The following is a 144,179-nucleotide window of genomic DNA, read 5'->3' as shown; positions in this document are numbered from 1 at the left end:
AAAACCTGAGTATGGGTGGAACCTCTGAATCGGATCATAAATTCGGTCATGGGGACTGCCATACAATATTTTATGTCCCTAAGAAAAATCGGATCTATAATTATGCCCTCACGCCACCCCGTGGCCCGTTCGAAATTTTATTGTATTGCCAAAAGGGGTAATACACGAACCGGAGGAAAAACTGAGTATGGGTGGAACCTAGGAATCAGTTCATAAATTCGGTCATGGAGACTGCCATACAATATTTTGTGACCCTAAGAAAGAATCGGATCAATAATTATGCCCTCACGCCACCACGTGACCCGTTCGAAATTTTGCCAGTATTGCCAAAGGGGGTAGTACACGAGCCGGAGGAAAACCTGAGTATGGGTGGAACCTCTGAATCGGATCATAAATTCGGTCATGAGGACTGCCATACAATATTTTATGTCTCAAAGAAAGAATCGGATCAATAATTATGCTCTCACGCACCCCGTGCCCGGTTCGAAATTTTATTGTATTGCCAATGGGGGTAATACACGAACCGGAGGAAAAACTGAGTATGGGTGGAACCTAGGAATCAGTTCATAAATCAGGTCATGGAGACTGCCATACAATATTTTGTGACCCTAAGAAAGATTCTGATCAATAATTGTGCCTTCACGCCACCCTGTGACCAGTTCGAAATTTTGTCAGTATTTCCAAAGGGGGTAGTACACGAGCCGGAGGAAAAACTGAGTATGGGTGGAACCTCTGAATCGGATCATAAATTCGGTCATGGAGACTGCCATACATTATTTTATCTCCCTAAGAAAGAATCGGATCTATAATTATGCCCTCACGTCACCCCGTGGCTCGTTCGAAATTTTTTTGTATTGCCAAAGGGGGTAATACACTAACCGGAGGAAAAACATAGTATGGGTGGAACATATGAATCAGTTCATAAATTCAGTCATGGAGACTGCCATACAATATTTTGTGACCCTAAGAACGAATCGGATCAATAATTATGCCCTCACGCCACCCCGTGACCCGTTCGAAATTTTGCCAGTATTGCCAAAGGGGGAAGTACACGAGCCGGAGAACAAATTGAGTATGGGTGGAACCTCTGAATCGGATCATAAATTCGGTCATGGAGACTGCTATTCAATATTTTGTGACCCTAAGAAATAATCGGATCAATAATTATGCCCTCACGCCACCCCGTGACCCGTTCGAAATTTTGCAAGTATTGCCAAAGTGGGTAGTACACGAGCCGGAAGAAAAACTGAGTATGGGTGGAACATCTGAATAGGATCATAAATTCGGTCATGGAGACTGCCATACAATATTTTATGTCCCTAAGAAAGAATCGGATCAATAATTATGCCCTCACGACACCCCGTGGCCCGTTCGAAATTTTATTGTATTGCCAAAAGGGGTATTACACGAACCGGAGGAAAAACTGAGTATGGGTGGAACCTAGGAATCAGTTCATTAATTCGGTCATGGAGACAGCCATACAATATTTTGTGATCCTAAGAAAGAATCGGATCAATAATTATGCCCTCACGCCACCCCGTGACCCGTTCGAAATTTTGCCAGTATAGCCAAAGTGGGTAGTACACAAGCCGGAGGAAAAACTGAGTATGGGTGAAACCTCTGAATCGGATCATAAATTAGGTCATGGAGACTGCCATACAATATTTTATGTCCCTAAGAAAGAATCGGATCAATAATTATGCTCTCACGCCACCCTGTGGCCCGTTCGAAATTTTATTGTATTGCCAAAGGGACACGAACCGGAGGAAAAACTTAGTATGGGTGGAACCTAGGAATCAGTTCATAAATTCCGTCATAGAGACTGCCATACAATATTTTGTGACCCTAAGAAAGAATCGGATCAATAATTTTGCCCTCACGCCACCCCGTGACCAGTTCGACATTTTGCCAGTATTGCCAAAGGGGGTAGTACATGAGCCGGAGGAAAAACTGAGTATGGGTGGAACCTCTGAATCGGATCATAAATTCGGTCATCGAGACTGCCATACAATATTTTATGTCCCTATGAAAGTATCGGATCAATAATTATGCTCTCACGCCACCCCGTGGCCAGTTCAAAATTTTATTGGATTGCCAAAGGGGGTAATACACGAACCGGAGGAAAAACAGAGTATGGGTGGAACCTAGGAATCAGTTCATAAATTCGATCATGGAGACTGCCATACTATTTTTTGTGACCCTAAGAAAGAATCGGATCAATAATTATGCCCTCACGCCACCCCGTGACCCGTTCGAAATTTTGCCAGTATTGCCAAAGGGGGTAGTACACGAGCCGGAGGAAAAACTGAGTATGGGTGGAACCTCTGAATCGGATCATAAATTCGGTTATGGGGACTGCTATACAATATTTTGTGACCCTAAGAAAGAATCGGATCAATAATTATGCCCTCACGCCACCCCGTGACCCGTTCGAAATTTTGCCAGTATTGCCAAAGGGGGTAGTACACGAGCCGGAGGAAAAACTGAGTATGGGTGGAACCTCTGAATCGGATCATAAATTCGGTCATGGAGACTACCATACAATATTTTATGACCCTAAGAAAGAATCGGATCAATAATTATGCCCTCAGGCCACCCCGTGACCCGTTCGAAATTTTGCCAGTATTGCCAAAGGGGGTAGTACACGAGCCGGAGGAAAAACAGAGTATGGGTGGAACCTCTGAATCGGATCATAAATTCGGTTATGGGGACTGCTATACAATATTTTGTGACCCTAAGAAAGAATCGGATCAATAATTATGCCCTCATGCCACCCCGTGACCCGTTCGAAATTTTGCCACTATTGCCAAAGGGGTAGTACACGAGCCGGAGGAAAAACTGAGTATGGGTGGAACCTCTGAATCGGATCATAAATTCGGTTATGTAGACTGCCATACAATATTTTATGTCCCTAAGAAAGAATCGGATCTATAATTATGCCCTCACGTCACCACGTGGCTCGTTCGAAATTTTATTGTATTGCCAAAGGGGGTAACACACGAATCGGAGGAAAAACTGAGTATGGGTGGAACCTAGGAATCAGTTCATAAATTCGGTCATGAAGACTGCCATACAATATTTTGTGACCCTAAGAAAGAATCGGATCAATAATTACGCCCTCACGCCACCCCGTGACTGGTTCGAAATTTTGCCTGTATTGCCAAAGGAGGTAGTACACGAGGCGGAGAAAAACTGAGTATGGGTGGAACCTCTGAATCGGATCATAAATTCGGTCATCGAGACTGCCATACTATATTTTACGTCCCTATGAAAGAATCGGATTAATAATTATGCTCTCACGCCACCCCGTGGCCAGTTCAAAATTTTATTGGATTGCCAAAGGGGGTAATACACGAACCGGAGGAAAAACTGAGTATGGGTGGAACCTAGGAATCAGTTCATAAATTCGGTCATGGAGACTGCCATACTATTTTTTGTGACCCCAAGAAAGAATCGGATCAATAATTATGCCCTCACGCCACCCCGTGACCCGTTCGAAATTTTGCCAGTATTGCCAAAGGGGGTAGTACACGAGCCGGAGGAAAAACTGAGTATGGGTGAAACCTCTGATCCGGATCATAAATTCGGTTATGGGGACTGCTATACAATATTTTGTGACCCGAAGAAAGAATCGGATCAATAATTATGCCCTCACGCCACCCCGTGACCCGTTCGAAATTCTACCAGTATTGCCAAAGGGGGTAGTACACGAGCCGGAGGAAAAACTGAGTATGGGTGGAACCTCTGAATCGGATCATAAATTCGGTTATGTAGACTGCCATACAATATTTTATCTCCCTAAGAAAGAATCGGATCTATAATTATGCCCTCACGTCACCCCGTCGCTCGTTCGAAATTTTATTGTATTGCCAAAGGGGGTAATACACGAACCGGAGGAAAAACTGAGTATGGGTGGAACCTAGGAATCAGTTCATAAATTCGGTCATGGAGACTGCCATACAATATTTTGTGACCCTAAGAAAGAATCGGATCAATAATTATGCCCTCACGCCACCCCGTGACCAGTTCGAAATTTTGCCAGTAGCCATAGGGGGTAGTACATGAGCCGGAGGAAAAACTGAGTATGGGTGGAACCTCTGAATCGGATCATAAATTCGGTCATGGAGACTGCCATACAATATTTTATGTTCCTAAGAAAGAATCGGATCAATAATTATGCACTCACGCCACCCCGTGTCCCGTTCAAAATTTTATTGTATTGCCAAAGGGGGTAATACACGAACCGGAGGAAAAACTGAGAATGGTTGGAACCTAGGAATCAGTTCATAAATTCGGTCATGGAGACTGCCATAAAATATTTTTTGACCCTAAGAAAGAATCGGATAAATAATTGTGCCTTCACGCCACCCTGTGACCCGTTCGAAATTTTGCCAGTATTTCCAAAGGGGGTAGTACACGAGCCGGAGGAAAAACTGAGTATGGGTGGAACCTCTGAATCGGATCATAAATTCGGTCATGGAGACTGCCATACAATATTTTATGTCCCTAAGAAAAAATCGGATCAATAATTATGCTCTCACGCCACCCCGTGGCTCGTTCGAAATTTTATTGTATTGCCAAAGGGACACGAACCGGAGGAAAAACTTAGTATGGGTGGAACCTAGGAATCAGTTCATAAATTCGGTCATGGAGACTGCCATACAACATTTTGTGACCCTAAGAAAGAATCGGATCAATAATTATGCCCTCACGCCACCCCGTGACCAGTTCGAAATTTTGCCAGTATTGCCAAAGGGGGTAGTACATGAGCCGGAGTAAAAACTGAGTTTGGGTGGAACCTCTGAATCGGATCATAAATTCGGTCATGGAGACTGCCATACAATATTGTATGTCCCTAAGAAAGAATCGGATCAATAATTATGCACTCACGCCACCCCGTGTCCCTTTCAAAATTTTATTGTATATCCAAAGGGGGTAATACACGAACCGGAGGAAAAACTGAGAATGGTTGGAACCTAGGAATCAGTTCATAAATTCGGTCATGGAGACTGCCATACAATATTTTGTGACCCTAAGAAAGAATCGGATCAATAATTATGCCCTCACGCCACCACGTGACCCGTTCGAAATTTTGCCAGTATTGCCAAAGGGGGTAGTACACGAGCCGGAGGAAAACCTGAGTATGGGTGGAACCTCTGAATCGGATCATAAATTCGGTCATGGGGACTGCCATACAATATTTTATGTCCCTAAGAAAAATCGGATCTATAATTATGCCCTCACGCCACCCCGTGGCCCGTTCGAAATTTTATTGTATTGCCAAAAGGGGTAATACACGAACCGGAGGAAAAACTGAGTATGGGTGGAACCTAGGAATCAGTTCATAAATTCGGTCATGGAGACTGCCATACAATATTTTGTGACCCTAAGAAAGAATCGGATCAATAATTATGCCCTCACGCCACCACGTGACCCGTTCGAAATTTTGCCAGTATTGCCAAAGGGGGTAGTACACGAGCCGGAGGAAAACCTGAGTATGGGTGGAACCTCTGAATCGGATCATAAATTCGGTCATGAGGACTGCCATACAATATTTTATGTCTCAAAGAAAGAATCGGATCAATAATTATGCTCTCACGCACCCCGTGCCCGGTTCGAAATTTTATTGTATTGCCAATGGGGGTAATACACGAACCGGAGGAAAAACTGAGTATGGGTGGAACCTAGGAATCAGTTCATAAATCAGGTCATGGAGACTGCCATACAATATTTTGTGACCCTAAGAAAGATTCTGATCAATAATTGTGCCTTCACGCCACCCTGTGACCAGTTCGAAATTTTGTCAGTATTTCCAAAGGGGGTAGTACACGAGCCGGAGGAAAAACTGAGTATGGGTGGAACCTCTGAATCGGATCATAAATTCGGTCATGGAGACTGCCATACATTATTTTATCTCCCTAAGAAAGAATCGGATCTATAATTATGCCCTCACGTCACCCCGTGGCTCGTTCGAAATTTTTTTGTATTGCCAAAGGGGGTAATACACTAACCGGAGGAAAAACATAGTATGGGTGGAACATATGAATCAGTTCATAAATTCAGTCATGGAGACTGCCATACAATATTTTGTGACCCTAAGAACGAATCGGATCAATAATTATGCCCTCACGCCACCCCGTGACCCGTTCGAAATTTTGCCAGTATTGCCAAAGGGGGAAGTACACGAGCCGGAGAACAAATTGAGTATGGGTGGAACCTCTGAATCGGATCATAAATTCGGTCATGGAGACTGCTATTCAATATTTTGTGACCCTAAGAAATAATCGGATCAATAATTATGCCCTCACGCCACCCCGTGACCCGTTCGAAATTTTGCAAGTATTGCCAAAGTGGGTAGTACACGAGCCGGAAGAAAAACTGAGTATGGGTGGAACATCTGAATAGGATCATAAATTCGGTCATGGAGACTGCCATACAATATTTTATGTCCATAAGAAAGAATCGGATCAATAATTATGCCCTCACGACACCCCGTGGCCCGTTCGAAATTTTATTGTATTGCCAAAAGGGGTATTACACGAACCGGAGGAAAAACTGAGTATGGGTGGAACCTAGGAATCAGTTCATTAATTCGGTCATGGAGACAGCCATACAATATTTTGTGATCCTAAGAAAGAATCGGATCAATAATTATGCCCTCACGCCACCCCGTGACCCGTTCGAAATTTTGCCAGTATAGCCAAAGTGGGTAGTACACAAGCCGGAGGAAAAACTGAGTATGGGTGAAACCTCTGAATCGGATCATAAATTAGGTCATGGAGACTGCCATACAATATTTTATGTCCCTAAGAAAGAATCGGATCAATAATTATGCTCTCACGCCACCCTGTGGCCCGTTCGAAATTTTATTGTATTGCCAAAGGGACACGAACCGGAGGAAAAACTTAGTATGGGTGGAACCTAGGAATCAGTTCATAAATTCCGTCATAGAGACTGCCATACAATATTTTGTGACCCTAAGAAAGAATCGGATCAATAATTTTGCCCTCACGCCACCCCGTGACCAGTTCGACATTTTGCCAGTATTGCCAAAGGGGGTAGTACATGAGCCGGAGGAAAAACTGAGTATGGGTGGAACCTCTGAATCGGATCATAAATTCGGTCATCGAGACTGCCATACAATATTTTATGTCCCTATGAAAGTATCGGATCAATAATTATGCTCTCACGCCACCCCGTGGCCAGTTCAAAATTTTATTGGATTGCCAAAGGGGGTAATACACGAACCGGAGGAAAAACAGAGTATGGGTGGAACCTAGGAATCAGTTCATAAATTCGATCATGGAGACTGCCATACTATTTTTTGTGACCCTAAGAAAGAATCGGATCAATAATTATGCCCTCACGCCACCCCGTGACCCGTTCGAAATTTTGCCAGTATTGCCAAAGGGGGTAGTACACGAGCCGGAGGAAAAACTGAGTATGGGTGGAACCTCTGAATCGGATCATAAATTCGGTTATGGGGACTGCTATACAATATTTTGTGACCCTAAGAAAGAATCGGATCAATAATTATGCCCTCACGCCACCCCGTGACCCGTTCGAAATTTTGCCAGTATTGCCAAAGGGGGTAGTACACGAGCCGGAGGAAAAACTGAGTATGGGTGGAACCTCTGAATCGGATCATAAATTCGGTCATGGAGACTACCATACAATATTTTATGACCCTAAGAAAGAATCGGATCAATAATTATGCCCTCAGGCCACCCCGTGACCCGTTCGAAATTTTGCCAGTATTGCCAAAGGGGGTAGTACACGAGCCGGAGGAAAAACAGAGTATGGGTGGAACCTCTGAATCGGATCATAAATTCGGTTATGGGGACTGCTATACAATATTTTGTGACCCTAAGAAAGAATCGGATCAATAATTATGCCCTCATGCCACCCCGTGACCCGTTCGAAATTTTGCCACTATTGCCAAAGGGGTAGTACACGAGCCGGAGGAAAAACTGAGTATGGGTGGAACCTCTGAATCGGATCATAAATTCGGTTATGTAGACTGCCATACAATATTTTATGTCCCTAAGAAAGAATCGGATCTATAATTATGCCCTCACGTCACCACGTGGCTCGTTCGAAATTTTATTGTATTGCCAAAGGGGGTAACACACGAATCGGAGGAAAAACTGAGTATGGGTGGAACCTAGGAATCAGTTCATAAATTCGGTCATGAAGACTGCCATACAATATTTTGTGACCCTAAGAAAGAATCGGATCAATAATTACGCCCTCACGCCACCCCGTGACTGGTTCGAAATTTTGCCTGTATTGCCAAAGGAGGTAGTACACGAGGCGGAGAAAAACTGAGTATGGGTGGAACCTCTGAATCGGATCATAAATTCGGTCATCGAGACTGCCATACTATATTTTATGTCCCTATGAAAGAATCGGATTAATAATTATGCTCTCACGCCACCCCATGGCCAGTTCAAAATTTTATTGGATTGCCAAAGGGGGTAATACACGAACCGGAGGAAAAACTGAGTATGGGTGGAACCTAGGAATCAGTTCATAAATTCGGTCATGGAGACTGCCATACTATTTTTTGTGACCCCAAGAAAGAATCGGATCAATAATTATGCCCTCACGCCACCCCGTGACCCGTTCGAAATTTTGCCAGTATTGCCAAAGGGGGTAGTACACGAGCCGGAGGAAAAACTGAGTATGGGTGAAACCTCTGATCCGGATCATAAATTCGGTTATGGGGACTGCTATACAATATTTTGTGACCCGAAGAAAGAATCGGATCAATAATTATGCCCTCACGCCACCCCGTGACCCGTTCGAAATTCTACCAGTATTGCCAAAGGGGGTAGTACACGAGCCGGAGGAAAAACTGAGTATGGGTGGAACCTCTGAATCGGATCATAAATTCGGTTATGTAGACTGCCATACAATATTTTATCTCCCTAAGAAAGAATCGGATCTATAATTATGCCCTCACGTCACCCCGTCGCTCGTTCGAAATTTTATTGTATTGCCAAAGGGGGTAATACACGAACCGGAGGAAAAACTGAGTATGGGTGGAACCTAGGAATCAGTTCATAAATTCGGTCATGGAGACTGCCATACAATATTTTGTGACCCTAAGAAAGAATCGGATAAATAATTATGCCCTCACGCCACCCCGTGACCCGTTCCAAATTTTGCCAGTATTGCCAAATGGGATAGTACACGAGTCGGAGGAAAAACTGAGTATGGTTGGAACCTCTGAATCGGATCATAAATTCGGTCATGGAAACTGCCGTACAATATTTTATATCCCTAAGAAAGAATCGGATCTATAATTATGCCCTCACGCCATCCCGTGGCCCGTTCGAAATTTTATTGTATTGCCAAAGGGGGTAACACATGAACCGGAGGAAAAACTGAGTATGGGTGGAACCTAGGAATCAGTTCATAAATTCGGTCATGGAGACTGCCATACAATATTTTGTGACCCTAAGAAAGAATCGGGTCAATAATTATGCCCTCGCTCCACCCCGTGACCCGTTCGAAATTTTGCCAGTATTGCCAAAGGGGGTAGTACACGAGCCGGAGGAAAAACTGTGTATGGGTGGAACCTCTGAATCGGATCATAAATTCGGTCATGGAGACTTCCAAACAATATTTTGTGACACAAATAAAGAATCGGATCAATAATTATGCCCTCACGCCACCCCGTGGCACGTTCAAAATTTTGTAAGTACTGCCAAAGAGGTAGTACACGAGCCGGAGGAAAAACTGAGTATTGGTGGAACCACAAATTCGGATCGTAAATTCGGTCATGGAGACAGCCATAAAATATTTTGTGACCCTAAGAAAGAATCGGATCAATAATTATGCCCTAACGCACCCTGTTGCCCGTTCGAAATTTGGCCAGTATTGCCAAAGGGGGTAGTACACGAGCCAGAGGAAAAACTGAGTATGGGTGGAACCTCTGAATCAGTTCAAAAATTCGGTCACGGAGACTGCCATACAATATTTTGTGTCCCTAAGAAATAATCGGATCAATAATTATGCCCTCACTCCACCCCGTAACCCGTTCGAAATTTTGCCAGTATTGCCAAAGGGGGTAGTACACGAGGCGGAGGAAAAACTGAGTATGGGTGGAACCTCTGAATCGGATCTAAAATTCGGTCATAGAGACTGCCATACAATATTTTATGTCCCTATGAAAGAATCGGATTAATAATTATGCTCTCACGCCACCCCGTGGCCAGTTCAAAATTTTATTGGATTGCCAAAGGGGGTAATACACGAACCGGAGGAAAAACTGAGTATGGGTGGAACCTAGGAATCAGTTCATAAATTCGGTCATGGAGACTGCCATACTATTTTTTGTGACCCCAAGAAAGAATCGGATCAATAATTATGCCCTCACGCCACCCCGTGACCCGTTCGAAATTTTGCCTGTATTGCCAAAGGGGGTAGTACACGAGCCGGAGGAAAAACTGAGTATGGGTGGAACCTCTGAATCGGATCATAAATTCGGTTATGGGGACTGCTATACAATATTTTGTGACCCTAAGAAAGAATCGGATCAATAATTATGCCCTCACGCCACCCCGTGACCCGTTCGAAATTTTGCCAGTATTGCCAAAGGGGGTAGTACACGAGCCGGAGGAAAAACTGAGTATGGGTGGAACCTCTGAATCGGATCATAAATTCGGTCATGGAGACTCCCATACAATATTTTATGACCCTAAGAAAGAATCGGATCAATAATTATGCCCTCAGGCCACCCCGTGACCCGTTCGAAATTTTGCCAGTATTGCCAAAGGGGGTAGTACACGAGCCGGAGGAAAAACAGAGTATGGGTGGAACCTCTGAATCGGATCATAAATTCGGTTATGGGGACTGCTATACAATATTTTGTGACCCTAAGAAAGAATCGGATCAATAATTATGCCCTCACGCCACCCCGTGACCCGTTCGAAATTTTTCCACTATTGCCAAAGGGGTAGTACACGAGCCGGAGGAAAAACTGAGTATGGGTGGAACCTCTGAATCGGATCATAAATTCGGTTATGTAGACTGCCATACAATATTTTATGTCCCTAAGAAAGAATCGGATCTATAATTATGCCCTCACGTCACCCCGTGGCTCGTTCGAAATTTTATTGTATTGCCAAAGGGGGTAATACACGAACCGGAGGAAAAACTGAGTATGGGTGGAACCTAGGAATCAGTTCATAAATTCGGTCATGGAGACTGCCATACAATATTTTGTGACCCTAAGAAAGAATCGGATCAATAATTTGCCCTCACGCCACCCCGTGACTGGTTCGAAATTTTGCCTGTATTGCCAAAGGAGGTAGTACACGAGGCGGAGAAAAACTGAGTATGGGTGGAACCTCTGAATCGGATCATAAATTCGGTCATCGAGACTGCCATACTATATTTTATGTCCCTATGAAAGAATCGGATTAATAATTATGCTCTCACGCCACCCCGTGGCCAGTTCAAAATTTTATTGGATTGCCAAAGGGGGTAATACACGAACCGGAGGAAAAACTGAGTATGGGTGGAACCTAGGAATCAGTTCATAAATTCGGTCATGGAGACTGCCATACTATTTTTTGTGACCCCAAGAAAGAATCGGATCAATAATTATGCCCTCACGCCACCCCGTGACCCGTTCGAAATTTTGCCAGTATTGCCAAAGGGGGTAGTACACGAGCCGGAGGAAAAACTGAGTATGGGTGAAACCTCTGATCCGGATCATAAATTCGGTTATGGGGACTGCTATACAATATTTTGTGACCCGAAGAAAGAATCGGATCAATAATTATGCCCTCACGCCACCCCGTGACCCGTTCGAAATTCTACCAGTATTGCCAAAGGGGGTAGTACACGAGCCGGAGGAAAAACTGAGTATGGGTGGAACCTCTGAATCGGATCATAAATTCGGTTATGTAGACTGCCATACAATATTTTATCTCCCTAAGAAAGAATCGGATCTATAATTATGCCCTCACGTCACCCCGTCGCTCGTTCGAAATTTTATTGTATTGCCAAAGGGGGTAATACACGAACCGGAGGAAAAACTGAGTATGGGTGGAACCTAGGAATCAGTTCATAAATTCGGTCATGGAGACTGCCATACAATATTTTGTGACCCTAAGAAAGAATCGGATAAATAATTATGCCCTCACGCCACCCCGTGACCCGTTCCAAATTTTGCCAGTATTGCCAAATGGGATAGTACACGAGTCGGAGGAAAAACTGAGTATGGGTGGAACCTCTGAATCGGATCATAAATTCGGTCATGGAAACTGCCGTACAATATTTTATATCCCTAAGAAAGAATCGGATCTATAATTATGCCCTCACGCCATCCCGTGGCCCGTTCGAAATTTTATTGTATTGCCAAAGGGGGTAACACATGAACCGGAGGAAAAACTGAGTATGGGTGGAACCTAGGAATCAGTTCATAAATTCGGTCATGGAGACTGCCATACAATATTTTGTGACCCTAAGAAAGAATCGGGTCAATAATTATGCCCTCGCTCCACCCCGTGACCCGTTCGAAATTTTGCCAGTATTGCCAAAGGGGGTAGTACACGAGCCGGAGGAAAAACTGTGTATGGGTGGAACCTCTGAATCGGATCATAAATTCGGTCATGGAGACTTCCAAACAATATTTTGTGACACAAATAAAGAATCGGATCAATAATTATGCCCTCACGCCACCCCGTGGCACGTTCAAAATTTTGTAAGTACTGCCAAAGAGGTAGTACACGAGCCGGAGGAAAAACTGAGTATTGGTGGAACCACAAATTCGGATCGTAAATTCGGTCATGGAGACAGCCATAAAATATTTTGTGACCCTAAGAAAGAATCGGATCAATAATTATGCCCTAACGCACCCTGTTGCCCGTTCGAAATTTGGCCAGTATTGCCAAAGGGGGTAGTACACGAGCCAGAGGAAAAACTGAGTATGGGTGGAACCTCTGAATCAGTTCAAAAATTCGGTCACGGAGACTGCCATACAATATTTTGTGTCCCTAAGAAATAATCGGATCAATAATTATGCCCTCACTCCACCCCGTAACCCGTTCGAAATTTTGCCAGTATTGCCAAAGGGGGTAGTACACGAGGCGGAGGAAAAACTGAGTATGGGTGGAACCTCTGAATCGGATCTAAAATTCGGTCATAGAGACTGCCATACAATATTTTATGTCCCTAAGAAAGAATCGGATCAATATATATGAACTCACGCCACCCCGTGGCCCGTTCGAAATTTTATTGTATTGCCAAAGGGGGTAATACACGAACCGGAGGAAAAACTGAGTATGGGTGGAACCTAGGAATCAGTTCATAAATTCGGTCATGGAGACTGCCATACAATATTTTGTGACCCTAAGAAAGAATCGGATCAATAATTATGCCCTCGCGCCACCCCGTGACCCGTTCGAAATTTTGCCAGTATTGCCAAAGAGAGTAGTACACGAGGCGGAGGAAAAACTGAGTATGGGTGGAACCTCTGAATCGGATCATAAATTCGGTCATGGAAACTGCCGTACAATATTTTATGTCCCTAAGAAAGAATCGGATCTATAATTATGCCCTCACGCCACCCCGTGGCCCGTTCGAAATTTTATTGTATTGCCAAAGTGGGTAATACACGAACCGGAGGAAAAACTGAGTATGGGTGGAACCTAGGAATCAGTTTATAAATTCGGTCATGGAGACTTCCATACAATATTTTTTGACCGTAAGAAAGAATCGGATCAATATTTATGCCCTCGCGCCACCCTGTGACCCGTTCGAAATTTTGCCAGTATTGCCAATGGGGGTAGTACACGAGCCGGAGGAAAAACTGAGTATGGGTGGAACCTCTGAATCGGATCTAAAATTCGGTCATAGAGACTGCCATACAATATTTTATGTCCCTAAGAAAGAATCGGATCATTATATATGCACTCACGCCACCCCGTGGCCCGTTCGAAATTTTATTGTATTGCCAAAGGGGGTAATACACGAACCGGAGGAAAAACTGAGTATGGGTGGAACCTAGGAATCAGTTCATAAATTCGGTTATGGAGACTGCCATACAATATTTTGTGACCCTAAGAAAGAATCGGATCAATAATTATGCCCTCGCGCCACCCCGTGACCCGTTCGAAATTTTGCCCGTATTGCCAAAGAGGGCAGTACACGAGCCAGAGGAAAAACTGAGTATGGGTGGAACCTCTGAATCGGATCATAAATTCGGTCATGGAAACTGCCGTACAATATTTTATGTCCCTAAGAAAGAATCGGATCTATAATTATGCCCTCACGCCATCCCGTGGCCCGTTCGAAATTTTATTGTATTGCCAAAGTGGGTAATACACGAACTGGAGGAAAAACTGAGTATGGGTGGAACCTAGGAATCAGTTCATAAATTCGGTCATGGAGACTGCCATACAATATTTTGTGACCCTAAGAAAGAATCGGATCAATAATTATGCCCTCGCGCCACCCCGTGACTCGTTCGAAATTTTGCCAGTATTGCCAAAGGGGGGAGTACACGAGCCGGAGGAAAAACTGAGTATGGGTGGAACCTCTGAATCGGATCGTAAATTCAGTCATGGAGACTTCCATACAATATTTTGTGACACAAAGAAAGAATCGGATCAATAATTATGCCCTCACGCCACCCCGTGGCACGTTCAGAATTTTGTAAGTACTGCCAAAGAGGTAGTACACGAGCCGGAGGAAAAACTGAGTATTGGTGGAACCACTAATTCGGATCGTAAATTCGGTCATGGAGACAGCCATAAAATATTTTTTGACCCTAAGAAAGAATTAGATCAATAATTATGCCCTAACGCCACACTGTTGCCCGTTCGAAATTTGGCCAGTATTGCCAAAGGGGGGAGTACACGAGCCGGAGGAAAAACTGAGTATGGGTGGAACCTCTGAATCGGATCGTAAATTCAGTCATGGAGACTTCCATACAATATTTTGTGACACAAAGAAAGAATCGGATCAATAATTATGCCCTCACGCCACCCCGTGGCACGTTCAAAATTTTGTAAGTACTGCCAAAGAGGTAGTACACGAGCCGGACGAAAAACTGAGTATTGGTGGAACCACTAATTCGGATCGTAAATTCGGTCTTAGAGACAGCCATAAAATATTTTGTGACCCTAAGAAACAATCAGATCAATAATTATGCCCTAACGCCACCCTGTTGCCCGTTCGAAATTTGGCCAGTATTGCCAAAGGGGGTAGTACACGAGCCAGAGGAAAAACTGAGTATGGGTGGAACCTCTGAATCAGTTCAAAAATTCGGTCACGGAGACTGCCATACAATATTTTGTGTCCCTAAGAAATAATCGGATCAATAATTATGCCCTCACTCTACCCCGTAACCCGTTCGAAATTTTGCCAGTATTGCCAAAGGGGGCAGTACACGACCGGAGGAAAAACTGAGTATGGGTGGAACCTCTGAATCGGATCATAAATTCGGTCATGGAGACTGCCATACAATATTTTATGTCCCTAAGAAATAATCGGATCAATAATTATGCCCTCACGCCACCCCGTGGCCCGTTCGAAATTTTATTGTATTGCCAAAGGGGTAATACACGAACCGGAGGAAAAACTGAGTATGGGTGGAACCTAGGAATCAGTTCATAAATTCGGTCATGGAGACTGCCATACAATATTTTGTGACCCTAAGAAAGAATCGGATCAATAATTATGCCCTCGCTCCACCCCGTGACCCGTTCGAAATTTTGCCAGTATTGCCAAAGGGGGTAGTACACGAGCCGGAGGAAAAACTGTGTATGGGTGGAACCTCTGAATCGGATCATAAATTTGGTCATGGAGACTTCCATACAATATTTTGTGACACAAAGAAAGAATCGGATCAATAATTATGCCCTCACGCAACCCCGTGGCACGTTCAAAATTTTGTATGTACTGCCAAAGGATTAGTACACGAGCCGGAGGAAAAACTGAGTATTGGTGGAACCAGTAATTCGGATCGTAAATTCGGTCATGGAGACAGCCATAAAATATTTTGACCCTGTGAAATAATCGGATCAATAATTATGCCCTAACGCCAGCCGGTGGCCCGTTCGAAATTTTGCCAGTATTGCCAAAGAGGGGTAGTACACGAGCCAGAGGAAAAACTGAGTATGGGTGGAACCTCTGAATCAGTTCAAAAATTGGGTCACGGAGACTGCCATACAATATTTTGTGTCCCTAAGAAATAATCGGATCAATAATTATGCCCTCACTCCACCCCGTAACTCGTTCAAAATTTTGCCAGTATTGCCCAAGGGGGCAGTACAAGAGTCAGAGGAAAAACTGAGTATTGGTGGAACCTCTGAATCAGTTCATAAATTATGTCACGGAGACTGCCATACAATATTTTGTGACCCTAAGAAAAAATAGGATCAATAATTATGCCCTCACGCCACCCCGTGACCCGTTCGAAATTTTGCCCGTATTGCCAAAGAGGGCAGTACACGAGCCAGATGAAAAACTGAGTATGGGTGGAACCTCTGAATCGGATCATAAATTCGGTCATGGAAACTGCCGTACAATATTTTATGTCCCTAAGAAAGAATCGGATCTATAATTATGCCCTCACGCCAACCCGTGGCCCGTTCGAAATTTTATTGTATTGCAAAAGTGGGTAATACACGAACCGGAGGAAAAACTGAGTATGGGTGGAACCTAGGAATCAGTTTATAAATTCGGTCGTGGAGACTGCCATACAATATTTTTTGACCGTATGATAGAATCGGATCAATATTTATGCCCTCGCGCCACCCCGTGACCCATTCGAAATTTTGCCAGTATTGCCAAAGGGGGTAGTACACGAGCCGGAGGAAAAACTGAGTATGGGTGGAACCTCTGAATCGGATCATAAATTCGGCCATGGAGACTGCCATACAATATTTTATGTCCCTAAGAAATAATCGGATCAATAATTATGCCCTCACGCCACCCCGTGGCCCGTTCGAAATTTTATTGTATTGCCAAAGAGGGTAATACACGGACCGGAGGAAAAACTGAGTATGGGTGGAACCTCTGAATCAGTTCATAAATTATGTCACGGAGACTGCCATACAATATTTTGTGACCCTAAGAAAAAATAGGATCAATAATTATGCCCTCACGCCACCCCGTGACCCGTTCGAAATTTTGTCCGTATTGCCAAAGAGGGCAGTACACGAGCCAGAGGAAAAACTGAGTATGGGTGGAACCTCTGAATCGGATCATAAATTCGGTCATGGAAACTGCCGTACAATATTTTATGTCCCTAAGAAAGAATCGGATCTATAATTATGCCCTCACGCCACCCCGTGGCCCGTTCGAAATTTTATTGTATTGCCAAAGTGGGTAATACACGAACCGGAGGAAAAACTGAGTATGGGTGGAACCTAGGAATCAGTTTATAAATTCGGTCATGGAGATTTCCATACAATATTTTTTGACCGTAAGAAAGAATCGGATCAATATTTATGCCCTCGTGCCACCCTGTGACCCGTTCGAAATTTTGCCAGTATTGCCAAAGGGGGTAGTACACGAGCCGGAGGAAAAACTGAGTATGGGTGGAACCTCTGAATCGGATCTAAAATTCGGTCATAGAGACTGCCATACAATATTTTATGTCCCTAAGAAAGAATCGGATCAATATATATGCACTCACGCCACCCCGTGGCCCGTTCGAAATTTTATTGTATTGCCAAAGGGGGTAATACACGAACCGGAGGAAAAACTGAGAATGGGTGGAACCTAGGAATCAGTTCATAAATTCGGTCATGGAGACTGCCATACAATATTTTGTGACCCTAAGAAAGAATCGGATCAATAATTATGCCCTCGCGCCACCCCGTGACCCGTTCTAAATTTTGCCTGTATTGCCAAAGAGGGTAGTACACGAGGCGGAGGAAAAACTGAGTATGGGTGGAACCTCTGAATCGGATCATAAATTCGGTCATGGAAACTGCCGTACAATATTTTATGTCCCTAAGAAAGAATCGGATCTATAATTATGTCCTCACGCCATCCCGTGGCCCGTTCGAAATTTTATTGTATTGCCAAAGTGGGTAATACACGAACTGGAGGAAAAACTGAGTATGGGTGGAAACTAGGAATCAGTTCATAAATTCGGTCATGGAGACTGCCATACAATATTTTGTGACCCAAAGAAAGAATCGGATCAATAATTAAGCCCTCGCGCCACCCCGTGACTCGTTCGAAATTTTGCCAGTATTGCCAAAGGGGGCAGTACACGAGCCGGAGGAAAAACTGAGTATGGGTGGAACTTCTGCATCGGATCATAAATTCGTTCATGGAGACTGCTATACAATATTTTGTGACCCTAAGAAAGAATCGGATCAATAATTATGCCCTCACGCCACCCCATGACCCGTTCGAAATTTTTCCAGTATTGCCAAAGGGGGTAGTACACGAGCCGGAAGAAAAATTGAGTATGGGTGGAACCTCTGAATCGGATCATAAATTCGGTCATGGAGACTGCCATCCAATATTTTATGTCCCTAAGAAAGAATCGAATCTATAATTATGCCCTCACGCCACCCCGTGGCCCGTTCGAAATTTTATTGTATTGCCATAGGGGGTAATACACGAACCGGAGGAAAAACTGAGTATGGGTGGAACCTCTGAATCGGATCATAAATTCGGTCACGGAGACTGCCATACAATATTTTATGTCCCTAAGAAAGAATCGGATCAATAATTATGCTCTCACGCCACCCAGTGGCCCGTTCGAAATTTTATTGTATTGCCAAATGGGGTAATACACGAACCGGAGGAAAAACTGAGTATGGGTGGAACCTAGGAATCAGTTCATAAATTCGGTCATGGAGACTGCCATACTATATTTTGTGACCCTAAGAAAGAATCGGATCAATAATTATGCCCTCACGCCACCCCGTGACCCGTTCGAAATTTTGCCAGTATTGCCAAAGGGGGTAGTACACGAGCCGAAAGAAAAACTGAGTATGGGTGGAACCTCTGAATCGGATCATAAATTCGGTCATGGAGACTGCCATACAATATTTTATGTCCCTAAGAAAGAATCGGATCAATAATTATGCTCTAACGCCACCCCGTGGCCCGTTCAAAATTTTATTGTATTGCCATAGGGGGTAATACACGAATCGGAGGAAAAACTGAGTATGGGTGGATCCTAGGAATCAGTTCATAAATTCGGTCATGGAGACTGCCATACAATATTTTGTGACCCTAAGAAAGAATCGGATCAATAATTATGCCCTCGCGACCCGTTCGAAATTTTGCCAGTATTGCCAAAGGGGGGAGTACACGAGCCGGAGGAAAAACTGAGTATGGGTGGAACCTCTGAATCGGATCATAAATTCAGTCATGGAGACTTCCATACAATATTTTGTGACACAAAGAAAGAATCGGATCAATAATTATGCCCTCACGCCACCACGTGGCACGTTCAAAATTTTGTAAGTACTGGCAAAGAGGTAGTTCACGAGCCGGAGGAAAAACTAAGTATTGGTGGAACCACTAATTCGGATCGTAAATTCGGTCATGGAAACAGCCATAAAATATTTTGTGACCCTAAGAAAGAATCGGATCAATAATTTTGCCCTAACGCCACCCCGTTGCTCGTTCGAAATTTGGTCAGTATTGCCAAAGGGGGTAGTACACGAGCCAGAAGAAAAACTGAGTATGGGTGGAACCTCTGAATCAGTTCAAAAATTCGGTCACGGAGACTGCCATACAATATTTTATGTCCCTAAGAAATAATCGGATCAATAATTATGCCCTCACTCCACCCCGTAACCCGTTCGAAATTTTGCCAGTATTGCCAAAGGGGGCAGTACACGAGGCGGAGGAAAAACTGAGTATGGGTGGAACCTCTGAATCGGATCATAAATTCGGTCATGGAAACTGCCGTACAATATTTTATGTCCCTAAGAAAGAATCGGATCTATAAATATGCCCTCACGCCACCCCGTGGCCCGTTCAAAATTTTATTGTAATGCAAGAGGGGGTAATACACGAACCGGAGGAAAAACTGAGTATATGTGGAACCTCTGAATCAGTTCAAAAATTCGGTCACGGAGACTGCCATACCATATTTTGTGTCCCTAAGAAATAATCGGATCAATAATTATGCCCTCACTCCACCCCGTTGCCCGTTCGAAATTTTGCCAGTATTGCCCAAGGGGGCAGTACACGAGCCAGAGGAAAAACTGAGTATTGGTGGAACCTCTGAATCAGTTCATAAATTCTGTCACGGAGACTGTCATACAATATTTTGTGACCCTAAGAAAAAATCGAATCAATAATTATGCCCTCACGCCACCCCGTGACCCGTTCGAAATTTAGCCAGTATTGCCAAAGGGGGTAGTACACGAGCCGGAAGAAAAACTGAGTATGGGTGGAACCTCTGAATCGGATCATAAATTCGGTCATGGAGACTGCCATACAATATTTTATGTCCCTAAGAAAGAATCGGATCTATAATTATGCCCTCACGCCACCCGGTGGCCCGTTCGAAATTTTATTGTATTGCCAAAGGGGGGTAATACACGAACCGGAGGAAAATCTGAGTATGGGTGGAACCTCTGAATCGGATCATAAATTCGGTCATGGAGACTGCCGTACAATATTTTATGTCCCCAAGAAAGAATCGGATCAATAATTATGCTCTCACGCCACCCCGTGGCCCGTTCGAAATTTTATTGTATTGTCAAAGGGGGTAATACACGAACCGGAGGAAAAACTGAGTATGGGTGGAACCTAGGAATCAGTTCATAAATTTGGTCATGGAGACTGCCATACAATATTTTGAGACCCTAAGAAAGAATCGGATCAATAATTATGCACTCGCGCCACCCCGTGACCCGTTCGAAATTTTGCCAGTATTGCCAAAGGGGGTAGTACACGAGCCGAAGGAAAAACTGAGTATGGGTGGAACCTCTGAATCGGATCATAAATTCAGTCATGGAGACTTCCATACAATATTTTGTGACACAAAGAAAGAATCGGATCAATAATTATGCCCTCACGCCACCCCGTGGCACGTTCAAAATTTTGTAAGTACTGGCAAAGAGGTAGTTCACGAGCCGGAGGAAAAACTAAGTATTGGTGGAACCACTAATTCGGATCGTAAATTCGGTCATGGAAACAGCCATAAAATATTTTGTGACCCTAAGAAAGAATCGGATCAATAATTATGCCCTAACGCCACCCCGTTGCTCGTTCGAAATTTGGTCAGTATTGCCAAAGGGGGTAGTACACGAGCCAGAAGAAAAACTGAGTATGGGTGGAACCTCTGAATCAGTTCAAAAATTCGGTCACGGAGACTGCCATACAATATTTTATGTCCCTAAGAAATAATCGGATCAATAATTATGCCCTCACTCCACCCCGTAACCCGTTCGAAATTTTGCCAGTATTGCCAAAGGGGGCAGTACACGAGGCGGAGGAAAAACTGAGTATGGGTGGAACCTCTGAATCGGATCATAAATTCGGTCATGGAAACTGCCGTACAATATTTTATGTCCCTAAGAAAGAATCGGATCTATAAATATGCCCTCACGCCACCCCGTGGCCCGTTCAAAATTTTATTGTAATGCAAGAGGGGGTAATACACGAACCGGAGGAAAAACTGAGTATATGTGGAACCTCTGAATCAGTTCAAAAATTCGGTCACGGAGACTGCCATACCATATTTTGTGTCCCTAAGAAATAATCGGATCAATAATTATGCCCTCACTCCACCCCGTTGCCCGTTCGAAATTTTGCCAGTATTGCCCAAGGGGGCAGTACACGAGCCAGAGGAAAAACTGAGTATTGGTGGAACCTCTGAATCAGTTCATAAATTCTGTCACGGAGACTGTCATACAATATTTTGTGACCCTAAGAAAAAATCAAATCAATAATTATGCCCTCACGCCACCCCGTGACCCGTTCGAAATTTAGCCAGTAATGCCAAAGGGGGTAGTACACGAGCCAGAGGAAAAACTGAGTATGGGTGGAACCTCTGAATCAGTTCAAAAATTCGGTCACGGAGACTGCCATACAATATTTTGTGTCCCTAAGAAATAATCGGATCAATAATTATGCCCTCACTCCACCCCGTAGCCCGTTCGAAATTTTGCCAGTATTGCCAAAGGGGGTAGTACACGAGCCGGAGGAAAAACTGAGTATGGGTGGAACCTCTGAATCGGATCTAAAATTCGGTCATAGAGATTGCCATACAATATTTTATGTCCCTAAGAAAGAATCGGATCAATATATATGAACTCACGCCACCCCGTGGCCCGTTCGAAATTTTATTGTATTGCCAAAGGGGGTAATACACGAACCGGAGGAAAAACTGAGTATGGGTGGAACCTAGGAATCAGTTCATAAATTCGTTCATGGAGACTGCCATACAATATTTTGTGACCCTAAGAAAGAATCGGATCAATAATTATGCCCTCGCGCCACCCCGTGACCCGTTCGAAATTTTGCTAGTATTGCCAAAGAGGGTAGTACACGAGGCGGAGGAAAAACTGAGTATGGGTGGAACCTCTGAATCGGATCATAAATTCGGTCATGGAAACTGCCGTACAATATTTTATGTCCCTAAGAAAGAATCGGATCTATAATTATGCCCTCACGCCACCCCATGGCCCGTTCGAAATTTTATTGTATTGCCAAAGTGGGTAATACACGAACCGGAGGAAAAACTGAGTATGGGTGGAACCTAGGAATCAGTTTATAAATTCGGTCATGGAGACTTCCATACAAAATTTTTTGACCGTAAGAAAGAATCGGATCAATATTTATGCCCTCGCGCCACCCTGTGACCCGTTCGAAATTTTGCCAGTATTGCCAATGGGGGTAGTACACGAGCCGGAGGAAAAACTGAGTATGGGTGGAACCTCTGAATCGGATCTAAAATTTGGTCATAGAGACTGCCATACAATATTTTATGCCCCTAAGAAAGAATCGGATCAATATATATGCACTCACGCCACCCCGTGGCCCGTTCGAAATTTTATTGTATTGCCGAAGGGGGTAATACACGAACCGGAGGAAAAACTGAGTATGGGTGGAACCTAGGAATCAGTTCATAAATTCGGTCATGGAGACTGCCATACAATATTTTGTGACCCTAAGAAAGAATCGGATCAATAATTATGCCCTCGCGCCACCCCGTGACTCGTTCGAAATTTTGCTTGTATTGCCAAAGAGGGCAGTACACGAGCCAGAGGAAAAACAGAGTATGGGTGGAACCTCTGAATCGGATCATAAATTCGGTCATGGAAACTGCCGTACAATATTTTATGTCCCTAAGAAAGAATCGGATCTATAATTATGCCCTCACGCCATCCCGTGGCCCGTTCGAAATTTTATTGTATTGCCAAAGTGGGTAATACACGAACTGGAGGAAAAACTGAGTATGGGTGGAACCTAGGAATCAGTTCATAAATTCGGTCATGGAGACTTCCATACAATATTTTGTGACCCTAAGAAAGAATCGGATCAATAATTATGTCCTCGCGCCACCCCGTGACTCGTTCGAAATTTTGCCAGTATTGCCAAAGGGGGAGTACACGAGCCGGAGGAAAAACTGAGTATGGGTGGAACCTCTGAATCGGATCGTAAATTCAGTCATGGAGACTTCCATACAATATTTTGTGACACAAAGAAAGAATCGGATCAATAATTACGCCCTCACGCCACCCCGTGGCACGTTCAAAATTTTGTAAGTACTGCCAAAGAGGTAGTACACGAGCCGGAGGAAAAACTGAGTATTGGTGGAACCACTAATTCGGATCGTAAATTCGGTCATGGAGACAGCCATAAAATATTTTGTAACCCTAAGAAAGAATCAGATCAATAATTATGCCCTAACGCCACACTGTTGCCCGTTCGAAATTTGGCCAGTATTGCCAAAGGGGGGAGTACACGAGCCGGAGGAAAAACTGAGTATGGGTGGAACCTCTGAATCGGATCGTAAATTCAGTCCTGGAGACTTCCATACAATATTTTGTGACACAAAGAAAGAATCGGATCAATAATTATGCCCTCACGCCACCCCGTGGCACGTTCAAAATTTTGTAAGTACTGCCAAAGAGGTAGTACACGAGCCGGATGAAAAACTGAGTATTGGTGGAACCACTAATTCGGATCGTAAATTCGGTCTTGGAAACAGCCATTAAATATTTTGTGACCCTAAGAAACAATCAGATCAATAATTATGCCCTAACGCCACCCTGTTGCCCGTTCGAAATTTGGCCAGTATTGCCAAAGGGGGTAGTACACGAGCCAGAGGAAAAACTGAGTATGGGTGGAACCTCTGAATCAGTTCAAAAATTCGGTCACGGAGACTGCCATACAATATTTTGTGTCCCTAAGAAATAATCGGATCAATAATTATGCCCTCACTCTACCCCGTAACCCGTTCGAAATTTTGCCAATATTGCCAAAGGGGGCAGTACACGAGCCGAAGGAAAAACTGAGTATGGGTGGAACCTCTGAATCGGATCATAAATTCGGTCATGGAGACTGCCATACAATATTTTATGTCCCTAAGAAATAATCGGATCAATAATTATGCCCTCACGCCACCCCGTGGCCCGTTCGAAATTTTATTGTATTGCCAAAGGGGGTAATACACGAACCGGAGGAAAAACTGAGTATGGGTGGAACCTAGGAATTAGTTCATAAATTCGGTCATGGAGACTGCCATACAATATTTTGTGACCCTAAGAAAGAATCGGATCAATAATTATGCCCTCGCTCCATCCCGTGACCCGTTCTAAATTTTGCCAGTATTGCCAAAGGGGGTAGTACACGAGCCGGAGGAAAAACTGTGTATGGTGGAACCTCTGAATCGGATCATAAATTCGGTCATGGAGACTTCCATACAATATTTTGTGACACAAAGAAAGAATCGGATCAATAATTATGCCCTCACGCAACCCCGTGGCACGTTCAAAATTTTGTATGTACTGCCAAAGGATTAGTACACGAGCCGGAGGAAAAACTGAGTATTGGTGGAACCAGTAATTCGGATCGTAAATTCGGTCATGGAGACAGCCATAAAATATTTTGACCCTGTGAAAAAATCGGATCAATAATTATGCCCTAACGCCAGCCGGTGGACCGTTCGAAATTTTGCCAGTATTGCCAAAGGGGGTAGTACACGAGCCAGAGGAAAAACTGAGTATGGGTGGAACCTCTGAATCAGCTCAAAAATTGGGTCACGGAGACTGCCATACAATATTTTGTGTCCCTAAGAAATAATCGGATCAATAATTATGCCCTCACTTCACCCCGTAACCCGTTCAAAATTTTGCCAGTATTGCCCAAGGGGGCAGTACAAGAGTCAGAGGAAAAACTGAGTATTGGTGGAACCTCTGAATCAGTTCATAAATTATGTCACGGATACTGCCATACAATATTTTGTGACCCTAAGAAAAAATAGGATCAATAATTATGCCCTCAAGCCACCCCGTGACCCGTTCGAAATTTTGCACGTATTGCCAAAGAGGGCAGTACACGAGCCAAAGGAAAAACTGAGTATGGGTGGAACCTCTGAATCGGATCATAAATTCGGTCATGGAAACTGCCGTACAATATTTTATGTCCCTAAGAAAGAATCGGATCTATAATTATGCCCTCACGCCACCCCGTGGCCCGTTCGAAATTTTATTGTATTGCCAAAGTGGGTAATACACGAACCGGAGGAAAAACTGAGTATGGGTGGAACCTAGGAATCAGTTTATAAATTCGGTCATGGAGACTGCCATACAATATTTTGTGACCGTATGATAGAATCGGATCAATATTTATGCCCTCGCGCCACCCCGTGACCCGTTCGAAATTTTGCCAGTATTGCCAAAGGGGGTAGTACACGAGCCGGAGGAAAAACTGACTATGGGTGGAACCTCTGAATCGGATCTAAAATTCGGTCATGGAGACTACCATACAATATTTTATGTCCCTAAGAAATAATCGGATCAATAATTATGCCCTCACGCCACCCCGTGGCCCGTTCGAAATTTTATTGTATTGCCAAAGAGGGTAATACACGGACCGGAGGAAAAACTGAGTATGGGTGGAACCTCTGAATCTGTTCATAAATTATGTCACGGAGACTGCCATACAATATTTTGTGACCCTAAGAAAAATTAGGATCAATAATTATGCCCTCACGCCACCCCGTGACCCGTTCGAAATTTTGCCCGTATTGCCAAAGAGGGCAGTACACGAGCCAGAGGAAAAACTCAGTATGGGTGGAACCTCTGAATCGGATCATAAATTCGGTCATGGAAACTGCCGTACAATATTTTATGTCCCTAAGAAAGAATCGGATCTATAATTATGCCCTCACGCCACCCCGTGGCCCGTTCGAAATTTTATTGTATTGCCAAAGTGGGTAATACACGAACCGGAGGAAAAACTGAGTATGTGTGGAACCTAGGAATCAGTTTATAAATTCGGTCATGGAGACTGCCATACAATATTTTGTGACCGTATGAAAGAATCGGATCAATATTTATGCCCTCGCGCAACCCCGTGACCCGTTCGAAATTTTGCCTGTATTGCCAAAGGGGGTAGTACACGAGCCGGAGGAAAAACTGAGTATTGCTGGAACCTCTGAATCAGCTCATAAATTATGTCACGGAGACTGCCATACAATATTTTGTGACCCTAAGAAAAAATAGGATCAATAATTATGCCCTCACGCCACCCCGTGACCCGTTCGAAATTTTGCCAGTATTGCCCAAGGGGGTAGTACACGAGCTAGAGGAAAAACTGAGTATTGGTGGAAACTCTGAATCGGATCATAAATTCGGTCATGGAGACTGCCGTACAATATTTTATGTCCCTAAGAAAGAATCGGATATATAATTATGCTCTCACGCCACCCCGTGGCCCGTTCGAAATTTTATTATATTGCCAAAGTGGGTAATACACGAACCGGAGGAAAAACTGAGTATGTGTGGAACCTAGGAATCAGTTTATAAATTCGGTCATGGAGACTGCCATACAATATTTTGTGACCGTATGAAAGAATCGGATCAATATTTATGCCCTCGCGCCACCCCGTGACCCGTTCGAAATTTTGCCAGTATTGCCAAAGGGGGTAGTACACGAGCCGGAGGAAAAACTGAGTATAGGTGGAACCACTGAATCGGATCATAAATTCGGTCATGGAGACTGCCATACAATATTTTATGTCCCTAAGAAATAATCGGATCAATAATTTTGCCCTCACGCCACCTCGTGGCCCGTTCGAAATTTTATTGTATTGCCAAAGGGGGTAATACACGCACCGGAGGAAAAACTGAGTATGGGTGGAACCTAGGAATCAGTTCATAAATTCGGTCATGGAGACTGCCATACAATATTTTGTGACCCTAAGAAAGAATCGGATCAATAATTATGCCATCGCTCCACCCCGTGACCCGTTCGAAATTTTGCAAGTATTGTCAAAGGGGGTAGTACACGAGCCGGAGGAAAAACTGTGTATGGGTGGAACCTCTGAATCGGATCATAAATTCGGTCATGGAGACTTCCATACAATATTTTGTGACACAAAGAAAGAATCGGATCAATAATTATGCCCTCACGCAACCCCGTGGCACGTTCAAAATTTTGTATGTACTGCCAAAGGGGTAGTACACGAGCCGGAGGAAAAACTGAGTATTGGTGGAACCAGTAATTCGGATCGTAAATTCGGTCATGGAGACAGCCATAAAATATTTTGTGACCCTAAGAAAAAATCGGATCAATAATTATGCCCTAACGCCAGCCGGTGGCCCGTTCGAAATTTTGCCAGTATTGCCAAAGGGGGTAGTACACGAGCCAGAGGAAAAACTGAGTATGGGTGGAACCTCTGAATCAGTTCAAAAATTCGGTCACGGACACTGCCATACAATATTTTGTGTCCCTAAGAAATAATCGGATCAATAATTATGCCCTCACTCCACCCCGTAACCCTTTCGAAATTTTGCCAGTATTGCCCAAGGGTGCAGTACACGAGCCGGAGGAAAAACTGAGTATTGGTGGAACCTCTGAATCAGTTCATAAATTATGTCACGGAGACTGCCATACAATATTTTGTGACCCTAAGAAAAAATAGGATCAATAATTATGCCCTCACGCCACCCCGTGACCCGTTAAAAAATTTTGCCCGTATTTCCAAAGAGGGCAGTACACGAGCCAGAGGAAAAACTGAGTATGGGTGGAACCTCTGAATCGGATCATAAATTCGGACATGGAAACTGCCGTACAATATTTTATGTCCCTAAGAAAGAATCGGATCTATAATTATGCCCTCACGCCACCCCGTGGCCCATTCGAAATTTTATTGTATTGCCAAAGTGGGTAATACACGAACCGGAGGAAAAACTGAGTATGGGTGGAACCTAGGAATCAGTTTATAAATTCGGTCATGGAGACTGCCATACAATATTTTGTGACCGTATGAAAGAATCGGATCAATATTTATGCCCTCGCGCCACCCCGTGACCCGTTCGAAATTTTGCCAGTATTGCCAAAGGGGGTAGTACACGAGCCGGAGGAAAAACTGAGTATGGGTGGAACCTCTGAATCGGATCATAAATTCGGTCATGGAGACTGCCATACAATATTTTATGTCCCTAAGAAATAATCGGATCAATAATTATGCCCTCACGCCACCCCGTGGCCCGTTCGAAATTTTATTGTATTGCCAAATGGGGTAATACAGGAACCGGAGGAAAAACTGAGTATGGGTGGAACCGAGGAATCAGTTCATAAATTCGGTCATGGAGACTGCCATACAATATTTTGTGACCCTAAGAAAGAATCGGATCAATAATTATGCCCTCGCTCCACCCCGTGACCCGTTCGAAATTTTGCCAGTATTGCCAAAGGGGGTAGTACACGAGCCGGAGGAAAAACTGTGTATGGGTGGAACCTCTGAATCGGATCATAAATTCGGTCATGGAGACTTCCATACAATATTTTGTGACACAAAGAAAGAATCGGATCAATAATTATGCCCTCACGCAACCCCGTGGCACGTTCAAAATTTTGTATGTACTGCCAAAGGGGTAGTACACGAGCCGGAGGAAAAACTGAGTATTGGTGGAACCAGTAATTCGGATCGTAAATTCGGTCATGGAGACAGCCATAAAATATTTTGTGACCCTAAGAAAAAATCGGATCAATAATTATGCCCTAACGCCAGCCGGTGGCCCGTTCGAAATTTTGCCAGTATTGCCAAAGGGGGTAGTACACGAGCCAGAGGAAAAACTGAGTATGGGTGGAACCTCTGAATCGGATCATAAATTCGGACATGGAAACTGCCGTACAATATTTTATGTCCCTAAGAAAGAATCGGATCTATAATTATGCCCTCACGCCACCCCGTGGCCCATTCGAAATTTTATTGTATTGCCAAAGTGGGTAATACACGAACCGGAGGAAAAACTGAGTATGGGTGGAACCTAGGAATCAGTTCATAAATTCGGTCATGGAGACTGCCATACAATATTTTGTGACCCTAAGAAAGAATCGGATCAATAATTATGCCATCGCTCCACCCCGTGACCCGTTCGAAATTTTGCCCGTATTGCCAAAGGGGGTAGTACACGAGCCGGAGGAAAAACTGTGTATGGGTGGAACCTCTGAATCGGATCATAAATTCGGTCATGGAGACTTCCATACAATATTTTGTGACACAAAGAAAGAATCGGATCAATAATTATGCCCTCACGCAACCCCGTGGCACGTTCAAAATTTTGTATGTACTGCCAAAGGGGTAGTACACGAGCCGGAGGAAAAACTGAGTATTGGTGGAACCAGTAATTCGATTCGTAAATTTGGTCATGGAGACAGCCATAAAATATTTTGTGACCCTAAGAAAAAATCGGATCAATAATTATGCCCTAACGCCAGCCGGTGGCCCGTTCGAAATTTTGCCAGTATTGCCAAAGGGGGTAGTACACGAGCCAGAGGAAAAACTGAGTATGGGTGGAACCTCTGAATCAGTTCAAAAATTCGGTCACGGACACTGCCATACAATATTTTGTGTCCCTAAGAAATAATCGGATCAATAATTATGCCCTCACTCCACCCCGTAACCCTTTCGAAATTTTGCCAGTATTGCCCAAGGGTGCAGTACACGAGCCGGAGGAAAAACTGAGTATTGGTGGAACCTCTGAATCAGTTCATAAATTATGTCACGGAGACTGCCATACAATATTTTGTGACCCTAAGAAAAAATAGGATCAATAATTATGCCCTCACGCCACCCCGTGACCCGTTCAAAAATTTTGCCCGTATTTCCAAAGAGGGCAGTACACGAGCCAGAGGAAAAACTGAGTATGGGTGGAACCTCTGAATCGGATCATAAATTCGGACATGGAAACTGCCGTACAATATTTTATGTCCCTAAGAAAGAATCGGATCTATAATTATGCCCTCACGCCACCCCGTGGCCCATTCGAAATTTTATTGTATTGCCAAAGTGGGTAATACACGAACCGGAGGAAAAACTGAGTATGGGTGGAACCTAGGAATCAGTTTATAAATTCGGTCATGGAGACTGCCATACAATATTTTGTGACCGTATGAAAGAATCGGATCAATATTTATGCCCTCGCGCCACCCCGTGACCCGTTCGAAATTTTGCCAGTATTGCCAAAGGGGGTAGTACACGAGCCGGAGGAAAAACTGAGTATGGGTGGAACCTCTGAATCGGATCATAAATTCGGTCATGGAGACTGCCATACAATATTTTATGTCCCTAAGAAATAATCGGATCAATAATTATGCCCTCACGCCACCCCGTGGCCCGTTCGAAATTTTATTGTATTGCCAAAGGGGGTAATACAGGAACCGGAGGAAAAACTGAGTATGGGTGGAACCTAGAAATCAGTTCATAAATTCGGTCATGGAGACTGCCATACAATATTTTGTGACCCTAAGAAAGAATCGGATCAATAATTATGCCCTCGCTCCACCCCGTGACCCGTTCGAAATTTTGCCAGTATTGCCAAAGGGGGTAGTACACGAGCCGGAGGAAAAACTGTGTATGGGTGGAACCTCTGAATCGGATCATAAATTCGGTCATGGAGACTTCCATACAATATTTTGTGACACAAAGAAAGAATCGGATCAATAATTATGCCCTCACGCAACCCCGTGGCACGTTCAAAATTTTGTATGTACTGCCTAAGGGGTAGTACACGAGCCGGAGGAAAAACTGAGTATTGGTGGAACCAGTAATTCGGATCGTAAATTCGGTCATGGAGACAGCCATAAAATATTTTGTGACCCTAAGAAAAAATCGGATCAATAATTATGCCCTAACGCCAGCCGGTGGCCCGTTCGAAATTTTGCCAGTATTGCCAAAGGGGGTAGTACACGAGCCAGAGGAAAAACTGAGTATGGGTGGAACCTCTGAATCAGTTCAAAAATTCGGTCACGGAGACTGCCATACAATATTTTGTGCCCAAGGGGGTAGTACACGAGCCAGAGGAAAAACTGAGTATTGCTGGAACCTCTGAATCAGTTCATAAATTATGTCATGGAGACTGCCATACAATATTTTGTGACCCTAAGAAAAAATAGGATCAATAATTATGCCCTCACGCCACCCCGTGACCCGTTCGATATTTTGCCAGTATTGCCAAAGGGGGCAGTACACGAGCCAGAGGAAAAACTGAGTATGGGTGGAACCTCTGAATCGGATCATAAATTCGGTCATGGAAACTGCCGTACAATATTTTATGTCCCTAAGAAAGAATCGGATCTATAATTATGCCCTCACGCCACCCCGTGGCCCGTTCGAAATTTTATTCTATTGCCAAAGTGGGTAATACACGAACCGGTGGAAAAACTGAGTATGGGTGGAACCTTGGAATCAGTTTATAAATTCGGTCATGGAGACTGCCATACAATATTTTGTGACCGTAAGAAAGAATCGGATCAATATTTATGCCCTTGCGCCACCCCGTGACCCGTTCGAAATTTTGCCAGTATTGCCAAAGGGGGTAGTACACGAGCCGGAGGAAAAACTGAGTATGGGTGGAACCTTTTAATCGGATCTAAAATTCGGTCATAGAGACTGCCATACAATATTTTATGTCCCTAAGAAAGAATCGGATCAATATATATGCATTCACGCCACCCCGTGGCCCGTTCGAAATTTTATTGTATTGCCAAAGGGGGTAATACACGAACCGGAGGAAAAACTGAGTATGGGTGGAACCTAGGAATCAGTTCATATATTCGGTCATGGAGACTGCCATACAATATTTTGTGACCCTAAGAAAGAATCGGATCAATAATTATGCCCTCGCTCCACCCCGTGACTCGTTCGAAATTTTGCCAGTATTGCCCAAAGGGGTAGTACACGAGCCGGAGGAAAAACTGTGTTTGGGTGGAACCTCTGAATCGGATCATAAATTCGGTCATGGAGACTTCCATACAATATTTTGTGACACAAAGAAAGAATCGGATCAATAATTATGCCCTCACGCAACCCCTTGGCGTGTTCAAAATTTTGTATGTACTGCCAATGGGGTAGTACACGAGCCGGAGGAAAAACTGAGTATTGGTGGAACCAGTAATTCGGATCGTAAATTCGGTCATGGAGACAGCCATAAAATATTTTGTGACCCTAAGAAAAAATCGGATCAATAATTATGCCCTAACGCCAGCCGGTGGCCCGTTCGAAATTTTGCCAGTATTGCCAAAGGGGGTAGTACACGAGCCAGAGGAAAAACTGAGTATGGGTGGAACCTCTGAATCAGTTCAAAAATTCGGTCACGGAGACTGCCATACAATATTTTGTGTCCCTAAGAAATAATCGGATCAATAATTATGCCCTCACTCCACCCCTTAACCCGTTCGAAATTTTGCCAGTATTGCCCAAGGGGGCAGTACACGAGCCAGAGGAAAAACTGTGTATTGGTGGAACCTCTGAATCAGTTCATAAATTATGTCACGGAGACTGCCAGAAAATATTTTGTGACCCTAAGAAAGAATCGGATCAATAATTATGCCCTCACGCCACCCCGTGGCACGTTCGAAATTTTGTTAGTACTGCCAAAGAGGGTAGTACACGAGCCGGGGGAAAAACTGAGTGTTGGTGGAACCACCGAATCGGATCGTAAATTCGCTCACGGAGACAGTCATACAATATTTTGTGACCTTAAGAAAGAATCGGATCAATAACTATGCCCTCACGCCACCCCGTGGCCAGTTCGAAATTTTCCCAATATTGAAAAAGGGGCTAGTACACGAGCCGGATGAAAAACTGAGTATGGGTGGAACCTCTGAATCGAATCATAAATTCGGTCATGACGAATGCCATACAATATTTTGTGACCCTATGAAAGAATCGGATCAATAATTATGCCCTCACGCAACCCCGTGGCCCGTTCGAAATTTTGCCAGTATTGCCAAAAGGGGTAGTACACGAGCCGGAGAAAATCCTGAGTATGGGTCGAACCACTGAATCGGATCATAAATTCGGTAATAGAGACTGTCATATAATATTTTATGGCTTTAAGAAATAATTGGATCAATAATTATGCCCTCACACCACCCCGTGGCCGTTCGAAATTTTGAAGTATTGCCAAAGGGGGTAGTACGAGCCAGAGGAAAAACTGAGTATGGGTCGAACCACTGAATCCGATCACAAATTTGGTCATGGAGACAGCCATACCTTATTTTATGACCCTAAGAAAGAATCGGAACAATATTTATGTCGTCACGGCACCCCGTGGCCCGTTCGAAATTTTGCCAGTATTGCAAAAGAGGGTAGTACACGAGCCGGAGGAAAAACTGGGTATGGGGGAACCTCTGAATCGGATCATAAAATAATCGGATCAATATTTATGCCGTGACGCAACCCCGTGGCTCGTTTGAAATTTTGCCAGTATTGCCAAATGTAGTACACGAGACGGAAGAAAAACTGAGTATTGGTCGAACCACTGAATCGGATCATAAATTCGGTCTAGGAGACTGCCATACAATATTTTGTGACTCTAATAAAGAATCGGATCAATAGTTATGCCCTTACGCCCCCCGTGGCACGTTCGAAATTTTGTTAGTACTGCCAAAGGGGGTAGTACACGAGCCGGAGGAAAAACTGAGTATTGGTGGAACCACTTAATCGGATCGTAAATTCAGTCATGGGGACAGCCATACAATATTTTGTGACCTTACGAAAGAATCGGATCAATAACTATGCCCTCACGCCACCCCGTGGCCCGTTCGAAATTTTTCCAATATTGCCAAAGAGGCTAGTACACGAGCCGGATGAAAAACTGAGTATGGGTGGAACCTCTGAATCGAATCATAAATTCGGTCATGAAGAACTCCATACAATATTTTATTACCCTAAAAAGAATCGGATCAATATTTATGCCTTGACTCCACCCCGTGGCCCGTTCGAAATGTTGCCCGTATTGCCAAGGAGGTAGTACACCAGCCGGAGAAAAAACTAAGTATGGGTCGAACCACTGAATCCGATCATAAATTCGGTCATGGAGACAAACATACAATATTTTATGACCCTAAGAAATAATCGGATGAATAATTATGTCTTGACGCCACCCGGTGGCCCATTCAAAATTTTGCCAATATTGCCAAATAGGGTAGTACACAAGCCGGAGTAAAACTGGATATGGGTGGAACCTCTGAATCGGATCATAAATCCGGTCATGGAGACTGTCATACAATATTTTATTACCTTAATAAAGAATCAGATCAATATTTATGCCGTGACGCCACCCCGTGGCCTGTTTGAAATTTTGCCAGTATTGCTAAAGTGTAGTGCACGACACGTAGGAAAAACTGAGTATTGGTCGAACCACTCTATCGGGTGATAAATTCGGTCTAGGAGACTGTCATACAATATTTTATGGACCTAAGAAAGAATCAGATCAATAATTATGCCCTCACACCTCCGCTTGGCCCGTTCGAAATTTTGTCCGTGTTTCCAAAATGGGTAGTACACGAACTAGAGGAAAAACTGAGTATGGGTCGAACTACTGAATCACATATAAATTCGGTCATGGATACTGCCATACAATATTTTATGGACCTAAAAAAGAATCAGATCAATAATTATGCCTTGACTCCACCCCGTGATCCGTTCGAAATTTTGCCCGTATTGACAAAGGGTAGTACACGAGACGGAGTAAAAACTGAGTATGGGTCGAACCACTGAATCCAATCATAAATTCGGTCATGGATACAGCCATATATTATTTTATGACCCTAAAAAAGAATCAGATCAATATCTATGCCGTGACGCCACCCCGTGGCTCGTTCGAAATTTTGCCAGTATTGCCAAAGAGGGTAGTACACGAGCCGGATGAAAAACTAGGTTTGGGTGGAACCTTTAAATCGGATCATTAATTCGGTCATGGAGACTGGCATACAATATTTTATGGCCCTAAGAAAGAAGCGGATCAATATTTATGTCGTGACGCCACTCCGTGGCACGTTTGAAATTTTGCCAGTATTGCTAAAGGGGGGTAGTACACGAGACCGAGGATACTGAGTATTGGTCGAACCACTGAATCGGATCATAAATTCGGTTTAAGAGACTGACATAAAATATTTTACAACTCTAAGAAAGAATCGGAACAATAATTATGTCCTCACGCCACTCTTGGCCCGTTTGAAATTTTGTCAGTATTGCCAAATGGGGTAGTACACGAACTAAAGGAAAAACTGAGTATGTGTCGAACCACTTAATCGGATCATATATTCGGTTATGGAGACTGCCATACAATATTTTATGGCCTAAAGAAATAATCGGATCAATAATTATGCCCTAACGCCACCCCGTGGCCCGTTTGAAATTTTGTCAGTATTGCTAAAAGGGGTAGTACACGAACTGGAAGAAAAACTGAGTATGGGTCGAACCACTGAATCGGATCATAAATTCAGTCATGGAGACAGCCATACAATATTTTGTGACCCTTAGAAAGAATCAGATCAATAATTATGCCCTCACGCCACCCGTGACCCGTTTAAAATTTTGCCAGTATTGCCTAACAAGGTAGTACACGAGCCGGAGTAAAAACTTAGTATGAGTCGAACCATTGAATCAGATCTTAATTTCGGTCATGTAGACTACCATACAATATTTTGTGACCTTAAGAAAGATTCGGATCAATAATTATGCCCTCACGCTACCCCGTGACCCGTTCGAAATTTTGCCTGTATTGCCAAATGGGTTGTACACCAGCCGGAGGAAAAACTGAGTATGGGTCGAACAACTAAATTAAATCATAAATTCGGTCATGGAGACTGCCATACAATATTTATGAACCTAAGAACGAATCAGATCAATAATTATGCCCTCACACCATCCCATGGCCCGTTCGAAATTTTGCCCGTATTGCCAAAGTGGGAAGTACACGAACAAGAGAAAAAACTGAGTATGGGTCGAACCACTTAATCACATTATAAATTCGGTAATGGAGACTGCCATACAATATTTTATGGACCTAAGAAAGAATTAGATCAATAATTATGCCTTGACTCCACCCCGTGGCCCGTTCAAAATTTTGCCCGTATTGCCAATGAGGTAGTACACGAGCCGGAGAAAAAACTAAGTATGGGTCGAACGACTAAATCCGATCGTAAATTCGGTCATGGAGACAACCATACAATATTTTATGACCTTAAGAAATAATCGGATGAATATTTATGTCGTGACGCCACCCCGTGTCCCGTTCTAAATTTTGCCAATATTGCCAAAGATGGTAGTACACGAGCCGGAGGAAAAACTGGATATGGTTGGAACAAATGAATCGGATCATAAATTTGGTTATGGAGACTGCCATACAATATTTTATGACCTTAAGAAATAATCAGATCAATATTTATCCCGTGACGCCACCCCGTGGCCTGTTTGAAATTTTGCCAGTATTGCCAAAGGGGTAGTGCACGACACGGAGGAAAAACTAAGTATTGGTCGAACCACTGAATTGGATCATAAATTCTGTCTAGGAGACTGTCATACAATATTTTATGAACTTAAGAAAGAATCAGATCAATAACTATGCCCTCACACCACCGCGTGGCCCGTTCGAAATTTTGTTCGTATTTCCAAAAGGGGTAGTACACGAACTAGAGGAAAAACTGAATATGGGTCGAACCACTGAATCACATAATAAATTCGGTTATGGAGACTGCCATACAATATTTTATGGACCTAAGAAAGAATCAGATCAATAATTATGCCCTGACGCCACCCCGTGGCCCGTTTGAAATTTTGTCAGTATTGCCAAAGGGGGTAGTACACGAACTGGAGGAAAAACTAGGTATGGGTGGAACCTCTTAATCGGATCATAAATTCGGTCATGGAGACTGGCATACAATATTTTATGGCCCCTAAGAAAGAATCAGATAAAAATTTATGCCGTGACGCCACCCCATGGCACGTTTGAAATTTTTCCAGCATTGCTAAAGGGGGTAGTACACGAACTGGAGGAAAAACTGAGTATTGGTCGAACCACTGAATCGGATCATAAATTCGGTCTAGAAGACTGCCATACAATATTTTACAACCCTAAGTAAGAATCAGAACAATAATTATGCCCTCACACCATCCCGTGACGTGTTCGAAATTTTGCTCGTATTGCCAAAGGGGGTAGTACACGAACCAGAGGAAAAACTGAGTATGGGTCGAACCACTGAATCACATCATAAATTCGGTCATGGAGACTGTCATACAATATTTTATGGACCTAAGAAAGAATCAGATCAATAATTATACCTTGACTCCACCCCGTGGCCCGTTCGAAATTTTGCCAGTACTGTCTAGGGGGTGGTACACGAGCCGGAGAAAAAACTGAGTATGGTTCAAACCACTGAATCCGATCATAAATTCAGTCATGGAGACAACCATACAATATTTTATGACCCTAAGAAAGAATCGGATGAATATTTATGTCGTGACGCCACCTTGTGGCCTGTTCGAAATTTTTCCAGTATTGCCAAAGAGGGTAGTACACGAGCCGGAGGAAAAACTGGGTATGGGTGGAACCTCTGAATTGCATCATAAATTCGGTCATGGAGACTGTCATACAATATTTTATGACCTTAAGAAAGAATCAGATCATTAATTATGCCTTGACGCCACTCCGTGGCACGTTCGAAATTTTGTCAGTATTGTCAAAGAGGGGAATTACACGAGCCGAAGGAAAATGAGTATGGGTGGAACCATTGAATCGGATCATAAATTCGGTTATTGAGACTGTCATACAATATTTTGTGACCTTAAGAAATAATCTGATCAATAATTATGCACTCACGCCACCACGTGGCTCGTTTGAAATTTTGTCAGCATTGACAAATGGATTATTTCACAGATTTTAATAAGTACAAATATTATGTGGCCATATAGTAAAGGCAAAAGTTGAATTAGTTTGTTTTTCACAAAATTGAACGTATGTTATTTGCTTTCCTTTACACGAATTCTCTACAAATGTTTATGGTTGAACATGAACTTGATGAAAGTTGCAGGCTCACATCTTTAATCCAAATATGGCAATGAGGACACTTTTAACTTTGTCTATAAATAGGAACCCTCGTTGCTTTGTGGTATCCTCTTACACAAATTAAGTATACAAACAAATTTGAAAGTTATATTAGATTTTAATGTTTTAACCCAAATAAAATGATAACACATTCACTTTTTTTAATACAATAATTTATTGTGATTCAACTAAGACAAATAACAAGTCAAATCTCGTGCCACATAAGCATACCATATTATTGGGACTAGGGGTGTGCATAAATAGGTCCTACCCGAAAAACCCGACGAACTGGCCCGAAATAACCCGATCCCGACCCGACCCTAATTATAGACGCATAAAATCGGTCCTAGATATATAGTAAAAATCGGGTTCGGGTCGGGTCGGTCCTTAGCCCATGAAGACCTACAAAAAACCCGAAGACGGATATTAGATATTGATATTACTAAAAAAATACAACATGGGCCAGGCCATAACTACATAACCCCAAACAACATGCAATGTATCAATTTTACGTAAACAAAGTTTCAATTTTACGTTCTATCATAATCAAACTATATTGCAATCTGTATCATAATTTGGTTCCCCATTCAATCAAAATCAATCTGCTAGTCGATGTTTTCATGTTTTATTTATTGTTACCATCATCGTTCACAAGTTTGATACACAAAGTTTTATTTATGTTTTCATGTTGTGTTTAACAATTAGTCGATGTGTATAACAAATTAACAAGTAGTCAACGCGGGGTAGATTAACCGAGGTCGATTAACCAGTGGCTGCAAATGTCTTATAATAACTTTGTTGACTGTGGATGTCTTAAATTACTGAATTAGCATTAGTTCAGGAAACAACAATAATTAAACGAATGTTCATTGAGACATTTCATCAAACAGTTGGAGTGTGTAGTGAATCAAACAATAAGTTAAGCCTATATTGGTCAATTAAACACCAAAATTGAGAAATCATACTGTTCTAATCAGTTATAGAAGATGAATCTGAAGAACATTCAACATCTACTTCAAATTAAAAATAAAAAAAATTGTAATCTTGCATGAAGGATTGAAGGTAACTGTACCTGATGAAGAGTATGTTAATGGAGTGATACATGCAATTGAATCCATCATTGCCTTGATTCATACATAACTGGTTCAAAACATTGAAGATTATTTGTCGGGTTCGGTCGTATATGCGAAGAACCGATAACCGATAATTCCCATCGGTTCATGTGTCGGTCTTTTATTCTCAGTTGGATCGGTCCTCGGGTCGGGTTATTCACTTTGCACACCCCTAATTGGGACCTACTTTTTTTTTCAAATATCACAGAAGCACACATTATCAAAGAAATGTAACCTCAACAGAGTAATATTAGGCAATTCTGTAATGTAATGTTTGGGAGTACTATAAAAAAATATGCCGTTAATTGAGTGGGTTTCCGGTCAACAATGAAGGTATAGAGTATTTAAATCTAATACTTGTTAATTAAAGTACATAATATGAGGCCGCCTAGTTTCCCAGTTATGATTCAGTTTGCATCATATGTGAACGTGTACCCTCCTTATTTACATTTAAAAATTAAAACTATAAACAAAATTATAACAAAAATCATAATGTATAACGTCTCATTAGAGCTTCCACAACAACAAACTCACACAAACCGCCACGTCATATTCCAAACTTTCTCAAAACCTTCATTTTCTATCACAATAACAAACCTCTACAAATCAACACATCATCACCTATTATTTCATATTTAATCAATTTATAAAATACTTTTACAACATATTAATTTTTATAATTAATCAATTAATATTAATCATCCCCAAAAACCACCGTACATGCACCACTCCCGTTTTATTTTACACTATATATTTTATATTAGATCTGAACTAGACGTGCACAAAATAACCGGTTCCGGAGGTGGAACCGACCCGGAACCAGTTCTAACTCATACCCGGAACCGGTTCCTGACCGGGTATAGGATTTCTTCTCGGAGCCGGTTCCGGAACCGGAACCGACCCGGAACCAGTGAAAGAACCCGGAGGAACCGGTCAAAAACCCGAAAAAAACCCGGAGGAACCGGTTAAAACCCGACCCATAACTGGTCAAAACCCGGTCAAATACCCGACTATACCCGGAACCGGTTCCTACCCGAACCTGGTTTGACTTTTGTTGAACATACCCGAAACCGGTTCCTACCCGGTTCCGGGTTTTTTAAATACCCGATTTTGTGCACGTCTAATCTGAACCACCTCTTATGTTTAAACACAATATTTCACTTCTTGCCGGAGATTCACACTGATGGATGCAAACAGTCGCCGGAGATTATAAACGGATCTCCCCATAAACCGAATCGTAGTGGTGACGGTGCAGTTACCGCAATCAATCGAAGATGAACACTCTGAAACTTCATATCGATTAGATCTGAAACCATGGCGGTTGAAATTGATTTTGGTGAGGTTTCCGTCGATCGATTGTAAGAAATCAAGAATGTTTTTTATGTAGTGGATCTAAGGGGCCCACATCTACTCGTTTGTCTCACGTTTGCAGAATCAAACTTCATCACCGGTAGAGGTGCACAAATCGGGTTCACCTTGAAAACCCGAACCGGTTCGGAACCGGTTTTTTTCACACCGGGTAGAAAATGAAACCGGTTCCAGTCAGGAACCGGTTCGGTTCCCGACCCGAACCGATGCCCAGAAATGCAAACTTTTAGGAACCGGGTAGGTTGGAACCGGAACCGGTTTTTACGTAAAAACCGGTTCCACCGGTTTTTTTTGAAATTTAAACATTATAGCCGTTAGGAACCGGTTCCAACGGCTATATAGCCGTTTTAGACCGTTGGAACCGGTTTTTTAACTATAAATAGGTTATCTTCTTTCTATAAATAGCAAGGTTTGTTTGTGTACTTGTTAAACCACTCCCAAAACTATAAAACACACTCCAAACCACAATTAACCTTAAACCGACAACAAATGGCAACCAATGATGACGTTGTTATGGTGATCGAAACAACAAGATGCCCCGATGTTTGGGTTCATTACGATTTGTGTCTCATGACCGACTCACATGAGTTGGCACGTTGCAAATATTGCTCGAAGTTTCTTAAAGCAGCGTCCAACTCGACATTACGAAAACATACGAATAAGTATTGTCGAGAGAAAAGAAGAATGGAAGCTAAAAAAACGGAAGTGGGAGAGTCGTCCGGCTCTACAACCCAAAAATAAGTATTCCCGGGTTAAAACGACGGACTTTGTTTTTTATGTTTTAGTTGTTATGTTTAGTATCGTTTATGTTTTAATAATGTTTGTAATAGTTATTTTTTAGATGAATAAAATGTTCGTCGTTATTAAAAAAGTAACAAACAATTAATCATGAGTAACAAAAGTAATTATAATAAAACAAATCAAAACTAAATATCAGTTGAACAAGTTACAAATAAGTTTACCAAAACAAATAATTACAACTCTTCTTCGTCTTCATTCTCGTCTTCACCCTCGTCTTCGTTATCGGAAGAAACCCCGTCCTCCGCCTCCTCATCATGAATATGACGCTCTATTGGTGATTCACCGGACTTGGGTGCCACAACGGCAAAGTCCGCCGGATCTTCATCCGCCCCTGCCACCTGTGTTCGGACCTCGGGAAACAATCCCCGTTTGTCTTAGAGCATCTACAACGGTGCCACTGTGGCACCCTCCGAATCTAACTGGCAACAAGCGGACGGAAGACTGTCGGACTTTACCGATGTAGGGTTAGTTCTTGGTTGCAGTGTGGAAAGTAAGTTTGCAGACAAACGAGAGGCGGACTACACGTGGAAATTAATCTTCTTTTTATATTTTACTAGGTTAGGCACCCGTGTACTACACGGGTTAAACAATTTAAGTTATTTAAGTCGTAACTTAATAAATCAAACAATGATACATTAAGATTGCATATTACATTAAATAAATAAAGACAAAGCTAAGTTACAATTATTATAATTCATAAAGTTATAAACAAATCATAAATCTCTAAATATTTCCTTGTACACAACCATTCAAATTGACCCATTTCTATGTATTCCTTCTTCTAAGCATCAATCACTGAACGACGGTTCTTAGCTCCACATTTTAAATTTCTTATTGCATGATTTATGTTCCTAAATGAAGCGAAAAAAAATATATACCTCGACCTGTAATTAAACCAGCTTAGAAAAAGTGAGACAAATAACCTTTCACTCAAAATAAGTAACAAATAACATGTAGGATGCATACTTGTACTAAGTGCGTATAGAAATCAATTATAGTGACGTTTTAGTTTCCTTTTCAAAAAAGGGGGGCTTCACGAATTCAAGAACTACTTATGATCAGGAATATCATACTTGTGAGTAAAGCTGTTATATTAATAACATGAAGATTGACCCACACAAATTGTAAATACATAGTTGAACTAACACACGGTCCAATTAAACTTAAAGCTCGATTGTGTTTAAGGTGGGATGATACAATATTATTCGACGCATTTGTGGACCATGTGAATGCTTTAAAATGATTAACGAGTTCAAGCAGTATGTATATCCTCAACTGCCATAAAATGAAAGGCAAAACAAACTATTTGGGTATATCCTGTACACACACATACATGCCTACATCATCCATACCGATATTTATTAATTTTCAGAATATATTATATGAATATCATTAAATTTTCTACTATTTGTTATATAAGTCGATTGAATGGATGTAGATTTCAATATTTTTAAGACCTTTACTTTTAAAAATAAAATATTGATAGCCTAACATACGCCTCTTATACACTACTCGTGGTTTTCAACATACTATAGGTTCCGAAAAGGAACGTGGTCCTATATGTGTGTGTAAGTTGTTCAAACTAACCACATGAACTACACAAGAAGCAAATTTCCCGTTTTACCCCTCACAATGTTTATTAATATCCAATTACTTACCAGATTGTCTTTAAACTAACCATATGGACTAATCAAAAGAGGAGCACAAAGCCCACCAGCACCGAGGCGAAAAAAATTGTTACAGCGAGATTGATAACATGAACATGATGAACTCTTCTTATCTGCGAATAAAAGCCATTATCAATGCAACTTTTAATACTAAATAGTATGTACCAAAACCAAGCCCCACAAAGATAACAAACCTCTTCTATATCACCAAAAGGAATAATCACCTGAAAATGGAGAAAAGAAGATCGTATCATGAATCAATGCTTAAACAATATGATGTTACAAAGTCGCTGAAAAAAATTTAGAAATTAAAATGTCAGCATAAGTAAAAAATGTGAAAGGTGTTAGGAAATGGAATGTTGTTAATAAGATGAGTACCATATTAGGTGATTTGAGGATCATTTAGAACTTTGAATAAAGATTGATGCATTCTAAACAGATCGAAAAGCAACTGCACTAATAACAAATAAAAATGTGAAAGGTATAACATGTAAATCATATGAAAAAAATGGATGAATGGAAAAAAGAAAAAAAATAAAAACTGGATATATGCATAAAGAAGGAAACACAATACCTTCGCGTGCAATCATTATAACTTAATCTACTATAAATAACATACTTGTTGGTCATTAACATTTAGTTATTCATATAAGTAACATATGTTATCAAGTACATAATAAACTGTATATTTCTCATAATCTAAAGAACAAACCAAATGAACACACAACTGAAAAGTAAATGTGAGCAAACCTTTGCTACATAGTCTTGTTCCCTTGCTGCAACTTCTGGTTGGGCAGCCAGTAATCTCATCTTCGGCTGCAAATATGTAGATTATAAGTCCTTAAATCGACACCGTCCAAAAAGTTACTATATGTACTCGTATACAAATAATCAAAATCGCATATGAACTATCATTGTAAAAATGGCTAAAGAAATAATTTGGTAACCCAATGAGATTCAACAATTAATATAGAACAAAATTGAAGTAAACAATGATCTAAATTTAGTATAGTTAGGTTTTGTTTCATTATCCATCAATTGTTAATTAATGATTTGTATTGCCCTAATGCAATATGCGAAGTGAAATTACACAGATAGAAACACACAGTAATCAAAATATGCTAAACACATAATGGTTGTTTCACAAACAATTAAATTAAATTTAAAAAAAAATCAGAAATATGATGGTAATCAAAGAGCGGAATTTGTAACATACCGGCCGAAATAAAAGATTCCGATCAAATAGTCACCGACAGCGAGGAACATGTGGTTCGACGGTGATAGAGATGAAACTGGAAGATTTGGTCGCTGGTGATTTTAGAGATCTGAAACATTACGAATAGGCACAATTGATTTAGGGGCAAGGAATATTAAGTGTTGTAGGAGGCGGGATGTTGAGACTATGGATAGCCTAAACTAAGGAGACGTGGCAGAAGCAAACTTTTATTTATTAAATAGTATAGATTGGATGAAATTTCAGAAGCTTGTCAGATCTGAGTTATCGGCAAGGTTGGCTTACAACAATAGCTTTCCGGGGGAAGGTTGAAAACGGATAGATCAGGTGTGTTGTACATTCAGATCCGACCAGATTAATAGATTTAGTGATGTTCGGTTTATCCGATGAGCACTCCGGCAAGCCATTTTCAGACTTCTTTTCGGTTTGTCCGATGAGCACTCCTGAACCCACTATCAGTCTTCAGTTTATATAATAACTTAGATATCAAAATTGCTTCTTTTTAAACAACAATTTGTGTAAATAATAAATTAATATTTGTTGTGGATCCCAGCGTTGGTGGTAAGAACATATATAAAAATATAGTTTATCAATTTCTATAATGACTGGCTTCCATTTTATTACAAAAGTAATAATATAAAATTTATTCAACCTTTCACAAATTATAACACATACATGGTTACCTATATTATAATAATAATAATAATAATAATAATAAACCCAACGAATTGCATTAAACAAAAATTAATACATAATTAAAAAGCCTTAAAAATACATGTTAACTATTTAGTGTTTAAATAATACTTATTAAAACTAGATTATATTTAAACATATATGAAATATAAAATATAAATATGCTATGAAAAGTAGTCAAATGTAAATTAATTGTAGAATTATGTGATGATGTAGTAGTTTGTGGAGGTTTGTTGTTGTGGGAGAAAGTGAATGATTTTAAGAAAAGTTTGGAATCTAATGTAACGCTGATGTAACGGTTTATAGAAGTTTGTTGTTGTTGATGCTCTTAGACTATAAAGGGCAAATATGTTGCCATATTGTATGGTTGGACTTGTAACATCCACATATGTTAACACGTTTAGTTTTCTTTTCATATGTGACAAGATTAAAGTAAACTTTATTATGAACTTAATTTGTGTAGAAATAAAATTTATACACAAATGTTCTGTTTGATGTTTATTGGGTGGACAAAAAGTTCATAAAAGCTGCAATATAATTTATTAGTTCTCACATCTTCACATCTTCAATCTAAGTAGGGCTGTAAACGGATCGAACGAACACGAACAAGGCCTTGTTCGTGTTCGTTCGTTAAGGAAACAATGTGTTCACGAACGGTTCACGAACACTTACCGAACGAGATTTTATGTTCGTGTTCGTTCGTTAAGGAAATTAATGTGTTCACGAACGGTTCACGAACACAAATAAAATCGGCAGAGCCCAGAGATTAGGGCGATGTATTCATCAATGTGAATAATGAAAGCATGTAAACGAATTGAACGAACACGAACAAGGGCATGCTCGTGTTCGTTTATTTAACTTTAAACAAACACGAACACTTTAACGAACAAATATTTATGTTCATGTTCGTTTATTTAAAAAATGAACATTTGTGTTCGTTTAGGTTTATTTGTTTAAAATCTAAACGAATATAACTGAACATATATGAACACAAACAAACATAAACGAACATAAATGAAAACACTTAAATGAACACAAATTAACAAATATAAAACTTCAAGTAAATGACTCATCCAAATAATATTAATTATTTTTTATTAATACATACATAAACAGACACAAACGAACATAAACGAACGTTCATGAGCATAAATGAACGAACGGAACATGTGTTCATGTTCGTTCGTTTAATTAAACGAACACAAACTTTTTGTTCATGTTCGTTCGTTTATTAAATAAACGAACATAAACGAACTTCCTGCCGAACATTTCACGAACAGTTCACCGAACGTTCGGTTCGTTTACAGGCCTAAATCTAAGTATGGCAAGAGAATGCTTTTACCTGTAGCTATATATAGGAAGCCCTATTTATGCTTTGTGCTTTCTATAAGCAAATTGCATACACCAACAAATTTGAATGGAAAAGAGCGAGAGAATATTGATATCTCAATTCCACAATATCATTTTGTTGTAGGTTTTACATGACATACCATTTTAATGATAACTTAAAAGTTATATAAGATTTTAATGTTAAATTATATAAGATTTTAATGTTAAATGATAACTCCTTTATACATTCGATCTCCTTTCACCTATATCACCACCACTTCATCGATTTTAATGTTAAGATTTAAAACTATCCAATCAGTATACTACCTCTCCCTCGATCTCCTTTCACCTATATCACCACCACGTCATCGACGTTGACCTCAAATTGTAATGATGTGTGTGGTTTAAAAATACAAAACATGTATACATATTCTTGACATGCATTTGAAAGCAACAAGAACAAATGTTTAACAGATTTAAAATACCTGTAGAAAAAAAGAAACGAATAGTTAGATAACAAAACGGTCTAACTATATATGGAATACATGTCTAGCAACACAAACGAGTCATAAAATATCATAATTTAAACAAATAATTCAATGTTCAAGTCATAGTTTAAACAAAGCATGCATACATCTAGTTAGATACACTTAATGTCAAATTAAATAAAGGTTTATGAAATATACAACCAAGTTTGGTTGAGATATTAGTTACTTTCTATCTTTTTTACTGTTCCTAAGTTATAATATAATAATTATAAAAAGATAAAATGATTATTGATATGAATTTAATTAACATTACACCAAGATGGAGTGAAGGACCACTTATTTTATTTTACCTTTAAGTTTTCCTATTTTATTTAACATTACACTAGTAGCTTCAAGTCACCATATATAGTATTCCATTTCAATTCTCCCATCTAACTCTTAAATGTCTTCTCCGGCAATAATATTATTCTTTTCCATCTCCCTACTCTTCGCCACCGCCACCACCAAGAAACCAACCATTCTTGAATGGCTAGAGAAACGCGTTGTTCCCGCAATTCTGACATCAACAGACATAAAATCTTCCACCCTAAACCGAGACACCGGAGAGTTCAAGGTTAAACTGGGCGATGCGGTTCAGCTTCCAATAATGGGTCACACTTTCACGTGCAAGCGGACGATCAGAGGGGTGATGACTAAAGACATGACAAGTGCAAGTGAGTTGGAGGGGATAAGTGTAAAAATGAAGGGTAGTAATCACTGGGTGGATGTCATGAAGCTTACTTAATTGGATCATTGGTGATTTTGATATTGATCAAAGTACTAATTATCTTAACAAGTTACAACGTGATAGTTTTAATGGGGGGTTAGTGAAGCCTAATTATTGTTGCAAGATTTTCGAGTTTGCGAAAGAAATGATGGTGAAGATGAAGAAGAAGCTTTTGATGATCAAGTGGTCACTCTAAATTAATTTGGTCACCAGCTAATTATCTATCCTATATTAACTATGTGTCTATGTACCTTTAGGTGTGTTTAATTAACATTGTCTTAGTGTTTAACGCGCGCAAGGTATGCAACTATGCATGCTTAATTATCATCGACCGATCTAGTTTCTTGCTACTTCATTTAGATCGATCAATGTCCTTTGTTATTGTGTTTTTCGTATAATATAGATCTAATTTGATAATATGTCACTCTTTATGGGTGAAATTAGATTAATAGTGGCCAAAGGATGGTACATGCATATAAGTTTCTTTTAGTCGTCATGTGTCGCCGTAGGCTCGCTTATCTTGATGACATGTCTTCGCATTCAGCTTTAAATAACATGACTATTTAAGTTTTATGTGTAAAAATTAACTTTCTTTTAACATCTCATTCTCACCCACCCCATGTAAATAATATGGAAACTATTATAAGCATATAAAATGTCTTATGGGACGAAGGTTTAGTTGTGTACGTGTGCATTTTACAAATAATTTACTGATTTTCTGAAATAAAGTAATGTGTGAGTTTTGATATTTTGACACCACTTGCAATTGGTATATGAAATATGTAAATCATCACCATCGTAAATAAATCCTATCAATATTCAATAGTATCATATTCCAAATAAAAACATATCTAGTTTAAATAAATATAAAAATAAAACCCAACCAACATAAACCCAAAAATATTAATCATCACTTCCTTTATAAACTTTAGAATTTTGCTAATTTGTATCTCAACTTCTTCACATATGCTAACTTCACTGGCTTCAAAAGGAACCCTTCTGCTCTTTTCTCTAAACATCTAAATCATTCATAAACAGATAGGTCATATTATTATTATTATTATTACTATTATTATTAATACTAATATTATCATCTTTATTGTTACTATTATAACATATTAACATTTTATAAAAATAATGAAAACAAGAAACCTACTCGCTTATTCGATTCGGGATGTTCTCCAACGACATTATCACCACCGGAACATCCTTCAACATAGATGATTCCTGTTTATAAATTGTCAAATAAATTTTTTAAAAACATATTTTTTCATATATTTTATAAAAAAAATTACAAAAAAATAAAATATTACCTTGATTTTATGAAGAAGCTCATATCCTGTCATTCCTGGCATGGAGTAATCTGTAATTATCATATTTACTTTTGCACCCTGCCACAATTCAACAATTACATTTTTTATCCTTCTGGTTTCCAATACAAATTCAAAACAAACATGTTGGAGAGATGTTAAAAAAGTCAGCGGCTCGCTCAAAGTTTGGTTTGAAAATGTATGTATTTAGACGACCGAGCCTGAGCCAAGATCAGCCAAAGCTCGGCTCGTTGCATTAAAAATTTTAAGAAAGATAAAAATAATAGACAGTTCGTTATAAATTCTCTTAAATATAAATTTTGTATTAGATATACATTAAGAATTACATTTATGTTATTAAAATATCAATATATGTAAAAGATATAAATAATAACGAACTGACTTGAGCTTATAATGAGTCATGCTCGGGCTTGATTTTTCAACTCGATAAAGCAAACGAGCAAAGCTCAAGCCAAGCTTGGTCATAGCTCACCTAGTTGGCATTACAAATTATAAAAGAAAAAAACAACAAAAGTAATAAACATATTCTTATAAATTCTCTTGTTTATAAATTTTGCATGTTAAAAATATTTTCACTCTTTGATATAACAATAAAAAAAACACACACACAAACAAAAGTAAAGCTCTGGCTCAATTTTCCATCTCAATAAATTAAATGAGCCGAACCTGATCCGGCTCACTTAAGCTCGCTTTGGCTCGTAACTTTGTGCTTACCTCGCCATTGAACTGACTCTGCTGCTGATTTTCCTTCAAACCCAAATACTCCAAAGCTCTCATTGCATTTTCTACTACCGTCACTACAACCAATTTCAGCAACAAAACATGTTCAACACCAACCACATGCAATATATCTTATCAAACTATATAACTAATACAATATAATCACATAAATATTAACAACAAAAGAATAAAATAAAAAAACACACGAATGCGCATCATATTACCTCTACACGAAGATGTCTTAAGCAACTTCTCAACGAGCTTACGATCAATGATATTATCATCAACCGCTAGCACATGAGGCATGTCTTTTTCACAATACTCCATTGACATAATAAAAGGATAAACAAAATAATCAATTGAGACTTGGTACAAATAAGTTTTTACGAATTATGTTATAATGTGAGCATATATGAGCACAATAGAATATATATAGAGAGAGATGATCAAATATAAATTCACATATATTTTGTGAGATCTTCTTTTGGTTTATATTGATTGGCCCACAAATATCCAATTCATATTATTCTTTTTATGTTAATATTATTATTATTATTAATTATTATTCTCTTTGTAGGATTTATTTGTGACATATATTCGTGCATAGAGATCGATTCTAGAGCAAAAGATCGATTTTGTTGGAATCCTTTGGAATATGTTTAATTTCCAATGAGATTTTAGCTTCTCAAATTGTAATGAATTTATTTTGAGATCTCTCTTAATTATGCACTTGTTTTAGGTGACAAACCATAGTTTATTTTAGGTGACAAACTAATTTATGTAATTAGTTGAACGATCGAATCATTCTAAAAGTAATATTTGAGGTGACAAACCATATGCATAGTTGTTAATTCAATTCATGCTTATTTTAGGTGACAAACCATAGTTGTTAATTCAATTCATGTTTATTTTAGGTGACAAACCATAGTTGTTAATTCAATTCATGTTTAAGTCTTTTATATTTCTAAAAGTATGGTTTTCATGGCTCGAAGTCGAATAAACTTTTAGTTTTTGGTTACTAAATATTTTTTTATGTATACCAGGTTATGTCTTAGTCACTAAAGTTATCAGAATCTGTAATCGATTGTAGTCATTCTAACTATTATGAAACGATTTCTTATTTAATTGATGGTTTTTGTTTATTACTAATAGCAAACCGTAAGCGAACAACCAAACCACGTCGATTGAATACGATTATAATTCGAGTTACTTTTACTCTTCTTTTGAATTGTTTTATCAAAAAGAAAGTGTTATTTTAATTTTATCATTGTTGTTTCTAAAAAAATTGGTTTTGTGTGTTGTTTTTTCTAGGATACTCGAAACTCAATTAACCCAACCCGAATTACCCGCCCTAAAAACCTGTGAGAGATTTGGTTTGGGTTTCGGGTCAAGATTTAAAACTTTGAAACCCGAAAAACAATCAATAAATTATTTAAACATGAATTGAATTAACAACTATGTCGTTTGTAAATATTTGTAAATATTTACAAAAGTTGTGAAAGTAAATAAATTATTTAAACAATCAATAAATTATTTATAAATAACAATCAATAATAATACAAAAGTTGTGAAAGTAAAGTAAATAAATTATTTCTTACATAAATTAGTTTTTGCTAAGTAAATAAATTTATTATTTTCTAAAAGAAATTTACAACAATAATATAGTCATGTAAATCTTTTATAATTAACATGAATCTTTTATATTTCTAAAAGTAATATTTGAGCATTCAGTCATAATGCACTTTTTTTAGGTGACAAACCATAGTTGTTAATTCAATTCATGTTTACTTTTGGCTGCACTTCCTTTTAGTTGAACGTTTTGTATTTGTTAACTTAATTCATATGTTTATTTTAGATGGACTTTTCATCAGTGAAGAGGATTTCAATTTACGAGTTTGCAATTCTTCTTTCATATATTAAAACAAACATCTTTAAAACTTATGCTGTTTGTAAATATTTGGAATTGAATATTGTAGGAAATCGCTTGAGCCAGCCTATTTTGTTTGTGAGGATCATGATGACACCGAAACCAAGGAAGTCCTAAACTCACTATCATGTTTGTATGTTGAACATTGTCCTTTTTGTTTTTTATGTCTTCAACGTTCTGTTTTTATGTGAATTAACTAAAACCCATATTGCGTAAAACTGTCAGGCGCAAGTACTTGGAGATATTTGATGTTGGGTTCGTAGGCCTTGTTGGCCCGGTTTATTATATGAAGTCAAAAGAGGAGACGGGTGTGGGCGGTCGGGCCCAAGCCCGGCCCGGTTTAGATTTCTTGCATAATAATTTACTAACCCTAGTTCAGTCTCTATATAAACAACATTATGTACTTGTAATATTTGTCACTCAATAAAAGATATACCTAGTTGCCACCCGTGGACGTAGGTCAGTTTAGACCGAACCACGTTAAATCCTCGTGTTCGTTTATTGCTTTCGTGTCGTGTTCAGTTTCGTGTGTGCGTTTAATCCTAACAAGTGGTATCTAGAGCTTAGGTTCAGATCACGCGAAGAACACGTTGAACCAGCCGAGTCGCCGCCAAATCATCCAGCCGCCGCCACCCTACTGCGCTAGGGTTCCGCCGCCGCTGCTCCGCTGCTACAGTTCCACCGCCGCTGCTACAGTACCGCTGCCGCCGCTACAGTACCGCCGCCGCTACAGTTCCGCCGCCGCTGATTAGGGTTCTGCAGCTGCTGGTTCGTTTTTTCTGATCAGCTCCGGTGAAGCATAGTACGAGACATGAAAGTTTGAATCAAGATCCTATTTTTGTTGAAAAACAGTTGTCAAGTCAGAAGAAGCGTTAAAGAAACGGATAACCAGTTGCCAACCGCGTTTGTCAGGTTTTATCGTTTCAGTTTAAATTTCAGTTTCTGATTTACAGCTCGTTATTCCGCTGCACGTTTAAATAGGTTGATTTTTAACAGAGTTCAGTAGAACAGTCGTTAAGTTCAGGCTCGTGTTGTTGTGTCTGTCTCTGTTTTTTATCCAGTTTTTCGTTTTAGTCATTGTTATGGCAGAAGACGGAAAGGTTTCGATACAGAAGTTTGACGGACAGAAGTTCGGTTGGTGGAAGATGCAGATTGAGGCACTACTTTGTCAGAAAGACTTGGATGTAGTGCTTGAGGATGAAAAACCAGAAAAGCTGTCAGAAGCAGATTGGAAGAAGTTAGACAAGAAAGCTAGGGCTTGTATTACTTTGTCGTTGTCGGAAGATATGGCGTTTAACATCATGAAAGAAACCACAGCACGTGGTATGATGGAGGCGCTATCCAACATGTATGAAAAGCCTTCGGCAGCGAATAAAGTCTATCTTATCCGAGAGCTAGTGACAACAAGAATGAAAGAGGGTGGGTCAGTTACAACTCATATCAATAATCTTAATTCGATCTTGTCCCGCTTAGTGTCAGTTGACATTAAGTTTGATGATGAAGTTCAAGGCCTCTTGTTATTATCCTCTTTGCCCAACAGTTGGTCGCAAACAGTGACTGCAGTTTGTAGTTCGTCTACAAATATTACTTTCGATGGGATTCGAGATCTGATTCTGGGAGAAGATTCAAGACGCAGAAGTTCAGGTGAATCATCAGGCAATATGCTAGTCACAGAAGGTAGAGGTAGGGGAAAACAGCGAGGCAGTGGGAGCAGGAAGAGGAGTCAGTCTAAGACTCGTAAGGATATTGAATGTTGGGGTTGTAAAGAGAAAGGACACTTCAGGAATCAGTGTCCGAATGGTAAGAAAGAGGTGAACGTTACAGAAGACGACACAGATGACAGGGTCAGTAGTGATGAGGCTTTGGTTTGTAGTGTTGAGAGTAGCGTTGATGCTTGGGTGATGGATTCTGGTGCATCGTTTCATGCCACTCACTGTAGTGAAACGATGAAGAATCTTAAATTTGGGGATTTTGGAAAGGTTCGACTAGCGAATGATGATATTTTAGAGGTTACGGGTATGGGAGACGTTGATTTGATAACTTCAGCCGGTACTTCTTGGACTTTGAAAGACGTGAGGGTTATTCCAAGTTTGAAGAAACGTTTGATATCAGTTGGGCAGTTGGATGACCAAGGGCACGATGTTAAGTTCGGGAATGGGCAGTGGAAAGTAGTCAAAGGGAATCCCGTGGTTGCTCGTGGCAAGAAAATGGGTTCGTTGTATATGGTCGATATGTCATCGAAAGGAGTGGATCCAGTTTTGGTGAAAGACAAAATCCGGTTCACAGAATCTCGTGGGCAGAAGAAGGTTCGTTTTGCAAGTAACAAACCCAGAGCCAAAGTGAAGATTCAGGATGAACGAGCTAGGAAGGTTAAATCAGTTAGGGGACATCGTGACAGTGGGAGCACAGGTCGTGTTTCAGTTACAGTTCCAGGTCGACAGTGGATTAAGAAAACCAGTATTCCAGCTGTAAAAGTCTCTCCAATGAATTACTTGCTGAATATGGAGAGTGTTTGTTCTCAGGTTATCTCAGGATCCGGTAGTTCGTTACAGTGGGAGCCGGTAGGGACAGAGAACGGGTCAGGGGCAGTTTCAGCCATGACTGACGTGTTGGAGCTCCGGGGAGCTTCAACGGGCCTTCAGGTTAATTGATGAGAAGGCGGTGGTAACTAGAAGAAGTTTAATGTTCAGATTACAGAAGTACAATCAGGAGTGCAGACGAGAGTTCTCAAGGCCTCCGAGTGGGAGATTGTTGGGTTCGTAGGCCTTGTTGGCCCGGTTTATTATATGAAGTCAAAAGAGGAGACGGGTGTGGGCGGTCGGGCCCAAGCCCGGCCCGGTTTAGATTTCTTGCATAATAATTTACTAACCCTAGTTCAGTCTCTATATAAACAACATTATGTACTTGTAATATTTGTCACTCAATAAAAGATATACCTAGTTGCCACCCGTGGACGTAGGTCAGTTTAGACCGAACCACGTTAAATCCTCGTGTTCGTTTATTGCTTTCGTGTCGTGTTCAGTTTCGTGTGTGCGTTTAATCCTAACATTTGAGACCAAGGCGGGTTATTGCCAATAGATCCGGTTCGAAGCGTGTGATCGAAGAATCGGTTGATGTGGTATACGCCCCCCATGGGCTAACATACAAAGCGCAACTGTTTATGAAGATGGAATACGATGATACACTTATGAAGTGATCAAGGAACTGCAGAGATTGACCACAAGTATAAAAATGGTGAAAAATGAAAATGCGCCTAATTACTGCTAAAAAGATGGAATAAGCTGTGTAGGCTATGGAAGCGGTCGGTGTGTGCTGAGAATAATTATTCTGGTGATCATAAAGGGTGTGTTCACGAAGGAATAACACTTTGGTATGAGGAATATTCTGGGCTCACAAAAGGCGCAAAAAGCCGAACAAGGTTTGAAAATATGGTTAAGAATTCAGTATAGCAAATAGATGGTGTGTATTGTAATTCGTTTGAAAATGTCATCAAAGCGACATTCTCTTAAGAAATACAAAAAATATATACATACATTACACCAGACTCCGCCACATCGTGGCGGGTAAAACAACTAGTTATGTTTTAAATTCTAGAATATATATATGTATGTGTGTGTGTATATATTTGTAAGAATGGATATACTCATATACTCAACCAAACGTATTGTTATCCAGCTGTATTGAGGCGTGATATCGGGTGTAAACGAGATAAGCTGCTTGAGATCAGACTGTAAAAAAACTTGAATCAAGTCGAGTTTAAACGAGATCGAGCTTAAAAATAAACTTGTTTAACAAACGAGCTTGAGCTTTACACATGATACAAATTTATATATTATTAATGTTATGTGTAAAATTAAACACATGATATAATAAACTTTATATTTTGTCTCTAATTGTAACAATTATCTCATCAACATATCTCAAATTATAGTGAATTTACTTTGGGATCCCTCTTAATTATATTTTAAATTATAGAAATATATTTTGTGAGAATGGACTCAATTAAACAGAGAAGTAGGTCGCAAGCCTACATTTTAAATTCTGGATCCATATATATATATATATATATACTTTGGTTTGCCGTTCAAAAAAAACACGCACATATATATACATTATATGCAAGCACCAAAAACAAGATGTTATATGAAATATGTAAAAATCAAATATTAAATGGGATGCATTTAATTACGATGAGGGGAACTATTGAAAGGATGGTCTTACACATTTGAGTGGAGTCACATTGTATATTTTTTTAAAAAGATTGGAAATTGTTACTTTTTATCCCAAAAAAGAGAAGGTCTCTGTCCGAACTAGGCCGTCGCGGAAAGATCGAGGACCTTCATGAATGAACCTTGTACAAGTTATAAAACCGAACCCAAAAAGATTAAAACATAATTACTTAATTTATTATTTAGTTATAAAAATTAACCACGCCAAATGACAATTTGGGTTCCCTTGTTTTATATACATAGTTTTCTCTGATTTGGTTTCCGTCATATGTTAACGTATATCCGACGTATGTGATAATGTGAACTCAAATTTTATTTCTAATATTTATTGGTTATGAGAGTCGCAATCTTTAATCTTTAATCCAAATATGGCAACGAGCATGCTTTTTATCTTTTGCTTTAAATAGGAAGCCTTATTTACTTCGTGTCTCTCATTACGCTAAACAAATTTGAACGGAAAGGAAAAGAGAGAGTAAAGAGAATATTAATTACCATTTCTCGATAAAATTTTATTCAAGGTTTTTATTATATCGATAGAACTTCTCAATTATCATTTAGCATTAAAATGATTTAAACGTTTTAACCCTAGTACCATATTGTAATTATGTGATACAAATGGCATGTTCATGTCATGCTTGCTAAAACGTAAATAACAGTCTGTGTGGATCTATTCGTTTGTCTAGCAAACCAAATGAGTCAAGTTCAAAGTCATATATAATTCAAACGAACATGCTTACAAATGCTTTGATACACAAGACACGCCAAAGTGAAGGATACATAATATATGTTTAAATTGAGCTTTTAAACGTTCAAGGCAAATTGAAAATCAGCTTATATACACAATTTTTTATAAACTAAACCAAAATATTTAAAAACATCTTAACGTAGTCAAAAAAATATTGGGAACATCTTTCATTTTACATTGATACCCCCAACCCAAGATAACCGTACTTGACTAAAGTTCTAAAAGGTTTGACACGTCAACATTCCAAATTACTTATGAATTCAAACTTCATTGATATTGTCAAATTTCTTATTTTTAAGTTGCATAATTTCATGTTGTTGTGAAAACCTCTTATATGATCAATAGGCACAAATCATGATCCATTATGGATTCAAGACATCGATGTCATGGATCATTTTGGTCGAACGCATGCTTAAACTTTTATGGTTCGTTAAGATTGTGTATTTAGTGCATATAAGTCACCATGTATAGTATTAATGTAGACACCGGTATTGTCAATTTTACATGCTATATATTGTGCACAATAACATTTCCTCTTTACATTAGCTAGGTGCATACAAGATCTAAAGAAGAAGCATCACTATAAACTACCAGATTATCGGCCACTTTTCATGGAGTTAAACTTGGGGACACAATATCATCTTGAATGTTTTAAAATCGTAATTAGAAGCCTAGCTTGGTTTGCTTTACTTAAATCATCACTCATCTTGTTATAAACCCTTAACACATAATAATACAAAATCCCAAGAAACTAAAAACTTATCTTTTGCTTGCTTTTGGTAGGTCTTTGTAGTTATTATAGTAGTACTATATATGCTACTCAACCCTAAAAATGGTATACTTGAATCAAAACAAGAAGATGTAGATGAATAAGTGTGTCATGTGCTATTTGAATTATTGATGAGGATACACAAAGATGAACGAACATTAAAGTGTAGATGGGTTGTTGAAATAAACGCAAAAAACCTTATTTTAGAAAATTTTCAGATCTCATGTCATGTGATAAGAAAAAGTAGCTAGAAAGGCCACTTTGAATTTTGAATGGTAATAATGTGTTTTTTGATGGGGTACATCAATCTAAATATGAGAAAAACCAACCTCTTACAATAATATGCTTCGCATGTATATTAAATTAACATTAAAATTAACTGTTTGCACTCTTTTATTTGATTTGAAGGTATATGCAAAGGGGGCTGCTATTTGTACACTCATGCTAAATCTGAGACGCCGGCCCCACCGAACAACATTATGTTTATTCGAAAACTTCCCCATCAAACTTCATTTGATGCTGCAAATGTTGTTTGGGCAACACTACGTTTTCTATTTTGTTACTAACTTATGACAGAATGCAAAATCAATGAATAAAAGAAGAGTTAAAGAGATCTTATTATGGTTTTCACCTTAGTTATAGATTCCGCACATATCATTGAAAGAATATATCATTCTTACACGTTTATACGCGTCAATCCTATTCGTCTCAAAAACGTTCTTTCAAGTATGGTATAAAATTTTCAACTATTCATAATTTTTTGAAATTAACAATAAACCATAATATATGTATAAGATATTGATGTGCTTGCGCGTGCGGCTTGTAAAATATAAAAGGATGGTAGATTGGATATTTAGCTTTTGCACAAGATCGTGTTTTAAATTTATAAAAGTGATTTCTACAAAGACTAAACACACACAAAATAGGCAAGTGTACCTATCGTATATGTAGAATAGTATTGGTAAGAACCAAGTATCGATCCGTGGACACAAAGGTTTCTAATAATAAATCGTTGTTTTACTTTAATCGGAGGTTTTAATCATTGTGGGGTTAATTTTTGAACTTTTTATAAAATGTAAATACTTATATATATAATATATAGGTGACCAAGACAAGAGATTCTAAACGAGTTATTCAATTATGCGAAGGTTACCATCTAATATCTAGAATCCACTCCATTGTTCCTTGATGATTAATAGTTAAACATGTGATAGACTTGTCATAATAATATATGATAGAATTATGATCCTCATTTTGGAGTGAACATATTCTATGACATAATGAATAATAGCATGCATATTTTCAAGTCCATCCTATGCTTAATAGCATGCTACCCCGAGTATGTCAATTTAAGTAGACAAGCAGTTGGTAAAGTAGAATGATTAGAACTGACTTCGATTTCTCAAATACCAATTCTAACAACTTCGGGTGGTTGTAGTTAACTCACTCAACCTCCACTTGGTTGATTTATGTAGTTTATAATTACACATTCCATTAACATATGACTTCTTTAACTAATTTGATATCCTAAGCAAAGCCATTTTCGGATTACCTAGGTTTAGAGAAATACATCATAACTTATATCTCATCATTTCTAAGTACAATATAAGGATCCATGTTTCGATAATGTATCAAAGTGTTTCTATCTTTCAAGAACATGAATCGATCATGAATGATTGCCAATATAATTGACAATCACCAACTTTGAATTAGTATTTTAAGATGGTGAAACATTTCTCATCAAAAGATAATTATCAGATAACCATGTACTTTACCAAACTAAACCACATGTTTTATATAATTATCAAGTAAAACAAAGTTTCTTCATAGATTTTAAATGGAGTTTAGCTCATAATGAGCATGATGATAAACATTAAGATGGATGATAATAACAAATACATGATTAAACTTGGAACAATCTAACCAAATGTAGATGAAGCTTCCTTCTTAATGATGATGATGATAGATGATGATGATGATGGTTGATGGTGATGACCTCTAAGCCTTCAAACTCTTCACTAAACCTTCTATGTGAGTGTTAGTGTGTGTTTTTATAAGAGAGAATCGGATAGAACTCTTTTCAAGGCACACTCTTCAAATGGCACAAGAACCTCTATTTATAGGCAATCTGGAGTGAGAAGCACGACCCCGTGCTTAGTGGGCACGCCCCCGTGCATTTTTATGACATGTGCCAGATTTATTTTGTCGTTTCTGGAAGGTAGGCACGGCCCCGTGCTTCCTGAGGCACGCCCCCATGCTTTTTAGTGACATGTGCTAATTTTTTTTGTCGTTTCTGGGAGGGAAGCACGGCCCCGTGCTTCCAAAAGCACGGCCCCGTGTTTTACTATTTTCTTTGGTTTTTCTTTGTTTTTTTCATTCGTTTCTTCGTTTGAGGCTTGGATTCACCTGAAAATACATTTTAACATGATAAGTAGTTATTTTAACTATATTATACGATAGAAGTTGCAGTTTTTAGAGATTATTTGATGCTAAAAAGATGTATATTTTTATATACATCAAACATCCCCACCCTTGAACCTTGTTTGTCCTCAAGCAAGCTACTTATAAATATTCTCTAAAAATAGCAAATTAGGACCATAGCTTAAACATCTCCTAAAAGAGTTCCAAGAAAACGGGAACAAAATAACCAACCTTAAATCATAAGAATATATGAAGTGATATATAAAAAGGCGATTTGTTTTTATGAGCTTCTGTTTATGCAAAACGTTCTCACAATGTTCACTCACTCTCGGTTTTATATCTGATCATACCTGTGATGTATGTATGTGAACACTCTTAGCCAAGATGTAACCTGTGATAAATAAGCTTGCAACAAGTTCAAATCTCCACCTTTGTGAAGGGTTGCATAGATCAGAAGGTAATATGGGTTGGTTTTGTGTGAGTGTAGGGATTTGGTATTTTGTGGTGGTTCAAAGGTTTAGGTTAATGAGGATGAGGACGGTAAATACAACTTCTGCTGATTGTCAGGAGTCTTAAGATGTCTTCAACTGTTAGCTCCTTTCTCACGATTGCTAATTAATTTTTTTTAGTGACTCTTTTAAGGTCAGATCATCAAGACCAGTTTTGTCGAGGATGTGGATCAGTTCTTCCTCAATCCTGCTATGAACATAACTCCCAACTCTAATGGATCGTTCGGCTTTGAGCCTAATAGCCCCCACCCTCATTAGTTCGGTATATTCATGTGAGACTGAGTTTGACTTTTTCTACATCTTCCTTCGTGGGATCAGTTTCCGTATCCTAAGCATCGTTCAAATATTTTTGCTCTTCTTTTCATTGCGCTTTTGGAAACTCCACAAAATGGTGGCCTTTGTTCGTCTTGGCGCCACTTTTTCTTCACCTCATTGCTAAAGAGAAAGATTCTCTCCCTAATTTCTGGAGGCAACTTAGGTTTTTACGAAATGTATGCGGCAAAGGAATTTGAAATCAAAATAATGCATTTGCCGGTAAAAGACCAGTGTTGTATTTTACCGGTGAGATGGATAAAGTGGTAAGGTTTTTTTTTATAAGGTTTTTGGGTTTTGTGATTTGGGGAATGGTTTGAGAGGATTGTGACAATATTACCTTCTTCCTTATACAACGCTTCGTGTGGTCTTGAAATGATTAATTGCGACAAGTTCTAAATCACACGAAACATGTGACTCACTCAAAGCTTCCGAAAAAATATTTATATGGCATGAGGTTTATCTCACAGTAACGAAGGAATTTGGTATAAGCGCCATATTTTGCATAAATTTCTTCTCAGTATTACAAAACTTCTTTTTTCTTTTTCACTTTTCTTTGGTTATAGTAGATTAGTAGTTGATTATTTGCAAAAATTTTCTTGGATTTTTCTTTAGGATTTGTTATAAAGCTAATCTTTGTTTGCTACAAAAATTTTGTTATTAGAGAATCTTATAATTAGTTGAGCAAGCAATTGGTCAAGTAATTCCCCTCCCCACACTTGAATCTCACATTGTCCTCAATGTGAAAAGATTCATAAAAAGAATAATAATAAGATTCATATGAAGTATGGAGGGTAAAATGGAAAGGAACTTCCCTACGGCTAACGAAATTTCGACAGAGCGTCCCCTGTGTTTCGTCCGTTTTCCTGTAGTGTACCTAAGTAGTAAAACTGCAAACAACCAAAAACATCATAATAATACTGAAACTTATTATTATTATTTATTTATTTTTATTTTTATTTCTATTTACAGTGCCTAGTTTAATCAGGGTCTTGGCCAGACCCTACTTCCAATATGTTCATCGGTTCTGGTGGAGGATTAGTACCTCCGAGACCGTCTCGAATGGTCCATCGATGTATGGTTTTAATCGATGTCCATTAACTTTGAACTTGTGGCCATCAGAATTTGAAATCTCAACTGCCCCATAGTCAAAAACTGATTCAACTATATGTGGACCTGTCCAACGAGATTCAATTTTCCTGGGAAAAGACGTAAACGTGTGTTATATAATAGTACACGGTCGCCAACTTGAAATTTCTTGTTTCCTTTTAAATGGGCGTCGTGTAAACGTTTAGTCTTTTCTTTGTAAGACCAGGAATTTTCATATGCCAGTGCTCTTAGTTCTTCGAGCTCGTGAATTTGATCTTCTCGGTTTTTACCGGCAGACATTAGATCAAAATTCACTGCTCTCAGAGCCCAATACGCTTTGTGTTTTAGTTCTACGGGTATATGACATGCCTTCCCATAAACAAGTTTGAATGGTGTTGTTCCTATGGGGGTTTTGTATGCCGTCCTGAGGGCCTACAAAGCGTTATCTAACTTTTCTGCCCAATTTTTGCGATTCATTCCTATGGTTCTTTCTAGGATCCTTTTAAATCCCCGATTCGAAACTTCTACTTGCCCACTGGTCTGAGGGTGATATGGTGTTGCCAGTCGGTGGTGAACCCCATATTGTGCTAAGACTTTGTCCATCAGAGCGTTACAGAAGTGGGTACCTCTGTCGCTGATTAAAGTGGGTACCGAATCGTGAAAATAACTTTTTCAGAAATCGTACAACTACTCGAGCATCGTTAGTGGGAAGAGCTTGGGCTTCTACCCATTTAGACACGTAGTCGACTGCTACAAGGATGTACTTATTTCCGAATGAGTTAGGAAATGAGCCCATGAAATCTATTCCCCATACATCAAAGACCTCACAAAATTGAATGCCTTTTTGAGTCATCTCATTTTTGGCTGAGATGTTTCCGGCTCTTTGACAAGCATCGCATGCTTGGATCAAAGCATGTGTGTTTTTATATATGGTGGGCCAGAAAAATCCTACATCAAACACTTTTCTGACCGTAGTGGCCGTACTGTGGTGCCCACCAGTAGGTCCTTCATGACAGTGTTTGAGAATATCTAAGGCTTCCTTGCCTGATACACACCTACGAACAACCTGATCGGCCCATATCCTAAACAAGTAAGGGTCTTCCCAGAAGTAGAACTTAAGGTCGGAGAAGAATTTCTTCCGTTGTTGATGAGTTAGCCCTTTTCTTAGGATTCTACAAGCCAGATAGTTTGCGAAGTCGGCAAACCAAGGACTTTCGTCCTTTTCCTGCATGATCGCTTGGATATGCATGAGAACTTCATGTGGAAAATTATCAGTGATAATTTCCTTATGATGTTCATTTGAAGTTGGGCATTCTAAGCGTGAAAGATGGTCTGCGGCTACATTCTCTGCTCCCTTTTTGTCTTTAACTTCTATGTTGAATTCTTGGAGTAGTAGAATCCATCTGATAAGTCTGGGTTTGGCATCCTGCTTGTTGAAGAGGTAACGTATGGCGGCATGGTCGGTGTAAACTATGGTTTTGGAAAGAACTAGGTAGGATCTAAATTTTTCAAAGGCAAATACTACAGCTAGTAACTCTTTCTCTGTTGTGGTGTAATTTTCTTGCGCATCGTTCAGAGTTTTACTTGCATAGTAAATTGGGTGAAAGTGTTTTTCTTTGCGTTGTCCGAGTACGGCTCCAACTGCAAAGTCACTTGCATCGCACATGATGTCGAATGGAAGGGTCCAATCGGGTGTAGTCATGATTGGTGCGTTGACAAGTTTGTTTTTTAATATGTTGAATGATTCAACACATTCTTCAGAGAAGACGAATGGTGCATCTTTCTCCAGAAGTTTGGTCATAGGTCTAGCAATTTTGGAGAAGTCTTTTATGAAGGGCGGTAGAAGCCTGCGTGACCTAGAAAACTTCTAATGGCTCTGACTGAAGTTGGTGGTGGAAGTTTGGATATGGTTTCTATTTTGGCCCTATCAACTTCTAGTCCTGCTTGGGATATCTTGTGACCTAGAACGATGCCTTCTTTGACCATAAAATGACATTTCTCCCAGTTGAGTACTAAGTTTACTTCTTCACACATATCCAACATTTTGTCTAGGTTTTTCAGACAATGATCGAAGGAGTCTCCAAAGATTGAGAAATCGTCCATGAAAACTTCCATAGAGTGCTCGATCATTTCATGAAAGATGGCCACCATGCAACGCTGGAAGGTGGCTGGAGCATTACATAATCCAAATGGCATTCTTCGGTAGGCGAAGGTTCCATACGGGCATGTAAAGGTGGTTTTCTCCTGATCCTCAGGAGCGATGGGAATTTGAAAGTATCCGGAGAATCCATCAAGAAACAGTAGAACATTTTTCCAGATAATCGCTCAAGCATTTGGTCAATAAAAGGAAGTCGAAAATGATCTTTTCATGTGGCGTCATTAAGCTTCCGGTAGTCAATGTAAACTCGCCAGCCTGTATTGGTCCTCATTGGTATAAGTTCGTCCTTCTCGTTCATTACAACTGTCATTCCTCCCTTCTTGGGTACTACTTAAACTGGACTGACCCAAGGTGAATCTGAGATTGGGTAGATTAATCTGGCATCAAGTAGTTTGATTACTTCCTTCTTCACCACAGCTTGCATGTTGGGATTGAGACGTCTTTGATGTTGGACCACGGGTTTGTATTCTTCTTCCATGAGGATTTTGTGAGTACAAAAAGAAGGACTGATGCCCTTGATATCCATGATCTTCCATGCGATAGCCTTCTTATGGTTTTTAAGAACCTTAAGAAGTTCGTCTTTCTCTTCTTTAGAAAGGTGAGATGAAACAATTACTGGGAGTTGAGAGTCTTTTTCTAGAAAGGCGTATTCGAGATGGTTTGGTAGTTCTTTTAACTCTAAGGCTGGTGCTTCTTCGATTGATGGTTTTGATTTTTCATTGGATTCAGTGATCTTAAATACTACTTCTGATGCTTCCTGACAATTATTCACAGTATTGAGATTATTGTTTTCTAAAATGGGGTTGGTACTAGTATCTGTTAAGATTTGTGTTTCTAATGAGGCATTAAGGGAAGATTTCCGAACATAGCAACTCACGATAGAATCGGCGATGTCAACACAGTATAATGTGTCATCGTGATGTTGTGGATATTGCATATATTTTCCTATGTTAAAAGTGATTGCCTCGTCATTGACCCTGAGAGTGAGTTTGCCGGTGCAAACATCAATAATAGCCTTTGCGGTGGCTAAAAAGGGTCTTCCTAAAATCAGAGGTACACTTTTGTCTTCCTCCATGTCTAGAATCACAAAATCTGTTGGGAAAACAAACTTGTCAATTTTGACAAGCATGTTTTCAACAATGCCCCGAGGATATTTAACGGATCGGTCAGCTAACTGAATGCTCATGCATGTGGGCTTTGGTTCTCCTATCCCTAGTTTTGCAAAAACCGCATAAGGCATTAAATTAATACTAGCTCCTAGGTCAACCAGGGCATTGCTAAGAGACAAATTTCCTATGAGACAAGGGATAGTAAAACTCCCTGGATCGGTCATTTTTGGCAGCAGCTTGCTTTGGAGGACAGCTGAACATTCTTTACTTAAGGTGACATGCGAGAGCTCCTCCAGCTTCCTTTTGTTGGTCAGCACTTCTTTGAGAAACTTTGCATAGTTCGGCATTTGAGCAATGGCTTCGACGAAAGGGATGTTGATGTGGAGTTGTTTGAAGAGTTCTAAAAACTTCCCGTACTGAGCTTCCAATCTCTCCTGTTTCAGCCGTCCAGGGTATGGAATAGGTGGAACATAAGTTCGGACTGGTTCCTTAGGTTGTACGGTGCCTATCGGGATCAGTTTTTCCTGCATTTTCTCAGGGGATTCTTTTTCCATAACTGGTTCTGAAGTTGGTGAGGCAACAATGGTTGTGCCACTTCTTAATGTAACAGCGTTGGCTGCTGCATTTGGGTTTGTTATAGTGTTGCCTGGAAGAGCGTCGGGTGATCTTTCTGACAATTGTCGGGCAATCTGTTCGATCTGAGTTTCTAGATACCGCAATGATGCTTATTGACTTTTGAGGTCGGCTTCATGTTTTAACAATACTCCGCTGATATCAACAGCTCTTGAGTCGGCCTTCATCTCTGCTTCATTTGTTTTGGTTATGAGTTGGATTAACATCTCTTCGATCTTTGAGTAGCTTGGGTTTTGATGGCTACTAGAACTTAGATCTTGGAATTGAGGTTTAGGCTGGAAGGATTGATTCATCGGTCGTTTTTCGAATTCGGGTAAGGGTTGAGTGTTACCTCCGTCTTTCCAGCTGAAATTCGGGTGGTTTCTCCATCCTGGATTGTAGTTGTTGCTGAAAGCGTTGTTTTGTCGAGCGATGAAATCGACTTCTTCCATGGCTATGATGACTTGTTTGAAGTCACTCGTCTTATGATTTCCTCCACAAGTGTCACAGGTGAGTCTGGTTTTTGATAGCTCGGCTTGAAGTTGTTCGAATTTTTTAGAAAGGGCTTCAAGCTGTGCTGTGACAAGAGTGTTGGAATCAACGTGGTGTATTCCTTTGTGGGTAGGTGTAGATCTTGGTGGGTTGTAAGCGAAACTCTTCTTTGCGGCCTTCTCCAGGACTTCAAATGCTTCGTTAGGTGATTTGGATCCCAGGTCTCCACCAGCGATCTGGTCGATGGCCTGTTTGTTTTGACTGGATTGTGCGTCAAATAAAGTTTGAACTTGTAACCATACGCTCAGTCCATGGTGTGGGCATATTCTTTGAAGACTTTTGTGTCTCTCCCATGCTGCGTGTAACGATTCATCATCATCGGTCCGGAATCCGGTAATGCTGGCTCGGTATTTGGCAGTTTTATTTGGCGGAAAATATTTGAGGAGAAACTGTTCAACCATCTGGTCCCAAGTGGTAATGGATCCAGAAGAAAGAGATTATATCCATTCTAGGGCTTGGCCCCTTAGAGAGAAAGGAAAGAGTTTGAGTTTGATTTGATCTTCTGAACAATTTTGGATTTTAAAGGTTCCGCAGATTCGTAAGAATCAATATATGTGAGGAAGAGGGTCTTCGTCTGTCACACCCGGCCCTGAGCGGCGGAAACAGCCGGGCGCGCACGAGTGGGGATTGATAATTAAGCACGGGCCATTGCAAAACATTCAAAGATTTTTATTGCGCATGAGAAGTTTAGTACAAACACATTACATTGTTCAAAGATTACAAAAAAAACATCCAAGTATAAAACTGAAGATTTCCTCGCCATATCCCCTTGCGCGGCGGGTAACCGTGCGCATCGAGGGGATAAAACCAAAATCTTCCAAAAAGCTTGTTTTAGATGTTCAGCGTGTGGTGCTCTAAGTGTGACTCCATGCGCTACCTAGTTATCTCCTGAAAGACACGTAAAAACATTTGAATCAGTATAAACTGAGTGAGTTCACAAGTTTTAGTAACTTGATAAAATCATTCTGAAACATTTCTGGCAACATCATTAACATCTGCTTGGTAAAATCGTATTAACACATAATTCTGACAATATTCTGATAAAAATCGTTCCGCGGGTTACGCGTGAACAAATTCTGGATACGGTGCTCGTCTATGTAAGTGGCGCAGCCACTACGAGCTAAAATAACGTAAAACCGTCCCGCGAGTTACGCGCAGACGTTTCTGGAAAACTAGGCTCGTCTATGCAAAGAGGCATTGCCCCTACGAGCTAAGGATACTGTCCCGCGGGTTACGCGCGAACAATTCTGAGAAACTGTGCTCGTCCATGCAAAGAGGCATTGCCCCTACGAGCTAAGGATACCGTCCCGCGGGTTACGCGCAGACGTTGTGCCGGAAAACAAGGCGCTCGTCCATGCAAAGAGGCGCGACCCCTACGAGCGGGCTCAACCCCATAGTACTGCCCCATGCCAGGCACTCGTCCATGCAAAGAGGTGCGACCCCTACGAGTGGGCGGATCAAACCAGCAGTCCCTACCCTTAGAGTTCCAATGGTAAAGTGATCACTTACTCGAGTTCTAGCGCACATACATTGAAAACCTTAGATAACCGTTTGCATTGCTCATCATGAAACATAACTTAAACACATAATCGTTTGCATAGCTTGTAAGTATACCATGATAAAACATTATTTAAGTACGTGTCCCTCGCCCCGAAAGCAGTTTAAAAACAGTGAAAACAGTGAAAATAGGGGCTGTGAGACTCACCTGTGGTTCTTGTTAAGGGATTAATCGAGATTCGGGTTTTCTTGGTGTTGGCCTCGGAATCGAAGGTCTAGAATACGATTAAATAACAAGTATATATATTAAGATCAAGAAATAGGAGAATATAAGGGTTGGATAGTAGGTCTCAAGGTTATATTCTCGGCTTACCTAGTAACAGGATCGGAGCTGGAAACAACGGATGCTTGGGAAAGGATTAGTGCAAGTTTGTAGTTCTTTGAAGTGTGTTTTGGGTGATAATTTAGGCTACAAATTTATAGGCAAACTCAAGGGAACACAATCCCTTGCTTTAGGGGATTGAAATCTTTTCATATCTAAATGTAATGATGATAAAGTATGGAAGTTATTATTATTTACTTAAGAGTGGAGTGGTGGATAAAAGATTTTGATTTGATTTGGACAGAACATGCAGGTCTGGGGTTGGTGAGAATAGGGTGGCTGACAGTTGACTTTTCATGTTACAGTGTGCTTTTTCAGGTACTTTTGTCAGTGTACAGTAAAAAGTGGAAAATCTCTGAAACACGCTACTGTTTCCTTTCGGGCGGGAGTAATCTCCTTAACTGGAGAATAGACCAAGTGTTCTGCGCGTATAACTTGGTGCGCATAGCTTTCTGCGTATAGGACATGTCTTTGCTGCGGGTAGGTGCGTAACCTTCTCGCAGTTAGGGACATTTGAGTTTCATTTGTAGATTCTCCAGGTGGTCTTGGTATTTCAACATAGTGATCAGTCATGTTGAAGTCAATTCCATCTTGGAGCTTCAGACAAACTAGCTCTCAACGTTCCCGCCATGCGGGTAGGTTAGTTCCCTTCCGCACGCGCATAAACGATGTAGGATGCACCCGCCTTAGCATCATGCGGGATGGTCAACCCATAGACAACATAACGTTTAAGTTACATGAAAACATAAAGCCAAATCATTCACGCATGGCGCATATAACATATGCTCACGCCGGTTCTTAACATGGTGCGCTCGCGCAGGTTGCACATAACATCTGCACGCGCTGACTAACATGGCGCGCTCGCGCAGGGCGCACATAACAAATGCACGCGCTTAATATTTACAATCACCTAATTATTAGGTTGATTACTTAGCTTATGGGTTTGGGAAATTACCGGTTGTCACATTCTCCCCTCGTTAAAACGAATTTCGTCCCGAAATTTAGGAGTCGTTGCTGGCAGAAGCCATGTTCTGAAAGAGGTGTGGGTATTTTGTGCGCATCTGGTCTTCTCTTTCCCAAGTGAATTCAGGCCCACGCCTCGAGTTCCATTGAACCTTTACTAACTTGATTTTGCTTCTGCGTAACTTTTGTTCTTTCCAATCGGTTACTGCTATGGGTTCTTCTACGAAGTGCAGCTGTTTGTCAATATGAATTTCTTCCAACGGTAAAATCAACGTTTCGTCAGATAAACACTTCTTGAGGTTGGATACATGAAACGTATCATGAACTCCACTGAGTTCGGCGGGTAGACGGAGTTTATAAGCAACTGGACCGATCCTCTCCAGGATCTCAAATGGTCCAATGTAGCGCGGATTTAGCTTTCCTCGCTTACCGAAACGGGGGACTCCCTTCCATGGAGAGACTTTCAAAAGTACTTTATCCCCTACTTGAAACTCCAACGGTTTCCTTCTCATATCAGCATAACTTTTCTGTCTGTCGCGTGCTGTCTTAAGGCGATCCCTTATCTGAAAAATCTTGTCTGTTGTTTCTTGGATCACTTCTGGACCAGTCATTTGCTTGTCGCCCACTTCAGCCCAGCACAGTGGGGATCTACACTTGCGCCCATACAAAGCTTCGAACGGCGCAGCCTTAATGCTTGTGTGATAACTGTTATTGTAAGAAAATTCAACCAACGGAAGGTGGGTATCCCAACTACCTCCAAAATCGATCGCGCACGCGCGCAGCATATCTTCCAATGTCTGGATCGTTCGTTCGCTTTGTCCATCCGTTTGGGGGTGATAAGCCGTACTCATGTCCAGTCGAGTACCTAACCCCTCTTGTAATGATCTCCAAAACCTTGAGGTGAACCGACTATCTCTATCAGAAATGATGGACACTGGGACTCCATGTTTTGAAACTACTTCTCGAATATATAGTCGGGCTAACTTTTCCATTTTATCAGTTTCTTTAATCGGCAGGAAGTGCGCTGACTTAGTTAGCCGATCTACAATAACCCATATCGTGTCGTAACCCCCAGGTGTCCTTGGTAGTTTGGTGATGAAATCCATGGAGATTTGTTCCCACTTCCACATGGGAATTTCTGGCTGTTGAAGTAACCCCGACGGCTTCTGGTATTCAGCTTTTACCTTTGAACACGTCAGGCACTTACTGACATGTGTCGCGATGGCGCCTTTAAGATTGGGCCACCAATACAACATTTTAACATCTTGGTACATCTTGTCTGCGCCAGGATGTACGGAATACCGCGTCTTGTGAGCTTCGTTTAATACCTGCTCGCGCAGTCCTCCCTTGAGAGGGACCCATATGCGGTTGGCAAAATATCGAGTGTTCCCTTTAAGTTCCAAATTCTTAATCATACCCCCAAGGGATTCAGTTTTAACAAACTCTGGTTTCAAGGCTTCTTGCTGAGCGTCTCGGATGTGCGTAGAGAGCTCTGCGTGAATTGTTAGCTTTAGGGCCTTGACCCGTAGTGTTTTTATTCGCTCCTTTCTGCTTAGCGCGTCTGCTACCACATTCGCTTTCCCCGGATGATACTTGATCTCGCAATCATAATCATTCAACAATTCAACCCATCTTCGTTGCCTCATGTTTAAATCCTTCTGATTGAATATATGTTGGAGGCTCTTATGATCCGTAAAGATTACACATTTCGTACCGTAGAGGTAATGGCGCCAAATCTTTAGCGCGAAGACAACCGCTCCAAGTTCTAAATCATGCGTTGTGTAGTTCTTTTCATTGGTCTTGAGTTGGCGCGAGGCATACGCTATAACTTTGTCTCGCTGCATAAGGACACATCCGAGTCCCTGGTGTGAAGCGTCGCAGTAAACGACGATGTCATCCGTCCCCTCTGGTAAAGATAAAATTGGCGCACTACATAACTTCTGTTTCAACATTTGAAATGCCGCTTCCTGATTCTCGCCCCAAATAAACGCCTTGTCTTTCTGAGTTAGCGCGGTCAGAGGTAGAGCTAACTTGGAGAAGTTCTCAATGAAGCGTCGATAGTAGCCAGCTAGTCCAAGGAATTGCCTCACCTCAGTTGGGGTTTTTGGCGCTTCCCAGTTTTCGATGGCTTTAACCTTAGAAGGATCGACGTGTATTCCTTTCTCGTTTACAACGTGACCGAGAAAGTGAACCTCTCTAAGCCAAAACTCACATTTAGAAAACTTTGCATACAACATTTCTTTCCTTAACAATTCCAAAATCAACCTCAAGTGTTGCTCATGCTCGGCCTTGGTTCGAGAGTAAATTAGAATATCATCTATAAACACAATCACAAACTTGTCCAAGTATGGTTTGCACACACGGTTCATCAGATCCATGAATATAGCCGGCGCATTAGTTAGCCCGAAAGGCATCACTAAGAACTCATAATGGCCATATCTGGTTCGGAAGGCTGTCTTTGGCGCGTCTTCCTCATGGACCCTAAGTTGGTGGTATCCTGACCGTAGATCTATCTTCGAATAATAACTGGATCCCTGCAACTGGTCAAATAAGTCGTCAATCCTCGGTAAGGGGTACCGATTTTTGACTGTCAGCTTATTCAGCTCCCTGTAGTCAATACACATCCGGAACGAACCATCCTTCTTCTTAACAAACAGTACTGGAGCTCCCCAAGGTGAAAAGCTTGGGCGTATGAAACCTTTATCCAAAAGTTCCTGTAACTGATTGGATAGCTCTTGCATCTCAGATGGAGCTAATCGATAAGGCGCTCGGGCTACTGGCGCAGCTCCTGGGACCAAATCAATTCGAAACTCGATTTGTCGCGGTGGCGGCAATCCGGGCAGATCTTTAGGAAAAACTTCTGGAAATTCGCGCACTACAGGTAAGTCTTCAATTCTTCGCTCATCTCCCTTCTCTATTACATGCGCCAGGAAGGCGTAGTACCCTTTCCTTAGGCACTTGCGCGCCTTTAGGCACGAAATCAGTTTCGTCGCAACTCCCTTTCTTTCCCCTTGAATCATCAAAGTTTCTCCGTTCAACAGTGGAATCCGAACCTGCTTCTCATGACAAACAATCTCCGCGAGATTCTCGACCAACCAATCCATACCTACCACAATATCGAAACTTCCCAAATCTATTGGCAACAAGTTTATATTGAACTCATGACCTCCCATGACTAATACACATTGCTCAGTCCTTTCATTCGCGCATAACTGCCTACCATTGGCTAGTTCTATAGTATAAGGTTTGTCTAGCCTACTGGTCGCTAAGCCCAGGGAGTTTTTAAACTCATGGGATATAAAACTTAGGTCAGCGCCAGTATCAAATAAGACAGATGCATAATGACCGTTAAGCAAAAACGTACCGGTTACCACATTCGGCTCTTCCTTTGCTTCACCCGCGCCGATCACAAAAGCTCTCCCGCGAGCTTGGTTTCCTTTCTGTGGGCAATCCCGACTGAAGTGTCCAGGCTTCCCGCATGCGTAGCAGCTGTCGCTCGATCCAGCTTCTCTGATGCGACAATTCATCGCCTTGTGTCCTGGTCTGCCACATTTGGCGCATTCGATTTTTGCGCATTCACCCTCGTGGTGATACTTGCATTTGCTGCACCATGGGCGAGGCCCGCTGTATCCTTTCCTTGATGGTTCCGCGGCTTGAATCGCGTAAACCCTTGTGCTTTCCTGCCTCTTGGGCGGTGGCTGCTTGAAGTCTGACCCTCGGTGGGAGTTCCATTTCCTCTTGGAGTCAGAGGTTCGCTGCTCGTTCAAGCGAGCGGTCAACATACCCGCACGAACCGTATCCCTTGTAAGGGTGATGGCTCGCGCAACCGCCTCGTCAAAGGTCGGAGGTGCGGCGGCGTTGAGCGGGACTCTAACGACAGGAGGTAACCCAAAGATGTACCTCTCGATTTTCTTTTCTTCTGTGTTTGCCATGTCTGGCACCAGCTGGCAAAGCTCGTTGAAACGATTGGTGTAGGCATCGATATCCGTTCCTACCATGGTGTGGTTCCAGAATTCTTGTTGCAAGCTCTGAATTTCTGCGCGAGAGCAGAACTTTCTCATCATCATTTCTTTCAATTCTTCCCAGGTCTTGTGAAGAGCAACTTCTCGCCCCAAAGTCTTTACTTGGAGCTTCCACCAAGACGAAGCTGCTTCTTGGAACATGCAGGTCGCGTAAAGGACCTTCTGGTTTTCACTACATCCGCTGATGGAGAGAACGGTCTCCATCTTGTCAATCCAATTGTAGAGCCCAATGGCTCCTTCGGTGCCTTTGAACGGCCAAGGCCTACAGGCCATGAATGTTTTATAGGAGCATCCTTTGTTCAAGGCTCCTGATTCGGGTTCTGGGGTCTCGTTCTCTTGGCGACCCTGACTAGATTCGGCCTTGCTGGCCTCATGCGTTGCAATCGCCTGCGCGATTATTTCTGCGAGCTCCTCGGGTGTCATGGTAATTCCCTTGGCTCTGGTTGGAGGCATTCTTTTCATAAAAAGAAAATATAACAAACTTAGCGCATGTACTCAGAGCACATAATGTTCTTATCTCTAGACACTGTGACCCGTGTTCCTAAGTGCGTGTGTGATTTTTCTTTTGAAAATATTCTTTTGAAAATATTCTTTGAAAAATATTTCATGCGATTCCCCAAAGGTTATAGTCTAGGTTAAAAACTTCTTTTCCTAGTTCGCTATAACCAGTGCTCTGATACCAATCTGTCACACCCGGCCCTGAGCGGCGGAAACAGCCGGGCGCGCACGAGTGGGGATTGATAATTAAGCACGGGCCATTGCAAAACATTCAAAGATTTTTATTGCGCATGAGAAGTTTAGTACAAACACATTACATTGTTCAAAGATTACAAAAAAAACATCCAAGTATAAAACTGAAGATTTCCTCGCCATATCCCCGACGGCTTCTGGTATTCAGCTTTTACCTTTGAACACGTCAGGCACTTACTGACATGTGTCGCGATGGCGCCTTTAAGATTGGGCCACCAATACAACATTTTAACATCTTGGTACATCTTGTCTGCGCCAGGATGTACGGAATACCGCGTCTTGTGAGCTTCGTTTAATACCTGCTCGCGCAGTCCTCCCTTGAGAGGGACCCATATGCGGTTGGCAAAATATCGAGTGTTCCCTTTAAGTTCCAAATTCTTAATCATACCCCCAAGGGATTCAGTTTTAACAAACTCTGGTTTCAAGGCTTCTTGCTGAGCGTCTCGGATGTGCGTAGAGAGCTCTGCGTGAATTGTTAGCTTTAGGGCCTTGACCCGTAGTGTTTTTATTCGCTCCTTTCTGCTTAGCGCGTCTGCTACCACATTCGCTTTCCCCGGATGATACTTGATCTCGCAATCATAATCATTCAACAATTCAACCCATCTTCGTTGCCTCATGTTTAAATCCTTCTGATTGAATATATGTTGGAGGCTCTTATGATCCGTAAAGATTACACATTTCGTACCGTAGAGGTAATGGCGCCAAATCTTTAGCGCGAAGACAACCGCTCCAAGTTCTAAATCATGCGTTGTGTAGTTCTTTTCATTGGTCTTGAGTTGGCGCGAGGCATACGCTATAACTTTGTCTCGCTGCATAAGGACACATCCGAGTCCCTGGTGTGAAGCGTCGCAGTAAACGACGATGTCATCCGTCCCCTCTGGTAAAGATAAAATTGGCGCACTACATAACTTCTGTTTCAACATTTGAAATGCCGCTTCCTGATTCTCGCCCCAAATAAACGCCTTGTCTTTCTGAGTTAGCGCGGTCAGAGGTAGAGCTAACTTGGAGAAGTTCTCAATGAAGCGTCGATAGTAGCCAGCTAGTCCAAGGAATTGCCTCACCTCAGTTGGGGTTTTTGGCGCTTCCCAGTTTTCGATGGCTTTAACCTTAGAAGGATCGACGTGTATTCCTTTCTCGTTTACAACGTGACCGAGAAAGTGAACCTCTCTAAGCCAAAACTCACATTTAGAAAACTTTGCATACAACATTTCTTTCCTTAACAATTCCAAAATCAACCTCAAGTGTTGCTCATGCTCGGCCTTGGTTCGAGAGTAAATTAGAATATCATCTATAAACACAATCACAAACTTGTCCAAGTATGGTTTGCACACACGGTTCATCAGATCCATGAATATAGCCGGCGCATTAGTTAGCCCGAAAGGCATCACTAAGAACTCATAATGGCCATATCTGGTTCGGAAGGCTGTCTTTGGCGCGTCTTCCTCATGGACCCTAAGTTGGTGGTATCCTGACCGTAGATCTATCTTCGAATAATAACTGGATCCCTGCAACTGGTCAAATAAGTCGTCAATCCTCGGTAAGGGGTACCGATTTTTGACTGTCAGCTTATTCAGCTCCCTGTAGTCAATACACATCCGGAACGAACCATCCTTCTTCTTAACAAACAGTACTGGAGCTCCCCAAGGTGAAAAGCTTGGGCGTATGAAACCTTTATCCAAAAGTTCCTGTAACTGATTGGATAGCTCTTGCATCTCAGATGGAGCTAATCGATAAGGCGCTCGGGCTACTGGCGCAGCTCCTGGGACCAAATCAATTCGAAACTCGATTTGTCGCGGTGGCGGCAATCCGGGCAGATCTTTAGGAAAAACTTCTGGAAATTCGCGCACTACAGGTAAGTCTTCAATTCTTCGCTCATCTCCCTTCTCTATTACATGCGCCAGGAAGGCGTAGTACCCTTTCCTTAGGCACTTGCGCGCCTTTAGGCACGAAATCAGTTTCGTCGCAACTCCCTTTCTTTCCCCTTGAATCATCAAAGTTTCTCCGTTCAACAGTGGAATCCGAACCTGCTTCTCATGACAAACAATCTCCGCGAGATTCTCGACCAACCAATCCATACCTACCACAATATCGAAACTTCCCAAATCTATTGGCAACAAGTTTATATTGAACTCATGACCTCCCATGACTAATACACATTGCTCAGTCCTTTCATTCGCGCATAACTGCCTACCATTGGCTAGTTCTATAGTATAAGGTTTGTCTAGCCTACTGGTCGCTAAGCCCAGGGAGTTTTTAAACTCATGGGATATAAAACTTAGGTCAGCGCCAGTATCAAATAAGACAGATGCATAATGACCGTTAAGCAAAAACGTACCGGTTACCACATTCGGCTCTTCCTTTGCTTCACCCGCGCCGATCACAAAAGCTCTCCCGCGAGCTTGGTTTCCTTTCTGTGGGCAATCCCGACTGAAGTGTCCAGGCTTCCCGCATGCGTAGCAGCTGTCGCTCGATCCAGCTTCTCTGATGCGACAATTCATCGCCTTGTGTCCTGGTCTGCCACATTTGGCGCATTCGATTTTTGCGCATTCACCCTCGTGGTGATACTTGCATTTGCTGCACCATGGGCGAGGCCCGCTGTATCCTTTCCTTGATGGTTCCGTGGCTTGAATCGCGTAAACCCTTGTGCTTTCCTGCCTCTTGGGCGGTGGCTGCTTGAAGTCTGACCCTCGGTGGGAGTTCCATTTCCTCTTGGAGTCAGAGGTTCGCTGCTCGTTCAAGCGAGCGGTCAACATACCCGCACGAACCGTATCCCTTGTAAGGGTGATGGCTCGCGCAACCGCCTCGTCAAAGGTCGGAGGTGCGGCGGCGTTGAGCGGGACTCTAACGACAGGAGGTAACCCAAAGATGTACCTCTCGATTTTCTTTTCTTCTGTGTTTGCCATGTCTGGCACCAGCTGGCAAAGCTCGTTGAAACGATTGGTGTAGGCATCGATATCCGTTCCTACCATGGTGTGGTTCCAGAATTCTTGTTGCAAGCTCTGAATTTCTGCGCGAGAGCAGAACTTTCTCATCATCATTTCTTTCAATTCTTCCCAGGTCTTGTGAAGAGCAACTTCTCGCCCCAAAGTCTTTACTTGGAGCTTCCACCAAGACGAAGCTGCTTCTTGGAACATGCAGGTCGCGTAAAGGACCTTCTGGTTTTCACTACATCCGCTGATGGAGAGAACGGTCTCCATCTTGTCAATCCAATTGTAGAGCCCAATGGCTCCTTCGGTGCCTTTGAACGGCCAAGGCCTACAGGCCATGAATGTTTTATAGGAGCATCCTTTGTTCAAGGCTCCTGATTCGGGTTCTGGGGTCTCGTTCTCTTGGCGACCCTGACTAGATTCGGCCTTGCTGGCCTCATGCGTTGCAATCGCCTGCGCGATTATTTCTGCGAGCTCCTCGGGTGTCATGGTAATTCCCTTGGCTCTGGTTGGAGGCATTCTTTTCATAAAAAGAAAATATAACAAACTTAGCGCATGTACTCAGAGCACATAATGTTCTTATCTCTAGACACTGTGACCCGTGTTCCTAAGTGCGTGTGTGATTTTTCTTTTGAAAATATTCTTTTGAAAATATTCTTTGAAAAATATTTCATGCGATTCCCCAAAGGTTATAGTCTAGGTTAAAAACTTCTTTTCCTAGTTCGCTATAACCAGTGCTCTGATACCAATCTGTCACACCCGGCCCTGAGCGGCGGAAACAGCCGGGCGCGCACGAGTGGGGATTGATAATTAAGCACGGGCCATTGCAAAACATTCAAAGATTTTTATTGCGCATGAGAAGTTTAGTACAAACACATTACATTGTTCAAAGATTACAAAAAAAACATCCAAGTATAAAACTGAAGATTTCCTCGCCATATCCCCGACGGCTTCTGGTATTCAGCTTTTACCTTTGAACACGTCAGGCACTTACTGACATGTGTCGCGATGGCGCCTTTAAGATTGGGCCACCAATACAACATTTTAACATCTTGGTACATCTTGTCTGCGCCAGGATGTACGGAATACCGCGTCTTGTGAGCTTCGTTTAATACCTGCTCGCGCAGTCCTCCCTTGAGAGGGACCCATATGCGGTTGGCAAAATATCGAGTGTTCCCTTTAAGTTCCAAATTCTTAATCATACCCCCAAGGGATTCAGTTTTAACAAACTCTGGTTTCAAGGCTTCTTGCTGAGCGTCTCGGATGTGCGTAGAGAGCTCTGCGTGAATTGTTAGCTTTAGGGCCTTGACCCGTAGTGTTTTTATTCGCTCCTTTCTGCTTAGCGCGTCTGCTACCACATTCGCTTTCCCCGGATGATACTTGATCTCGCAATCATAATCATTCAACAATTCAACCCATCTTCGTTGCCTCATGTTTAAATCCTTCTGATTGAATATATGTTGGAGGCTCTTATGATCCGTAAAGATTACACATTTCGTACCGTAGAGGTAATGGCGCCAAATCTTTAGCGCGAAGACAACCGCTCCAAGTTCTAAATCATGCGTTGTGTAGTTCTTTTCATTGGTCTTGAGTTGGCGCGAGGCATACGCTATAACTTTGTCTCGCTGCATAAGGACACATCCGAGTCCCTGGTGTGAAGCGTCGCAGTAAACGACGATGTCATCCGTCCCCTCTGGTAAAGATAAAATTGGCGCACTACATAACTTCTGTTTCAACATTTGAAATGCCGCTTCCTGATTCTCGCCCCAAATAAACGCCTTGTCTTTCTGAGTTAGCGCGGTCAGAGGTAGAGCTAACTTGGAGAAGTTCTCAATGAAGCGTCGATAGTAGCCAGCTAGTCCAAGGAATTGCCTCACCTCAGTTGGGGTTTTTGGCGCTTCCCAGTTTTCGATGGCTTTAACCTTAGAAGGATCGACGTGTATTCCTTTCTCGTTTACAACGTGACCGAGAAAGTGAACCTCTCTAAGCCAAAACTCACATTTAGAAAACTTTGCATACAACATTTCTTTCCTTAACAATTCCAAAATCAACCTCAAGTGTTGCTCATGCTCGGCCTTGGTTCGAGAGTAAATTAGAATATCATCTATAAACACAATCACAAACTTGTCCAAGTATGGTTTGCACACACGGTTCATCAGATCCATGAATATAGCCGGCGCATTAGTTAGCCCGAAAGGCATCACTAAGAACTCATAATGGCCATATCTGGTTCGGAAGGCTGTCTTTGGCGCGTCTTCCTCATGGACCCTAAGTTGGTGGTATCCTGACCGTAGATCTATCTTCGAATAATAACTGGATCCCTGCAACTGGTCAAATAAGTCGTCAATCCTCGGTAAGGGGTACCGATTTTTGACTGTCAGCTTATTCAGCTCCCTGTAGTCAATACACATCCGGAACGAACCATCCTTCTTCTTAACAAACAGTACTGGAGCTCCCCAAGGTGAAAAGCTTGGGCGTATGAAACCTTTATCCAAAAGTTCCTGTAACTGATTGGATAGCTCTTGCATCTCAGATGGAGCTAATCGATAAGGCGCTCGGGCTACTGGCGCAGCTCCTGGGACCAAATCAATTCGAAACTCGATTTGTCGCGGTGGCGGCAATCCGGGCAGATCTTTAGGAAAAACTTCTGGAAATTCGCGCACTACAGGTAAGTCTTCAATTCTTCGCTCATCTCCCTTCTCTATTACATGCGCCAGGAAGGCGTAGTACCCTTTCCTTAGGCACTTGCGCGCCTTTAGGCACGAAATCAGTTTCGTCGCAACTCCCTTTCTTTCCCCTTGAATCATCAAAGTTTCTCCGTTCAACAGTGGAATCCGAACCTGCTTCTCATGACAAACAATCTCCGCGAGATTCTCGACCAACCAATCCATACCTACCACAATATCGAAACTTCCCAAATCTATTGGCAACAAGTTTATATTGAACTCATGACCTCCCATGACTAATACACATTGCTCAGTCCTTTCATTCGCGCATAACTGCCTACCATTGGCTAGTTCTATAGTATAAGGTTTGTCTAGCCTACTGGTCGCTAAGCCCAGGGAGTTTTTAAACTCATGGGATATAAAACTTAGGTCAGCGCCAGTATCAAATAAGACAGATGCATAATGACCGTTAAGCAAAAACGTACCGGTTACCACATTCGGCTCTTCCTTTGCTTCACCCGCGCCGATCACAAAAGCTCTCCCGCGAGCTTGGTTTCCTTTCTGTGGGCAATCCCGACTGAAGTGTCCAGGCTTCCCGCATGCGTAGCAGCTGTCGCTCGATCCAGCTTCTCTGATGCGACAATTCATCGCCTTGTGTCCTGGTCTGCCACATTTGGCGCATTCGATTTTTGCGCATTCACCCTCGTGGTGATACTTGCATTTGCTGCACCATGGGCGAGGCCCGCTGTATCCTTTCCTTGATGGTTCCGCGGCTTGAATCGCGTAAACCCTTGTGCTTTCCTGCCTCTTGGGCGGTGGCTGCTTGAAGTCTGACCCTCGGTGGGAGTTCCATTTCCTCTTGGAGTCAGAGGTTCGCTGCTCGTTCAAGCGAGCGGTCAACATACCCGCACGAACCGTATCCCTTGTAAGGGTGATGGCTCGCGCAACCGCCTCGTCAAAGGTCGGAGGTGCGGCGGCGTTGAGCGGGACTCTAACGACAGGAGGTAACCCAAAGATGTACCTCTCGATTTTCTTTTCTTCTGTGTTTGCCATGTCTGGCACCAGCTGGCAAAGCTCGTTGAAACGATTGGTGTAGGCATCGATATCCGTTCCTACCATGGTGTGGTTCCAGAATTCTTGTTGCAAGCTCTGAATTTCTGCGCGAGAGCAGAACTTTCTCATCATCATTTCTTTCAATTCTTCCCAGGTCTTGTGAAGAGCAACTTCTCGCCCCAAAGTCTTTACTTGGAGCTTCCACCAAGACGAAGCTGCTTCTTGGAACATGCAGGTCGCGTAAAGGACCTTCTGGTTTTCACTACATCCGCTGATGGAGAGAACGGTCTCCATCTTGTCAATCCAATTGTAGAGCCCAATGGCTCCTTCGGTGCCTTTGAACGGCCAAGGCCTACAGGCCATGAATGTTTTATAGGAGCATCCTTTGTTCAAGGCTCCTGATTCGGGTTCTGGGGTCTCGTTCTCTTGGCGACCCTGACTAGATTCGGCCTTGCTGGCCTCATGCGTTGCAATCGCCTGCGCGATTATTTCTGCGAGCTCCTCGGGTGTCATGGTAATTCCCTTGGCTCTGGTTGGAGGCATTCTTTTCATAAAAAGAAAATATAACAAACTTAGCGCATGTACTCAGAGCACATAATGTTCTTATCTCTAGACACTGTGACCCGTGTTCCTAAGTGCGTGTGTGATTTTTCTTTTGAAAATATTCTTTTGAAAATATTCTTTGAAAAATATTTCATGCGATTCCCCAAAGGTTATAGTCTAGGTTAAAAACTTCTTTTCCTAGTTCGCTATAACCAGTGCTCTGATACCAATCTGTCACACCCGGCCCTGAGCGGCGGAAACAGCCGGGCGCGCACGAGTGGGGATTGATAATTAAGCACGGGCCATTGCAAAACATTCAAAGATTTTTATTGCGCATGAGAAGTTTAGTACAAACACATTACATTGTTCAAAGATTACAAAAAAAACATCCAAGTATAAAACTGAAGATTTCCTCGCCATATCCCCTTGCGCGGCGGGTAACCGTGCGCATCGAGGGGATAAAACCAAAATCTTCCAAAAAGCTTGTTTTAGATGTTCAGCGTGTGGTGCTCTAAGTGTGACTCCATGCGCTACCTAGTTATCTCCTGAAAGACACGTAAAAACATTTGAATCAGTATAAACTGAGTGAGTTCACAAGTTTTAGTAACTTGATAAAATCATTCTGAAACATTTCTGGCAACATCATTAACATCTGCTTGGTAAAATCGTATTAACACATAATTCTGACAATATTCTGATAAAAATCGTTCCGCGGGTTACGCGTGAACAAATTCTGGATACGGTGCTCGTCTATGTAAGTGGCGCAGCCACTACGAGCTAAAATAACGTAAAACCGTCCCGCGAGTTACGCGCAGACGTTTCTGGAAAACTAGGCTCGTCTATGCAAAGAGGCATTGCCCCTACGAGCTAAGGATACTGTCCCGCGGGTTACGCGCGAACAATTCTGAGAAACTGTGCTCGTCCATGCAAAGAGGCATTGCCCCTACGAGCTAAGGATACCGTCCCGCGGGTTACGCGCAGACGTTGTGCCGGAAAACAAGGCGCTCGTCCATGCAAAGAGGCGCGACCCCTACGAGCGGGCTCAACCCCATAGTACTGCCCCATGCCAGGCACTCGTCCATGCAAAGAGGTGCGACCCCTACGAGTGGGCGGATCAAACCAGCAGTCCCTACCCTTAGAGTTCCAATGGTAAAGTGATCACTTACTCGAGTTCTAGCGCACATACATTGAAAACCTTAGATAACCGTTTGCATTGCTCATCATGAAACATAACTTAAACACATAATCGTTTGCATAGCTTGTAAGTATACCATGATAAAACATTATTTAAGTACGTGTCCCTCGCCCCGAAAGCAGTTTAAAAACAGTGAAAACAGTGAAAATAGGGGCTGTGAGACTCACCTGTGGTTCTTGTTAAGGGATTAATCGAGATTCGGGTTTTCTTGGTGTTGGCCTCGGAATCGAAGGTCTAGAATACGATTAAATAACAAGTATATATATTAAGATCAAGAAATAGGAGAATATAAGGGTTGGATAGTAGGTCTCAAGGTTATATTCTCGGCTTACCTAGTAACAGGATCGGAGCTGGAAACAACGGATGCTTGGGAAAGGATTAGTGCAAGTTTGTAGTTCTTTGAAGTGTGTTTTGGGTGATAATTTAGGCTACAAATTTATAGGCAAACTCAAGGGAACACAATCCCTTGCTTTAGGGGATTGAAATCTTTTCATATCTAAATGTAATGATGATAAAGTATGGAAGTTATTATTATTTACTTAAGAGTGGAGTGGTGGATAAAAGATTTTGATTTGATTTGGACAGAACATGCAGGTCTGGGGTTGGTGAGAATAGGGTGGCTGACAGTTGACTTTTCATGTTACAGTGTGCTTTTTCAGGTACTTTTGTCAGTGTACAGTAAAAAGTGGAAAATCTCTGAAACACGCTACTGTTTCCTTTCGGGCGGGAGTAATCTCCTTAACTGGAGAATAGACCAAGTGTTCTGCGCGTATAACTTGGTGCGCATAGCTTTCTGCGTATAGGACATGTCTTTGCTGCGGGTAGGTGCGTAACCTTCTCGCAGTTAGGGACATTTGAGTTTCATTTGTAGATTCTCCAGGTGGTCTTGGTATTTCAACATAGTGATCAGTCATGTTGAAGTCAATTCCATCTTGGAGCTTCAGACAAACTAGCTCTCAACGTTCCCGCCATGCGGGTAGGTTAGTTCCCTTCCGCACGCGCATAAACGATGTAGGATGCACCCGCCTTAGCATCATGCGGGATGGTCAACCCATAGACAACATAACGTTTAAGTTACATGAAAACATAAAGCCAAATCATTCACGCATGGCGCATATAACATATGCTCACGCCGGTTCTTAACATGGTGCGCTCGCGCAGGTTGCACATAACATCTGCACGCGCTGACTAACATGGCGCGCTCGCGCAGGGCGCACATAACAAATGCACGCGCTTAATATTTACAATCACCTAATTATTAGGTTGATTACTTAGCTTATGGGTTTGGGAAATTACCGGTTGTCACATCGTCGAGGAGACCATGAAATTGAACTGAATTTTCCACCATATGAATGGTGCTTGATTTGATTTCAAAATTTTCGATGATTTCGGGTGGAGCCACTCCATTGCCGTAGCCTTCGAGAGTTGGCTTGGCATACTGGCTCATGTTCGGCTCATTGTTCTGGGTCGCCATCATTTCTTCGGTTTGATTTTCTCCTGATGTGGTGGCGTCTACTGATTCGTCTTTGATTGCTTCAGCGGTTTCTGCTGTCCGTTTACGTGCTCGTCGACGAAAGAGTCGTTCCGGTTCAGAAATTGGAGAAACAAGCCCAGGCTCAAAAGTAGAGGACATACATAGGACTAAATCAAAATTAAACACTAAAGTAAAAGTTAGATAGGATTAGTCTAAGTTAGTCTAATATTAAACTACAAGTTATGCTACGCTATTTTAAACTAAACTAAACTAATGTCTAAATTAATTAAGCTAGAGTAAGGTAAGGTAAGTAAAGATAAAAAGTAGGCTAGCCGTAAAATTTATATATTTTAATATTTAATAAAAATAAAGGTAAAACAAAATAAAATAGAAGTTAAAACTTTGTACAATTATAGACAATGATTAAATTAAAACTTGGATCGTTCTTAGAAACGTACCGTGTATCCCCGGCAATGGCGCCAAAAACTTGATGTGCTTGCGCGTGCGACTTGTAAAATATAAAAGGATGGTAGATTGGATATTTAGCTTTTGCACAAGATCGTGTTTTAAATTTATAAAAGTGATTTCTACAAAGACTAAACACACACAAAATAGGCAAGTGTACCTATCGTATATGTAGAATAGTATTGGTAAGAACCAAGTATCGATCCGTGGACACAAAGGTTTCTAATAATAAATCGTTGTTTTACTTTAATCGGAGGTTTTAATCATTGTGGGGTTAATTTTTGAACTTTTTATAAAATGTAAATACTTATATATATAATATATAGGTGACCAAGACAAGAGATTCTAAACGAGTTATTCAATTATGCGAAGGTTACCATCTAATATCTAGAATCCACTCCATTGTTCCTTGATGATTAATAGTTAAACATGTGATAGACTTGTCATAATAATATATGATAGAATTATGATCCTCATTTTGGAGTGAACATATTCTATGACATAATGAATAATAGCATGCATATTTTCAAGTCCATCCTATGCTTAATAGCATGCTACCCCGAGTATGTCAATTTAAGTAGACAAGCAGTTGGTAAAGTAGAATGATTAGAACTGACTTCGATTTCTCAAATACCAATTCTAACAACTTCGGGTGGTTGTAGTTAACTCACTCAACCTCCACTTGGTTGATTTATGTAGTTTATAATTACACATTCCATTAACATATGACTTCTTTAACTAATTTGATATCCTAAGCAAAGCCATTTTCGGATTACCTAGGTTTAGAGAAATACATCATAACTTATATCTCATCATTTCTAAGTACAATATAAGGATCCATGTTTCGATAATGTATCAAAGTGTTTCTATCTTTCAAGAACATGAATCGATCATGAATGATTGCCAATATAATTGACAATCACCAACTTTGAATTAGTATTTTAAGATGGTGAAACATTTCTCATCAAAAGATAATTGTAAGATAACCATGTACTTTACCAAACTAAACCACATGTTTTATATAATTATCAAGTAAAACAAAGTTTCTTCATAGATTTTAAATGGAGTTTAGCTCATAATGAGCATGATGATAAACATTAAGATGGATGATAATAACAAATACATGATTAAACTTGGAACAATCTAACCAAATGTAGATGAAGCTTCCTTCTTAATGATGATGATGATAGATGATGATGATGGTTGATGGTGATGACCTCTAAGCCTTCAAACTCTTCACTAAACCTTCTATGTGAGTGTTAGTGTGTGTTTTTATAAGAGAGAATCGGATAGAACTCTTTTCAAGGCACACTCTTCAAATGGCACAAGAGCCTCTATTTATAGGCAATCTGGAGTGAGAAGCACGGCCCCCGTGCATTTTTATGACATGTGCCAGATTTATTTTGTCGTTTCTGGAAGGTAGGCACGACCCTGTGCTTCCTGAGGCACGCCCCCGTGCTTTTTAGTGACATGTGCTAATTCTTTTTGTCGTTTCTGGGAGGGAAGCACGGCCCCGTGCTTCCAAAAGCACGACCCCGTGTTTTGCTGTTTTCTTTGGTTTTTCTTTGTTTTTTTTCATTCGTTTCTTCGTTTGAGGCTTGGATTCACCTGAAAATACATTTTAACATGATAAGTAGTTCTTTTAACTATATTATTTGATAGAAGTTGCAGATTTTAGAGATTATTTGATGCTAAAAAGATGTATATTTTTATATACATCAGATATAAACTAAAATAAAAAACTGTAGTATCATATGACCCCACAGGTTCATGTACTACTCACACCTTAGAGCACCCGCAACACCAAACCATCATTATCAGATTCCAAAATTTTCTCATAGACCTTAACTTTCTTTCGTAACAACATATCTCCACAAAGCTACCACATCGTCACCTACTCTTACATTTAATTAAATTATTTTATAACAAATTTATTTTTTATATTTCATGTATGTTTTGATAATTGAATATAAATCAACATAAGTTAAGCAATCATAAGGACTAGCTCCTAGGGATTCAAACCCCATAGTATACAAATATTTGGTATTTCAAAAAATAAATAAATTATTATATCCTATAATTTACAAAATCCTGCTATGAAAAATTAGAAAACGAGTTGAGAATGCTTAAAATGTCAAACAACCATTACTTTGTAGCTAAAGTCAAAATAGATTTGCAATAAAATGCGAAAAGCAAGGATCATATAAATAAAACTTAATATTAATCCAATTCACTTAATTTGAATAAAATTGAACTCCCCCAACACAAGACACAAACCTAATTGACCACCGGAAGAAGAAGATGTCGTTGTCGGAGGAAGAAGTGAAGAGGCTGTTGCGAATACGGCGAACGGTGATGGAGATGCTGAAAGACAGAAACTATCTGGTCGGAGAGTTCGAGCTGGAGATGGACACAAGGCAGTTTGTTCAAAAGTATGGTGAGCATATGAAGCGTGAAGATCTCGTTATTTGTAAGTCAATGAAGAACGATTCCTCTGAACAGGTGATGCTATACATACATTCTTTGATTTCTATTAATTAATTGCTTCTGTCTGATAACTACTCTTAAGCTTTTAGGGTTTACTAACTTAGCCCCCTTTTTATTATTATAATTTATGTGTTTTTTTTCTCAAATATACATACATACACATACCAATTTTTATATATTGAAAATCCTCAAAATAGCAATTAATCGGAGACAGTTCAAAAAGCTCGGGCTCGTCTCTCGCTCGATAAAAGCTTGAATAAAACTAGCTAAAAAAAACTTGATTTGGAACATCCTGAGCTGAGTTGACTCATTTTTGTAACCGAGCCAAAATCGACCTAGGCTCGGCTCGATCATGGCTTGACTCGTTGGCTCGATCTTAATATCATTTAACTTCAAAATCGAGCTAGAGCCTTAATTGAGTTAGACTGTTTAATTTTGAGCCCAAGCTCGAAAACGCCCCTACTCGACTCGTGAACAGCCCTAAGTCGGTGGAGTATCAACTAGTGGTTAATCGGAGTTTAGATTAGATTTTTACAACCTTGGTATTAGTAACATTTGCAGTGTTGGAAATCCCCAAAATTGTCAAATAATACTTATTTTGAAAAGTTATCTATAAAGGTTTGTGTATATGCATATGTATATATAATTTTGAAAGAACACATATAAGGGGGTGTTTGGCCTAGTTTTTTTAGCAAAGCATATAGCTTTTTTAGCTTTTTTTTTACAAAATAAGCTTAACTTGGTGTTTGGCTTAGCTTTTTTAGCTTATGCTTATAAGCTTATTTGAAGATGGTTTTTTAGCTTATTTGAAGAAGCTTATTTGTTTAAGGGGGTAAATTACTCATTTGCCTTCAAATGGTGATGGATTAATAATATTGAAGCAACTTATTACGGTAGAAAATTAAAGAATGATGGATTTAACAACTTATTAAGACGTATAATCAGCTTGTAGAATATAAGCTAATCCAAACACTTAAAAAGAGCTTATCAAATAATAGAAAATAAGCTATAAGCTACTTCAAAATATAAGAATAAGCTAGGCCAAACACCCCCTAAAAGGTGTTTGACTAGTGCTCAGTAACACTGAATCATTGTAATAACATATACTATCAAATAAAAATAGTCATATCTTTGCTCAGTTGAAAAAAAAGCTTATGATTAAATGAATTTTTTTCTGTTCATGTAAAAATGAGCTTTGAAGTTGCTTACAAGTGCTGCCGGTTGTTATTCTAATGTCTTTTTTTTTTAAAACGTGTGCTTGTATTACAAACCAGATCTATGTCTTCTTTCCTGATGAAGCAAAAGTTGGAGTGAAGACAATAAAGAATTATATAAACCGTATGAAGTCTGAAAATGTCACGCGTGGAATCTTGGTTGTGCAGCAAAATCTCACTCCTTTTGCAAGAACTTGCATTAGTGAGATATCAACTAAATTTCACTTGGAAGTTTTTCAGGTAACATCCCCTTGTTTTATTCTCCTTTTAATTCTGTAACTAACTAACTAACTAACTTGTACAGTATTATAATTTAACACAATTGGTGTAATTACTGCAGGAAGCAGAGCTGTTGGTGAATGTTAAAAACCATGTTCTTGTTCCCGAACATCAGGTTCTTACAAACGAAGAGAAGAAAACGTTACTCGAGAGATACACAGTTAAAGAAACACAGGTCTGTTTATATATTTTTTTTCTTTATATTTTTGGACTTGATTTCTTTAAGTGATTGTGTTTATAATGTTGTTTTGTTTTCAGCTACCTCGAATTCAAGTGAGTGACCCCGTTGCTAGATATTACGGGCTAAAACGTGGACAGGTCGTGAAAATTATTCGGCCGAGTGAGACTGCTGGTCGTTATGTCACTTACCGATATGTTGTTTGAATCCTGATTGATAATATATGAAAGTGGAATTTACTGTGTTGAGCATTTGCTAAATGTGATTTGTAACACACATTTTACTTAACATTACCTTCTTTTAATGTGTTTTGTATTGATGGAGTGAAAGGTTATGTTATTTGTGTATTATTTTTGGTTGTGATGAATGGTTATGTTAGATATCAAAGTTTGATATATGCTAGAATCACAACTATTTTTGGTAGAATAACACATGATAGCAACGTAGTTTTATGTTTTTAGGATCTATGAATTTAACAACCTTGAAGAACTTGTTTTATTTATATTTATTTACCTACAATACAATACCTTTACTGTTTTACCACAACTTACCTTCAAACTCTAACTAACACTAACATAGTTTTTGTCAATATGTCATTTACTAGATGATTGGTAATAGGTGAATATTATTCTGATAATTTTCAAATAGATTGCTATTATAACTTATAAATAAAAAATTTGGAAGTGTGATATTGTTTCACATCCAAATTGATACAAATTGAGAGACAAACTAAATCAACACTTTAAATAGAAACTAATCAATTGCTTAGAGCATCCGCAACAGCGACTGTGCCAGGACTGTAACTCAATAAATGCTTGCAAGGTACAACCAAACAAACATTTGGAAACTCTTCATGAAAAAAAGTGTTTGCAAGTGAAAACTAAACTACAGAAACAGAAACTATAAACTGAACAATAGAATGTTGTTTGATCATACATTTAAAAGTTTTAAACTCTCTCCAGCTCATCATTATGTTTCCGTAATTGGTCTTTTAACTCTTTTCTCCACCCCTGGATCAATCTTTCCTGTTTCTTGATGAGATCCGTCTTCGTCTTCAGTTCTTCTTCCATCATCGCAATGTCCTGCAAACATTAATTTTCAGAATTACCAACTCATAGAAACCTTAAAAAGATTTCTCGAAAACAGCTTATTTAGCACCGATAAGCCAAAAGCCATAAGTTTGTCGTCTTTGAATAATCAAATTGCTTGTTGCATTTTGATACTCAATAACAGTTTCATTTGGTAATGTAGTGATAAACACCTTATCAGGAAAATGCCACATAAGCAAAACAGCGGTAATCAGGTAATCAAAATCGACAAAGTAATTGAAGAACAAGAACATAAAGATGAATGCAGGTTACTTTGATCAAACAAGGTAGACTTTTTTTTAATTAACAGAAACTAAAAACTTACATGCTGTCAAAAGTCAAAACCATGGCCCATCAAATAGACCCAAAATCTAATCCTAATTATACTCAACTTCCTAACTAAAAGATAAGCCAAACTAATCTATGATCATCTTGACCCGTTAGATAAACATAAACAGTTAAAAATAAACCCAAATAAAACCCTTTACTAACATCTCCTAACAAGATGACTAAATAAACAAACTTTTAACGCTTGAACCAATATAAAAAGAGTAAACTGATCAAACTACGATAATGATTATCTATATTACATTATAATACATATAGGCAACCTTCCATATTCCTTATTCTCTCTCTCCGAGACGCCTTAAAATTAAACTGTCATGAAGTCTCCGGCAACTCTCCGGGAAGTCACTAATCTCCGGCACATTTAAAGAAATTATGTTACCAGCATTAACGTTGAACAGTCAATCGGATTTGATGACCTGTGCGTTTCAATTCCAACCTCTGAGCTTCCTTCACCTTTAAACCCCCCCCCCCCCCGGCCACCCCTCTAATTTGCCTGATGGAGACGTCAATCAAGCCCGCGCGTTTCATCATCGTTTCATTCTATCTGCTCAGAATTCAAACGCCGTTCTCTCCGATTAGGGTTCGAGGTATCGTTTCCACTTAGTTGAACTTTAAGGTTTGATTACAAAATGTTCCTTCTTCTTTAGTTCTTTTAGGTTTTTCTTTTCACTTACTCAGATTGTTCAAATAATATTTCACTTGTTGGATTATATATATTATGATATGAAAATGTGAAATTTGGCCTTGATATGGGAATTAGGATAGCCCGGTAAGCTTAATTGTTTTTACTTAAAACTTTTTATATTCAGCCAGTTGGTTGTTAATGGTATATTCTTATGTTAACGTTTAGGTACTCGGTACTTGCCATATTTGGATGGAAAGGACGGAGATTACTCAATTATCGTGGAATATGTAAATGGAGAAGAAGTTGGTGAACAAGTGGAAAATGAAATCGCAGATAAACAACTGTCAGCAAAAAGGTTCATGATTTTGGTTTTGGTATTCCATATGGCGAGTTTCTTTTTCTGTTGGTTCATTATATTGAACTTTTAAATATCATGCTATTACAATAATAATCATTTCTTTAACAAATCATTTAACACGTAGCATTGTTTTTACTGGTGGACTTATTGGTTTTATATTCTCAACAAACCATGCTTCTTTAGTAGCTAGTGGAGACTATGGTGGTGCTTTGCTGGTACTTAGCATTTTAAGCTTAAAAATATGGAAACAAGGCTAATCCAGCACACAATTCATTAGGCAATTAGGTAAAAATTATAATGAATCAAATACTATATGTTGGTGTAATAAAACATTCCTTACATTCAGTATTTTGTAATTATTTCAGGAATTGCTCCTGCACTCCTTTGGAAGAATGTTCAAGCATATTCACTGGTAATATACTATTTATTACACTCGCTATTTATTACTACAAAATATTCTTTTTGTTAGGCAGATAAAGAAAGTATTACCAACTAGATTCAACATTTTCTTAAGGTAACAAGATTTGACAATTTCAATCCATTTACGAATGAACGGGTCGTGTTAAATATAAATAGTAGCAACACTATAACATGTCAAACGGGTCATGTGTTTTTGGTACATACAACCTTCTAAACAAACACTATTAAAAATAACATATTATCATTGAAAATTTGTAAGACAAAGTTTTCATAATTATATTAAATGCGTTGATTATTTGTAAGTGTGTTCTGAAATAAAGACAAAAGTTGCTTACAGGTAAACCCAAGTTGATCCGACCCATTTTGACGAGAACCTACTTCAATACTATTGCATATCATGTAACATACGAGGAGAACTCAATCCTGCTGGTACTATTGCATTCTCTAATAATCATTTGATGAAAAAACCACATTGTCAGGTCATATGAAAGGATACGCAGGTTCTGTATTTACTTGGCTTACTACCTTGTTTTAGTTCGAGGGAAAAAGCACGCCTTGTGTTTTTTTAGTTTCGTTTCGCTTTGGTTTCAATTTATTCGGTTTTTGGTTTCGGTGTGGTTTTTTATTTTCTATTATTAGTCTCGTTTCAGTTTGGTTGTATAGGTTCATTTTGGTTTGCTTTTGGTTTCGTTTAGGTTTGGTTTCAGTGTGGTTCAGTTTTTTGTTTTAGTTATGGTTCGCTTTCGTTTATAATGGCGCCAACAAAATCGGTTATCGGGCCAACAGAAAATGACTCGATTGGAACACTAGGATGAATATTGTAAACGGCTCGATTGGAACAACATGATGAATATTGCAGTTGTTACAGTGAGAGGGTTGGACTTTTATATGTTTTAGGATCTAAAAGTAAAATGTTTACTAATTATGAAAGAAGTTATACACTTGTGGTTTCTAGAATGCGTGTTCGTTAAAAGTTTCGATAATTTTGAAAATGATGGTTTTACCCTTTTTCCAGGATATCGGCCCAACAGAAGATAGCTCAACTGGAACAGCATGATGAATATTGAAAACGGCTAGACTGGAACACCAGGATAAATATTGCAGCTGTTACAGCTATAGGGTTAGGGTATTATATACACAACAAAATGAAACCAGCGGTAAATGCTTGTGGTTTCTAGATTGGGTGTTTGTTAAAAGTGTTGTTTAATTTTACTAATGACAATTTTACTATTTTGCCAGGTTATCGGGCCAACAGATTTTCCTTATGAAAATTTTACTATTTTGCCAGGTTATCCGGCCAACAGTAAACGGCTTGATTGGAAATAGCAAAAAGGGTTGGAGTATCTACATGACAAATTGAAGCCGCTGATTATATATATATATAGCATGATTTGAAAACTTCAAATATTTTGTTGTGTGAGGATTATGATGCAAAGTTATCAGATTTCGGGTTGTTAAATGTGGGCCCGCTTGTATATAAAACTCATGCTTCAACCCGGCTCGTGGAGACTTACGGTTATATGCAGTTTATTATTGCAGTTGTTATTGGAGCTAATTATAGGCTGAAACTATGTTAATGGGGCTATATATCGCTTGGCATCTTATAAGCCTCTAAGCGCTTGCTTATGATCTCTAAAAAATATAAAAATCGCCTGATTTGGTTCAACCTAACGCTTTTGAAATCAAACTAGGCCAGTTTTGCTCGGTTAAGATCAAACTTGGCCCAGTTTGACCTGTTTGAAATAAAGCTGGCCCGGATTGACTGTTTCAACCCAAACATGTTTTCATCCGGACCAACCCAACGCAACCTGGTCGGTTTATTTCTAACTGCTGAATATATCGCAGGCAGATTGCACAAAACACGATCCTGAGGTGAACAGGGAAACCGAGAAGAACTTCGCAGAGCTTTTATTATAAGAACTAAAGCTACGCGAAGCCGAAACATTAGAAAGCCAACAACGCGCTGACATGGCACTTTTGGAGGCCAACAAGGTGACATCACAGTATCAGAAAGAAGCTAACAAGTGTAACTTGCGGATGGAAACTTGTAAACAAACTGAGCGTGCTCACGTTCGTTCCTTAAACTTTAACCGAACAAACGATAGAACGGTCACAATTAAACTATGTTAATGGGGCTGTATATCCATTGACATCTTATAAGCCTCTAAGTGCTTGCTTATGATCTCTAAAATATTCTTTTATTTTTGTTTCTATACTATGTAATGGTAGAAGATATTGTCGTATTGTTTATTTATGTTATAGTTAAGTTAGTTTTTTGTTCATTTTGTTTGCCTTTGTTTTGTTTTAGATATTATGTTTTTTTTTCATCAAACTTTTTTATAATATTTGTTAGTAATTAAAACTTAGTCAAGTGTATGCTCACCTTGCAACTTGTGACGTTAAAGACTTATCACTCTATTTGTCTCATCATCCTTGTTTTTACTCAACATACACTAGCACATGTTGCATTAACCTATAGCAAACTACAATACTCTCACAAACCGTGTTGATGCCATCAAATTTTTGCCACGAGCTTCACTCATACAAACTGAATCCTTATTGAATCTCCGCCGCAACGCGCGGGCATACCTACTAGTTTTCTATTATGAATAAACTTGCACGAAACTTACAAGGATCCTATCCATCTTTTTATATCAAACAACTTCCTAAACATACTATGACTCAGATTACGAAACTAATTAACCTTAAACTTGTTTGTCATACTAAAATAAACTGTCATTAAAAAAAAACTAAAATAAATTAAGCATATGGACTAATTATGATTAACTTCCAATAGTCTGACCCGTTTCACGTATGAACAAACCAAGATTATTCCAACAAAAACTACCAGCTTAGGAGGTCACCGAGTATAACTACCAAAACAGACAAACCATTTAAAGTCCACTTTATTAAAACTAAAAGCAGAAAATCATGATTATCATCCGAATGTTAATTACCTTTTGCAAGATTTCTTCTTTGGTTGGCTGATCCTCACGCTGCAAACTGATAAAGTAAAGTTGGAGTTTTTTAGCAGCCTCCATGAAATCTCTAGCATGCCTCTCCACATCAACTGAGATAAAAAATAGAAAAATGTTATAAAAGATAAAACCACGAATGTGTAGGCACTCCAAAATGTCAAATTACCAGGCCATTATACTTTTTTTTATTTAAATGTATTTACCTATATGCAATAATGTTTCAAACAGGACATTATCCTTTTTTTGTAATGCACTTATTTTGACACTTGAAAAATGTCAAAAATGACCAGGCCAGAACATTAACAAACATAAACAGAAAACAAGAGATTACTTACTCTGATGTGAAGGATGAGGAGACCGATCAATCGCTTGAAGCTCTCTTGCAGGAAGACACGGGAGTAAAGCAGCCTCCAAGGCCATAACATAACCAATCATATCATCCTTAGGTGGCGGTTGCATCTGAGCATCGTGTGTATCACCCAATTGTCTCTCAGCCATAATCCTTTACTCTCTTAAACGCAACAAAACACACAATTGACCATACAATAATAATTAAGAGAGCAATCATAAACTAACAATTAATTAACCAGTTTGTAGTACTAGATCCCCTTTGGACTCGTAAACCAACCATTAATTAACAGAGTATAAATTGGTAACATGAACAATTTAATTTGCTAATTATTCTCTCTTGATCAAAGAAAGAAAGAAAGAAAGAATTACAAGTGGATATCAAAAGCCAACAGTGGATGGAATCTAATACAAAGTAATAATGGCAATTCATTTTCTATTCTATCAAAATCAAACCCTAAAAAAGTAAATAAATATATTCCGAAATTGCGAACTTGCAGTGACTATCGGAACGGAGATGGAACTGAAGGAATTAATAATATCGGAATACCTGAATGACATAATAATATCGCCGGAGAGATGCAGATGCAGCTGCAGGAGATTCGTACAACGGTAAGAGGTGTGTGTTAGCGTGTGTCCAGTACTCCAGTATGTAAATTACGACAACTGGGCCAACCCCCACAAGCCCAAACCTCTATTTTTATTTTTATTTTTATTTTTTTAAGCATAAATCTTTATATTTTTATCCTTTTTTTTACGCCTAACGAATCTTTCAATTATGCTACCGGCTAAATTCACTACATCTTGATACACTTTTCTTTCGATTATGGGAAAACACTTACCTAAAGGCAACCCTCTATGTCCTAATCCGTATCGAATGACATAGTTTCTTTTATTATGCACAATAATAGTTGTGGGCTACACAGGTTGGAGGTTAGGTCAGATGCAACACTGGTTATCATGTCGCGTACATAGTTACTTTAGCTCGGATTGATAAAAAGCTTGAAACAAGCCAAGCTTTTTCAAGCTTGAATCTCAAATAAAAATAAAGCTCGTTTGGTTATCGAGCTCGAGCCTTGTATGGAAAGCTCATTTAAGCTCGTTCAACCTAAACAAGCTTTGAGTATTTTGTAAGTTTGTCCTCTTTTGAACTTTTATGAATTAATTTTATAGTGTACAACCGAGCTCGAGCCGAGCTTTAGCACGTTTATGGTATTGCACGATGTCGACCCGAGCTTAGGCTTGTTATAAAAGAAAAATAATTAAAAACATATACAAATTAATTATATAATAAGCGATCGAGCCCAAACTTGAAAAACTAACGGACGAGCCAAGCTAACGTTTTAGAAAAAGATCTCAAAACAAACCGAGCTCAAGCTTTAGATAAAGAGCTCGAAACGAGCCGTGCTCAACCTCTCGTAAGTCATAGTTGGGCTCAGCTCAGCCCATTTACACCCTAAAAACACAAAACATAAAAGAATATTGGTGGAACTTATGATCCAAGCTAGAGTTACCACTAATGTAAGACCATATTGACAGATATTGTTATGGTTGGTGACTGTGAATACGAAAGATGATTTTCACTTTCACTAAAGTGGTGTTATGGTTGGTCATTGTGAAAGTACATTAAATTTTAAACAAATTGAAAGAAAATTTGATTAAATGATTGTTTTTTAGGAGGTGTAATAAAATTCTAAACTACCATTCTATTGCTAATGCAACTTTACTTTCATGTGTAACCTTGAACTAATTGAACTCAAATGTTTTTAAATCAAGAGATTCTAGTCATTCTACCATTCTCGTTCTTGTTGAGTTGTTTCTAAGACATATAAGATCAATACCATGCCGGTGGCCGTTTTTGCCATTGACTTACTCAAATGTCACAACTTTTACTCAAATATCAAGTCTTTTACAGCCAGAGATTATAACTCACATCAATTACTTAACTTACTAAAACTCATGTTTCTACACGATTCACAAAGATTTATACTGGTAAATAAATTTAGTAAAGAATAATAGTTTATGATCAAGAAATTCAAAGCAGCACAAAATTAGTGAAAAGATGCATTTGCCACAATACACTTCATATAAAAAGAAATCTGATAACATACTTTAAAAGCCAATCCAGGTAAAAACAAACAAACAAACATAAAACAATGTTGACTTTCCGCTCAGTCTTCCTCTTCACCCTCGTTCTCAGCAATGTTGAAGTAACGTAGCTCGTACACATTGCGTTCTTTGTTGGAAGCAATCACCCGAAGCCAATCCCTCACATTGTGTTTCTTCAAGTACTTCTTTGTTAAGTACTTCAAATACCTGAAAAAAATGCAAGAAACCATCACCTAAAAAGTTTCAAGTCTGTTACTGTTTCTACATGTTGGGTAATAAAATAGTGATAACCAACACGATTAAATAAACAACGCCTGCACCTTGGATTCTAGTTTTATGCACTTTGGTCAGTAGTGGCTCAGTTTCAATCTTATACACGATTAACATATCACCCAGCTTCCCATTAAAAAGGTAAATTAAAATTGAGAGAACACAAGTTAAAAAGCCCAATTTTCAAACCATTGAGTACCAGTTGTTACTTCCGAAATTATATAAACACCAAATTTGTTGTTTTCTGTATATAGAGATGTAGACATGCGGTTCGCAAGCTGCTCAAAATTAGATTGAAAAAAAAACTCAAAACAAGCCAAGCCGAGTACGAACACAGCCTTGTATGTGAAAACCGTTTACACGTGTTGTGCCTTAACGAGTCTTGAGCATTTTAAATTTTAGCTCTTTTAAGACTTCTATGTATAAAATTCACACTGAAAAAACAAGCTCAAGCAAACTTTGACTCGTTTAAGATACTGAACACGAGCTCGACCCGAGCTTTGGCTCGTTTAAAGAACTGCACACAAGCTCAACGCGAGCTTAGGCTGGGTTAAAGTTATTCAAAAAAAATAATAATAATTAAAAACGTTAACAAACTAATTAACAAAATAAATCATGACCAGGTTCAAGGTTTAAAAAAACTCAAAAACGAACCGCACTCAAGCTAGCGTAAGTCAAAACAAACCGAGCTCTAGCCTAACAAGTAACAACTTTGATGTAATATACCACAACCGAACTAAAAACTTGCTAGTGAGTAGTGACGTAGTATAATATACCACAACTGAACTAAATCTATAAGTCCAAAAAAGTTACATCACTATGTATTAGCATAACTAATATTATTAGTCATATAATGTATATGATCAGTCAAGTATTGTATAGGTTATGCAATATATGACTAATATAAGTGTTAATGTGTTATGATAATATCAAAATAAACACCTAACAGACATACATACATACATTCATGAACGAACTAACAAAAGCTACAAAATCAGCAATAGAATAAAATTTAATTAACAGAATAATAAATAAATATTAATACCTTTTGGAGAAGTTGCTGTCTGCGGTGACGGAGATCTTATTCTTCTCACGGGAAATGGTGACGGAGTCTCCGAGATTACCAGCTTTGCCGCCGACTTTGATTCTCTCCTGAAGAAACTTCTCGAGAGAAGCAATCTCCATGATCTTGTCCTCAACTGGCTTCCCGCAGTCGATCACGAACGTCGATTGCTGCTTCTTCTTTCCACCACTCATCTTGCTCCTGAAACACAACACTAGCTTAACGTAAACAGACTGCCAATTGATATTATTATTATTATTATTAGTTCAGTTCTTACGTGCTGGATTTACTGGTGGATGCTGCGATGATGAGTTAAGTTAGGGTTTTAAATTAGGTTATTAGTGGGTTGGACTGTGGAGTTGCTGGGCTAATGCTCATACAAAGCAGCCTCATATTATGGACTGGGTTAGAGTTAGAGCCATAGAGGTGTATAAAACCGGTTTTAAACCCACCGGTTTGGTCAACGGCTGGTCAAAACCGGTTCGGTTTATAAACCAGTTTAGAAGCTAGATAGGTTGGCCTGGTCATGTAGTATACGCATTCACATCCGAAGCTAATGCCATTTATATCCAAAGCTAAAACCTTTGGAACATATTCACGTAGTAAATGTGTTATTATTGGCACCAAGATTTTCAAACATGTTTTCTAAGAAAAACAGAAACCTTACAATAATACTTATACTATTAAATAAATGTTTGAGTTTATCTCCCTAAAAGTGTGAATTTTTTGAGAATTATAAATTAAAATAGTATTATCTTTTGGAAAGGGATAACACATGATAAAAAAAAAAAACAAAGTTCATATAAGGAAATTGTGAGAGATAAAAAAGCATAATCCTTGTAATAAGTGGTTATTGGTCCAATATTGAAATATAGCACTTAGTTAGGTTTTTAGGGTTCCTTATGAATATAATGTATATTATCTTTTCGAAAGGGACAACACATTGTAAAAAAACAAAGTTCACATGGGAACCGAATCCTTGTAGCAAGCCATAATTGGTTCAAAATGACAAAAAAAAAATAAAGTTCACAATGAAACTACTGTGAAAGATAGAAAACACAATCCTTGTTGTAAGTCATAAGTTTAAGATGACATATGAAAAACAAAGTTCATACGGGAATATGCATATTGGTTGTTTAATAGCAAGTTATTTTGTTAGTTGAATTGTTAATTCATACATGTTATCCAAAATACCATTTGTTAATTTTACTTTAATGGCTTTATTAGGATGAAGCCCGTGTATTACACAAGTGGTTAAAAAAATAATACTGAAAAGTTAAATTTAATAATATACATAATAATATATCTTATGGATTTATAAGATATAAATAATTTTCTAAAATACATAAATTAGTAAGAATAATTTGTATTTGTATTTTGAAAAAATGAAATGGAAGGTTGTGAATCTATACCAATTAATAAAAAGAGAAAGCTAACATCAATTCATTCTAGTTGAGTTGGTAAGCCACAAACATTTGGGAATTGAGTTTGATTCCTACCAACAATATATTTTCCACTTTATCATTCATGTAGAGGAAATTGTAAGAATGAAATATAACGATATATGCCTAAGATCTCACAACAAATCTATAACTTTATCTAGAGATCATGTGTGTGTTTAAAGAATTATATTATGTTACGAGCAGTCTTATCATATAAATAAATATAATGGAGAAGAAATAATATGAATAGAAAAATGGTGAAGAAAGACTTTTTGGTTGACATCACATACAAGATTTTGACTTAACACCTCTACCTAAATTTTATATAGCACTATGAAGAAAAATTAAAGGTGTAGGGAATTAGAACGCGTAATAATCTTGAAACACCTCTTCCTTGTTAAATGCCCATACATGTTAAGCATCGATGTTTCATTTATCTTCTGTTTAGTCTTGCTAGAAGAAAGATGAAACACATACTTTATCTTTTTAAATACAAAATTGGGCATCTTAATTATAGTTTAAAAAAGAGCCTCTTTTGTATTTTGTTGGAAATGAGGTAAACACACCTAAAACATGATAATTATGATAGAGCACATGGCACAATGATAACATAGCATCTGAATTTATACTCCACACACCAATAAACACATGCTTTATACTCCACAAGGATTCAAGCTTGCAAGTTTGCATAGGCTTAAGGATGTTGTCACATTATTCATCTTTCAAATAATAAATCATCTATGTAAATTCAAGAAGCTAATGCACACTTGTAAATGACATTGGCATGCCAAGCTACGTACTTGCACACACACATTCATTCCACAACTTTGCCAAATTTGTCAAATTTAGTCACAGTCACCATTTAAAAAAAACCCTAGTTTCAACAATCAAATCTTGAATTACCATCCAATTTCAATCAATTAGCAACGGTACTATAACACAATTTATATATAATTCTATTCTAGCCAAAGTTAACTAAAATATAAGAATAACTCACATATATAAATTCGTGAACATGTTATGTAATCAAAATCAAACTTAGAAGACACGTCTTTCCTTCTATCTACTTGATTAAAGTCACCTAAACGTACTCTCTCTTTCTCTAATGTTTCTTTTTAAATTTAAAAGAAAATCTATTAAAATCCCCTCAAATCAGACGTTGAAGACATGTATTTCATTTCAAAACGGGCTACACAAAGTTTGTTATAATAATCTATATCTATATCTATACTATACTATACTATATATAAAATATGAGTGAGAGACCTTTTAATTTTTAAAATGTAACAAACTTGTTGCTTTTAATATAAACTATAATGCAAAAGATTAAAACATTTTAGAGGCAATTTTGTCTTTTAGCAAAATCAAAATCATGTTATGGTTTATTTTTAATTTATTTAAAAATAATTACAAGTTTGGTCCTTTAACTTTAATCACGTTTTGTTAATTTATATAACAGTTACATATATACCTCTTATTTTAAACCAACTACCCCGACAACGTTTAAACGCTAATAACTTTTTCAAAGGCTAATACTTGTTTTAAAAACATTATACCATAAAATCGAATGTTTTATTCTCTTTAATTTGAGCATGGTATTGCTATACTTTTTTTCATTTTAAAAACTTAACGTGTTACGTGATTACCATTAAAGACCGGCAAACGAATCGGGCGGGTACGGCCGTACGGCCGTTCGGGTCATAGAAGGTTAAGATTGGAATGAGTCGATACAAAAAGGTTAATTTGGTTTGGGTCAGGACGGGCTTGGGTTGAAAGGGGTCAAGTCATAACGAATTTCAGTTAGAACATTGTCAAGCGGAACAGGTTGCACGTCAAGACAAGTTCAATGTAGTGTTACGTGCGCACCAACACCCGAATGAGAGCGCACAGTCGTTGTGTGGCGTGCTTACTAGCACCGGTTAAGCTTCCAATGCTGCAATACGAGCATACTATCGTCGGGTTACGCGCGTACTGCATACTAGATACCAAATGTAACAACAAATGTAAGTAATTATACAATAGTTGCACGATGAATCACCAGACTGCATACTAGATACCATTTGATGTTTCCTACTAAGTCATGACTACAACCTCTTAACAATGGATTCCAGTTCAGTTAAACCATGCCATAAAAAGTTAATCATATGACTAAAACGTACCATAGGATAGAACGGTACGTGGGTTATAATAAAACACGCAAGTAATTTAAAGAAGCCTCGTGCTTTTTTTGTTGATGTGATATGGAATGGTGTCACTAATTATCTTTGAAAGGAGATGTGAAGCAGAAATCAGATGGTGAATAACTTCAATATATACCCTTGTTTTACCAGTCACAATCAATTTCAACGTTTTCGTGCTATTTTATTTGCACAAATTAAATGACATAGTAAAGGTCCATGTTCATGAGTTAGTTTTTTGAATATGAGGCATTAGAATTTATCATCAGAATGAAGAGAGCTATGTAGGTAACAAAATACTATAAGGTGAGCAGAGCAGCCTTGTAAGCCTTAAAGCCTCTAAATTAATAACCTGATTGATACAGCCAGCAAAAATGTTAGTTGAGTTCTTCGACTAATCAGTGCCTTACAAAAATGCGGCTTACACCCATTTGACCATCACACAAAACATGCCATGGCAACCTTCTAATTATTACAAACCATAGCATGATCTAATGAGCCTACACAAAAGGATGCTTCATTAATGAGTCCAATTCAACTTTACATTCCAAGATGAGATCATTTGTATTCTTTTCAACAAGTTGCAACTCTCTCACACACTTTTCAGCCTTTTCAAACCGTTCTTTTGCACCCATTAGCTCTTCACGTCTGTCTCTCTGATCAGCTGTATCGAGAATGTTCTTAAATTTCATTCTCATAAGCAATGATACAAGTATACGACCACCACTTTCAAATCAATGCACAAATATGAAACTTTAATGGGCTTTTAACATAAGTAATTAATAAATCACAATATTGAGCCCATTTCTAATTGGGCCTGAACTTTTACACCCAAAAACGCTTCTAGAAAGCCGGGTATAAATATCCCTAGGATTTCGAATTCACTACCGTCTACCTAACCTCACATCTGCAAGTGGTTAACAAGGCAGAGACGCCGTCGCCCGCCGTCGTTAGCGTAATCTCCACATGTTACTTTTTTTTCTTGATTTCCGCCTCCGGCGAAAATCACCTAAATTATACGTGTTTCTTGATTTCAATTGTAGAAACTTGTTGATAAATTATTTTTTTGCAACTTGCAATTGTAGCAAGTAGCCATGTAGGAACTGATTCACCCACGCCTTCCGGTATGGCGCCAAAGATGAAATGTCATACCTCGATCCCGGGTGGTTGAAAAGGACTGGTATAACATTGTTCATAAGGACGAATTTAAATGTTATGATGAAGCAACGAAGTTGTCTCGTGATGCAAAAGAAAAAAATGCAAGATGATGGTTGTTCTAGGAGCGACGAACGAACTAGTTAAACAGTTATTGGACAAAGTATGTGTCTCTTTGGTCAACTAAAAACGCCTTCTCACCGGTGACCTCCCATTGTGATATAAATGTAACATAATTTCTTGATGCAGGCTTCTGAAAAATGGAATGAAGCAGATGCATTGAAGGAAGAAAATGACTTTTTTTTCTGTTTAAACAAAAGTATGTTATAAAATGTTTATTTTATTTGATTATTCTTTTATTTTGGTTCTTGTTTTATTTTATTTGTTTTTTTATTTTATAAAATACAGGAAAATGGGCATTTGGAATAGGGTGAAGATTGACTTGCATTACCAGCACAAAGAGCAAGCAATGAACATTGTGAAAGATCACATTCAGTTTGGTGAATATTCGCAAAGTAAGTGTATAATTATTTATTTAGATCACAACATATTATAATTATATTTATTTAGATCACACATAATATTATTATTATTATTTACTATTTATTATTATTATTTATTATTTGTTATTTATTTATTACTTGTTTATTTATTTATTATTATTATTATCATTAAAGTCTGGTTAAGGATGATGATGATGATGATGATGATGATGTTGTTCCTTGTTTTTTGATATTTAGGTTTAGAGGATACGATAATAGTCACTGGTAAAGGGGGTGGCGATCACGGAGAAGCGGTTTTAAAACTCGAGGTATTCGATAAGACAATTAAGCCCCAAATGGACAAAGACCAAATGGTAAGGACCTCGATCGGTAAGTAGATACAATGACAAAGACCATATGTGAAGCCATCTCACCATGTGAGGTGACGTTAGTTTCTCTTATTTGAAGAGGAGCCCGAGAAGTCACTATAAGTTTCTCCTTCTCGTCAGTTTTACAAACAGCCGGAGCCGACTCCAACAAATCATAAACTTTCTCGTTATATATCTAAAAGACTAAAACAGAAAAAAAGAATACTTGAGAAAGTATTTAAACATACATACTGAACATTTGTTTTTATTATATATGTACCTCAATTGTAACACTAACAGACTTGATCCCAATCGGCTTTCACAAGATAGATCGAAGATAGCATCAACTTGTTGTGCCCATGGTGTTGCAGGTCGTCGAAGCTATGGTGGGAATTACATATATCAGAGTTGTTATTGTTCAACAGTGAGGGAGGAAGGAAAGGATACGATGTGAAGTGTAAAACATAACTAGAGATTGTTTATAAAGTGTTATTGGTCCACGATGATAGTGACTAGTCATTGTATTGTACAAACTTGAACAGAAATGAAAAGGAGAGAATGATTTGTAGCCACACAAAAAACTCTTTAAAAAAACAAATAAATAAATCATAACTCAAAATTTAATAAAAAAATGAAAAAAGTAAAAACACAAAATTGTTTCCATCGTCTTTCTTGTTCTCATAAAAACACACAATGGTAAGTGAAAAAAGTCGTTGTGTCTTTTTTTATCATTTTGTTTTGTGTTTATTTTTGTTATTGATTGTCTTTTTTCCTTCACATTGTGTCTTTTTTTTATACTGTGTTATATTACTCCACATTGTGCTATATTTGGTTCGACACTGTGTTATATTTTGTGATCTAGTGTGTCTTATTCAGTTATAATTGTGCATTTTGTTCATTTTCGTCATTATGTCTTTAATCTCGGCATTGTGTCTTTTTGTCAATTTTTTTATGTTTTTTTGAACGGGAATAACGGCGGAAACATTTTAGTTTTTTAATTTTTTTCGTTTTTGTTTAAGTGTTATTGGTCCACGATAATAGTGACTGGTCATGGTATTGTACAAACTGGAACAGAAATGAGAAGGATGAGAATGATTTGTAGCCACACAAAAAACTCATTAAAAAATAAATAAATAAATCATAACTCAAAATTTAATAAAAACAATGAAAAAAGTAAAAACACAAAATTGTTTCCATCGTCTTTCTTGTTCTCATAAAAAAAACACAACGGTAAATGAAAAAAGTCGTGTCTTTATTTTATCATTGTGTTTTGTGTTTATTTTTGTTATTGATTGTCTTTTTTCCTTCACATTGTGTCATTTTTTATACTGTGTTATATTACTCAACATTGTGCTATATTTGGTTCGACGATGTGTTATATTTTGCGATCCAGTGTCTTATTCAATTATAATTGTGCATTTTGTTCATTTTCGTCATTATGTCTTTAATCTCGGCATTGTGTCCTTTCGTCAATTTTTTTATGTTTTTTATAACAGGAATAACGGCGGAAACATTTTAGCGTTTTAATTTTTTTTCGTTTTTTATGTATATTTTGAGTTATGATTTTTTTATTATGTTTTTTAAATTTATTTTTAAGGGGCTTTTTGTCTTGTCACAAATCCTTTTCACACTTCTCATTTTTGTCTCCCTTTGTATTTTAACAGAAATTGTTTTTTATGTTTGTATCAAATTTCACTTATTGTTCTTTATATTTAAATTTGATATGTTTTGTCCTTTACGTTTTCAAACTTAACAGCGTTTGTCCTTTGGATCTAACTCAGTAAGTTTTTTCGTTAAATCAGGTCATGTAGACTCCATGTGAGGGTATTAGCAGTGGCGGACCCAGGATTTTTTGCCAATGGGGTCCCATATTTTCGGTGTTCAAATTTTTCGGGTCGGTCGTTGTTCAGGTCGGGTCGAGGAGAAGAACATAATAAAAAACAATATCATAATAAAACTTTATTTTCAATCATCACTATCTGAACGGGTCAAAATGGGTCGGGTTGACACATAAACACTTTGTTTTCCCTTTCTTAAACATTTTTGAGATAGAACCTAGATCCACCCTTTCATAAGCATGTGTTGAAAACCATTAACTTAAACTAGTGAAAAATAAAACTGATATTTTAAAGTGTTTGAATGTTTCTAAAGAAAACCATGCATAAAGTTGAAAACAATGATATGTATTTTAGAGGTGTTTGAATGTTTCCAAAGTTATCATTGCAACATTAACAATCAAATGATTGATTAACACTAAAAATTAACACAAAAAACCAAAAACTGAGCCTTGTAAGACTTGAACCCATGACCTTTCAAAGATAAAACAAGGGACTTTCCACCAGACCACATCAACATTAATAGTATGGGTTCCAAGTATTAAATCTTATGGGGTTCTCAAAAAATTTAATATACCGCTTCTAATAAATTTTTAAAAAACATTGGTGTCCCGGGACCCCGATCCACACTATGTGGGTCCGCCCCTGGGTATTAGTGTCTATTCCAATCAGTGTTTTAAAAACCGGTTCAAACCGGCCGGTTGAACCAGATTTCGCACAACAGAAGTATTTTGGCGATATATTTAGCCGGCTTGCTAGAATATCGTAACGGCGTTTTTTTTTTCTAAAATACCGGTTTTTACCGGCAACCCGGTTTTTAAGTTGTAGAATTTTTTTATATTTGCGGCCCATATTTTTCTAAAATTACTTTTAACCCAACAATTAACATCTAAACATGTAAACGTTATAACTATTTTTTAAAAATTGAGTGCTTTGGTATTATTTTTTTAGTATAGATTAACTTTTGGATTATTTTTTGTTTTGAAATCATTTACTTTTAGGTTATTATTGGAGTTGAAGTTGCATTTATAAGAAATAATAAGGTAAACTATTCAACCAGTTGAACCTTCTGGTATAACCGGTTCAACCTGTTGTACCATTTTTTAGCCCGATCCGGTACAAGTGAAATAACGGTTTTTATAACATTGATTCCAATCCTAATACATAAATAATTTTTTTAATAAAACAAAAAAAAATCCCCACCCAATCCAACCATGCCCTTTCTCCTTCTAAATGCTCTATCCCAGACCACAATAGGGCTGTCATAACACGAACATGATGACCGGTCGTACTAAACACGAACATGACACGATAATTAATCGTGTCACATTTTTCTAAACACGAACCTCGTTAGTAACATGTTAATGGACATGTTTAACCCAAACCTGTTAAAACCCGTGCCGTGTCGTGTTAACAGGTTCGTGTCATAAATTGACATACTTTGACCCCAACCACCACCACCATCACCTACTGCCGCACCTTCACTTTCACCATCGTTGACCATGAGAGTATGAGTTGTCAACTCTACAAGAGGATGAGAGACGCTGAAATATTTCTGCCAATTTAGGGTGACAATATTATTAATCAACATACTAAAGTCGTAGTAGTAATATATTTATGAGAACACCGATTTTTTGTTAGAATTTGAATACAACACAGCTTGAAGAGTATCCATCAACGCATTCCTTCCATCTGGATCGTATAATAATTGGAAATAAAGAAAATGAAAAAATAAAAAAAACAAAACCTACACTTTAATATATAAGTATTCAACTATTTAAAACATTTAACGATGTTTACGAAACATCTTTATCATGTTAATTGTTAACTAACAATATACAACAAAACAATTCGAATTTTGTAGAAACGAGTCGTTGCAATATTGGATAAATAAATCAATTAAAACACATTAATTTTAAAACTTTACATAATCATTATGTAGATGTACTTTTCACAATAATCAGTATCATTCTGTGACATCTTTTAGTACTCATGCACCAATATTGTTAAATGGCAAGCATGAACCCCGGCAATGACCGCCGAAAAACATCTCGAGGCTGGCTCCTCCACACGGTTAAGGGGTTTGGCTTTGATCAACTCCTTAACCGTCAATCATGTGTTGAAATACTCTCAAAATTGGGTGATTAACCCATCTTCAGGGTCCACGAGTGTTTTGCCCGGCTCATTATGTCGGAGCAGATCGATAAAACATGGACAATGGTAAAACCCAAGTGTTGAGTCGCTAAGTCGATGTGAATTATGTCGGTTCGAGTACGTGCGTTATTGAACCGGAACTAAAACCAAAAATAAAATAAAAAAGTTATAAAAATCAAGGCGGACCAATGGGATGGCATCGATCGGTAATACTCGAGCATTGGTAAAACACAATCGTTGCTGATCCGATCCTTGTCATTAAGATAACCATAAAATGTTTTCGACCAGATTCATGACCATTTAAAACTTTATTTGTGGCCTATCCTCATCCTAACCCATTTATGTGGGTTAAGTGATGAGTCGCCGTAACTATGAATTCATCGCAAAGATATTGGCCCTAGAACATGGGCGTATGCAGCTTTAGAGGAGCGGGTTCGGCCGAACCCGTACAAAATTTTGTCTTAGTGTTATATGTTAGTGTATTTTGACATCACACATGTTAAAATTTCTACATCAACATTCAAACCCATAAAAAACCCAGATCTAAATGATAAACAACAGAAAAAAAATTCCTGATTACACCACTGATCATATATGTAAATCAGAATGAAATAAATGAAAAGATATAATTAATATGATATCTCACCTAGGTGGCATTTAGATAATTAAATATTACTTGACAACCACCTTGATCTATAAAGAGCCAAGAAATATTACATTCTTGAATCATCATCAATGGAAGTCGAATACCAAGAGGTATATGTAAATCAGAATGAAATAAATGAAAAGATATAATTAATATGATATCTCACCTAGGTGGCATTTAGATAATTAAATATTACTTGACAACCACCTTGATCTATAAAGAGCCAAGAAATATTACATTCTTGAATCATCATCAATGGAAGTCGAATACCAAGAGGTATATGTAAATCAGAATGAAATAAATGAAAAGATATAATTAATATGATATCTCACCTAGGTGGCATTTAGATAATTAAATATTACTTGACAACCACCTTGATCTATAAAGAGCCAAGAAATATTACATTCTTGAATCATCATCAATGGAAGTCGAATACCAAGAGGTAACTCACTCACTCTCTATTCCAGTAGTTGTCAAAATCTTGAGCTTTGGGTTTTATAAATTTTAATTAAAAATGAATCTTTGATAATGATCAATGTGTTTAATGGCAATATATTTCAGGAGTACATAAGGAATTCAGGAGGAGTGCAACTCTTTACGTGCCGATGGCTTCCTCTTTCGTCACCAAAAGCCCTCATTTTCCTTTGTCACGGTTCTCTTTCTCTCTCTCTCTCGTTCTCATCCGACGATGGAAATGAAAGGACTTGTGAGGAAATTAAAATAAATAGTAATATAAAATAAAAAAACATCGTGTTCCATGTACTTTCATTCTTCTAAATTTGAGAGAGAAAATAATTTAAACACGTAATATCTTTATTTTTCGCGTACCATTGATATTTTTTTTAAGTGTTTGAGGAGAAAAAGGGTTTTAGCACCTAAAGTCTTTATATATATATATATATATAATTTTCTTCAAACTCGGAATCACAATACCTTATTAAATCTTTTTCGTTTTTTAATTCCATCCGTTTTCTTTTCTTAACTTATTAAACTCTAAAACACAGCTTAAATAATAAATAAATATATGTATAGAATGAAATTATATAAATTACATTGATAAGATTAACGAATCATTAAAGTTTAATTCGCAGGTTACGATATGGAATGCAGCGATTTCATGAAAGGTATTAAATATCTTTTATTTTGATGATTCACTTCTACCTTTTTTTCACGTGAACATATAAATACAAACCAACTTTAGAATCACTATTCGTTAAGAATCCTAGAACAGTCTCCACCAACTCATTTTCCTCGTGTCTCAAATTATTATCTTTTTGACCTTTTTAATATTATGAGAAATTATTTTTTTTTAAATTACTAGATTCATTTGTTAAAACTTGTTATGAGAAGCTATATGTATAACTTCTGATTTTATGTGAAATTTAACGAGCTTGGTTTAAAAACGTTAAGGCGAATTGTTGTTCATAGACGTTTAAGCATATGGTAAGCGTCGAAAGTTCACACGTAACTCTCAAATAAGTTTTTACATCACTCTTTTGATCATTTTCACATACCAACCTCTCAAAGGTAGATGTTTACTAAATCAATAGAAAAGTAATTTTGAATCGTTGTTTCAAAAACATTAAAGAGGCATAATAGTCTTTAATGGGACAATAGTAATTAAAATATGTAATGTTTACACAAGTTACATAAAGGGATCAATTAGCATTATTATTTATTAAATACTTTTGTTAATATTTTAATTTAAGCATCTTTAATTCGGCACACAAATAAATAATTGCATGATATTGACTCGTCCTTCTATAAAGAAAGTATGTATCTCCTACAATATCATATTTTTTTTCTTCATAATTTTCTAACTTTTGCATTTATGTCTTTATGGTATATAAATCTTTAGTTATAAATGATAATAGTGGATTAATTAAAAGCCTTAAGTACCAATAATATGATTTAATCCTCTATAATCTTTCATTAATGATCATTTATGAGTATATAACTTTATTAAATAGGAATAAATGGAGTTTAAGTATGGTTTGTTGAAGTAGGTGATGAAACAAGGGCCCCACATATATTTATAGTGTGGTTACCAAACACATCTATAAAGTTTTCACCTACCATGTTGTTGTTCAACATCTTTTGGTTACCTTTGATGTAAGCAAAACCGGTTTTCAAGTACCTATAATGTTTTATTTTTTCTTTATTATTTTTTTTAAGTATTTCGTGTTTTGTTTGTATTTGAGATTTATACAATTTGGTTCACGATTTGTGGTTTAAAAAACCGGACTAAACGGTTAGGTTCACGTTTTGGAGCATCAAGTTGATTGTGGAAACCGAACCCACGTTTTAGAAAATTTGGATTTCAATAATACAAACTATGTGACCTATTGGCCGGTAGTAAACTAATAGTCGATATTGTTCTTGTAACAAATGACACTTAAAGCTTTCAATTTTGTGTGTCAAGGCATTCTTACTCAATTGTTCATTAGGGTCGAATAGAATTATTTTTTTCATTAACAAAAATAAAAGTCAAAAGTCTCATTGACATATTAGTCATGTTGTTAGTATTTTATGATTATCAACTAGACCTGTAAACGAATCAAACTTCCGGTGAACTGTTCGTGAACCGTTCGGCGAGAAGTTCGTTTATATTCGTTTATTTAATAAACGAACGAACATGAACACAAAATTTGTGTTTGTTTAATTAAACGAACGAACATGAACACATGTTCCGTTCGTTCATTTATGTTCATGAACGTTCGTTTATGTATTAATAGAAAATAATTAAATATTATCTGGATTTATCATCTACTTAAATGTTTTATATATGTTAATTTGTGTATGTTTATGTGTTTTCATTTAAGTTTATTTATGTTTGTTTGTCTTCATTCACATTGGTTCATATATGTTTATTTATGTTCGTTTATCTTTGTTTAGTTATGTTTGTTTAGATTTTAAACAAACGAACATAAACGAACACAAATGTCAATTTTTAAATAAACGCACATGAACATAAATATTTGTTCGATTAATTATAAAGTTAAATGAAAGAACACGTATATGCCCTTGTTCGTGTTCATTCGATTCGTTTACGGGCTTTCAATATTCACATTGATGAATACATCGATCTTATTCTCTAGCATCTACTTATTTTATTTGTGTTCGTGAACCGTTCGCGAACACATTAATTTCCTTAATGAACGAACACGAACATAAAATCTCGTTCGGTAAGTGTTCGTGAACCGTTCGTGAACACGATATTTTCTTAACGAACGAACATGAACAAGGCCTTGTTCGTGTTCGATCGGTTTACAGCCCTATTATCAACCAACAAGTTTTAGCTTAAATAGATTAAAAAAAATATTTGTTAACTTTTTATTATGTGGATATATGATATTCATGAAGAAAATGTCAATTCAAAAGAATTAATGAAAACCAACGGTTTTGACTAAAATAGCAGTACAAACTTTCGAACCGAATATTTTTGTCTTGTTTGGTTTGCCTTAATGTAAAATGTACTTTCTTGACATTAAGAGGGATGATTTAATTGGTTTGTTTTATGCTAGGGTGTGGGATCAAGCTAGCGAGCTATGGGTATGCGGTCTATGGAATAGACTATGAAGGGCACGGACGATCCATGGGTGCACGATGTTACATCAAGAAATTTGATCACATTGTCACCGATTGCTCCAACTACTTTAAACATATTTCGGGTACATATACAGTTTCTTTTACGATATTTAATGTTTTGGATTGGACCAGTGGACCACTAACTTGTTTATGGCTCAAACTACTCAGGCCAAGAGGACTACAAGAATACGAGACGGTTCTTGTACGGTGAATCCATGGGTGGTGCAGTTTCCCTTCTTATATACAAAAAAGACCCGACTTTCTGGCATGGTGCCATTCTAGTTGCACCCATGTGTAAGGTAAAGGAGTTTTATCATCTAAAATTTTCAAATTGTTTCTCATTGTTAAGAAAAATTAAAAAATATGTAACATGGACACTCTGAAAGATTGATTATAGTTTAGATTAAAAAAATCAATATATGATTATCATTGATAGTTTTGGACTCTATTATAAAAGTAGGGAGGTAAATGAGTCATATTGAGCACAAGTTCGACTCATTTGGTTTAAAAGAGTTCGAGTCTGGCTCGCCTTGAACCATATGCTTAAGACTCGAGTTCGTCTCGAGCTAGGCTCGTTTATTATTTGTTAAATATTCAATTTTTATATTTACTTTTACATATTTATACGTTTTAAATAACATAATATATATTTATTTACTTTTATCATAATTTTATACATAATAATAATAATATTTGTTGTGCAATTATATATCTATAATATATATAAACGAAAACATAAAAATCCTATGTGTCGCGATGTGGTCGCTCCCCCTTTTTTTGGAGTCACCAGATTTGCTTGATTTTTAAATTGAGGCTTCTCATGCATTTGACCCGAATTCATGGGTATGGGCCTTACCAAACCCAGATATTTCTTAAACGGGTTATAAAATCTCATTAAATTAAAAATTATTCTCACCAAATTATTGATGTAAAAATCCTATAAAATAGGATATAATAAAAATTAATATCTTGATGATTCTAAAAAGATATATATATATATATATTATTTAAATTAAAAAAACCAATTTTATAGTAAAAAAATAAACGGGTCCTGGGTCTCATCAAACCATGAGTATATTATTAACTTTCATAAATATTATTTATAATTAAAAAAAACAATTTTATAGTAAAAAAAATAAACGGGTCTTGGGTCTCATCAAAACCATATATCTTTTAAATCGGGTTATAACATCTCATTTATTTGTAAAACAATTTATCACCAAACCATAAGTATCTTATTAACTTTCATACAATAAAAAAATATAAATTCAAAAAATAAATAAATATTAGAACAAACAATATAAAACAACCCCGTAATACGGGGGATAAAAACTAGTAGTTTCTATATAAAAGGACCACAAAGAACTACTATAATAATTAACGAATGTTACATACAACGCCTCGAGCTTGTTTAAGCTCAACTTAGTTTAAGCTTTCAACAAATCGATCTTATAAAGTTGTAGCATTCTAAATTGCAATTTTCTTAAAATGTTGATAGATATCTGAGAAGGTGAAACCTCACCCAATGGTGATAAGCATGCTTACAAAGGTAGAAGATGTGATACCAAGATGGAAGATTGTCCCTACAAAAGATGTTATTGATGCAGCTTTTAAGGACCCTCTTAAGAGAGAGGAGGTAACATCTTCATCTTTCGAATCCAACAAGCGTATATTTCTAATTTTTACCGCTATTAAAACATTACGCAGATACGCGCAAACAGACTAATCTATCAAGAAAAACCAAGGCTAAAAACAGCTCTTGAAATGCTTAGGACCAGTATGAGTCTTGAGGACACCTTAAGCAAGGTCACTTTACCTTTTCTATATTACACGAGCCAGGCCAAAACTTGAGCCCGTATGAGCTAATATTCAGGCCCGAATCTAAGTAAACTGTTAACTTCTTATGCAGGTTACATTGCCATTTTTCGTGCTACATGGTGAGGCAGATACAGTGACGGATCCAGAAGTAAGCCGGGCTTTATACAATCAGGCCAGCAGCAAAGACAAGACCATCAAGCTATACCCAGGAATGTGGCATGGGTTAACCTCAGGCGAGCCGGATCACAACATTGATATCGTCTTTGCTGACATCATTTCATGGCTCGACAAGTGGTCTGATAAAGATTACATTACCGAAAAGCAATTTTACAACAATGTTGGTGGTATTGTTAATAATATAAAGCTCGTCTCCCATATGGTAGAAAAGAGTCGAAGCAAGCCACAGCAGGGTCAAACACATGGAAGCTATCTTTGTGGGTGGAAAGGAAAGCGAATGCACCACCATCCTGCCATGTAGCCACCACTCTTCAAACTTATTGTGTTCGGTTTAATAGGAACTATATGTAGCAGATTGTGATGGAACTTGTTTCGTGACCTTAATGTTTAGAAACTTATCTTAATCGACATCACCTAGATGGTATTTTTAAGGCCCGGCTCATTATTTTAAGTACTTAATAACTGAATAAGTCCAAATATACGACAGAAAAAAGCGATCTATTATAAAAGAAGTCTCAATAGCAAGCATTGGTAACGCTAGCTTCTCTTAAATCCAAGATCAACCCAAGGGAAGCTAGAAGTCTTGATCATCTAACAAAGATCATACAAACCAAAAGAAAACAAACAGTCACCTGCAACATCTTTCTTCACACACAAGTCCAAGTGAACTACAAATTTAGAGCTCCTATTAGACAAATCCTGCAATAGAAATAGAAAATATGGGATTAGTTCAACCTTAGTTATCTAACACCTTGCTGGTTTAGTCTTAACTAAATTTCATTCTATGCAGATCACTAACGAGAAAAAAATGTTTTAGAACATAAAGGTTAACCGACTTATAACCGAAACAAACTCATGCCAATAACTGATAAACCGAAAACCGATAGGTTAACATTCTCCAACAACCAAAACATTGATTTCGTTTAAGACTCATAACTGAGCGAACCATATAGAAACAAATAAACTAATCTAAATATTAAACATAAATATACATATGGGTTTTGTTTCCCCGTGTCTAAGAAAATTCCAATACATGTAACAATTCCCAGGTTTGCTACCAAAGATTGGATCACGAGAGCAACAACTGATGATGGCATAAACTGTAATCCATGGTAGTTGCCAACAAATAAGATTTCCTTTGATACGGTCATGTCTATCAAATCAATGATGCTTTATTTTGTATTTTATAATGAAATCTTCTCTATTTGCAACTACCGGAGGTTCTTACCGGTGGCCTCAGGTGTTGCTTTTCAGACTCACTCTTCGGCAAACATCGGAGGGGTGCTACGGGTGTTGGATCTTTATTAGGCAAGGGAAAACAAATCCTCCAGCATGCTTCTGTATCCAGTTCCTCCTATATATTATTTAGACTATTTATTTATTTCTATATGGTCTGTTTGATTTAGAGCACTAACCAAACCGAAACCAAAAGGTTATTAGAGAATGCTACCGCTCGGTTTTCAATTAATCGGTTTCGGCTAATCAGTTATTGGCATGGGTTCGGCGGTTGAGTTATGAGTCAGATCACAATGAGGTGTTGATCCTAAACAATTGTTTATCATAACTTTAACATGTTTTTAAAATAATAAGCTTGTCAAAGCCAGGTTTTAAAACATGTGTAGTGCTCTGATGTGTCTTAATACCAAAAGCCAATGTGTGATGCGTGAGGCAGGCGCAAAGCATATTTGAGGCGTTTGATGTTAAAAAAATAAGGAAGATTATTTATACATTTGGCTTGTGAACTTTTAAACACTAAAATATAAGATATTCTCATCATCTCTTGTTAGAAATGTTCAATCAATGGTCTAATTTGTTTAAATGCTCAAAACCCATTGCTCAATCAATGGCTAGATTTGTTTAATCAAACTTGAAAATCTCGGAGCCATTGCAATCAACGGTCCAATCTGTTCGAATACTGATCAAATGTGTAAAGCAACACATCAAACCGCATCATGAAATCATATCACGGAGCGATCTCATCACGCATTTAAAAACCAAATGCCAGGAGATGATGCCACAATATGTACCACCTCACTAATAAGCTAATGTTAAAAAAATGATTTTGCAAGTTTTATATAGCATAACTACACTTTGTCAACTCTGCTCAAGTTCAACTAATTTAGCACGTCTCCAGTTAGCCATATATATATATATATATATATATATTGTAAAATATCAAGAAAACATACCTTTCACTTGGGGTTTCTAAGCACAATGATAACCGAATCACCTCGAAGAAACATCTTGCTAATAAACCTGTCTTTGTTAACCGGTAAAGCTTTCTTCTTGCCTTTTCCAGTCTTGGGCACCTGACAAACAAAACCACAACATAAAAAAGTGCCCAACGCCACAATCTTGTCATATTTTAATAAAACTGAACTAAAAAACTTTAAACAATTCAGGGCAAAACAAACCTCAGTCCACATCTCCCTAACATTCTCAAGCACCATATTGCAGTGTCGATCAAAGGCCCTAACACGACCTAGAAGCTTTTTATTATTCCTGCAGTTAATAAGAACCTGCATTGGCAGCACAATGACAGAACAATGTTATCTACAATCATTGTCAATCAAAGGGTCAATATCAACAGCAGCAGCCTATTCAAACAAATGCTAATTATCAATGACGATGCGGCGATGCCAACCAAAATGTCCGGTCCATACTTACAAATTAATTACAATTTCAGTTTATTTTGTGCAAAAACATTTAAACGTGTCTTATCAGCTATATATAGAAAACATATGGTTACCTGCGTATTGTTTTTAACACTCATCATCAAGACAGAGAGGGGCCCGGTGTTGAACTCCTCTTCCTCATTCTTGGTCTGCAACAAAGTTTAGCGTGAAATATATATGATGAGAACTAGAGGTGTAAGCGAGGCAAGTCAATCACAAGCTACTCGAGATCGGCTGGCAAAAAACTCGATCCGATCCGAGCTTAAACAAGCTCAAGCCAGCTCGCGAGCCTAAACATGCCTGTTATTTGTAAAAATTTTATTTAACAGACATTGTTATGTGTAAAGTTATGAATTTATGATAAAAGTAACTAAAAAAAATATAATATGTTATATATAAATTAAATATTAAAAAAATACATAAATAATTATTAATACATATAATTTAATTAATACACAATATACGAGCTCAAGCCTGAAAAGCTACTCATGAGCCGAGCTCGAGCTCTCTGTAAGCTAAGCTAAACGAGCCGAGCTTAAGCACAGTCAAAACGCAATTTTGACACCAAAATGAACCAACAGCAACTAGAATCATAATATTAATATTATTATTATAAAGACAATTAGTACTTACTGGAGCATCTTCCTCCATTGATCGACTGCAAAAATGAGAAACAAATAAAACACAAACAATTAGCAGCAGTTTAGTAGCATCACTAGGGTTTAAAAATTAGTGGCAAATTTAGGCATCTAGGGTGCGTTTAAGTGTATAAGTAGCGTAGTAATGATGTTATAGTATTAATAATTACCTCATGATCCGTTTATCTGAAAGCAGAAACAAACTTAGGGTTTATAATACTTATTATGATTAAATCGCCGGAGAGCTGCTGCTGCTGCTAGTGAGTGGTGTCTGTATGTAAAAGTGTATAACGATAATTGGCCCAACAATAAATCTCCGACCCAAATTGAGTCCCACAGGCCCAAGCATGTAATTTTTTATCTTTTCATAATCTACAATCTAAAATACCTTTAAAAATTTTAATAAGATGGTATTTTTCATTAAATTTTATAAATGACTCATAAAAAGGTTTTATTTTTCCATAATGACATAATTTCTTTTATGCACAATAATAGTGGGAAGTTAGGGCAGATGCAACGCCGGTTATCATGTCACGTAACATGATATCCATTCTAGTATATTATATAAAAGTAATATATTCACAACTCTTTTTTAGTTTAGTGTAAGATCATTTGTAGCGGAAAGCAAGTGTAGGGTATGTCTGCATTCTTGTGTGAATGTTCTCCCTATTTGCTTTTCATGGGGCTCTCTGATCTCTCCCTCATCCCCTCACGTAAAACACGACCACTCATGACTTTGTAAAAGGATGCCCTTCCGTCTTTCATCTCTCTTTTACATACCGCGTGTCATCTTCTCTTCTTTCACATTGGACAAAAGCTTAGACGAATTTCTCTGCGTTTAAGAAGGTCTAACAATATAATTTTCATCGCTCTTTTTCTTTCTAGTCTAAACTACTTCCATCAACAAATTCCTTCGTCCCAATAGTTTAAAGTTATTCACATATGAATCCTTATAAGTTATTAACTTTTAAACATTTGTTATGTCATTCAATTAAAACTTTTAAACATTTGTAGTGTCATTCTTTTATCCCTACTATTTAATAGCCTTTCTTTTTATTTTTCTCTACCCAAAATGCAAGATGTCATGTATTAGGTTTGGTCTTAGGAGTGATACATTCTTTTATTCCCGCTATTTACAGTGCATTTTTTTCTTTGTTTGTAAGGCTACTTAATAGTCAGTCATCCGTATTTTTAGTTTTGAATTTTGATACATAGATTTGACTTTTGAGGTCACACAAACCTCTCAATCCCTCTTTTGTTCCCATCTTTACTATTTCATCACTTCTCTATTGTCACTTGCAATTATAAAAAGAAAACTCTAAAATAATGTTAAACGTTATTTTTGCACCTATAATAATAATAATAATAGTGTTGTCATAGTCACTTCCAATGGAAAAAAGAAAACTGGGGTACAACTTACAAAGTATCTCCATACAAGTCCAACCCCTTCCTCTATCCAAGAAAACTGGGGTACAACTTACAACATATCTCCTTACAACATTTCATCACTTCTCCATACTTACAACATATCGCCTTCGACACTTTTGGATCCCTAGCTCCCGAGGCGGTTCGCTTCTTGGAGCGGGTGCAGAAGGTGGTCCACAGTGACTCGCAGAGCCCGAGGAACCAAGGATTTATATTTAGTAGAATAGGCTTTGCGATTCAAAAGGGGATAGCGGCGCAGCTTGTTGCTCGCTTACCCATTATCCAGATGTAGTTCGGTTTGTGTTATATATAAAAGGATCAATATTTTTTCTATAAATAAACCATTTGGGTCAGTTTTTAGTCAAACTGAAATATATATATATATATATATATATATATATTAATAAATCAAACATTAATATTGCAAATTTCAAAACTAAACAATAACTCAAAACACAATTGTCTCAGTGTACACAAACTGAGACCTATGCCGTGGTGGTAGAGGCGGTGGTGGTCGTGGTGGTGGCAGCATTCTTCTGATCACCAAAAATACGTTGCCTGAAGTCAGAAACCATCATAGGGAGACCTTTGCGAAGAGGGACCTTCGGCTTCCAACCTAGAAGCTCTTTAGCCTTGGTGATATCCGGCTTCCTTTTGTGTGGGTCGTCTTCTGTGTTTGGTTTGAACTCTATTTTCGCGTTAGGGTCTATTGTTTCCTGGACAACTTGAGCGAGTTCAAGCATGGTGAATTCACCCGGATTTCCAAGATTGAAAGGTCCAACGTGTTCGCCTTCCATCAACCGCATAAGACCTTCAACCTTTTCAATTCAAACACAAAGAAATTAAAAATAATAGTAAATAAAATTGTTTTAACTTTTAAATATACATTTGTTGAATTTTGTGGAATACTAACCAAATCAGAAACATATTGGAAGCTTCTTGTTTGCTTGCCATCACCATAAACAGTGAGTGGCTCTTTTCTAAGCGCCTGCATATAATGTTTATGTAAAATAAGATAAACGTTACGAGTGATAAACGAAAATAAGTGTAGAGAGCTTACTTGAGCAACAAAGTTACTAACGACACGACCATCGTCAATGCACATCCTAGGACCGTATGTATTGAATATCCTAGCGATCCTCACCTGCATTGTATTCAAAGGTTATAAATAAAGGCTAATAATCCTTATAGCAAATTGCAGGCAATACTGATATAAATCAAACTCTTGTAACTAAACATAAATGGTTATTTTGGAGACCTTTGTTGCGAATATTATTTCCTCTAAAAAGTAGCATGTGACATTAGACTTGTTATATTGTTTATTAGTTTATAAAAATCAATCAGTTTTTAATACAATAAATCATCATCATCGTACTCAGTATATCCCACCAATAGCAATGCTATGGTAGGGTCTGAGGAGGGTAAGATGTAGACAGCCTTACCTCTATCCCATAGGGATAAAGAGACTGCTTCCGGTGAGACCCCCGGCTCGATAGTGGTTTTACATCAAGCCTTGGACATAAGGCACATAGCACTCAATCATCGGGACATCGGCTGATTGGTGCATGTGCCCTTGTCTTTCGGCTATCAACGCCACCACATGATGCCTGATTAACCTTCCGCCACTTTTAACGTTATTTTCACGAGATTAGTAAAATAACGTCAAAATTAGTGCAATTTTACTTTTGCCCACCCGAGGGTTCACACAAATATACATTATATGCGTGCACCGCAAGCAGGGCGTATTTTAATACAATAAATGAAACCTGTAAAGTGAAAAAAAATAAAACTCAAAACGCTCTGTTTATTCCTTGAACATTCTTGTTACAATGAGTCATAGCTTTATTTATTTTCTCTAATATATATATATATATATATATTATTTATTTATGTATTCTTTCTTTCCGGTCCCATAAAAGATTTGAAACATGAATCTAACTTTTGAGCATTAGATTCCGTTTTCATACAAAACAAAGCATGTTTGCAAAAAGTGCCAAACACAAGAGTTAGGCATAACAAACAAAAGGTGGAAACGTGGAACTATAATAATTACCATTACTTTTCAATTTTGTCCAAAAACATTTAAGTCCTGAAAAGTGTCACCTTTTTATGTATCTTCAACAAAATATTAAAGTCATGAAAATTGTTGCTTCTTTTATGTATCCTCAACAAACAGATAAGACTTTTATGTGTCCAAAAACATTTAAGAATTACCTCTTGTACACAAAACAAATCATGTTCGGTATAAACTATGCTAGATTTGGTTAAAAAGGCAAGCAAAACAGTTGGATTGAGTTTTGTCCATAATTATTTTGTACATTATTTTAAATGGAATTTTTATAAGTAATGAACATATTAAATATCATCCTAGATACCATATAAACTAACTCGAAACTGGCTACACAACCGGTTTGGATGAGTCAATCTTAACCGTATCTAGTTGAACCGGCAAACCTACTAGGTGGTTACACCCGATTGCAATCTTTTTAAACTTTTTAAACTTTATTATCCAAAAATCACATTTATTGATACACACACATATAGGGGTATATGTGGGCTCAGACCGATAAAAAGCCTGAAACGAGCCGAGCTTTTACAAACACAAGTCAAGCTTAAGCCTCAAATAAAACTAGTTTAATTATCGAGCCTTCAACCCGAGCCTTGTAAGGGAACCTCGTTTTGGCTCATAGAGCCTTAAAAATGCACAACCGAGCTTGAACCGGGTTAAGCTTTTTTAAGACTTTTCTCAAAATATATAGATAATTAAAAATAACATTTATAAATCAAACAAACGAGTCAAGTCCGAGTTAATCCAAAACTTGAAAAAACAAATTTCAGATTATATACAATTAAACACATAAATATATATAACTCAGATTATTTATAACATCATTTGAGCAGTGAACTAGAAAGATGACCGGTTTAGTTAAAAATAAGTTTTTTTTAACACGCTCAATTTGTATCAAGATTTTATGTATTAAAGTAAACTTTGTGTAAATTTGGACACATTCAACCAATTGTGGTTTAACATATTTTCTTTATAGCTAAATCTTTTTCAATTTTGCTAAAAAATCTAGAAACAGAAAAAGTGTAGGCTCCACAATATTATAATATTTAGGCACAAAATAAAAGGGTGAGTGAAAATAATATATATAATATAAAAAAATACAGACCTCAACACCAGCACCTCGATGATAGTCCATAGTCAACGTTTCTGCAGTTCGCTTTCCTTCATCGTAGCAACTTCTGACACCTGTCAACAATATGTACTAAATACCCTCTTGTCTTTTTATCTACATCTAATACTACAATAGTACAAATCATTTCCTGTTTTACCCCTTAGATCTCAACATATTTACGAAAATAATATCGTAATTTCACAAAATTAGTTCAAAACCCAATCAAAGACCCGCAAAAGGTGGCACAAAAGTTGACATTTCAAATCCTTAACTAGATCTAATTATGTAATTTACATATCTTTCGTGATCTACCAAAATTAAGTCAGAGACTTTTTTTTTATAAATATTGTTTAATTTTTTTACATCAAAATAGAAGAACTCACCGATAGGATTGACGTTGCCCCAGTAAGTTTCGACTTGAGGGTGTTGTAGAGGGTCACCGTATACCTCGCTGGTGCTCGTTAGCAAGAACCGTGCACCAACTCTCTTGGCTAACCCGAGCATGTTCAATGTCCCAACTACATTTGTCTTGTGAGAATCACATATGGAATTAAGGGTTTCAATATTGCAAACTTATAATAATAATAATAATAATAATAATAATAATATCAATAGTTAAGTTGACTAACTGTAAATTGGGAATTATGATTCAAAAATAGAAAACTGAATCAAAATCTAAATTAGTAATAATCAACCCTATCATATTGTTATAACAGCTAATAATCCACGCTTATTATGGGATTTGAACTCTCAACCTTAAAAAAAAAATATGTTACACCACCAGATAACCATAATTAAAGTAACTATTGAAAAACATAATATTAACAATAATAATAATGAAACATGAAATGATGGTAATGAAGGATATGATTGTCTTGACAGGATTGAATTTGTAATGAACAGGTGAAGCAGGGCAAGCAAGATGATAGATCTGATCAACTTCAAGTAACAACGGCTCAACGACATCGTGTCGAATAAGCTCAAATCTAGGATTACCAAAATGATGCATCACATTATCCTTATTACCAGTAAAAAAATTATCAACAACAATCACACTATCTCCTCTAGCCATCAACCGATCAACAAGATGACTACCAACAAACCCCGCCCCACCCGTCACCACAATCCTTAACCCCTTCCGTTTCAATCCTAACGGAATCTTCCCGCCCATGTTGAACGAGTGGATTCCGTTAGGATAGACTGACGGTCTCGGATTCAGTCCAGTTAATAAATGGACTGAATCCGAGACAGAATAGGCATCACCAGCGTTGGTGATGCTGGTGATGGTCCCGCTGGATGGGATGAGTGTGATGGTGGATGTGGCTATGGCAATGCCGATTAGTAGAAACACGAGACGTTGTTCGCGGAGAAGGTAATTCCCCGCGCGTGTCATGACGGTCCATGACGGCTTGTTAGGCTTAGGAGAGTACAATTCTGACGTCGGTTGGGTTTCGGGGTGTCTGTTGGTTAGTTTAGACGCCATGTTATAAAATTGTAGCGTAATAAAATTATTATGACAAAAGTAATATTTGTTATTGAGAAATGAGAATTGTGAATGTCTCTCTCTATTATATGTATAGGTGTAGAGAGAGGTGGAGAAGAAGTGGAAGGGGGTATATATGGAATGAAGGATGTGGTGGCGGTGGTTTAATATAATATAAGAATATTATTATAAGATCTTTGGTTGGTGATTAAGACGAGACAATAATATAATATGGACCGGTTTTAGGAAAATGACGGAATAGTCCCTATGGGTGGTGTTTAAAAGTAAACGTTAGGTGTTAAGCAGGAAAGAGTTGCCAAAAGTTTCCGTGTTTTTGTGTGGTTTTTGGTGAAATGACGAAAACACCCTTTGATAAATTCACACCTTTTATTTGGCTAAATTTTTATAGATAAAATAATTTCAATACGCAAATTTGGTTTTTAGTAATCTAAACAATTGTTGTGGAGATTGGCATGCGTTTATCGGGTGATGAGATAGGGACTAGTGACTAATCGGATCAATAGAGATTTGTCGGAATTAATTGGATTAAATTTTATATGTGAATTTTGATTGATTTTGGATAAATCGGGATTAATCGGCGACAAGTCGATAGGGTAAATACTAGCGATTAGTCGGGAATTTTATAATACTGATATAAACTATAATTTATCGGTCCGGGTTTTCGATGATAATTCTAACTCTCATTTTCGTTATCAATGACAATCTTGGTCACGCTCGCATAGTTAATATGTATTGATTAATATGTTACTATGAATTTACAATAATAAATAAATTTTGAAATATAATTAGCTTTTAAAACATTATGTGAAAAACATATTTCATTTAGATTAATTTGAAATTCAGAAGTAACAAAGCTAGTGGTGTTCATGGATTAGCTGGATACAACTAATTGACTAAACATCGGCTCTAGCAACAAACATTGTTTAAAATAACTAAGGTTTAAGGTTTATTAAAATTTAAAGATCTCTAATTAATTTATTATTATAATAACAAGTCAAAATAAATTAATCCTTGTCAAAACATGTTTGTTGATACATTAGTTGTAAAGCTTGGGTTGAGGGAGCCACTTAATTATAAAAAGCATGTAGACTGTCACCATGTCACGTTCTTTTCTCATATTCATTAGTGTATGGTGATACATATATTTATTGTCAAAAATTTACTATGAAAATTTTATTTCTAATCACATAAAATTGAAAATACGGGTTGAATCGAATTGGTTCAGGTTTTGGACTTTTATTCAGTACAAGTTATTGATATTGAACCGAACCATGAAATCCACCCTAACCCTCTGTCATCTGAAACCAGTGTAACTAAAAGAATCAAAAATAAATAAAACGGTTAAAGAAAAACTAATTGCATAAATATTTAATTAGAATTTGTGATGCCACTCAAAGGTGGGTTGGCGATGGACTTTGAGTAATTTTGACTCGTCCCATTAAGGGTCAAACTCTAAGAAGTGCATGTATCAATGCACCTATTGTGGATCTTAAACTTCATATTTAAATGCGACTAAATCTTATCTTACATCTTACCATACTAATAAAAGAAAATGTTGAAGCTTAGTTGTCAAGCCTACATTTCTTCTGATTTCTAATCTCTCATCTTATCCATTCTAGCTATTCATGGGTCATGGGTCAAAACCATTTTGTCAAGTGGGTTATAACATAGTATGGATTTTATTCATTATTGAATTAAGTTTCATTTTCATACATGAGGTTTGACCAATTACGCACTTTTAGTACTTTTTTTAAAATTTCTTGACGTTTCCATTAAAACCATGCTATTTTAGTACTTTTTGTTAACCACCCGTTTGTTTTTTTTTTTCCAATTAAATCTACATTAAATTAATTTATAAGTATTTTGAGAATCACAATTGAAATAAAGGATCTAATTTATTTTTATTATTTGACAAATCCCGTATAATACACAGGCTTAAAAGCTAGTATCTTGATATAATGATATAAACTTCATCTTTTTGAAAGTTCAATAAATATAACTTTAATAAATATAAGAGTAAAATATTTATGGTTTTATAAGCATTCATTTATAATTTTAACTTTATCACTTGTTCTTATAGATTACAAAATTATGCATTTACCTTTTTATAAGAGAGAAAATGCAAACATTTCACATTATTAAGTTTAAGGTCATTGGATACACCCATTTTCCATTGACAACCTTTGTAAGAGTAAATTGTAAAAAAAAAAATTACTAGTGTACGCATTATGATAAGACTGGGAACTTAATATGAAATGACAAGGGTGATTTTGTAAATAGGTTCTCAAATTTACGTAAGATATGAAAGAGAGTGTATGCAATTAACCTCATCAATAATGTTAAATTTCATGACCAAGCTACGACTATGAATAAATGTTGGGAGCGAACTTGTCAAATTAACGTGTAATTAAATATAGGTGGATCTCAAATTTTCCCTAGAACTTATGGTGGGCACACAAGCAATGTCCGGGGGTTGAACGTGCTTTGTGTTAGGTTGAAATTTATAGTATTTACTATAGTTTGATGTATTCATGATCACGTTTAACGACTTATTACACAATGCTAAGACATATTTAAGTCAACATGCTTAATGAGTTATCATCATTTGATTGCGAGGTAAGCATGAATAACTTTACATGTTATATCGGCTAGACATATGAAGACATGATCGCGGTTGCATAATCCTAAGGTTGGGTATGCTGGTTTTTCATTAGGCTTGCCTCTGGGTGCGTATTTACTTTTCTATTATTATGTTAGACGTCCAAACCATAAACTGATGTTAATTTAATGATTAGGATTATGGGTACACAACAATTGTATAAGTTAATTAACATTTTAAATAGGTTAGAGCAGGTGATGTGTGGTTACCTTCTCTACTATTGTATCTATTCTTCATCAAGTACATCCTAATAACTACTAATAAAGTAATAAGAGCCATTATCACCTTTGGATGAATAGTCAACTTTTATTAATTTTTAAATACAATTTTTAATAACGGGGTAACAAGTGGATGAATATTTGCTAGAGTTTTTTATATATTATAACAAGTAACATATTAAATATTTATAAATATGAGTTAATACCAATAAGTTCTCAAAATAAATTAAGTATTAGTTAAAATAAAAGTAGGCTTGCATGTGAATAAGTTACCTATGAACTCATTGATATCAACTAACAATGTAAATATATATTATGTTAAATGGTCCACTAATGTACTATAATCAATCAATTAAAGTTGCCATATTCAATCAAATTATTGCATTGTTGCCTGTTGGAATTTGAAGAAATTGTGGACCGTCGGATTTGTAAATCCAACGGTGAGGGATCTATGTTTCTGTTTAGACGTCGTAGTTGAATTCACATGCAAGCAAACGTTGGACTTTTTTTATGACGTTTGGTGATAACACATTTGCACGTGTTTTAAACGCCCCATATTCATATTACACCATTTTATATTCTATTTAAATCATGTATTCATACTTCAATAGTAGTTTGGTGTTAGAATATAATGTATTAGCTACTTTTAAATTTTCAAAATGTTGTCTCTGAGATTTCGGATGCTCATAACAATTACTAAAAATGGGCTCTTATCTACGATAAAAAAAAAACATAGTTCACCGATAATTGTGATGATAGAAAACAAGAAAAACATATAGTAGCAAAACGATCAATTTTACGTAGTTAAATGAATCGCGAGGCTCTTCTAGCACAAAGCAAAATTGTTAATCAATTATAATCAATATAATTCTTTAATATATCATTCTCAAGTAGACTTTGTTCTATGTAAAAAAAATTGTTTGGATGACAATTAAGTTTCTTGATCTTAGACATTTTTTTCAGTTAGCAAAACAGTGTGTTTAAGGTTTCTCATAAGATGGCCCACAACATATAAGAAAACAGAAAAAAAGAATTAACGCCGTTGCCGGGGATCGAACCCGGATCACCCGGGTAACAGGAAGGAATACTTACCACTATACTACGACCGTTTTGATTTTAAAATATATACATAATCCTATAATGAACAATGCAGCTTCTGAAAATTCGACGTCGAAGCAGACCTTAAGCGGTCGTCCACCTGCACCTTGTATCAGACTGCCCTGACTTTGAATAGGAAAAATTAAACATATAAAGCCAACTATAATAAACTATTTATGTGCATATAAACATATTTAAAACGTCTTATTTATCATAGTTAAAACAATATACGCGTACCACATACAGAATATGTATGTTTATTCAGTTTTCAGACTTTTTTAATTTAGAATTAATCATGTATTGAGTGCTCCACTTTTGGTGCAATACAAAAGTGTAAACAATAAAAACTTGACAAGTTAATAAAAACAAAAACATAGCTTCCTTGTACAGTAAGAGAAGGAAAAGAAGAAAATGATGATCTGTTAATATCTTGATCGTGGAAGACAAAACGTAAAACAAAAATACGAAGTTGTTCTCATGACAGTGGTGATTGTGTCGGCTATATATGCTTCCAAGTTCCACCGTTACGTCTTAATTTTCTTTTTCTTTTTACACTATATTAATTGCATGCTTTGTATATGAAAACGTAAAATTTTGGATGAAAATAGCTTGGGTTTGAAACGGGTTGCTAATATCAATTTCAAATATGGTTGTAAAATTGTATTTCATATCCGATTGTGAACTAACTAATTATACCTGTTGTGTTTGTGTACACCAATGGTGACCCCATTTATGAGCAAACTTATTTGGCTAAATATGACTTGTTGGGGTTCTCGTTTCCTAAACTCAATTTCTAACATTTAATGTATTTGTTAGTTTCAAACTTAAAACTTCAAAACACTACTTATTTTTTTATAATAATCTGATATATTTATATATTTGGTTTCAATGTTTGACTGGCATCGCCTAACACATTGCCCGTCTCATCTTTCAAATTAACAACACGCACACGCAGTACACGAAACCATCCAAAATGTTTCAGGTTTAGATTTTCTAACATCACTATGTAACTTGAAACATTTTGGATGAAATCTCATCATGCCATGAATACATCAGTCCACCTCTTATTGGCAGATACGAGTAAACTAATTAGATAAATAAAAGCATACCCACACTGATAAGAACTCAAAATGTCCAAAAAAGCGCGTCCAATCATGTGCCACATTAAAAAAACACCCTCCAGTGGCCAAGAAAGCCCAAGGATACCAAATAGGCTCGAAAAGGCCATTGGAGATGTTTTAATGCATATGAACACAGATTATTAGCGGATCACATTCGGATGACAATCCGTAAACTATAAATCATCCAAGTTAAAATCCATGAACATAATTTAAAACAACAGTCAAAATATTTAATACGATTAGAGATATTACAAACACCTTCAACTAAGTACTCTCTAATCAGCAAAAAAATATTTACACCAAGACGATAATAAGCTGGATTGACCATGTGATTAACTTATGCTATGCAGATGGCTGTGAAGAGCTGATGTGTAGTCACCAAACTGGATATCAGTTGGAGGATGCAAATCGAAAACATACACAATCGCCTTTGATGCCAACATTGGCTTTTTAGTAGCAACGCCGTCACTCAGCTTCCCAAAGCTGTATTCATCAAATGCAAACGATTCCCTAAGGAAGAAGAAATTCTCTCTTCCTAAACTTTCAACCTGCACCGGGTGTATAATTAATGTTAATCATATGCAACTAAACCAAACACTAAAAAACACCGTCAAACTCGTACCTGCAGTTGAGCAAATCTGAGGTTGTTCAATACAAGAATAACTTGAACTTCATACAACGCGTCACCCAATATACGTATAGCGAGATACTCAAAAAACGTTTTAATAAGACCCTTTTGTTCTTCCCAGTTCTCTACATCGTTACCAAACTTAGGAATCCAAACAACACATTTGACCTCTTTCCACGGGATTGATTTATTAACGGCTTTGGAAATGATAGTTCCCTGCGGGTGAGAAAGCCCCCAAATTATTCTTAAATCTTGCAAAAACGGGCCGTTTGAAGATTTGACTGCAGAGGTAGTGCAGATTATAGAAGACGGGTTGTAAAAATGAGCAAAGTTTGATGAGAACTGAATATCAAAGTCGTCGAATATAAGAAGGCAGCCGTCATCTGGATTAGGAAATAAATCTAAAAGCAAAGAAGCATCAGCAGATATATCCTCTGCTGCACATGATTTGTGTTCACTGTTTGGTAAAGAAAGCTGCTCTGAACTGTGAGAGAAAAAACAGGAATTTCCATTTCGGCAACCCTGTAGATGTATTAACAGTTTGATATCAATGATAATGTGTAACACTACCTTTTCTAAATCTTTTGTTTTGGTAATTTATTAGCTATGGTTTGCAACCACTAGGGGTGCAAATGAGCCGAGCTGAGCCGCCCGTGAGCTACTTGAGATCGACTCACTAAAAGCTCAAATCAAGCTGAGCTTAAATGAGACTGAGCGCGAGCCAATATTGGAGAGCATTTAATAAACGAGCTCGACCCCACGCTTTACTTATCGAGCTTACCAAAGCTTGCAATCCGAAACAAGGCTATTGTATATAAAAATTTTATATATGTATTATATACATTTTTACATTATTGAAATGATGCATACCTGCAAGGATAAGAAGAATTTGCAAACAGGTCTTTTAGCTTCCAGGGAATGGGAAAATACACATGCGCTTCCCTTATTGCATGTCCCATTGACAAAATATCTGCACAGTGAAGCTTCTTGACCATTATAAGAAACTAGATCCTGGGTTTGCTGGTTGCCAGACGAGTTCCCATGATAACACATCCTTATCTGCTTGACATGATATGAAGCATTAAACCCAAAATGCAATAAAGAAATGTGAAGCGAAAGGCTTTTAAATACCTCTTTGATCGAATCAGCCAATCTAAAAGCGATCTCTTGCTTATTAAAATCATTTACATCCACAAAAGGTAACGCAATACATTTCTTTGTGCCATACAAAGGATTGCTGAGGTCATCATCTGTAGCAAGAGGATCAGAATCATCATTGTGGTCAACTGTAAGTTGACATGTGTGCTGAAACTCATAAGGCTCATAGTAAGACGGTAGACCATTTGAGGTTGCTAGAAAATTGGGGCGGTACCGGTGCACAGAACTAAGAACACTTTCATCTGCAGACATAAAATTTACTCCAAATTAACATAAAATTCGTATACAATTAGAAGTGGCATTGTGGTAATTTTGACCTGTTTACTATTAATGAATTTTTAAGATACTTAATTTTTAACAGGTTATAACGTTTGTATAAATTTTAGCTCAAAAGAAAACAGGTCTAAGGAGCTGAACAGGTGGTCATTGGGTTATTGTAATCTCAGATGGGGATAATTGGTATAAAAAGAATTAAGAGAACAGATCAAATGGGCTAAAAGGATCAAAGGTGTTGAAAGTTGCAGAAAGTTATTTTAAAATGCATACAAGTATACTATTGCAATAAAATTGTTTTCGTAATCATATATAGACCATTAGCTATTTGATGTACATATTTATATATGTGCAAAAAAAACGTGTTTTCAGGTCATCCCAAACCAACCTGGCACATACTATAATTGCCCTGTTACCCAACCCAGCCGATCTGTATATATAGCAATCTCTATATAAAAGGCTTAAAATAGACATCTCAAAACCATACATATATTGGCAATATGCTGAAGTGAGGACTGAACAAGATAGTGGAACAAGCACCACTCTTCTTCGATCTTAACGGATGTAATTTGGGTGCCTTTTGTCTCATCAAACTTCAAAAGGTGCTTTAACCGCTCAAGCCGAAGATTATCCTTCATGACAATAAAATACATGTCATCGATGTTCTTAAAAAATTATAATATATGATAAAAAGAAAGAATAGATCATGTCATCACTATCTTACCTGAAAAGTACGTTGCCAGAACTGGAAAGCACAAAAATTTGCCATGAATATAACTTCCTTCCTCCCCATTAAACCAATGAGCTTACCGTCTTGATTATAGTAGCCATCGGTGAACTCAGAAAACTGTAAAATTAGACTTAATATGCATTAATTAATCTACAAAATACGAATCAATTTGTATGTTTTATTTCAAACCAGTCAAATTGAAGATTTTAGCCCAAAGGTGAACCCGAAGTCTTTTTAAAGCATTTGAGCTCTTAAATTATTTTTATAACAAGAGATAATATACCCCCCAAACATTCAAAACTTTTTAACCAAGGGCACTCAAATATTAAAACAATTTTAGAAGCCAAGTCACAGATTGACTTTGTTTATGCCAATTCCATAAAACTGTCCGAAAATTGCAAAATGCCACTAAATTTAAAGCTTTTGTCACCTCTAGCCTTAATATGACAAAAATAGCCAAAATCTACTAAGTATGTATTGAAATCCATGTAGAGTTGTTTCTTTTGGGTAAATTATGGTGGTATTTTCTGAGTGTTACAATTCTACAACTTTAAGGGCATTTTGTCCTGCAATTTCCGGCAAGTATTTTTGCAAGAATCAGCATAATCAAAATTATAACAAACTTGGGTGGCGATAAAAACTGGTTTCAATACTTGCCATTCAAAGAAAACTTTTAGATCAGAACCCATTATCAACTGGCCAAAATTAAAATTGTGAGAAGTTCATTATATGAAATATGAGTACCATTGCTTCTTGTCCAAAGGGGCGGATGATTGGTAATGGTTGAGTGTCTGTTAGGATACCGATTATTATGCCTTCACGTAGCATTCCAGCTTCACCAAACTTTAGAATTAACATGGAGGCATCAAAAGATAAAGAAAAGCTGGAAAGCAATCTTCCATAAAAAGTTGGCTCATAACGACCTCTTGGAGGTGTTTTCTCTAGAGCATGAATATGGATCAGCAATTCGAGTGCATCCTCAACAACTTCAGGTAGAGGTGGGTCCATAACTTTCTGCAACAAAACTGAAGACAACCCAAATATTAATTTTTAAATGATAAAGGAGGCAAATTTGACCAAATCATGAACATGTATATTGGGAAAAACTAAATAATGCAAATAAACCAGAAACAGATCGAAAGTGTTGTAATAATGTAATATATGGTACTTGTAATCATATTTCACATTAACTAATCACAAAAACAATAAACAAAAGATTTTGTGGGTCAACCCAGCCTGTTTGGTTAAAGTTACATTAAATAAGCATAAGCAACAACAAATGAAACATGATTAACATCATTCCATGGACATGCAGCTAATACTAGCTATGTGAAATATCCCATAAGAGATTTATGGTAAAGTTCGTTTTTTGTAACTGTGATTGCAAAATTACATATGCATAATGATTTAGAGTGAATGAGCTTGTAGGACTTAAACCTAACATGGAAACAAATTTCTTCATGAGTAAAGTGAGCCAAGCCACTATGCGAATAAAAAGATCATGAAAAATATACATACATATAACAAATAGTATATAGAAAGAGAAGCTTAGACTTGCCCTTTGGATCATTAATAGCTTTTGATTCAGCACAAGTTGTAAGAAGCACCTGCTGCCTCAATGATAACTTTAATATAGATGGTTCTTCAAATTTCTCTAATTGGCCAAAAAATGGTTCGGTAACAAGTCGATATACTTCACCATCGCAAGTGCGGCCTGTTCTTCCCCGCCGCTGCTCAGCCTATTATATGCATCATGGAGATATAAATTTTAACTGTGACGGTGAAAAAAGGATATAAAAAGTTGCTAATTACCTGAGATTCTGATACCCAGACAAGCCCTGATGCTTCAGTTTTCCTATTCGCATCCCAGTAGACTTGTAGGGATCTGCATGAATCAATCACATAGGCAACTTTTGGTATTGTTACCGAAGATTCTGCAATATTTGTTGCCAATATCACCTGCACCAAAAAGTTTTAGAGAAAATGAGAATTGCTTCCTGGACTCAGAAAACTAAAGGGATGTTTGGGTGCCGTTTGGAAGTAATTATGGATATTGAGTAATCAAAATCAAATGCAATAAAATTAACAGTAGAAAAATAATGTGTGGGCATGCTTCTCTGTTTTGAGTTTCTCAGTATTTGATAATGAAATGTCAAGTCAGAATATTTAACAAATTAAATTATAAAATAACTGTAAATGACATTTTAGAGAACAAATAAACATTTTTGCAGAATGGGAGTAAGAGTCTCTCTGGAGGGTTGAAAATGGGTTGGTCAGGTCAATCAAAACCTGATCGTTAGCTATGTTGACCCGTTTAGCTCCAACCCTAACTCGTGTATTTATGTTGAACGTGTCATATAGGAAATTGTCACCTTTAATTAATTGACTACCATAAATGAAATATTTATTCAAACATCACAAACTGATATTTGCGACTAAAAGTAGAAAAAAATATATAAAGAACAGAGAGGCCAACCTTCCTATGAGACTTCCAGATTTTCATGGCACTGAGAGCTTGCTCTGTATCAATGCTACTATGTAGAATGTGAACTTTAAAAGCACTGCTATAGCGCCTCATAGCATGCCATTGTTGCTCCAATGCATGATAAGTTGGAAGGAATATTAATATGCTCTTTTCCATATCTGGTTCATTCTTGTGAATATGTAATACCAGATTGTGTATAAGCTGGTGCACTTCCTCGTTCATGGTTGCTTCAGATAAATCTGGGCTTGGTCCAGAACAATATTTCAAAGATAGGGAATCTGAACTCATATCTAGAAGTTCAACCACCTGATTTGTAATTTATACACAGCGAATAAGATAAAGCAGCACCTATAAATATGCCACAATAGCCAACTGTTGCATAAACAGTTATGTAATTACAATTACAATTATTCCTTTTAACACTTATTCACATTTCAAATTACTTTTAAAGCTCTAAAGACGTTTTCTTTTTGATTTGTGAAGTAATAAAAAATACCTTGTCAAGATATGACACTCTTTTCTGGTACAAAGTATGCTGACTAGAGCTGGGAATTCCTAAAACTTCAACCCTTTCACCTCGATCAAGATCTCTAAAATACTCCTTGTATCTTGTAATGTCCGCAGTAGCAGACATCAATACAACCCTACAAAATGCATGCAACAATATATTAGCACCTAAAACTTAATGGCTAAGATGATATTATATGGAAACTCTATGCAGCAAATAACGAAAAAAGGCAAAAGGAAACAAAGAATTACACAAACCTTAACCCGTTATTTTTCATTAGAAACTGCTTGACGCATACAAGAACAAGATCCGATTCAACAGATCGTTCATGCACTTCATCTAGAATAATAACTTTATACTTAAGAGCATTCATTCCTTTTTCCCGCATTTCCTCCAACAAAACACCAGCAGTTTTGAAGATGATTTTGGAGCTGCAGCATTAAATAATGAATATTTGACGATTATAAATATCAGCCAGCACAAAGATTGTTGATGGAAAAACCACTGTATAAGAACATTTATGTACAACATAGCTCTACAACCAGCATGAAAATCATAAATCTCCTTAACTACCGTATAAGATTATTCAAAAATGTAACGAACACTTGTCGGTTGCGTGACTCTCAAGAAGGTATCCAACGAGACAGACAAGAAAATACAGCAAAATTTATTAAAATTGTAAAGTTTGCTCATAGCTTAAGTAACAAATTCGTTCATTCAGGCGTCATACATATTTGAACAAGAAAACAACTATCATGAAAAAACTGATCCCGACGCCAGGTAAATAACTTATAATCTTGCTCACAAAAAGTGAAACCTACAGAAAAGACTATGGTCAACCTCGGGTCTACAACTTTTTCTGTCAATTTTCTCAAAGAAAACTATAACGGGTGTTGTTGTTGACTGATATAGTAGTAATTTTGCTTAATTTCTCCACAAAAGAATGTTAAATGATACGGAAGACAATCTCAAAGCAAAACGTAACAACATGAAGCATCTAATTAATAGCATGTCAATTACTCATGTGATAATGTAAGTACCTGGAAGACATAACCCTGGAGTGACCTATGTGATATCCAACCTCACCCCCTGTTACACAGTTTCGAGCTTTAGCCACCATTTTAGCAACTGCCACCACAGCAAATCTCCTTGGTTGTGTACACAATATTGGCTCAATATTTTCTTCGAGTAGAAATTGAGGAACTTGTGAGCTCTTCCCTTAATTAGCAAAAAAGAAAGTAACCAGCAAAAGTCAATGTCCATGCTCTTGTAGTGTAAAAAGGATAAATCGTAATCGAAACATTAAAGTTAAACTCATTAAATTTGCTCCCAAAGTGTTCTCCACACACTCGTAGTCACCTTTTTGTATACTTAGCCTTAAGAATTTTAGTAACACATATCAAACAAGAAGTTCGCCCAGCTTTGTGGTGCGCGCATATAATGTATATATGTGTGAACCCTCGGGTGGGCAAAAGTGAAATTGCACAAATTTTGACGTTATTTTACCAATCTTGTGAAAATAACGTCAAAAGTGGCGGAATGTTAATCAGGCATCATGTGGTGGCGTTGATAGCCGAAAGACAAGGGTACATGCACCAATCGGCGATGGTTGAGTGTTATGTGCCTTATGTCCAAGGCTTGATGCAAAACTACTATCGAGCCGGGGGTCTCACCGGAAGCAGCCTCTCTATTCCTAGAGGGTAGAGGTAAGGCTGTCTACATCTTACCCTCCTCAGACCCTACCATAGCTTTGCTATTGGTGGGATATACTGAGTATGATGATTTTATATCAAACAAGAAATTAACTGAATAAATGGTCACGCATAAATTAGGTCACAATTTTGAGTATTACACATCTTTGATATCACAATTCAAAAACACGTCTAAATTTGACACTTATTTAGAACTCAACTCTACGCAATTCAACTTACACGTAGTCGGAACGCTTCTCTATAGATTTTGAAAAAACTGAAGCAAATTTAGGTTAAAAACTAACACGCTTTTGCTCAACTAACCAAATAAATTCAACATAACCAGAGCATAAACAATGAAAAACTACACTGAATTAACGAAATGTCCCGAGAGAGCTTAATACTTTTTCCAATTTAGCAACTAGCAAGTGTTCCCCACTCACTCACAGTTACCTTTTACTATACTTAAGCTTCAATAACTTTAGTAACACTTATCAAGCATAAAATGAACTGGTCAGTTAGAAACCAGGTCACATCACAAGCAAAAAACAATCAGTTACACCAATTTAGAGTATTACACATCACTGAAATCAAATATCCATCTGAATTTCAACATTACATTAGATATTAAGTTATTAACCCTAAGCACTTCTCTGATAAATTTAATTTAGGTCAAACACTTAAAAACCTAATGATACGCTTTCAGTCAACGTCAAAGTCAAGGTCAAACAGAGTCTTCTATACAGTATTACAGTCCACTGGTCCAGTGATAATAATAAATTAAACATAACTAGAGCATAATTAATAATTAGTTACCGCAGCCGGTTTCACCGACGATGAGAGTGACGCGATTCTCCATTATCTTCTCCACGATTTTGCTCCGGAGAGACATGATCGGAAGCTTACTAAAACTCTCCGACACCGACGAAGATGACGTAATCGGTTCCGTCATCGTTAATCAAAACCCTACGATGATGAAATGAAATTGGAATGTGACGTTGAATGATTAGATAGTTCCCGCCTATGGTGTATATATATTATTGGTGACGACTGAGCGTGACCGTGACGCACCACGAGATGTACTGGTTAAAGGTTGAAATGGTTATAAAGGTTAAAAGTTTTAAAATAATTAATGGGTAATCAATTGGTCACATAAAGGCGGGTTAAAGCTAAATATCAATGATTTTCTTTTTTTGTATCTTAACGGAATAAAATATTCAAATTAAAGCTATTTTTTCTTCTTTTTCCACAAATCTGTTTTTATATTTTATTTATTTAATGCATTTTTTATTTTTTTTAATAACATTGTGACCAGGGACATTTTTTATATTAACTTTTGTTGAAAAAAACGATTCACTATGACGAATAACTAACTTTGTTTTTTAAACTTTCATTTATAATGTTTCAAATTTCTATAACATTTTGATTGATTTAATAAATATTAGTTAATTGTTCATTACATGCACACAAAAATGCAATTCCACGTCTAATATAGTGTAATTAATTATATTATCAGTATGCGTTATGATAAATGAATAAGTAAAGTTCAAATTATTTGATTATACGCAATGATTTACGCATAATAATGATTAATTAACAAATATTCTTTGTACTTTTTACCATTTTTTTGTTTAAAAGTGAGCATTTCTATGGCTTATGGAAGTGTCAATATATAGACTGTGAAAGACAATATACATATACTTCCATTAAAGGTATATCACCTTTATAAATTCTTAAAAGTATTTACATAATAGGAATATATTAGTTTGCCAAAAATGGATTTGTGTATGTTGTACTTGAAGCTTTTCAAATCAATTTTGGTTTATACTTCTCATTTTATAAAGGATACAGTTTTAAAAAGTGTACGTAATTCTATAAAAAATCTTGAATTGTTTAATTTCTTTTATAAATTTCTATTTCGTAACAACCACTTTGATTAGATACAGCTTAATTGATGGTCATTGTTCTTTTAGCACCTTTCATTTTACATTTGTGTATGTTTGTTTTATTGTGTGATAGGCTCGTATGACATTTTCGGTGATATTTACCATTTGCAACATGTTTATGTTTTTATTGTTATTGAAAATAAGGAGGGCATTTAATATTTAATAATATGAGAGAGCATATTCACCGATGATACACATGTATACGACACAATACACAAAGACATGTACAAACCAAAACATGCACAATGGAGATGAGCACACACTTCGCAAACACTTACATATGTAAAGAAATCATAAACACATTTGAGCATACAAAGTTACAAACACACACCAAAAACACATTGACCAATGAAATGCATTTTGAGAGACAAGATCGAAGTGCCATCAATTGTTTTAACAAAACTTAGGAATCATGGTATTTAGTTGTTTTTTAACACAATGAAATGCATTCAAACTTTCATTAATGTGTAATCTTGAGATTCCGAGCTTCAATCTTATATGCCAAGTGGGAGCTTTACCTGAGCCAATAAAGCATCACGACTTAGAAAAACAATTGTCTTAGATAATGCATTAATAACACGGTTTAACACAATATTGCAAACATAAAGAAAATGTAAACAAAATCAAACCAAACGTAGGCTACGCGCCCCCTGACGTGTCGTATGTAGGTTGGGCATCTAAGTTTCGTATTACAACAACATTTTGGCGTAAGGCAAAGCACGCGTGTAGTGGTGTAAGCTATTTGGTATATCCAAATATGTAAATTTTCAGTTTATTCAATTTCATCTGATTTTGAATGACCCATGTAATCTCTAAATCCATATGTTTCCCCTATCTAATTATTTTATACATCAACTAGCAACATATCTTTTCATAAAGGCACCTATAAATCATTAACATTTATCATATTTACATTACCACATACACGATTTGTGAAACATGCTTGCAACTTGTATCACATACATAATTTGTGATTCCAATCAACTACAATAGGCGTCAATTCATTATCACATACATAGTTCATGAAACATGAATGCAACTTGGATCACATATATAATTTGTGATCCAATAAACTTGTCATCTTACATGATTACATACATAATTTGTGAAACATGTTCGCAACTTGAATCACATATACAATTTGTGATTCCGATCAATCATGTCTTAATAACCTAAAATGGTATTATAAATGCTAAAAATCATAAAAATTGCATAGCATTAGGTTAAACAAATTAACATTTGAGATTAGGATATTTGATATCTTCGTTGTCTTATTCGACACATTGAAAACTCTTAACTCATTTTGAAATGGTTGAATAATACTAAACCTAATAATTGGGTTAAAATTGATTTTACTAGGATTTTGTTTTCAACCTATTTCCTCTATTCTCGGTTGACGCACGACACTCAACGCACACATTTTGGGTTTTTGGTTATAATATGTCAAATCATATACGCTATACTATGGTTTTTTTTTCGAAGGGAGGGTTGGGGTTTACCACTCATTCAAACTACCCCACTCAACTATTTACCAATATGGCAGTGACACCTTGAAACTATTTTAAGAGATGGGGAGGGGGGTTACCCAAGTACCCACTAGAGGTGTTCAAAAAAACCGGTTATAGAACCGGTTTGGTCGGTTTAACCGAAAACCGGTTAATAGAAAAACCGGTTATTAAAAAACCGGTTAGACCGGTTATTGAACCGCCGGTTAGTACTTCGGTTACTCATTCGTGGACAAAAACCGGTTATTGAACCGGTTAGTAAAAAAACCGGTTAAATTTAAAAACCGGTTATTAAAAAACCGGTTAACCTAAAAACCGGTTAACCGGTTTTTAGGTTAACCGGTTTTTGACCGTTATAAAACGGCCATATGACCGTTTGGGTCCTTTTTTGCCCGTTTTTTCTTGATTTCTAGCCGTTTTTTTTAACATTTTACCCCCACAAACAACTATATATAGTTTAGGTTGGGTAGGTTAGCTCACACTCGATTATACAACTCTACTAGCTCTAAACGTTTATTTCATACGCGATTATTTTGTTATCTCACACTCAATTATACCACATTACCACTCCATACGCTCTTATTTCGTAGTAGTAGTTTATTTCATACTCGTACTCGTTTATTTCATACTCGATTATACGCTCTTATTATCATGGCCTCCCAAAGTGCTGCTTCATCCGTCAACATGGGTGCCTCGAACACAGACATAACGGTCGTTCGGATCATCCCCACGAAACGAAACCAAGATGTGTGGCAACATTTCGACCTATGCGAACTGTCTAACGGTCGCCAAAAAGCTCGATGCAAGCACTGTTTGAAGTTCTATGCCAAAGATGCAAACTCCACTTTAAAAGCGCATATACAACAGCGCTTTTGCAAGGCCTTGAAGGACGAAGCGGGAAGTAGTTCGCAGCCGGAGATGACGAATCAAGGAGGGGTGTTTACGTACGACGTTGAAGCGGTACGTCAACAGTTTTCAAACTTTGTGATTCAACAAACACTTCCTTTCAACCACTTCGACAACCCTCAATTCACGGAGATGATGCAAAACTATGTTCAACCACGCTACCAACACATAAGTCGTTCGACCCTTAGAAGAGATTGTCTTAAAGCATGGAAAAACGCTAAATCCGAACTAATTTCATACCTTTCAAACTTACAAACTGGTGTAAACTTAACAACGGATGTTTGGTCGGTACCTCATGGTTCGCCCGACTCATACATTTGTGTGACGGCTCATTGGGTTGACCCCGAGTCGTGGCAAATGATGAAACGAACCATTGCGTTTCAATTGTTTGATTACCCGCACACGGGTAGAAATATTTTTCAAATATTGGATAAAGTCATTCGACAATACAAAATTGAAGATAAAATCTTTTCAATTTCGTTTGATAACGCGTCCAACAATACGGCCGCGGTTGGCCATTTAAAATTAAAGTATAAACTTATTTGTGATGGAGCGTTTTTTCATAGCCGATGCATTGCACATATTATCAACTTGGCCGTGCAAGATGGGTTAAACGTGATCGAAACGCAAAGAAACAGTTTTAAAAGAATGTTACGAGATGTTTTTAGCAACAATAAAACATTTTCAAGATACAAAAAATTTTGTGTAGAAGCTAATTGTCAATGGTTGGGGCCAAATTGGGATTGTCCAACAAGATGGAACTCGACTTGTAATATGTTTGAGAAAGCCATCCAACAAAAAGAATCATTAATTGCGTTTCATCAAATTTTGTCAAGTAGGGGTAAATGTGCACCATATGATCCTAGAAACTGGTTATTGATTGAGATCGTTACGGAGGTCCTTCAAATTTTTAAATATTGCACAACTAGTTTATCCGGGGTTTACTATCCAACAAGCTTCCACGGTAGCTTCGGAGTCTGCTTTTTCTGTTTCTGGCAGGGTTATATCGATTAGGAGGACTCGACTCACTGCACCAGCTATAGAGATGTCGATTTGCTACAAGGATTACTTGGACTCTTTAGATAGGGCACAACATCAACGCTCACTCGAGGGGGAAATGGAGTATGAAGCGGGCTTGTATGAAGACGAGGTCAATGAAGGACACACTCAACCAATGACCGATGAAGAAGCCGCGTACGACGATTACCTAAGAAATAGCTCGGGATCGGGTAGCGAAGAAAATTAGTTAAAGAAACAGCAAACATGGAGGCAAATCATGAGTAAGAAACAGCAAGTTGTTCATGTAATCGTGTCTAAGCATTCTTTTTCCTAATATGTGCTCTTATTTACTTGTTGATTTGGATTTTTCTAATTTAGTTAAAGAAACAGCAAACATGGAGGCAAATCATGAACAAACTGCGATTGGAAACAACAGGAGCATCTGCTAGTTCACGATTTAATGTTTGTATTTTTGAGTTAAATCATGAACAACAGTTCTTGGCAGAGATTTCTTCAGTGTTAATGATTTAATGTTTGTATTTTTGAGTTACGAATATGCGATAACGATTTAATGTTTGTATTTTTAATGTAAAAACTATAAATGAAAGTTATGTGTTTTTAATCTTTGGTTTGTTGAAAACACATTCACCAACACACACTCATACTCATCTTCCAAGCAAAGAACCCTAACAACGAAAGCAAAGAATGGCTTCGGTCAGTCCGTTTTGCCTTGTAGTTACCGGTTTGCCTTGTAGTTACCGGTTTGTTTATACTGTGAAAAAATAATAGTCTTCATTAAGTACAAAATATAAAAAACAAATATTCGTATTTGAAACCGAGAAATAAAAAAAAAAAAAAAAAAAAACCGGTTAATAAAAAAACCGGTTTATTAACCGGTTCTAACCGGTTTCTAAACCGGTCCTAACCGGTTAGACCGGTTAGGGTTTTGACAGAAAAAAACCGGTTATTAACCGGTCCGGTTATTAACCGAACCGGTTTTTTTTCAGGCAAAAAAAAACCGGTCCGGTTAATAACCGAACCGGTTTTTTTAAAAAAACCGGTTTGTGCACCTCTAGTACCCACTCAACAATTAACCAATAAGATAATGTCACTTCAAGTCAACCAAAACCATCCCAACTACTCTGCCTGAGTTCACGTGCCCAACCATACTCGCCCAGCTAATCGACCTAAGGAGGGCACTTTCCCCCGATTACTTGATTGCTTGACCGCGGTACTCGGATGCTCCATGTAAACCACTCCAGTTACCCTTATACATCTTTTAGCTAATTAAAATCGAGTCCTTGTGTTCATTTAACTCACAACCAAGTCTTATTTTTGTAACTATCGAGCACCCAAGCTTACCATCATGTGGTGTTTTTATTAAATTTAGTTAACCTTCTTTACATTAAATATTTATATAATACCTTAACACACATTTATAAACTATATTTTAGAAAAGAGAATTTACAACAAAAATAAAAAAAATTGTTGTGTTACGTGAACATAAGATATTGATTGTGAGAAAAGAGGCTAGGAGCTCCACTAATCAAAGAGCCAATATGTGTTGAGAAGTGTGTTTATTTATTTAACAAAAATAACATGGTCATTGAATTATAACCACACATTACGACGGGAAAAAAAAACATAAAAATAAATTTAAAATGGCACCAATACAAACGTAAACTTCCAAGATACAAACTTACGTTGTTGTGAAAATAAGTGTTAAGGAACACAAATTAACTATTTTTGGTTAAAAAGGTAAATAAATTTTATTTATAACTCAACTATGTTTTAAATAAGATTTATATTGAAACGTGGATAAAAATACACACGTGATACATTAAACAATTAATAAACTATTATATTTTAAAAGTTTAAGAAGTATTAAATATTTTATTTGATGTGTTTTATATACATGTTAAGTAGATTAATCTAGTATAAGTAAAATTCAAACTATTAATTTTCATAAAATATATTCTCTTGTAATTAAATGGTAAGATATTAACTAATAGAGTTGTTAATAATATATTGCCATTTCATTAAAAGATATTTTTAATAATTGATAGGTTGACTTTTTCTTACCAAATTAATTTACTCAATATGTATGGAAATTTGATATTAAAACTAATGTAATTGCTTCATTAGGATGAAGTATTGAGATATCGCTAGAAGTAGAAGAGCTGAAAACATGACCATATCACGTATACTGTGAAAAATGAATTGTATAAAGTGTTCCTAAGCGTACTCCTTATAGCTGTTTAGAGTTTTTAAATAGTTTCTACAGGTAGTTTGCAATTTTTTTTTAAAAAAATATTCATAATGGTTGTTAATAAACTGTATTTACATAATAAAATGCACAACTTTGTAAATTTAGAACAAAATATTTAATGTAATGTGATAGTTAATATTTTAACATAGGAATAGTTTTTATCTTTAAGTTGGTAGGTTTAATCGGAAAAAAAGTCACAAAGGTGATAACTAATACATATAAACCTTTACTAAATAAAACTCCTCACCCTACATTATCTTTTAAGAGCCCATTTGAACCATATTCATTTTTATTTGTTAAACATTACATTACAAGTCATGCCAGCCTTAACATTTTTTTAACCATGTGTGATGAAATCTAGTTTGTTAAAATTGTATACATAGTCAGTTATAAATCATAGTACACAATGTACATATGTCCTAGTCAGTAGTTGTATATGTTGTATTCAAGTATTGTGATGTTTGGTAAAGTCAGAAAAAGTCAAAAATAGCTGTCGGTTGATGCTAGCTGATTAAAAATAGTAGTCTTTAAATATGAGTTTGCTTGAATAAACCAAGTCT

General features: G+C 38.0%; 7 protein-coding genes, 1 long non-coding RNA gene and 1 pseudogene across 10 annotated transcripts in view; 3 read left to right on the top strand and 6 right to left on the bottom strand.

Annotated features, from left to right (window-relative positions):
• The window catches only part of LOC143634311 (uncharacterized), a 15,733-nt gene extending 15,096 nt beyond the window's left edge, over positions 1–637 (top strand). Inside the window, exon 2 of the long non-coding RNA XR_013153830.1 lies at positions 576–637. This is a non-coding gene — a long non-coding RNA (uncharacterized LOC143634311). The remainder of the gene's footprint in view (positions 1–575) is intronic.
• Positions 638–48,894: 48,257 nt separating this feature from the next.
• LOC143634310 (two-component response regulator ARR5-like) lies at positions 48,895–50,788 on the bottom strand. Its single transcript, XM_077102431.1, has 5 exons — positions 50,253–50,788; positions 50,023–50,105; positions 49,291–49,368; positions 49,134–49,204; positions 48,895–48,996 (listed from the first exon to the last, which is right to left on the bottom strand). Exons 1-5 carry the CDS (start codon positions 50,359–50,361, stop codon positions 48,906–48,908), a joined length of 432 nt encoding a protein of 143 aa, XP_076958546.1. The 5' UTR covers positions 50,362–50,788; the 3' UTR covers positions 48,895–48,905.
• A 35,899-nt stretch (positions 50,789–86,687) lies between these two features.
• LOC143634272 (DNA-directed RNA polymerases II and IV subunit 5A-like) lies at positions 86,688–88,910 on the top strand. Its single transcript, XM_077102403.1, has 4 exons — positions 86,688–86,899; positions 88,159–88,338; positions 88,439–88,552; positions 88,636–88,910. The coding sequence occupies exons 1-4, from the start codon at positions 86,699–86,701 to the stop codon at positions 88,759–88,761; spliced, it is 621 nt and encodes a 206-aa protein (XP_076958518.1). The 5' UTR covers positions 86,688–86,698; the 3' UTR covers positions 88,762–88,910.
• Positions 88,911–89,320: 410 nt separating this feature from the next.
• On the bottom strand, positions 89,321–94,870 carry LOC143634271 (mediator of RNA polymerase II transcription subunit 28-like; annotated as a pseudogene). Its single transcript, XR_013153824.1, has 3 exons — positions 94,708–94,870; positions 94,352–94,464; positions 89,321–89,637 (listed from the first exon to the last, which is right to left on the bottom strand). The product of XR_013153824.1 is annotated as a mediator of RNA polymerase II transcription subunit 28-like (transcript).
• A 1,926-nt stretch (positions 94,871–96,796) lies between these two features.
• On the bottom strand, positions 96,797–98,376 carry LOC143634307 (large ribosomal subunit protein eL22z-like). Its single transcript, XM_077102428.1, has 2 exons — positions 98,145–98,376; positions 96,797–97,036 (listed from the first exon to the last, which is right to left on the bottom strand). The coding sequence occupies exons 1-2, from the start codon at positions 98,354–98,356 to the stop codon at positions 96,892–96,894; spliced, it is 357 nt and encodes a 118-aa protein (XP_076958543.1). The 5' UTR covers positions 98,357–98,376; the 3' UTR covers positions 96,797–96,891.
• A 10,447-nt stretch (positions 98,377–108,823) lies between these two features.
• On the top strand, positions 108,824–114,456 carry LOC143634309 (caffeoylshikimate esterase-like). Its single transcript, XM_077102430.1, has 8 exons — positions 108,824–108,863; positions 108,983–109,073; positions 109,513–109,545; positions 111,946–112,092; positions 112,178–112,308; positions 113,508–113,645; positions 113,717–113,815; positions 113,919–114,456. Exons 1-8 carry the CDS (start codon positions 108,843–108,845, stop codon positions 114,303–114,305), a joined length of 1,047 nt encoding a protein of 348 aa, XP_076958545.1. The 5' UTR covers positions 108,824–108,842; the 3' UTR covers positions 114,306–114,456.
• A 27-nt stretch (positions 114,457–114,483) lies between these two features.
• On the bottom strand, positions 114,484–117,579 carry LOC143634308 (uncharacterized). Its single transcript, XM_077102429.1, has 6 exons — positions 117,488–117,579; positions 117,313–117,337; positions 116,754–116,828; positions 116,419–116,523; positions 116,194–116,313; positions 114,484–114,703 (listed from the first exon to the last, which is right to left on the bottom strand). The coding sequence occupies exons 1-5, from the start codon at positions 117,490–117,492 to the stop codon at positions 116,197–116,199; spliced, it is 327 nt and encodes a 108-aa protein (XP_076958544.1). The 5' UTR covers positions 117,493–117,579; the 3' UTR covers positions 114,484–114,703; positions 116,194–116,196.
• Positions 117,580–119,136: 1,557 nt separating this feature from the next.
• On the bottom strand, positions 119,137–123,727 carry LOC143634306 (UDP-glucuronic acid decarboxylase 2-like). The gene is made up of 6 exons (XM_077102427.1): positions 122,785–123,727; positions 122,305–122,447; positions 121,916–121,995; positions 119,803–119,886; positions 119,656–119,730; positions 119,137–119,560 (listed from the first exon to the last, which is right to left on the bottom strand). The coding sequence occupies exons 1-6, from the start codon at positions 123,402–123,404 to the stop codon at positions 119,228–119,230; spliced, it is 1,335 nt and encodes a 444-aa protein (XP_076958542.1). The 5' UTR covers positions 123,405–123,727; the 3' UTR covers positions 119,137–119,227.
• Positions 123,728–128,471: 4,744 nt separating this feature from the next.
• Positions 128,472–137,056, bottom strand: LOC143634304 (DExH-box ATP-dependent RNA helicase DExH8-like). 2 transcript variants are annotated; one of them, XM_077102423.1, is made up of 14 exons: positions 136,811–137,056; positions 135,344–135,521; positions 134,561–134,734; positions 134,292–134,439; positions 133,787–134,101; positions 133,123–133,269; positions 132,869–133,049; positions 132,055–132,335; positions 131,305–131,427; positions 131,068–131,212; positions 130,281–130,549; positions 130,020–130,208; positions 129,144–129,671; positions 128,472–129,069 (listed from the first exon to the last, which is right to left on the bottom strand). In XM_077102423.1, exons 1-14 carry the CDS (start codon positions 136,944–136,946, stop codon positions 128,854–128,856), a joined length of 3,030 nt encoding a protein of 1,009 aa, XP_076958538.1. In that variant the 5' UTR covers positions 136,947–137,056; the 3' UTR covers positions 128,472–128,853. The 2 variants fall into 2 exon arrangements, with proteins under 2 accessions (XP_076958538.1, XP_076958537.1); XM_077102422.1 differs by having other exon boundaries at positions 130,020–130,549.
• Positions 137,057–144,179: the final 7,123 nt, after the last annotated feature.

Source organism: Bidens hawaiensis, unplaced genomic scaffold (genome assembly GCF_021521415.1).
Source record: "Bidens hawaiensis isolate Kalapana, Puna unplaced genomic scaffold, B.hawaiensis_p1.1 tig00007041_1, whole genome shotgun sequence".
Lineage (NCBI taxonomy): Eukaryota > Viridiplantae > Streptophyta > Magnoliopsida > Asterales > Asteraceae > Bidens > Bidens hawaiensis.
Note: the sequence above shows the minus strand (reverse complement) of the source record. Positions and strands in the feature narration are given on the sequence as shown.

Excerpts from the sequence above, each read along its gene's own strand:
- LOC143634310 (XM_077102431.1), bottom strand. The coding sequence starts at position 50,361 with ATGTCAATGGAGTATTGTGAAAAAGACATGCCTCATGTGCTAGCGGTT. Across the intron at positions 49,369-50,022 it reads AGAGTCAGTTCAATGGCGAG|GGTGCAAAAGTAAATATGAT; the intron begins GTAAGCACAAAG and ends GAATTGTGGCAG. Across the intron at positions 49,205-49,290 it reads AGCTTCTTCATAAAATCAAG|GAATCATCTATGTTGAAGGA; the intron begins GTAATATTTTAT and ends ATTTATAAACAG.
- LOC143634306 (XM_077102427.1), bottom strand. The coding sequence starts at position 123,404 with ATGGCGTCTAAACTAACCAACAGACACCCCGAAACCCAACCGACGTCA. Across the intron at positions 121,996-122,304 it reads GGGCAACGTCAATCCTATCG|GTGTCAGAAGTTGCTACGAT; the intron begins GTGAGTTCTTCT and ends TATTGTTGACAG. Across the intron at positions 119,731-119,802 it reads TTAGTAACTTTGTTGCTCAA|GCGCTTAGAAAAGAGCCACT; the intron begins GTAAGCTCTCTA and ends CATTATATGCAG.
- LOC143634304 (XM_077102422.1), bottom strand. The coding sequence starts at position 136,946 with ATGACGGAACCGATTACGTCATCTTCGTCGGTGTCGGAGAGTTTTAGT. Across the intron at positions 131,213-131,304 it reads TCTGGCAACGTACTTTTCAG|GATAATCTTCGGCTTGAGCG; the intron begins GTAAGATAGTGA and ends ATTGTCATGAAG. Across the intron at positions 129,070-129,143 it reads TCAGATTTGCTCAACTGCAG|GTTGAAAGTTTAGGAAGAGA; the intron begins GTACGAGTTTGA and ends CACCCGGTGCAG.
- LOC143634272 (XM_077102403.1), top strand. The coding sequence starts at position 86,699 with ATGTCGTTGTCGGAGGAAGAAGTGAAGAGGCTGTTGCGAATACGGCGA. Across the intron at positions 86,900-88,158 it reads AGAACGATTCCTCTGAACAG|ATCTATGTCTTCTTTCCTGA; the intron begins GTGATGCTATAC and ends ATTACAAACCAG. Across the intron at positions 88,553-88,635 it reads ACACAGTTAAAGAAACACAG|CTACCTCGAATTCAAGTGAG; the intron begins GTCTGTTTATAT and ends TTTTGTTTTCAG.
- LOC143634307 (XM_077102428.1), bottom strand. The coding sequence starts at position 98,356 with ATGAGTGGTGGAAAGAAGAAGCAGCAATCGACGTTCGTGATCGACTGC. Across the intron at positions 97,037-98,144 it reads GACAGCAACTTCTCCAAAAG|GTATTTGAAGTACTTAACAA; the intron begins GTATTAATATTT and ends CATTTTTTTCAG.
- LOC143634308 (XM_077102429.1), bottom strand. Across the intron at positions 116,829-117,312 it reads CAATGGAGGAAGATGCTCCA|ACCAAGAATGAGGAAGAGGA; the intron begins GTAAGTACTAAT and ends ACTTTGTTGCAG. Across the intron at positions 116,314-116,418 it reads TTAGGGAGATGTGGACTGAG|GTGCCCAAGACTGGAAAAGG; the intron begins GTTTGTTTTGCC and ends TTTGTTTGTCAG.
- LOC143634309 (XM_077102430.1), top strand. The coding sequence starts at position 108,843 with ATGGAAGTCGAATACCAAGAG. Across the intron at positions 108,864-108,982 it reads TGGAAGTCGAATACCAAGAG|GAGTACATAAGGAATTCAGG; the intron begins GTAACTCACTCA and ends AATATATTTCAG. Across the intron at positions 113,816-113,918 it reads TTGAGGACACCTTAAGCAAG|GTTACATTGCCATTTTTCGT; the intron begins GTCACTTTACCT and ends CTTCTTATGCAG.